Genomic DNA, 144179 nt, shown 5'->3' on the forward strand with positions numbered 1-144179 from the left:
TTACACAGATTAGCAGGTTCTGCCTGCAGTTTTTAGAGTTGGGGAGGCAAGGAAGAGATGCAGTAGTGGGATATTCCAATTCCAGGCTGCACCAGGCTTGTTCTGGCAAACAGAAGAGACTGTGAAGCAAGAGGGAGCCCCTAGCTCCATCTCACACCCAAAGCCTGCCGCTGCTGTCATGGAAGTTTGATATTACTGCAAAAAAGCAGGCAGATAAGCAGGCAAACAGGCATGCAAAGATGGGACCTGCTGTTGACAGTGTAAGGGGGCAGAAAGCAAGGAGTAATTCATCTACACAAGAAAGCTGCAGCATTTAGCACCCAGTCCTTTGTGCATGCACAAAGGTGAAACTGCTTAAGTAAAGAAAATCTGCTCACAGAGATGGAAGAATGCCCACCCCAGAATTTCCTCTGGTTTAATTAAATCAGTTAAAGAAATTAATTTTAGACAGGTGTTACTCTGGCTGCACACACGTGAAACCTCAGTAGTAGCTACAGAAGCAGAGGTGTAAAGTTGGAAGCAGTCTGTGAAGTGTTAGAAAGGAAAGAGCATGAGGAGATAGACATGACGGAAGGTGAAAAACCAACTGCACAGGATGCTGCACAGAACAGCCTTGCCAAGCAAAGGGACTGAGACATAGGCAAGCAGCCTGGCAAACTGACAGGCATAGAAAGAAAAATAGGCAACAAATAAGCCAGTTGTACTTCTCGATCCTCTGAATCAGCCCTACGTAGCCAAGCATCTTCTCACACAGGAGACGCAGTCCTAAAGAAAAGCAAGTATTTCACCTAAACCAGAAAAAAATACAGTATCACCCTCCCATTCCTCTTGAGGCTGTTCTTGCAGCCAGCGTCATAAAACATCTCTCATTATTTGCACAAACATAGAAGAAACAAAATAAAATCCTGAAGGATGAATTCCTTCAGCAGATGCAGAACAGGAGGGCTTGGTACGAAAGCAGGGTGTTGTTCTAGGAGGCTCGATACTCTAAGTTATCCCTGAGCAGTCCTTGCAAAGCATTTGGGGAGATTTTTAGCCTGAAAGACACTTTACAGAAATAAATTGTAATTGAGTTTTAATAATCTTCCCCTTTTCAGAAAGGGCCTGACAGATGCTGCCTAGTGCTCACTTCTGCCCCATTTCAAATATTTTTACCTTATTTGGATGAAATATATTATTTTTCTAAAGAAAGGAGGTTGGTTGTTTTTTTTTTTTCTTTTCCCAAAGAGATGGTTTTGCCTTCGTCCAGCTGGTGCCTTTATTAGGTTAGTGCTTGCTCCCTTTTGGGGATGGGATTGTTTTTTTTTCCTGATCTGGGACAGACCATGCCAGCCCCTCAATCTAAAAGTGTGCAGCTTGTACTGCACAGCAAGTGAAGAAGTCAGGCCCTGATCTCCATCTTCCCTCTTCCCTCTTCCCGCCCCAAAACTCACCCTAAGTACATTTCCACTTTTTTATATTCTTCTTAAGAGTGTCAGTAGTGGTGAGAGCCGCCCTTTCACCAGCATAACACGTGGACACAGCTCCAAAGATGCCTGTCAAGGCTGACTCCTAAGGAAGCAGCATAGTCTGGGGATAAGACAAGAAAAGGGAAAATGAAGAAAGCTGGAAGCTCTCTCCTGTACGCTTAGGTAAATAATTTCCCTTGTTTCACCTTCCAGCACCTCTTTATTTATGTTTCCATCCCTGGAGATCAAGTCTTTCTTTTGCTTTGCACTTGCATAGCACCCAATGGTATGGGAGGGCTGAAAAACTCACAGCTCAAGCTCATCAGTTTTTGGTATGCAGGGTCACCACCACAAACAATTTGTGCTTAACATAAAGCATCACCACACAGTAAGGGCCTTCCAAAGCTTCCTGTGTCAAAGCCCTTAGTAAACACTTAGTTCTCCACAGCCTGCTGCTGGGCATGAAGGGTTTAATCAAGCATGGAGACCTTGATTTTAACAAAACAGGTTTGCAACAAAATGCTGCTCTGGACCTGCTGCCTGAGCCTTTGTTTTCCCCGAGCACAGCACTGCCCCAGCACAGGAAAAGCAAGGAGCCTCTGTTCCTGCAGCAAGTACTGCAAATGCCAGCAATGGAGTATACACCACCTGGGCTTTTTCCACAGTCCAACATACACCACACTTTTTTCCACCAGCACACACCAGGATGGACCTTCTGGCAACCCTTCCTCCCCCTCTACCGAACATAAAATAAGAGAGAACAGTTACAAAAGAGCAGTTACTTGCCAGAAGAACCCAAGTTGCAGCAAGGAAAGGCCAGATCCAAGTGTGTGTCTCAGGGCAGGCTGAGGTGCTGGGCAGCTCCTCACTCACACCTGCACAGCCCAGCCCTCAGGGCCAGTGGCCACAGCTGGGTAGTGGCCAGAACAGGGCTGGCGCTCTTGCTCCAGGGCACAGAGTTCATGGGTTTGGGGGCTGTACAAGCTGCAGGACCTTGAACAACATCTGGTTCCCAAAGGTGGCTTTCTCAGAAACTTGTCTGTGTCACAGCTCTGTATCTATCAGCCAGTATTTTTTACCATCGTCTGAAATCCAAGGCACACTTACAAGTAAAATACTTTGCAAAGTCATCCTCTTCCTTCTGATCCCAAACGCTGTTTGGTTACGCCACCAACACACAAAAGACAATAAAAATAAGATTCTTCCTGCTTTTGACAAAGATGCACATAGGACCAATTTGGCACATCTGAGGGTAAGGAAGGTTGGAGGGAGATGATCAGGAGACATCTCTCTTAACTCTTTCCCCCTTTTGACTAGCCCACACTTCTCTTGCAGCTATTGAAAAGGGAGTTTTTATATTCTCAAATTACTGGGAAGTACCAGTCTGGTATTGTTTCCTCTAGGAGAGGGCACAGGGTCACAGGCATTCACTGAAATGCGTCCAGATGACACCGTCCAGAGGACACTCCCTTCACCTCTTTTTTTTATATATTTTTAAGGACCTATAGAAACCATGTTAGGAACCCACTGAACTCAACTCTCTGGTGGGTTATTCTTCTTCCTGTGTAAAATAGAGTAAAAATAGAGTACACAGTAAAACAGTCCTTAAATAAGCCGGGTGGTGGGGAACTGCTGCTGCTGTCTCATTCTGCAGATAAAAGGTTCTCTACCTGGTCATCTCTCAGTTAACAGGATGCCATTGTCAGTGCCAACAGGCCAGTGAATAAGCATTTCACAGGGCAGCTGAGCTAAGAAGTTTGTTTCTAGCAAAAAAAGAAGAAAAAAAAATTACAGGTTATTAGTCAGGCTACAAGGACCAAAATCCTCTTCCTACAACTGTTGCTATGCTGGAAAGAGAAGGAACATGACACAGAGGAATAGAACTTGTGACTCATAACAATACCTGCTGGTTAGAAGGTCTGGCTTCTTCCAAATTCTTTGCTGGTGGATTGGATCTCTTCAACAAAATACACAAACGCCCCATCAGTGGCCAGAGGCACAGAGTTACATGTTTTGAGCAACAATGGCCTTGATGGAGTTTTCTGGGATTCATCAGGTTGAAGAAAGGAAAATATTTAGAACTGGTATCATATACAGAAAACCTACAGAATTGGTAAAGGTAGTAAGAAAGAAAACTAACAGACAGAAAAGAGCAGTTAAAGAAAACTGCCTTTTGCTCTGCACCAGAAATCCTGAAGTAAATGAATTGAACACTGGCAACATGGAGGAAAAAGGGGGGAAAATGAACCCGCAGGGATGCTTGTACTATAAACCTTGTAAGTCACTCTGCAAGGCACATACCTCAGCAACATATTTTCCACATTTCACCAACTGCTGTTGTCCAGGCACTTTCTATTTTCAAAACCTTCTATGTATATAGAATGTATACAGGCAGGACAATACTTTTTCATCACATCCCTGCGTTGTTGTGTTTTCTTTTCACAAGGATTCCTGACTTGGAGAAATGAAAAGTGTCATCTCTTAAGAAAAGCCTTTGCTTTTAAACACTTTCAAATTTGCCCTGTTTTAGCTAAACGTGACGTTCTCTGTGAACGTTAAACAGTGGAGAGAGAGACTGAGAGGGAGACACACACACACACACACACTCACTCACTCCTGGGGAAGATATTCATCCATTTAAGGCATGAGAAATCATCACATTCAGCAGCAGGTCTAAATACAGTAATATGAAGGTCCCTTTCGCTCCCCCGAGCAGGAAAATGTCACTGTGTACCAGACACCCAAATACTTGGGAATCAAGTAAATCCCTTATTTTTCAGAGGGGAGCCAAATCCTTCTGTTGAACAATGATGGAACTGTAGTAGCTACAGTTTACTTGCTGCACACCATCTCCTTCGATGGTTTCTGGACTGGGATGGCAGGGTTAGACCAGTCATGGGATCCAGCACAGCATTCCCTCCTGGAGATAAGACTGAGGGGCCATGGGATATCTCACATTCTCCCTTCAGCACCTCCTGCTGCTGGTGGAAGGAGCAGGACGCAGCATTATTCCACACCCTGCAGAGCCTCCTGCTGGGAGCAGAGGCACAGAATAACTGCACTGCGCTCACCAGGGGCTACATCCATCACAACCTCTGCACCATCAAAGACAACACAGCATTACCACGCTCCTGGAGCTATTTGTAGTGTACCTTACACTGCACTTACACCACTGCCTCCTGCTGATATCGCCTAGGACTGGAGCAGTCCAAAAACCAACCACAAATGGCCTTTGGAAAACATTTTAAAAGGACCAGGTTTCTGTAACCACCCCTTTCCCCTCCCCTGACCACCCTACATGCATATTTCTCCCCAAAATAAGAGCCACAGTAATCCAGTAATAGCCTGGTGTTAAATAGTGGTAACTCATATTTATTACAATTATATACAATCATATTTTATATTTGAAATCTATACATGATCACACAGATGAGCACACTTGCTTGGTGAGGACAGTGAGACTCAGTTGTTACAAGAATTGCTCTGCTAAGATGCCCTGATGCAGTGAATAGTATCATTGGACACCACCAGCTGCAAACACAATGCTGCAAATGAGAGGGTTCAAAATTCACTGGTTTGTGTATGGCCCCAACGGGGCAAAAAAAAAGGCTGAACTGCACAAGAAGGGCCAGTGGTTAAACCTCAGAGCTGGAGCTGTTGTCTTTGCTAGAAAGACTGCTTTGCTGAAGCAGGTGCCTGTCACTGGAGAGGTACCATTTATGATCATTTTTCTTCTCATTTAGGGAGAAAAAAAGGCTAAAAACCATTGCAAATATTCAGAATTAACCAACTATTCCAGCATCTGATTTCACCCCACTCATTCATTCATTCATTCATTCAGAGCAGCTATAAATAAAATATATGATGTCAAAAACTGATGTGAGCTTCTTGTCTTTGGAGGAGGAAGGGTAATAACGGGGTTGAGTGGAGTCAACTTCTTCTAAAGCCTTTTACTGGGAAGCAGTCATCAACAAAGCCACCTGTTCTCATGGATTTTACTGTGGCCATGACACCTTGGTCCCTACCAACAGGTCACTCTGATGAATGTAAGCATGTGGGGTGGAAATAACATTCTTTGGACCCCACAGAAGTTTAGTGTTTTTACGTGCTAGGTAGTTTCAGGAATTTGAGGCTTGGCATAAGGTTTGGAAGAGCCAAGACTGAGATCTGGTGAGGAATTTGAGGTTAAAATGTTCAGGTTTTGTTTTGTTTTGTTTTGTTTTGCAACAGAGTATCAAGTAGTTTGAGAAATAAAACAGAGGGTTATTTTGGGAAACAGAGAACTGGTTTGGGCCTTACGTGGGATTAAAGGCTCATGAAATCAAGGAGCTCAGTACAGACTGGTTTCTGAAATTGGATAGAAGGGCTCTAGGATGCAGCAAGAGGCTGGCTGCTTCTGTAAGAGGGCGTATTCTGTAGCTGTGGTGCATGGTAAGGCGATCGGTCTGCCAGCCTAGCAGTGACCCCAGCTCACGGGAAGAAGAGCTGGGAGGGGAGAAGAAGCCACTGCAAGACTGAAAAGCCCTGTGGTGAAACAGGGCAATCATGTTGTTCACCGAGCAATCATGACCTTGCTCAAGGTCAATCAAGGGAGAATCACTGGAGGGAATGGTAGCTTTTCTCTCCACAAAATGGGAGAGGCACTGGGGACAGTGCAGCAGGCTGGGGAAGATGTGCAGCAGCAGCAGCAGCAGCAGCAGCAGCAGCCAGGGCGTCTTAGTCAATCTCATTCTCATTGCTGGCCCCCTCAGGTCTTCGTAGCTTTTCCACTTGCTCATTAATCTGACCATCCCCTCCTCTCCGGTCCTCAGTCTGGACACCCAGACATTCCTCCTCATCCACATGGCTAACATCATCATCCTCATCATCCTCTTCCTCCTCATCATTCCTTTTGGTTTCCCTTTTCTCCTCCTCACCCTGCACCTCCATCCGCACTTGGCTCGTGACGTCGATGACGGCCTTGGTGCCCTCCTCCGTGCCGAGCAGGTGGCAGCTGACCTTGGAGCCCTCAGGACTGTGGCTCTCCTTCACTGGGGATGAGGTGGTCGACTCATTGCTGACCGGTGAGATGTCACTGCTGCTGTTGTGGTTGGCAACAACGGGGTTGGAGGGTGAGCTTGGCTTCACTGGGATCTGCCATGATGGGATCTTAGGAGCCGAAGGGGAAGGAGGGAACTGCCTCCTTGGGGAGGAGAAGAGGGGAAGAAAAGGAGAGAAAGGGGCTTTTATTATAAATACTGAGGGGTTATCATTAGAGAGAATGGCATTTGCACTACGGAAGTCATGTAAAGCAAGACTGAAACTCCAAGTCTCATTGTCATAAATGAGCAAAACCAAGGCCACTTCACTTCTCCAGAGAGATTCTCAAAGTGCTTTACAAGCTCCCAGCAATCGAGCCTGTACACAAGGAAAATATCCCAGCTGGGCAGTCTGAAGCACCAAAATGATCTGATTTTGCCAATTTAAGTAAGTAAGCTAGCACTCAGGAATGCTGCCTGTGAAAAGACAAAGGTGTCCCTTTATAAGACAATCACTAATTAATTGGTACAGAAAATTCCCACTGGAGCAAGAAGTCAGACACACCAGGTGCCTGAGCCAAGGAATTTCACCACCTGGCTCTCACCTCAATAGTGATACACCACTTGCATTCTGGCTCATTGCAATCCAGAGCCTTTCTCCCAGTCCCAGCATGCACTTTACATGTTTGGGCCAGGCCTGGCTGCCACAAACTGGTTCAGCTTCTCTGACTTGAATGGAGTCATACCAGCTTGCACCAGCTGAAAAGCTGGCCCCGAGTCCTTTCCAGGTTTTAAGGATATGGCAGTAGCAGGCTAATGCCCAGTACTAATAGGAGATCCCAAGTGCCAAACAGGACAAATATAAATGCAAGGGGAGCACTGGTGCCCTCAGAGAGTCATCCATCATGAAGGGCAAAGAACAAAAGCATGTCTGATGTAGTACTCCCATGCATCCTTGCCTGTGTATGTGAAAAGCGGGAGTACGAAGAGGTGTCAGATCAAAGTCTGAAAAGGCTATGTGCCAGGGGGTCCTCATGCCCCTCAGGGGAGCTGGCAAGTGCCACGAACAAGAGCAAAGCAGAGCAAAGCTGGCTGCTCTCCTGCACCAAGTGCTCACACTCGGCATTGCCTTCTCTTAGACTGAAGTGGGAACAGGAGCAGCTCTCACCTCCCTCCTGCTGCTGCCACCAGCAGCCACCACAGAACTGGGCTGATCTCACCCCATCCCCTGTGAGTGCAGGACGCTGATGTCTGCACTATTCAACGACTATCATAAATGCAACCAACTAGTTCAATCTGGAGACAATCACAGAATATTCTGAATTGGAAGGGACCCCCAAGGACCACTGAGTCCAACTCTTAAGTGAGTGGCCCACACAGAGCTTGAGCCCACAACCTTGGCACTATTAGCACCACGCTCCAAGCAACCAAGCTAATCTCAGTGGTTTTCCTGGCTCCAATGCTGCTGCTGCTTCCTCGCTGCAGAAACATTTGTCTTTTTATTAAAAAACAAGCCCCTAAAAAGTTTTCTTTTTTCCCAAAAAGCATTTTTCCCCCAAAAAGCACTTTTCCCCCAGTTACAGCCTTCCCACTGCTGCAAAGGTGTCATTAAGTAATGCTCTCTCCCCACAGAGAGGCCAGTATGACCCAGCTTAACAGACAGTAACTTAATATGTGTCCTCAATCCTTCAAAGCTTCCTACTGCAACTCCTGGGAGGGGTGGGAGGTGTAGCAAGAATTTAAAAGGATATTGACGACAACACACTTTGCAGACTTCTGAAAAGCCCACTTGCTCAGATCCAGGACACGCCTAGTCCAATCTTAGACTGACCTTTGAAGTCCGTCTCTTAGGAAACATTGAGAAGTCTTAGTTACATGTAGAAGGAGACAAGGGAGCCCTATCCAAATGATGGGATCAATAGCTGAAAGCTAGATAAACTCTTAATTACTTGGGAAAAAAGAATTTTCTCAAGAACTGAGATCTGATCCCTGTTCTTATGACTGTCCCACAGGCTGGGATTTCTTTCACCTCATTTCAGACACCTGCTACAGTATAAGATGTTGATACCTGAGCTGATTAAGAGGAACAAGCTCTGCTGTGGCACAATTCTTTTCATCCTGGTTATGCCCTGACCATGAACAAGGCAGCTGAACTGCATCCAGAAGTGACTTTCTAAAACAGAATACAGGTGCAGATGCAGTCAATTCCTCAAACTAGGTGAGAGGCATCCTGACTGTGGGGGAAGTGCGAACAAAAAGGAAAAATCTTATCAATTCCCTAATGCACTCTGTGATTTAAGGCCAGTTTGAAAACAATTTTGAGACCTGCAAATAGAAAGTGATAGCGGAGTGCAAAATGGTACTATTAAAATAGCAGTAACAGGATATAGAGGTAGTTCCTGTTCGAAATGCCCTTCCTCTCCATGACTGAGGGAATCCCAGAAAGCAGCCCTTTCCCCACAACAGTCTGCTCACATATTGCATCCATACCGGTTCAGGAGAAGTCCTTTTAAAGAGTAGATCTCAGATTTCAATTCATTAATATTCTGCGACTCCAGAATCCAATTGGTGGAAGTTGTGGCCTAGAACATGAAAAACAAGACATAAAGATCAATGTCTGAACTGGAAGATAATTCACCAATGTCACTTTTTCCTATGTTGTTCTGCTCCCATCTGGGAATTTCGAGTCCTGTGGATAACATACATAAGCTCTATCACTTAAAATCTCTCAGACCTGAGCAAAACAACTTCCACAATAAGAAGTACTTGAACAGATCCCCATGATGACCAGAAATAATAATTGTCTCAAGGTGCCAAGACTATTCAATATTTGCTTTGTGTTTGGGAGACTAATTAATCTTGTCTCCAATCTTGCCTCCCATGCACAACCATTGCTACAACATCTCAAGGGGACATTTCTTTTTTCAGGAGGCCAGCACTTGTGAGAATTCAGGCACAGCTGGGCCCACACTGGATGTTTTCCACCAACATATCAGACAGAGAACAATACACAGAGAGATAAACCAAATCACTTGGCACTGACCTAGTGAATGATTTCTAGAGAAGAACTAGAACTAGGATCCGGAAAAGCAGTGGGAGTTGCACTGAATCAGGTCCTTTACTCCATTCTGAGACTGAGCTAAGACAACAGATTCGAATACTATATATTAACAACTACTTTAAAACCATTTTCTCATTTCTCCTAAATCATAAAAGAAAGAATCCATTATCTGCACTCCGTGGTGTTTAGAGGTGGGCTGATAAATACATACTTGAAAGTAGCAAAAATATTCCCTACTTGATCTGAAGAATTAGATCTGTGCTTGAGTTACCAGGTCATATCTCCAGAAGCAGCTGGACTAGGCACTGTCTCTTGGATATTTCAAGGCAATGGATGCAGTTTTGTGGGGAAAGACGGTAAGTAACTCATGGAAGCCTAGTACAGCTGCTGTCAGAATTGCATCAGAATTGCCATGGGATCAGGCAGAAATTAGAGTAAGTAACTGAGAATAACATGCTGCAGACAATACTTTTGGCACTCTTTCTTTTAACCCTTTTGGGAACGTGAGAAATGGGAGTTTTCTAAACACAGATCATGGTCTATGGTTATCCCATCCTTTTCCTCCAGTAATTCCTGTAGCCATGAGACCAAATAATACTCATGCCTGGCACATCCCACAGTAATTTCTGCTAAAAGCCATTAGAAACAAACACATTGGTGAGTATCACTGCAGAGATAGTTCTAATAAATTCCCCACCAAAGGAAGCCAGAACCGGAATAACACAAAACTCCTCCTCAGCAGTTCTCACTAGATGTAGCCAGAACTGCTTGTTCCTACTTACTCTTAAACAGTCTTGAGCTACTGCTGAGTAACCCCACAGCCAGCACTGCTCACAGTGACTTCTGGGCTTCAAACCCAAAGAGCTGGGCGAGGCTCAGGCTGTAGTAGCTGTGTTATACACAGATGTGTTCCCTCAGGATTCACACTCCCAGCCCTCAGACAGCAAGAATCCAGGAGCCACTGTTCTGGCTTTCTAAGACCTTGAAAGCTACAGCAGCACATTAACAAGGGAGTGATTTCCACTCACTGGCCTGCAAAGGACTCAAATTTCCAAAACACATATGGTGCCAGATGCCTAGGATTTAGAAATAAAATCTGACATCTGGGGCTTTTTAGCCAGTCTCTTTAAAAACAGTTGTAGAAAATTCAAGCCTTGAATTTTTATGTACGTTTTTTAATTACTTAAAGTCGCTCTTTTTAATTTTTTACAGCATGCCAGTAGGAGTTTGAAAAGCAGATATAAAAACTTACATTGCAGCTGAGAAAACACAGCTTTTATTCTTTGGTTTGTGGGGTTGCCCAAGTTTTTCTTTGTACACATGAGGTTTAGATATCATAACAATGTGTGCTACCATTTCAGTGCGGGGGGTAGAGAGGGGGGAAGGAAAACTTCTTCAAGACTCTCTAAACCACCAAGACTTATGGCCTTTTTCCTTCTTAAAGCTCAACATGTGTTCTTAATCTTAACACTTAAGACCTGAAAACAGTTTTCCAATTTCCGGACTGGCTCCAGGCCACTGTCAGGCCACAGTTCCCAAGGAAAATTGAAGCAGAGTGTTGTGACCATAAACTGACTTTCATGGTTGCATTTACAGCTGTGCCACTGAGGGATTCCTCCTGTACAGTGTGCACAGCACAGAGTCAGCTGTGGCCCACCAGTTACACACCATCAAAGCATCTGCATGAGATTAAAGTGTGGTAAGGGGAGAAGACAACTGTTCCTGCTGCAGGTAAAGGGCTGTAAGCATTGCCTAAAGGATTTCACAGGAAAATCTCCCTGTACAGAGAATACCACAAGATAACTGTGAACAATCTTGGCCTTGAACAATCCCAAGTCTGCGAGTCAAAGGAAGACTTCATCTCCATGTGACTGCTTCACATTCACCCCACCTCACATGTCAACACTTACTCACTGATAGAATGCTTGGGCCAATTGTTGCAAAGTACTTTGGAGTAAAGCACTAATTCTCATTGACAGAAAGAAAATCAATTTTGGTTAAAAGTGGGTACTTTACACATGTAACAACACAAACTAGTCAGAATTGATGGCTTTATTGCCAAGGTCAAGTCAAGAGTCAAGGGGAATGGGTCACTGTGTGTCATTAACAGGGTTGTAATGGGGCCACCTGTTACACTCAGCTGACCAAAATCGTTGAAACAAGAACCCAAATAGTAAGAATGTTTGGCCATTACCTGGACCTGAACAAGTGACTTACATACAGTCCTTCAAGTATCTGCTTGGCTGAACATGATGTACAGAGTACAGGAGAAATACAAACTGGTAAAATTACATACACAAAAAAAATTCTCTGCACAACTGGTCTTTGCCTCTTTTGGTCAGTGGACTAACTCCACAACAATTTCATCTCAAGTGCAGCGCAGAAGGTATGGAGCTGAGAACAGGTCTGAGGCCTCAGACACATGAGCTTCATCCAAAACTACCCAGTAGAGCCCTCTCCAAAATCAGATGTATTTCAGTGAGTATCCAACTCATATCCAGTGCTCTAACTACACCACCCATGAAGAAGTCAGATGCAGAGAAACTGGTTGGGGATATGGCAGAGCTGATGACTGGGTTGTGAACCCAATAGGTGCTCTCCACATGCCCACAAAAGAAGCCATGCATGTTCCAAAACTGATGATGCTCTAAAGGTGAAGAGTTGGAAGCTGGTACCTTGGAAGCAGCCAGTTCTTGGGTGAGCTCTTGGATTTTCTGTTGCTGCTGGATTAGCAGCTCCTGGACAGCTGCTAAGGTTGTCTGTAACTGAGTCACTGTAAGGGAAAAAGCAGAAGAGTTAAACTGAGATACATCCACACTTACACACTCACACACGCTTTTCCTGCTGTCTAGCTACAAAGATGCCTCTATTCCTACTATATTTAATTTATCTATGCCCGCCTGCTCACTTTAATCCATATGATTTATTTGCACTATGGGTAATCTACCTGCACTGCATCTAACCTCCAGTATTTCTAGTTTATCTTTCCATTGTATAGATGTCTATAGACCACAGTATATCCGTCTAAAACCTCTCCCTTTTAATTATATTGGTTTATGATTTGTACATCTCCCTGAACTTACACAATGTTTGTATCATTTATCTATCTCAGGGCTCTTGCAGGCAAACACTGGGGCTAGCTAGCTCCAGTCTGGGAAGAGGCTGCTCTCAGGGCTGACCTTAGGGTATCATGAGAAATGAGAGATGTTTTTCCTCTCACCCTTCAATGAAAAGTGTAATTAGCATCCTCCCATTCTCAACCTACCAGCTCCTTCAACCCCAGTATCTTTAATAAACTTACTGCTGAAAATCATAATTTTTTTCATCCCAACTGAATATACTTTGTACTTTTCCCCTTTTATTCCAAGAGAGCATCCTGTATTCCCTTCCTACACCCCAGCAAACACAGAAGAACTTCTGCTGGACTCCAGCTGTAGAACTTCTTCTACTTTGGCACTTTATCCAAAGCTTCCAGGCAGTAAACAAGCTGATAAAATAAATAAAATTAAAAACTCTATTGGTGTGACAGGTAACAGCTAATCCAGACCATCATTAGGGCATCGGGTAATGAACAGACACCCTATAGAGTCAATAACAGAGAAGGTGGCTAAGGTCAGGGAGGCACAGTAATTACAGACTCTCCTGACCCTCCCTTGGATTTTCAGATGGAAGGTGGGGAGAAACCACCAAAAAAAAAAGCCCCTGAAAATATCAGAGAAGCAGAAATTAAAAATGAACTTTACAGCCCTCCAAAAGGCTGTCATTTTATTCCCCTTATTAATATTCTGAGGTTGGGAGCCTTTCCGTAAAAACATAATTAATTGAGGCCGTGCCGACAGTAAACAAGCAATTTCAAATTAAACCGAAATGACGGCGGCTTCATTTGCAAATGTGAACAGATTCTCAGAGCAGATAAATGAAGTCACCACATAAAGTGGAGATGGAGGGAAAGAAAAGGGTGGGGGTCTTGGCAGAATGGAGGATAGAGGGAGAAAAGCTTTGAGGGGTGAATTGATGGAGTCATTAATCTTTACCTGTCTGTGTCACACTGCCACTCATCTCAGAAATGTTTGACTCAATCCTCTGAAGTTGTTTCCTGTCTTCTTTGCCTCCCATGATGAGAGGGACCAGGTATTTCTGCATGGAGTACAGAAACTTTTTCAGGAAATAGGGATGTGCAAAGCGCTATTTCTAATCTACCAGAAACATCCTCAAATCCCACCCCTCAAATCTCAGCCTTTATTACAGAGCCAGTGATCATTTATCCACACATCTGGCTGAGAAAAGAAATTCCCTCTACAGTAGGTGTTAAAAGAAGAGGAGTTTTGTGTTTACATTTGTCAGGGTGCTGAAAACCAGTTCCTAAGTCTGGACACAGCCATGAAATCTGCCTCATTCCGCCCTTGCAGAGGGTGGACTGGATATAATAGGTCACAACTCTCCTCTAGCTAGCATGGAACCTTCTGCAGCCTCATCCTAGGAACGGAATATGCTTCAACAAGAGCATACACGATGGAAATTACCTTATTTCCAGTAGTTTGAGATTCACAGCTGAAAACTAGTTTGCTTGCCACTTTTTGACTCTGCATTTTCATGTTAAGTGTCTACATTTATCAAATATACCAATGGCAGTGCCAGTCAGAACAGAGATGCTTCACCAGCTTGGAAGCAACATGATCATTTGGACACAAGCAGCATAACATGTTTCTCTCAGAGTACACAGTGTAGGAGTAGCAAGGGACATATTACCTTGTAGAGCTGGTGGAATCCAAAGGCAATTCCTGCCATTATGATAGCCAAAGCACCATAATCTCGCCATCTGGAGCCAGGGAGACCTAAAGGTCAGAATCAAGAAATAATCATAGTCAGAACTGCAGGTGACAACATTTTTGTACATCCATTTTATCAGAGAAAAGAGCAATGATTAACACACAGTGTGCAGGCCCTTGGCTGAGGACACTTAAACATTTGGCCAGACCTGTGGCATTGACACTGGCCTTGTAGTGTCACAGGGAGAGAAACCAGAGCAGCAATTTAAAAGGGTCCATCAAGCTGTTTTGACCTACTCTTTCCTTGCAGAAGGCACTCTGAACCCAGGCAACTCTGGGGCTGGTACCTACTGTTCTCCACTATCATAATTTCTGTAAATGGGGACAGAGCCAGAGACCCAGACGAGTGCAGGAGAAAGAAAAGAAGGGAGTGTTTTAAGAAAGAACATAAATCTATCAGGGCAATAAATGAGTTTATGAAAACTGTGTCAGCAATTACAGACCACTTCAATGAGGAAGGATCCAGTGTCTTTCAAGCTTAAATTACAAATAGGGACCAAAGCACACATAAAGAGCAGAGAGAAAATATGCAATGAAATATCTACAGAGAGAGGTAAAGAAGTAGATTAAAGCTTGAGATATTCAACATACAATTCTGCACAGAAGCTTAGAGGCTCCACAAAGGAAAGCAAAGATATGGTATGCCCTGCTCCTTTTAGCAGAATCAGAAGATACCTGTAGTTTTCCACCAGCCTTATCCTGTCACCTCCCTCGCAGTTCCCTGAATGAACCTTGTACTGCCCCCGGTTTTCTTTAATAATAAAGAGGATGCACAATGATCTTGCCTAAAGTTCAGTGGCAGGATGTGGGCAGAACTGACGAGATGGGAGACTGGTGTGGTCTCCAAATCTACATGTGACTACATTGTCTCATAAATGCATTATGTTCTCCAAAGTCTCAATTTAGGTATTCAAAAGGAGGCTTAACTGGCTGAAATGGGTGGCCGCTGGTCTCCTCTCTGCTTTGCTCAGCTATTGCCATTTTGCTTGTTGCTGAATTCTTCTACAGGCATTTCATCCCAAGAGTTCCCCTAATTCTAGCCCTTAGGGTCCAGAGTATTTGGGTCTGACTCCCAAATATTGGCACTCAGAGCTTCTTGCTACATTTTAGGACACAGCTCCTGAAATTATCCTCTGGCTAGAAATCTGAACAAATTAAGGCATCTCTGTCAGAACTGGTGAATAGTGTCACCAGGAGTATTTTGGGTTGCTGCAGTTGCAGTTTTGGAGCTTAGGCACATGATCAAATTATCATAACTTTTTAACTTAATGAGTTAACACACGTCAGCTAAGCTGCAGTAACTGGCTGTGTACATGTCAGGATTTAAAATGATCTCTCGCTAATCTTGCTGCAAACCGCAGCCATCTATCCCACTTTCCCCTCTGTGCTGTGCCCCCACTGTCACTTCTGGTATCTGAAGTCTCTTGGTTGTCCAGTCCTCTCCCCTAAACTTCTGACTAAAAATATCCTTCTATGACAATATGATTTGTTCCAGGCTGAGCTGCTGCTGTACAGGGTTAATTGTCTCAGGGGCCTGTGAATCCTGCCCATGCTGTCCTTGATGGGCTGTCCCAAACTCCCTCCCAGCTCCACTGACCTCTGAGCAGGAAGGAGACACACCTGTAGGAATCCATCTGCTTTGCCCTTTCACCTCACTCATCTCTCCCTCCATTCCTGTAATGCTTGAGCTAAGAACATTTTATTGCCCCCTGGTTTTCATTATTAATGAAAAGGGACCAGAATGATCTTTCCTAAAGTTCAGAGAGTCTATAAAGACAAGAAGCTGAAATGCCATTTTACTCATTTTAGAGATGTGTGAAATCTGTCTTGTGACAAAAAAAAAAAAAGTGAGGGGGGTGGAGAGAAGAAGTGAGTGAGTGAGGGATGCAGTAAAGGCTCTGCACTGACCACAGCAACTTCACGATGTTACAAAGAATGTCACAGTCACTGCCTAAAGTACACTCAACCTTTCTTTTTCTCTGCAATTCTCTAATCTAAAGCATGAAGACGTGAAAAGGGGTTTAGGAGTTTTTCTGTTTTAAGCTCCATGCTCACACTGACTGTGCATATTCTCAATTTCTCCACTTGTAAAACAAATAAAGTCCAGATAAAGTGAAAAAGCACTGACAGCCCAGTTACTTTAGGCACTGCAAATGTACCAAACCATTCTACTGAGAGGCCTTCAAAAGTCAAATGAAAGGGACACAGACATTTTCTCCAGGTATATGTCTGTGTTTTCACTAAGTATATTTAATTTCCACAGCAGTCACTGTAAATCACATTTCCAGAGTAAACACCTACTATTTTTAAGATCCCCATTCACCTAAGAATTAACTTTCCTAACAGCGACTAATTAGGCCTTGTGCATCCAACTTAAGGTCAGCTTCACTAGTATGTGTATCCACTTCTAAAACTGTAGAAACTGATGCTGGAAGAGGTGAATTTCCAAAAGAAAACAGTGAATCCATGGAAATATGTTGGGAAAAAAAAAAAAAGTTTGGATTCTAGTTACCCTTTTTAACTGTAAGAGGAAATAGTCTGTATTTTACAGACTTGTGCATAATGAAGACACAGGGATGTGAAAAAAAGATCCAAATGGCAAGAAAAAAGTCACTGGAGCTGATTTTTAAGCAGGTGTAAAATCTGCACAAACCCCCATAAATGGAGCCCATAAATACCATGGGGAACAACACAGACAATACCTGGATGGTAAGCATGCAGCTTTGCACACCTCGCTCAGAAACTCCCCTGAGTTTGCTCGTAATTATATGGGTTAGAAAGGTAAAAAAAAAAAAAAATCAACAAATTAATCATTTAAGTATTTAAAGTCAGATTTTTGTCCTCAGTGCTGAATTAGTGTATTTCATAACACCAATAGCAGACAGCCCTGTTTTTTTACTGGGGGTTCATTTTAGAGCATGTTTAAACTAGTCAGATTGAGTGATGCTTCCAGCAACTAATCGCATGTCAAATAAAAGATATTTTATGTAATAAATTACTGCTACAAGTAATTCAAATGTCATTTATCAGTTTTATTATCAGTCAGGCAAAGTCTTGTTTCTCTATATTAATCAAATTCAAGCTTTCTTTAAGCTTTTTTTTTAAGCAGTTTTGACACCTCTTGGCAAAAGTACAAACTAGAGGGAAGGAATTACTCCTCCAGAACAAGAGGAGAAGTAGTAGAGATGGTATTGACCTAAAATACTAGAAATTTAATTATTGTCTCTTCCCCAAAAAAGTTTTTATACTTTCTCTTCAACCAAACCCAGAAGGGGTTCAGCATACAAGACCTATGCTACTCTAAAGGCTTACAAGTGTGCTTTTTTCTTGTTAACTCTTCAAGAATTAGGAAGTATTTATACAAATTACAGGTACTTCCAATAAAACATTAGAACATTAAGTTCAATTGTACAAAAGGAAGTATTTAAGCGGTATGAATTTAAGAAACAGAACAGACTGGTGGCAACAGCAGGAGATCCCTGTTGCTTGAAAGGAAGCAAATTCAAAAGGGGTACACAGGATTTATTGCTGCAACTCACAGGAGTGGGCATCTTACACTGGCATTACTAGCAAGATCATCAGCTTGGCTGTTTGCTTCATTCCTGCTGAAGAAATGCCTGAGATGGTTCTGAACCATCCTGAACTTCTGTACTTGTAACCCACAGTTTTAATGCAATTTTTAAACATGAAGCGGCAACACCTTGTGGGAAGAGGGTGCAGAGAGAAATTAGATTTTTTAAAATGCAAGCCTCTGCTTTTCAGCACAAAGCCCTCCTCATTTTGTGTTTTGTGTAGAGGTGTCAAAACTGCTCAAAAAAAAAGCTTAAAAAAACCCAAAAATATCAAACACAAAGTGGTTCACAGTCTTCAAGTCCTAAGCTCAAGCAGATCTGATATTGCTTCACAAGAAACTCAATGTCTCCTTCGGAGAAGGCAAATACAGCTTGCAGTCTTTTTCAATATAAGCTCTTCAACATGAGTTGTTCCCATTGACAAATCAGTGTACAGACTGAGCAGCCTCTCTATCTCACTAGCCCTTTAGATATTCTTTCAAACTTCAAATCTTGCAGCATTCCAGCTCAGTGTCATAAACACTCTGTGAGAAGATAAGCATAACAGGTAGACAGAAAAAGTAGTATCTATCTTCCTCTGTACATGACAGCCCCTAACAAAACTGTGAAAGATAAACTGACTTAGTAAATTATCACAGAAAAAACTGTCCTGAAGCAGATTTGGATCAATTCAGAAACACTCATTGCAGGATTAGCATCCAACTGATGAAATAACCTACAGCAAACGACACACCTTGAAAGAGCACTGAGCCACTGCACAGTCTCATCCATCAGGTCTAGAAAAATTCAGATATGGCTTTTGCAGTTCTAATACCATAGAAAGCACTTAATAGGAAGACAACAAAGATGGATCCATCATTAACACCCACCAGTACTACACCAGTCAAGACTAGAATAGGGCACAGATGAGAACTAATCAAAACAAGTATTTTGGTCAAACGAATACCATGTATGTCCAGCTATTTATTCTTTTTATACATTCATTTAGAAGTTAAGAAATAGAACATCTACAACAAACAGCTAGAGTGGGGAGGAACAATACCTAATGAACTCATTGTCACCCCTTTCCTGATTGTGGGGGCTGCTGAAAAGGACTGCCTCACAAGGAAAATCTTTGGGTTCAAATTATTTAAAAAGCACCAACCAGATCACAAAGCTACAGCACCAGTTTACAATTAGAACCCCTGCGAAGGCTTTTATTTGGTAGTATTTTTAGTAACCTTTGATTTCCAAGCATTACAGAATCATACTTTCAAAATTCTCTTTCAAGCTGTTACTGGGAACATTCTGATGTTGAAATTTTAGTGAAGATTCTTACCTAGCAAGAAGAAAGTGGGAGTTGCTGCTTTGAAGAAACCCAAAATAGCAAAAGGAAAACAACCAAAGAGTGATAAAGCTGCCAGGGTTAACAGCGATGACAGTGTTTTCCCAGGCTGAACTGCATGCTGCTTCCCTGCTCTACTCATACTAGTGGAACACTGAAATAAGGGAAGATGAACTCTTCCAGTACTGGGTTGTGGTAAGAATTATTTGAATGAGCAATGGACAGCACCAAGAGGGATCTGGCCCTGCTTCTACAGCAAGACAGCAGATTTTGCTTTCCTGGCATTTTCTGTGGACTACAGCAGACAGGAATTAGCTTAGGAGGCAGAATTCAGCCCTGGAGTTCACCAGCACACACAATACAACAGCCAGAAATATTCCAGTTCTGAGCCCAATACTACCACAAAAGCTTTTCATCTCAAACTGTGCCAAACCAGAGCAGCTAAAAACTCGGAAAGCAAGTCTAGTATTGTCTCCAGCAATAGCAAACCTGTGCCATAAACTAATAAACACAGCTCTAGTGGAGTGTTACATCAGTCAATATCTGCCACAGAGCTGTTTAAGAGCAGCAACAAAATCCTATTCTTCATACTTGGCAGGTAAGTGAAGTGATTTTCAAACTACCAGACACACATGTGAGCTGAACAGCTTCTTTTGATGGATTTTTAATGGTGTGTACTTTGGTTTTTATTGTTTGGAGCTTAGATACTTTTTTGCGAGGTTTGTTTTAAAATGCAAATATATATGTAAATTTTGAGTCTACACAGATTATGTTGGGACTTTAAAATTTCTTTGAGAGCGTATTTTGTACACAAAAATCATACAATCACATCCACATAGTATACACAGAGAGAAAAGTTTTCCAAGTTTTAGAAGGGAAGACTGAGTCCCGTGTTGACAAAGTGCTTTTCTGACGTCCGTACAGTGTGTCAGAATCTAATTTGCATTGACTTTCCACCTTCAGGTCAAGAGGTGTCACTGGCTGGTATGGATGACATTTGTTTGTAGACAGTGATCATTTGTATCTCATTTTCCTTGTGTAACATGATCTTGTCACAGGCATCAACAACCATGAAGTGCATTCAAAGTAACATTTGGTGTCTGATTATGACAAAAAGTATCATCAGTTGAATTGAAATCCAGGATGTGGCACATGAATCTGTGAAATCACTGCAGAAATCACAGCAGAAAGCAATTGGGACCAGATATTTTTCGAAGTGTTACTTACTGTACACCACGGTGTGAGGAGGCTGAGCTGGCACCGGGTGTGTAGAAGGACCTGGGGACTGTGGCTCATCCGTGCTAGTGCCCGACTGCTGGAACGCCAGGTCGATTTCTTCATCTGTCAGGCCTGGGGGAGCAGAGGAAATGAAATCAGTTTAGCACCTTTACCCACTTGATGCACACATAATTAAATTCTCAAGCCAGGCAGAACCCTTTCAAGCTGCAAAGAATTTTGGCACTGACTTGAGCAGTAATGCCTCCCCAATTTTGGATTCACTGGAATGTCTCCCTCTCTCTCTTTCTCTGTTGCAATTTAACCTTAAGCGACAGAATATTAGCCTCAATGCTGCTTCCAAATGTGGCTCATTCAATTTCCTTAATTTATCCTTGAGTTTATTGCTGCTTTTGAAGTAGCTTTCTATTGCAATTCTCCATTCTTCCCCCGAAAAAAAGATACCATCAACTGCAAATGTGGCTCATTTTAATCTGTAATGGTGTAAAAAAAAAAAAGAGGGGAAAAAACTAACAATAATGCATGAAAACAGACAGGGAAACAAAAAACTAATTATTGGGTTAGACGACTAATTAGTCTAGATCGTTTCCGAAGACGGGAATAATTTGCTTTATTTTATGACAAATGCAGAAATAAAAAGAAAAAAAAATCAGGACTGACTGTGATTAGTATGAATGGGACACAGAATGTAAGGAGGAAATAAAACTATAACAAAACAGATCAAAACAAGGCCAAGCCCAAACTTTCAGCTGAGCATTGCCCGGGCCCATTGGTGCATGATTAGATTGCCCCAGGGCAGCCTGGTTTTCGTTTCACACAGAGCTGTAGTAACAGTGCACACATGGTACACGTTGCTGCAGTGACTCCTGCCATCAGGAAACGCCAGGATGACCATCTGTAATTGGCCACAACATATGGAAAGAATTTGGCCAACGAGGGAGAAAAGAAAAGCAGCTAAAGGACTCATGATGACCAGCATCTCTGAAGAAGGAAGCACAGCTGGATTATTTTTTCCAACAGCAGAAAACATTCTCTAAAAATGAATCTAGTACTCAGATGGCAACCATGAAGTGGGAGCTGGACAGCTGTGTATCATTTGTTGTGTTATTCTCCTGCACAGAAGCACATAAAAACCCAGTGTCCCTGCTAGGAGGAACACGTGAAGGGATTTGGGACCTTTCACCATACATAGAGTGCATGCAAAAACATTCAGAAAGGCGGGAAGTGAGAATATGGATTTAAGGAGAGAGATTTAGAAGGTAAGAGGCAGACATGATTCTTGTAGGGACTAAGCACAGTGAGGAAAATGGTATGAACAGGACAGCACTGGGAGAAAAATGGGGGGAATACTTTCTCTCCATCACCCCCATTCGAGATCCATAAAGCATTGTTGGTAGACGAAATTCCTGAACTTAATCCTTTAAAAAACTAAGCTTTTTAACATTACAGAGACATGCAATATAGAAAATGGTCAGGCCACTGGGCATATTAGCTAAGTTTCAATAATTTTTTTCAGGATCTTTAACTCCACTGCATACTGGGGGTCTAGACAGAATAATCTGTAGCACAAACAATATTGCCAGAAATAAATACACAAGTCTGTCTCAGAACTGTTATTTAATATCATAAGCACTAACACAATGCTTGTGGTATTCAGAAGGCTTTATAACTATTAACAGATCTTCTCCCTATTCCTGTGAGCATGTGAGAAACTGAGTTCCTGTGAGACACTGTTCATCTACTCCACAGAGCATTTCAGAGAAGTTCAGTGATATCTCTAACAACAAAATATTGTCAGTGTAAGAAACAGTATCAGAAACCAAAAGTTCCTGATCTTTGGTCCTGCAATCTGACAGAATCACCCTGTCACTTGTATTTGATGCATGGCTCAAATAGTAAGGAACCAAAACCACATGAAACAATATAGAACAAGACCTACAGTGAGTGTAATAAAAGGCAGAAAAACACAACTCAGAGTATTGCTCTACTCACAAAAGCAGTATTTATGGTGTCTAATACATGTTAAAAAGCAAAGTCCAATCAGAAAGAAACTGTTTTAACCCTTAATTCAATGTAGAATCCATAAACAGATACCAACACTGCAGATCACCAGCAACTACTGGATTTCATAAAGATGGAGACAACATTAGTTGCTGGCTGCAAATGTGGCATTTTGTTCTATTTCCATGCAAATCTGATAATATTTAACACTTAGAAACATCAGAAGTAATGGAGGATCTTCATTCTGCAAAAAGGGCAGAAAACAATGTCTGTTGTGTCCTAACCACACCATGTTCTCATCCTGTTTGAGAAAAAAAGCTAAAATCTTTTGCAGATAAAGTGAGCCTTTAGGATTATTCTGATCTTGCCAACTAGGGACAAGTATCACTGTTTCCATTTAAACCCTGCTGTGCTGTGAAGAAAAAGCTGATGTGAATGATACAACAACGGGAAGCCTTTGACATTGCAATTCCTGGTTTGAGTATAGTACAAATTAGAATTTTTACTACTTCCCTGGACTATTCTGCTGCCTTGTGAAGTGGTCTTGGCCATGGTACTAGTGACATTGGACAGAAGAATATCACAACTACATCCCTTCTCAATTATCAGAGGAGAAGACTGGGATTGCCATCACCTTGGAAAACCTCTTCATTCATCTGGACAAGATGCTTTTAAGGCCTTGTCATCTTGGCCTCAAGATCGAGGGAGACCTGGAGCTGATTCCTTAAGCATATATATGGAGTAAGTTTACCTGGTGGACACTGAGTAATGATGAGTCATCTGTGCACTCAGAAATATACCTGTCTTCATGCTGGTCCTTTCTCACACACAGTAACAAAAATGGACAAGATATTCTAAGATATTCTCTCCTCAGGCAATTATAGCCAACTCATCACATTTCCCTTTGGAATTATTTTTTTTCAAATTCACCACCTACACACATGTATGCACACAGTATGAGTTTTCCATGCCCAAATTATTCAACTTTGATATATTCATTACACAGAGAAGTGTGAATTTCTAAACCAGATCTAAGTGTCATCTGTTCCAATATCTCATCTCGCTGTATTTTCTCACAGTCCTATCACTACATGAAAAAGTATCCATGTTCATTCATTGTTCTAACCTAGCAGGAAATTGGCAAGCCAAAAATAATACCACTGCCCTTGGATGCAAAAGCAGTGTCACAAAAACTGAAGCTTTGTGTCTAGTATAACTCTCAAATAGGTATCTCCAGAAAATCACCTCAGTTAACAGTGGAATTGCTCTAAATCCACTTTCCAACACTTTGGAAAACAAACATTTTCGTTGTTCTGCGGCTGAAGCAAGATCAAGTCCATGCAGAATGCAAAAGGTTAAAAGGAACAATAAAGGAAACTGCCAATTGTAAGTGAATTATATTTGGCTTTGAAAGCTGAGCCACGGCTATATTATAAAAGGCATCTCTTTGCGTTGTTTACCATCACCCTGACTAATGCAGACCTTTTTTTTTTGTTTTAAATAATCTCATGCAAATTAGACACACACTTCCTTCCAGTTGATTGCTATCTGCAAGGAATAATCTAACTGCAGAGGGTACTGAGCAAGGACTGAGCTGAGGAGAAGGATGCACGGAAACTGTCTTCAGAGCCCCACAGAATGCAAACCTGTTCCCTTCCCCCAACCATCCATTTCATTCCTCTACAGCACCACAGCCATTGCAAAGAATGTCATAATTTTCACAAAGATTTAAAAACTCCTTTTCAGGCTTAAGGGTGTTGATTTGAATAATCCAGCACTCACAATTGTTTTGCACTCAAAGGCTCTTGCTGACCCTCTTTTTTGATTGTCACTGCTGCCACTCAATTTGCAGGCATCACTCAGCCTCTGTAAATTGTAGTCAAACACAGAAACAGAGCAAGTCAGAGAACAAAATGGGTTGTCACAAGCATCTCTTGGTGCCTGCACCTCGGGTGTTGTATAAAGAGCTCTTTTGTACAAGAACTTTTAAGACTTGACTGTCTGTTTATGTCCTTTTATAATATCTATTACTATTTAAGGACCTCGTGTACATCAAAATACTGTTCCTCTTATGACCACTCTGAAGTAGAGGAGTACTCACAGTACTGTTACCCATATTTCACAGATGAGGAAGAGGACATCTGTGAGAGACATACAGATATGAGAAGTGCTCCAAGGTCAGAACTGAACGGCTGGCAGTCAGAAAATAAAACTCAGGAGATGTGAGTTTTACCTGTTTTCTGTCAAAACACAGCAGCAATAATTGCAATGTAAAACCCTTCCATGAACTTAACTAGACGAGCCACTGGTTTTTCTCCTTCTGATGCAGGCTCTAACATATTAGTGACAACCTTTTTCCCATCCTGTGCACTGAAAATATATTTTTCTTCATTATGTTCCTCCTTACACTGCTCAGTCCAGTAATTCACATAAGATTTTTCACAACCTGAAGCCTACATCAGTTTTGGGAAGACATTTCTGTTTAGGTGAAATTAAGAAATCTGCCATAATAAGGAAAGGTGGTGGAAAAATTCAGTTCCTTTGTGGGTTTCCAAAGCCAGCTTTATTATCGCTCTAAAAGACCACCCTGAAGCAACCCCCCCACCAACCCTTTGGCAGGGACAAAAGGCAGGAGAGGGTATGGGGCAGGGGGTGGCAGCTGTTGTTTTTTCCCCCACACACTTTCTATTAAGGAGAAAACAAAGTAGGACAGGACAACTTGTGACCTATGTGACCCTATGTGACCACCTGAAGTTAGTGCCTGGTACCACATGACTAAAAGGAAGATCTGCTGGTCGGCACGCTGAAATGACATTACACTTCTGTTCCTGGAAGCCACTGAGTCAACTCTGCTCAGAAAGAACATGGCCACATTTTAAAAGAATCATCATAAAATCCTTCTGGGATCTGATCCAGACTAATGATTACACCTGTTCAGTCAGTTACATGCAGTGCTGGTTGACTGTTATCAAATCTGTCTCCTACATCCTACTCTGTGCTTAGCTGAATGTATTTCAAAAAGGTCAAAAAGGCAAAGTCTCCTGATTCATTTTCTTTCACACATGGTCATTCGTGAGGCTGAGCCCAACCCAACATTTGAATAAAACCTAAGGTTTCAGAAACATCACGCTGATTTTTTTCCTTTGATTTACACTAAGACACTGCATTTGAATATAAACATCCTGCTGACTGCACTTCCAGCTCAAACTTTAGTAAAGGAACCCGCACATCAAAGGGACATGGACTGGTCTCAACTGTCAGGCTGAAAAATGCAGAAATAAAAGTAATTTGAAAAGTTGCTGAAAGAGCTTGGAATTCTTACAGCTCTATTCATCTACAAGACTGTTAATTATGCAAGTGCAATCTTTCAGAAACATGATACACTTTAACCCATCAGGGTGACTAAGCAGCAATCGGAACTGATAAGGGTGCTCTAACCTCAGCTGCGCAGCACTAAAATAAGGAAGGAAAATCAGACTAACAGAGCAATGCTAGGAATTACACAGTGAGCCAGCCAGGAATGAAAAGGTTAAAATAAAAAGTATTTTGGCATAACAAGTATAAATAATAAATAAATAAATACAGCAGCAGTTCCTCTTCCTGGCTAAGCTTTTTGGAGTCTATAATAAAATGAAGTGTAATGGAGGAGAGGAGGGCAATGTCAGAGGGTGAGGGTTTGGGAGAGAGGTTGTTAAGTATCTCCCTCTCCTCAGCTGTGTTTACTCCATTTACAGGATCCCGGCTGATTGATAGACAGACAAAAGAAAAGCAAGCAGATAGTAACCCCCCTCTGGGAGCATCAGCAAAGGGGATAACTCCTGACATCATCCAGAGCCCCAAACTCTCCTTAGCCACTTGTAATTAAAAAGACGGAGCAAGATATGCAAACCAGAGAAAAAGTAAAAGAGGATTTTTTTATTATTTATTATTAACATTTTGTTGGAACAGTAGAGTGCAATAAGGACTCTCAGAGCCGTTAAAAGTCGTCGGGTGACCTGCAGACCCCTATTTCCCAGAGCCTTGTATAAAATTGAATTTTTTAAACATAAATTACACGTAATGACGACACTGTAAAAACTAACAGTAATGGAAAGCTGTGCTGTATTTCATTAGCCTGTATTATTCCGTGCCACCTGATCCAGCCGGGCCTTGTTTATGAGTTAGTGTGTTAGCAGATGCCGATGGAAGCATTTGCTTCGACCTTGCTCTTCTCATTGGGGCATGAAATTACGACGGCAGCACCTTGATATTACAGCCATAAATACAGTAAACTGCAAATTTAAGCCAACGGCTCCTATTGTCTCTGAACATAAAGCTGATCGGTATTTATTTAAAAGGAGAACGAAAAAAAATATTATATATCACCTTGTTTATGGGTCCAGTGTCTCCCCTTCCCCTAATCTGCCTTATTCACTTGGTTAAATACTAAACAAACAAACTAAATCCTCTCTATTTTCTACTGTCTAAATATTCTTATGAAATGAGTATTGTCTTCAGAAAACTGGATCAAAGTATTTTCACTCTGAATAAGAAAGGGCAAGTGACTTGCTTAGCATGTCTTGGAATGGAAGAAACAGAACAAGTACTACAACTTTTCTTCTCAGTTTTATATATATGAGAAGTTCAAAATGGAAAACGAAAAGGGTGCTTCTGGTCACTCATTCACATTAGTGTGTAACATGTGTATCCATATGGATAAGAAACATGTTTTCTTCCTGTTTCTATTTAAAAATATCACCCATGTTAATACTATTTCAAAACAAGGAGGAAAAAGAAAAAAAAAATTGCAGTAAGGTTAATGGGAGAGGAAAAAAAGCATGGGATTCCTTCTCTGAGGCAGCAAACAGCAGGGAGAATGCCTCGCTCTCCTATGGGCATTTTGGGTAAATACCCACTAAAATTTATCAGAGGGGAAAAAATCAAACACAAAGGCAAAAGGACATTGTAATATCACAAGGCATACCACAGCATAAATTACAGCATTATAAGTCAGTCCAAAATGCTGGTAGTTTCAAGGCAGGGAAAATACAGTTTCACTTGCAGCAAGAGAGGTCAGGTCTTCCTCTTCTAATGTGCTCCTTGCTTATATGAAGTATGTTATGTCTGTTCCATAACAGAGAGGAAGGCAGGAAGGCAGGAAGGCAGGAAGGCAGGAAGGCAGGAAGGAAGGAAGGAAGGAAGGAAGGAAGGAATACCTTTAGTAAAATCTCCCAATACTAAGCTTTACATTTGAGGGGTCAAGGCACCAAGAGGAGAATTCAAGGAACAACATGCAGGACGAAAATAGGACTCATGCTCGGGATTCTGCAATGCCAAAGTCCCAGTAGATGGAGTGCTATCACAGCCTCAACAGGATTTGGACACCTCTTTTTTGAATTAATCTACAACAAATCTTCAGGCAGCAGACAGCACAATTCAACAGGCATAATTTTTGCTCCACAAATAGTTCAAAACAGAGAAAAAAAAGGAGATAGCAACATGACTCTAAATCAAGCAAGACAGGTCCAAAAGTCCTCACCAACCTGAATTACAGAACCAGAAGTTTTGTTATAAAGCCCATTTACATTCCTACACAACAAGTATATGCAAAACCACAGAATAAATTCAAACTTGGGTACCTTCTTCTGAAGACTTGTCTGACAGAATCATTCTCAGAGCACCATGGTCATCAAAAAAGACAGAAGAAACAAGTCTTTCTGTACCATAAATAAAAATCTCTCCTAAAAATGGAGGGAGATTTTGTTTTATCATCATCTGTGATGATATTTTTATTTTTATGTCTCTTGCCTCCAGCTTTTCCTTTCTATTATGACACGAGCATAAGCACAGTACCTGATGGAAAGCCTCCTTTGAGTGGACACTGGTAGAGTACATCCATTTGTCTACTGCAAGACTAGAAGTGGAGACACAACGTGTGTGACTGACCTGGAAGCCAGTGTTGCCACACAGGAACACAGGACATACATTCAGCCAGTTCATGATGTGAGAACACTACATAAGAACAAAAAACTCTGCATATTTAAAATTATTTCAAAAAAAATTTTCAACCCTACTTGGGGTTTGAAGGCTTTGAAGACTATGACAGGATACCGATTCCAAAGTAGTCTATCAGGAAAAGTACATAACCAGGGCTCTGACATTTGTTTAAAGGAACTCCTTAGAGAGCAAAAAATCCAGCTGATGGAAGAGACACTACTCCAGGAACCACAGTGCTGTCATGACTCGTTACCACAACTGACAACCTCCCTAGAAATAGGACCAGGCATTCTGAGAAAACAAGTATTAGGTACACTAAACTAGTAAGTTTCCAAGCACATCCAACCTGTGACCTGTAAATTCTTGCTGCTATTCCTGCAGAGAGACAAGTCTCACAGTGATGGTTCCCAATCCTCGTTATTTGTATCATAATACTCCTGAGAGATCCCAAAAGGCATTCACTGGGCAGCTATGATGCCAGGTACTCTGCAGACCACAGAAGCCAGTCAGACCCAAAGCATGCAACAGTCTGTGTGAAGGAAAGACAGCCTGCAAAGAAAAATCCTGCACACAGAAATGAAGTAACTTGCCCAGAATACACACCAGACCTATGCAATTTCCTATTAAATCGGGAACTACAACATGAAACATTCTGCAAGGGTGAAAGGATATTAATTTCTTCTACATGTTCATTTCCAAAAGCAGGACAGTTTGGTACACAGCCCTTAAGAAACCCACACACTACCATAGCTTATAAAGCTTACCACAGATTTTAATAGAGCAATGACAGAAAACATTTGTGCTTCAGATCCATTTATTTTGTGTGAACAAAATATATTTTGTTAAGCAGCTTGTTGAGCAATAGTAACAAAATGATTACCCTTTGGCTACTCTTTGATCTGTGATACTATCTTTAGGAGCTTCTAAAGAGAAAGCCAGAGGTAGTCTTAAATTTGAGTAAGGTAAAATGCTGGCAATACAGGAGGTTTGGTTTTGATCTACCTTTGGAGCACCAATTTTAAATTGTATTTCCAACAACTTGAACCAGCATGTCACAAGAATTCCAGTGCTGATTCAGAAGGAGATGGCCGGGGGGATTTGCAGTCAACCAGACATTTGTAACTCCAAGTTCTTTGTTACAGCAGCAAAGAATCCCCAGGCCTTTCCATGGTATGGGGCTGAGGACAGACTGTATTAGACCTGATCTCAAAGCCTGCCCCTTACGTGGAACTCCGGATCAGTCATTGCTGATCTGGGATTACTGGACTGGGCTGGCTTGCAGTTCTAGAACCTGCCACTCTTTCTGCCCAACTCAGCATTCAAAAGAAAGAAAGGAATCCTGTAAAAGAACAATTTCAAGCCATTATAAGAAATTCTTTAACCAGATTTTTCAAAATATCAGAAGGATTACTTAGTTTTATACATAAGAATGGGAAAGTCCTGATGCACCATTTCCATTTCCTTGCATTACTCTAGAATTACTGATTGCCCCAAACACACTAACAAGGGCACCTGGCTATTTTCTACCTTAGACAAAACCAGTCACAGAGTAGCCTCTGCAGACTAAGATGAACTGAAATGTAAAGAGCAACTTGCCTCAATGCTATTTCTTTCCTCTTCTACTTTAAACTTTAGAAAGGAACAAAAAACACCCATTTGTACAGACTTAACAAGGAAAAACCATATAAAGTACATATACTGTCTATATATGAAGTTTGGGCGTTGGAAGAACACACAGCGAAGCACTGAACACACTGTATGACAGGGCATACTGGACACCCCCTCTGTCAGGAAGTTGCTATGGGGAGCACAGAGAACTCGTAGCTAACTACAGCTGCACGTTTTAAGAAAATGTAAAAATGCATGAAAGTATGTATGGAAAAACATATGGAAATGTAAAGAAACCAACACTGGGTGAGGAGCCATGAACCCATGCCTTTTTCTGACAGGTATTCTCTCACAACATTATAGAGCATCTTGGCTCCTCTAAACCAATTTCCATAAAGGGGAATCAGTGTTAGACACCTGGGAGTCAGGGAGTCACCACACTAAGAAGATAAGTTGAATTAAGAAAATTACATCTAAATGCTACATATTTGATTATTATGGTACAAATGTTTCAGGTAAATCTGGTTTGCACTTCCCCCAGAAAGACAGAGATGCTACAACACTATTATAAAAAGACATGTCAGCAAGAATTCATTACAGATTATAAATCACCCTCATTCTTCGTTCTTCTGTTTTTGAGAAATTTTTTACATGCCATTAAAATATTGTTTGCTGAATGCTACTAGAAAGGTAGCCACCTGTAAAATTAAAGGCTGGTGCTGCCAGTAACAGTGTTGGAATACTTTCTGTTTAAAAGACAAGGCTACTTTGTAATTTTTAACACAAGTATATAAATATTTTTCCACCCACCCTACACAATTTTGTTGGTTACATCACATCCATTTAGACAACAACCAACTATGTCATCACACAGGGTGTTAATCTTGGGTGGGGAAGAAAGAAACAATAGCAAAAGAACTTTTAAGAAACCAAGATTAGACATTTAAGCAGGGTCCTTCATGATGAAAGAACAACAAAGACAAAAAACATTAGGGGACAAGTCAACAAAATAGAAGAAGTTTCAAAAGATCATTTTTCATCTTTTGGTTTGTTTATTGCCTTTTTTTCTCCCCTTGTGCCTTCCACAGAGCCTCTTCAGGGCTCTGGAGAAAATTAAAGAGCCTGGATTAAACGCCCAAAGGACAACTAATGCTAACAATACTAAAAATAATGAGGTTAAGTGGTGTAAAAACTATGGTGACCACACACGGAGAACTGGAGTGGTAAGGTAGAAAAGGAGTTTCATCATTGCTCCCTCGGGACATGCACAGAACATACTAACTGCTTCTAGTTCTCTGGGGTTCCGATTACCATGCCAAACACACCTCCAGAGTTCCCTTATTAGTGTAATAAAAAGCCTCTACACATTTGTGTTCTATTCCCAGCCTTGCTATTGACCTTGTGTAGGCCATTTAACCTCCATCTGCCTCAGTTTCTACGTCTGTGAAAGAGAAATAATATTACACAGTATCTTTTCTAAAACATTTCAGACTGGCACAATCCTGTGCAAAGACTGACAGGTTTGAGAATCTATACATGCCTTATATACACTTGAGTTAGGTAAGGCATTTCCAACAAATAATTTATTCAAATAACATATTTATGCCTCTTTTTTTTTTTGTAGATCATCTATGGAAATAGTTTCAGATTTCTAACTCTCATCAAGGACTCAAATTCATGCATTACTTTGATTGGGTGCTAAAATACATGGCATTTCTCCTTTCAGCCAAGTGCTGCCCTCAAAATCCAGTCACTGGGATTGAATATTCAATAAGGAAATACAGAAATATTTGTATTTTTAACATTGTCTTTTGTCTTCTAAAGCCTCACAAAAATTCCAGCCCAGGAGTTAAAATGGGAGTGGCTATACAGAATTTACACAGAAACTGGAGTGAATATTAAAAAACATTTATGGGCATGTTCCTGCAATATAACACAAGTCAGATCAGTAGGGGAGGCAGCTGAAGCAGTTCAAAGTATAACTCTTGGAGCTCCTGGGCTAGGAAATATTCCCTAAACAAAGGAATCACCATACAAATAAAAAGGGAGTGAATAAAAATGGGAAGATACTCCCTTCTGGGCACTACATAAGACTGTGTCTCTCCTCTGGGATGCCAAAAAGTGGATCAACATCACTGTACAGGTCTGCCCAAAGAGCTGTTCAGAGTCAAGGTCAATGATGAAGGGCCAAGGTTGCTCTTTGCAGATCCCTCTCTCTCCACGTGGCTTTGCACCCTACAGTGTCAAAGCACAGGAATCAAACAAGGCACAGGTACAACACTGTTGCAGGGGAAGCAACTGTTTGATGTGCTGTTTAAGGCACAGATCCCTGAGCAGCAGCTTCAACCCCTGTCCCCAGGGATGATGCCACAGCCCCCAGACTCCTGAGTGCCAAGTGCAGGGGCCACATACAACAACTTACCCTTTACAGTCACCACAGGAGATAAAGCTCACCAAACTGACTCTGATTCTTTTCTTTCTCCATTTCCTCCCTGGTTTTCTTTTACTGCTACTGCTGTCTGTCTCAGGTGGCCTGGCATGAAAAAAGCTCTCCTTTTATGATGAAATATGTGGGAGCAGGTGAGGCCCTGACTCTGCAGAGAACCAAACAAATGGGCAAGAGCAGCTTGTGTTCCTCTTGACAGTGCATATGCTGCTAAATACCGTTCTCAGCTATCCCAGCTTTAAGAGACACACACACACACAAGCACTTGCTTTACCCGACACTAAACTCACACCTCACAAACAAATTATTTAACTACTCTATCCCCCAAGGAAGACAGTGATCATTTCAAATGCAGCTCCCTGCTCGTCTCTCACATACACGCAACGGCCTGATAGGTTAAATGCTGCCATTTAATTACAGTAATGGAACCTGCTATTTTTTGGTTCCCTTGAATCATCTCTCACTCTCTTTTTTAAACACATACAGAGTCATCTTTTAAACATGTGTTTTATATCGTGAGTTTAACAGCTGCATTCTCCTGGTTACTTGAAGAGCGGGAGTAATGATACTCTGATATTCTTCCCTGTACCTCTGAGCAACAGTCTTTCAAACACTACATAAAAAACACAGGCTGGGGGATGCTGTAAGAAGGGACACTGCAGAGGCGTATCTGCCCCTTCATTTACTTAGATGGTTTGTGCTGATTTTATTGAATAAAACCAGCTTAACCTCTTCCACCAACCCTCAAAGCAGCTGGGGTCTGGAATGGTGGATAAACATGAAAACGCTTTAAGTAATTTTACTGAAAATTCTATACATCAGTAGATCACACTGACAGTATGGCACAGTATGGTTATAGTTATAGATCTACGGTTGGCAGTCAGAATTATCTCAGCTCTAGCTGTTAATACATCTGCCTCAGTGTCCCCATCTAAAATGGGGATGGTATTTCCTCTGTTTCCCACTAAAATGTGGAGTTTGCAAACTGTTTCGAGAATGTAAAGGTCTAATGAAGAAGAAAAAATGTAATCAGATGTGCCTTAAATTAATCTTATAATCTTGCCATTTCACAAAAAGTGTCACAAGCTTAGTCAGCTAATATTTGTAGAGTACTTTGAAGATGCAAAGTGGCAGAGAAATATGGGATATAGGTGTGTTAAATTCTTGAGCATGCTACAAAGCACCTTTTTCTCAAGTGAATTCAGGAAGGAGGCTGTAGGTGGCCAAAGCCCAGAGAGTTTTATGGTTAGTTTTTATTGAAGGAGGGCACGTAACACAGTACTACAAGTCACACGGTAACTGTTAGTGGATTTTACATTTCATATTGCATAGCAATTAGAAAAAATCCAGAAGCAAAGTGTAGGTACTTCCAAGTCAAAATAAATTCTTACCTATGCTAAGGCCTCAACACTCCTAGAAAAATACCTGTATTAGACCTGTCCTCAGCTTTATTTGTCCTCTAAATGTGAAAAGCTTATTTATTTGTTCCATGGTAGTTGGCTCACAATCAGCCAGCCAGCCATGCAGGGATATTGCCCATCTTCTTCTCTGGTATGGATATCCACTGGTGTCTCTAAAGGATGGAATCTTAAAAGGTGAGGCAAGGCAGAGACAAAGACAAATTTAATTTTATCACCATAAAAAGGGACATTTCCACATGGGCAGCAAGGACATGAATATCATGTGTATGCAGGGGTGGGGGGATTATAAACGCATTTTTGGCGAAATTCAATAAAGCTGATTCCACTGCATAAGGTCAGCAATTTACTTTTAAAAAATGATATGATTGCAACTTTTAATATAACCCATGTATTTGCTGCAAGATGCTCTAGAAGATTGTGTAATGTAACCACCTGACCTCTCTACAGGAGCAGAGATCACCCCATTTACCCTTTATTGTCTTGCTAAAAGCAATGCACATTTGCACGGTATGACAAAGTCAACAGCTTTTACTTCAGAGTGCCTCAGGTTTCACGAGAATGAATTCTCTGCTCTGCTCCTGGGGAAGTGGAGTCACCTGGGCTAGGCTCCAGGAGAAAGAACAGCAAGGAATGAACCAAAAACTAAATTAACCTCTTAGTTAAGCAAAGAGTGATTGCACTCCAGACTAAGAGGGAACAGTGTGCAGCAGAAAAGCAAACTGTAGGATTTCATGTTCACGGGTACCCAAGACATAATTTTAAACAGAACAGAGATGTTGTCTAAGAGATCCTAGAGAATTATCTCATACAAGAACTTATTTTATCTTTCCTAGCAGGAAAGTATCATTAGGTCTGAGATGGATTTCAGCAGAAAAACACCACAGATTATCCTAACTACACTCTTTGTTTTAGCCTCAAGAGGGAAGGCTGTCTCTTTAGACTAAGAATACCAGGTTCATTCTCAGAGCAGGTCAGAAGCTGAATTAGTTTACTTGCTCTGGGAAGACTGTGGGGAAACCCGGGGCTTGATAACCATGAAAAACAAATTCCTTCTGTCACAGAAATATTTTTATACAAACGTACATAGATTTCTTCAACTGTCTCAAGGTGAATCTTTCCTCAAAGGTCAAAGCTGCAGGGCTGGATTAGGATTGCACGCAATCTGCCTGAGCCTTGACATTCTGACATTCTAAAGTTTGTAGCTTTCCCCTCCCATACACAGCTGATGGAAGTAAACTCTCAATCTCTCTGAAAGTGTGGCTTTTACTGCAGTACCTTCAAAAATCACACGCTGCAGATTTCAGAACTCTGAAACAAGCATATCAGAGCAGTTTATGGACATAGCTAACATAAATCTTACTGAGTCAATACAGCAAAAGTGGTAATTAACCCCATTTTACAGATGGGCAAGCTGCAAACAAGAAATTTACCCAAAGCCAAGGAAGCAGTCATGCCTCAGATCTCCCATGCCTACTCTTAGATTGTAACTACAGAAGTTACTTTCACTTGGACTTGGCATTTACTTTCACTCAAAAACATGATAAATAAATCATTAAATTTACAAGTCGGACTTAGGGGCTGGGTCTTTTTTACCTATCACTAAGGCTAACAGTTTCAGGCCTTGGAATACAACTGACTATTTTAGCATTATCTTCTAGGATAGACTTCAATTCACTCCGCAGTAATCATATTGTTTTTTCAGTGATACCAGGAACAGAAACATTACTTTGTCAGTAAACAAGGCAGATATGACTCAAAATACACTCAATGAGCAATAGGAGTTAATTTTGCAAAGCCATTTTTAACGGCTCTTTTACATTACATAGTTACTGTCAGATAGCCAAGTGGAGAGACATCATTAAACCCATGACATTCCAATTATTTGTTAAAATTAAGCTTACAAACAGCATTTTGTAGCATGCACAACTTCCTAAGAATCAAACCGGTCTGCTCCAATTTATCAATAATTTTCAAGCCAAGAAAGAATTGGCTTCCTTTGTACACTGTATCACATGGGTAGTTATGTCTAACCTGATGTCAGGTGGTTTTCTGCCCTCTCATGAATGACTAGTGACTGGGACAAGAGTCAGAGACAAGCAATAAACTGATTTCTCCATGTGTATAGGGACTAAACAGACTAGTTTTTCCAAGCTTCATTTCAAATCTTGAGGAATGACAGTGAAGGGTTTCTTCAACTATATTCTTCCCAAAACCCTTACAACTCCAAAGAAGCACCCACCATATCTGATTCCCAGGATGTCCTAAGGCTGAGCAGCTTATCACATTTTGTTAGCACTACTGTACATTCCTTATCACCAAAGAAGCTGAGAAAATCTGTAAAGCTCATGACAAGTTCAGACATCACAAACAGTGGTAAAATTGATGGGGGAAAAGAGTCAGCATGATGAATAGGCTGGTACTGAACAGCAGGTGACAGATCTGCATACGAAAGAGTGGCAGGACAGGAAGACATCCCCTTCTCAGCAGATGGATAGAGATTCTCAATCATTTTCAGGAAGAAAAAAGAAGGCAACTAACACAAAACACAGAAAGGTGGAACTAACTTCTGGATCACGAGCACATCTATTCTTCTGCATTATGATACTCCAGCAGTGGAAATCTCTGTGTTGAACATTATCAGCCCTGGGCAAACACAGCAGAGTGCCACAAATGGATGTGACTACCACTAACGTTAGTTTAGATAGGAACTGGTGTGAGTTTGTTAGCAATGACAGCTTTCATTCTCTCACTCTTCATTCTTCAGGTCTCTAATAAGCTCTTTGGGAGACAATTACATTTCCCCATTTATGCAGGGTTGTGTAGAGCCAAAGCTTGGATGGGAGGCACCTAAAGAACAAACTGTTTCCCTGACAGGTGTAGGACATACTTTTCTTTAACCTAGCAAAATATTATAAGGCACATTAGCTGTCTTGCACAGTCATAAACAGAGGCCCAACCATCTTTAGTAATTAAATATCCCATAGTGCTTTTCAAGAATCTTAGTAAATATTTTACTCAGTAATTACATTCTCTATCCCTAAAGCTCCCTCTGCAAGATCACTTAAAGTATTCTTCATTTCCTCTCCTAAAAATCACATAGTGATGTTAAACAGCTGCTGTCCTCTACCTCAGAGGTGGATGCTTTTTAGTGGGAAGCACAGTGAGATCTAGATCACAGAATGATTCTGATAATGATAGATAACCCTATAAACCCCAAACATGCTCCATGCAACTAGCTGCAAAGTTTCCACAGTTAATGGGTACAATGTGCTCCAAGATCCTAAAATGAAAATCATCATGAAAATGCAGAATGTGTTGACTTCCATTCAACCTCTACGGTCATTTCTGTAAGTCTACATGAGATGTGAAACTTACTTTATGCTACTTGAACACCTGCTGCAAACTTCTTAAATAATCAGAAAGCACCTCCCTGCTTCTACCTAGGCTAGTGAACTTTCTCTCGCTGTGTGTTAATTTGTACTAGAAGCTTAAAACATTAAGCATATTCTTGCAATAAATTTTTGCTATCAGTATCTGCATTTCAGGTCTTGCTTGTAGCTTTGCAAGTGTAAGTGATGAGGTCTGTGCAGGCATTGGTGTGAGCAGCTAGAGAACAAGTTACCTGAGCTGCAAGTACAAAACAGGACAAGCCTCACTCACACAATCAGTTGTGCAATTGTGCTGGGTCTGGCTGGGACAGAGCACTGTTTTTTATAGTAGCTAGTACAGGGCTATGTTTTGGATTTGTGCTGAAAACAGTGAACAGACTATATGGAGCATCCCCTTAGTCAGCTGCAGTCAGCTGACCCAAGTTCTCGTGCACTTCCAGCCTCCTCAGTGTTGGAGTGAAAAGTGGAAAAGGCCTTGGCTCTATGTGTAAGCACTGCTCAGATATAGCTAAAACACCTCTCTATTACTATCTTCAGCACAAATCCACCACAGCCCACACTAGCCACTGTGGAGAGACCAACACCAGCACAACAGTGAAACAAAGCCTTCATTCCTCTTCTTCACCATCTCTCAAATCCATATCCTGACAGGAAGTTTGAAGAGAGGGACAAGTCACCTGGAATTCCTTGAACAGGCAACACTTACAGTCTAATCCCACATTTGTATATCAAACATGGTACTTTCTAGAAAAGCATAAGGTTTGGAGGGCCAGAGCAGTTTGGCCTAAATAGGTATTCTGACACCATAGGTTACTAACTCTATTTTTCCAGCTGAGTTGGCGCTGGACTCTATTGGCTTGCATTAGATTTTCTTCTCAAGAAAAGCCTTTGCAAAAACTGTTTGAGCTTCACTGAGACATGTTAAAGAATTAATTACAAAGTAAAGCTGAAGAAGAAAATTAATTTTGGAAACACAAGAGGTTACTTTTCTTTTCCTCCCTTTTCTGGAAGTGGGGGAGGAAAGGCAGTTATTTTCATCTTCATGCTGGGGGCAGGAGCTGGGAGCTGTCCAGTCGATAACCTGGCCATCAGAACAAGGTTTGTAATTAAAAGGTCAGTGACCTGGAAAGCTGGGGCCTCACTGTCAGAGCTTCTCAGTAATGACGGCACTATTAAATTAAGACTGTTATGAAATCAATGCTAAAAAAGCTTTCATGGTAACGAGATTCCATTCAAGGACATGCAAACTGCCTCATGAAATGGACTTAAATTATAAAAAAAAGAGGAGTAATAAAAGAGGGTTAAATTGAAATCTGCTGAAGAATTTGCTTTTTTTAAGCCCTCCAGCAGTGGGCTGTGCCCCCTTCCCTCAGGTCCTGAAGGTGATTCACTCGGGTTTCTTTGACAAAGGGGTAAAGGCGGGTTCAACTTTCAAGAACGCAGACTACAGAAAGAGGAAGAAAATTAAGTCTGTTTTCTACTGGAGATTCTGGGGCTGACGACGTTTGTTTCCAGGGGATCAAGTGTCTTTGAGTTCTGACTGGGAAGGGCATGTAGAACTAAACAATTTTTTCATCTCTTCAGAAATCACCATAGGCTGGCATCTTGACACTGGAAAGATTTTCTGGAACACCGATGCACCGCAAAAAACCTTCTGAGTGGACACTTTCCCAACATAACTCAACAATTGTACATTAACTTGCTCTAATGCACCTCTGTTCTTCCATCACTATTATTTCTGAGCTCCTCATATGCTTTCATCAGTTCCCACAATCCCCCTCTGGAAAGGCATTACTGTACTCATTTTACAGATGAAGAGAACAAGCAACTAAGAAAACAGTTCTTCATCCAAGTTGACAGAACAAGTCTGTAACCTAGCAGTTTTCCCCTTCTCTGCTCCAAAAATTCAGCACCCTGAAAACAGAGCTTCCCATGTATAGTGCATTTCCACCACCTTTCTCTGTCTTGCCAGAAGTTAAGAGATTCAGAGTACACAAAATTAATAAGCCACATGAGTTACCGGATGGGTAACTGAGCAGTGCAGGACATCTGAGGCACAACAGTTAAATGACAGACACATTTCCACAAGGGTTTAAGCCCCACATGCTGTCTAATTACTCCCAAGGCGCCGCTGATTCTGTGGCATGTCATCAGCAGAATCAGCGAGTTGGACAAAAAACAAACAGCATCTTTTTTTCCTTTCTTTTCTTTCAGATACTCTGAGGGGAAACAGCTGTTTTTCCCTTCATCTGAAGAAGTTCATGATAAAAAGGAGGAAATGTCATAAATTACACAAAATGCCAGTGTAAGCTTCAAAGAAAATGATAAATGATTCTAATAACTTTATGTTTCTCATTAATGCCTCTGTATATGGGAGTTTAAAAGTGCTTAAGACAACAGAGAAATCTCATCCGACTTTTGAAAGCCCTTTTACAAATCCAGGATACCCTCATTCTCCCAACTGTCATCAACACTATATCACCCCATGCACCAGAGAGAGCAGTTCAGCACCACCTGACCTGCATAGAACCAGGAATGCCTGATTTCAGCCTCTACAATGACTGTTTCACCAAACCCAGTCCAGCTGATGATCCTGCAGAAACTTTCCTTTCTCATCTCACTGAAATGTACTAAACCAAATCCAGCTCCTGTATTAAATATTAAATAATACTAAAAGGAAATAAAATTTGATTGGCCTTTTTTAGGAAGGAGATGCTTATAGAAAAAGAAGAAAATATTGTAATTCTAGGCAGAACCACCTCTGTGAGTCTCAGAAGCGAAATTTCTTAAGCAAAGTCACACTTGCAGGACCTTTTTCAACTGGCAGTGAGGACTCCTCTACCAGACAGCCTCAACTGGGGATAAACATTATCACTGGCATGACAGGGACTGTATATCAGAGAATTGGGGGAACAGCCTACCAAACCCTGTAATCCCTCATTTACTTGAGACTAAACCAGCCATGACATCTACGTTTCAAGAATAATTGCCTCCATCTGCTAGCCCACATAGGTACCACGCCAGCGTCGAACACAGGCTACATTCCATATGGACATATTTCCATTGACTGCTGGGTACAGGCGCTACTGGACCCTGCTCCTTCCTGTCTCCTATGGTTAAGTTTAGAAAAAAAAAAAAAACAATTAGCACAAAGGGAAGGAGGGCTAATTAACATACAGGAACAAACAAACAGTTCTACCAAACCATTTCTGCTCTTTAGTAATTATTAGCCAAGTAATTCATAAGAAGTATTAGTTGGGCCACAGTTTCTCTGTGCCTCCATCTCCCCACCCTTCCTCTTCTCCCAGTCAGGGATTTATTAAAATTAAACAGATTAGATGGAGCTCCTGATACGAAAAACTGTTCAGCGAAGCCTGCGGTGGGGAAGTGCAGAGCAAACATCAGAGACATTTGTCTCTAAATTGCTCTAAATACCTTCTGCAAATGAAATTCTAACCCAGCCATGTTGAGAGAGAAAATGAGGACTAACTGGTCATTGTCAGCACAGAAGAAGATCAGGCAGTTATAATATTGCACGATATACTGGGGGCTAAGGATCTCTCGGCAGCAATAGATTTTGTATCAGGTTACCCCGGGTAATCAGCACAGCTTTTAGGCTCAGCTTTCCCTTGCTTCATTGCTTCGATGATAGAGTTGAAATCCCCAAGCTTTTATGATTAATTACTCCCCGTAGGTCCACATACTTCAAGGAAAAACTCATGGCGCACAGCGACCAACAGGCTCCAAATTTTAATGTCATCCTGATGGCAGGGCAGGGCAAGCAACATACCTACGTGACTGGAATGTCTTCTTAATTGGCACTAGGACAGGCAGTGAGAGGATCACACTCAAAATGATGTGCCCGTGAACTATTTGTCATGACATCATTGCCAAAACACAAGGTGGCCATTCCCTTCTAGGTTCTCTGCTGTTCAAGATGACCAAAGTGGTGCATATACTTGAACTCTCCATCTCATGACTTCAGGTCTCAGGCATCTCAAAGGAACAGTTCATAACTCCAAACAGAAATACACGTATTTCATAGGCTTCCCTACTTTTCAAAGCTCAAGATCTTTAGCTCTAGAATTTTATGTACCTTGAAGTACTTACGACTTCAATGTATATGTGGGTCACTCCCCTCTGAAGTTTGGACTCTGTATTTTCAGTATCAGTTCAACATCTTACAGTGCGTCACAATGCATGTAATTAACTTCAAGTTAAAACTGTTGTTATTTACATCTTGTGGTAAGCAATATGCTCCCAGGACTGTAGCAAAATATGGAGTGAACCTCACCTGGAATGCACTGCAAGTTGTGGAATAAAAACTTAAGAAATAAAAAAACGAACAAAAGATACTTCCATTATGAGTCAGAAAGTAAAATAAATTCTCTGTAGCAATGACCAAAGTATGTTCCACCTAAGACATTAAAGGATTTGTCAGGATCTGTTCTCTCCCTGCTATAGAAAAGGGCTAAACTCAGTCAGTAGTTTACCATTTCAGCCTGAAAGTCAGGTTGACCCCAAGCTTGACCTTAACCTAACCTTGTTTACTTTTACCAAGCTCTTTGCCTCTCTCTGGCTCCCTTTGGAAACATTTGACCTTTTCACCCAGAAATTGGCCATTCTAAAGCCAGTGTCAGTAAGGTTTGAACTGACCAGCTAGTCTACAACTCTGAACTATCCTCATCGCAGAAAAGATCTGATAACAGTTAACCCAAAATTTTCCCATGTGTCTTTTGTATTCTACAATTCCACATCTGGTGCAAATATTGCACTAGTCAATTGGGAAGAAAAGAGACTGATATTTCTTATAAACTTCAGATCTTTTTTTGAGACAGACTAATTGCTTTGTCCGTAACATCTAATATTCTGCAGCAATACATTTTGGCTTTACACTAATTCAAGGTCCCTCATTATCACTGAGATCACAGCCTTAAGAGTTCATACCTTTTTTCTTCAGGAATGCTCTTCTGGTTGCGAGAGGACTTTGGCGGACCCGTGGATTCTGTAAAAATTTCACTGCTGTCACAATCTGAGGAGGGTAGGAGGATTGGAGAAAAAGAAGAGAGAAAAGATCCAAGTTAGATATGGTCAAATCCCTATTTTACATTAGGCATTGTGTACTGCAAAGTAAGGCAACACACCCATCACACGGAGTTGGTGATGGCTCAACAAGTATCAGAGCTTGTGGTTTAACTCTAAACAGACAGCACAATTATGGTGTTTCAACCTAGAAGTTTCTTGAAGCAGCTCTACCCGTACAAAATGCTCCATTAAGATTCTTAGATGGTTCTGTTATTTATATTGTGTTCTTCTTAACTAAGTTGGCTCCCACAGTTAAAGCCAACCTTGAGTCAATGCATGTGATCTGTAACAGTTGGCTTATTGTAAGAATGCTTCCTTTATATCTGACTTAAATCTCCCAGCAGATTCTAAGAGATTAAGGTCTTTTCTGCCATCATTCTAATTTACTGAAAGCAATAAATAAACCTCAGCTTCTCATGATTAGAGAAGAAGCGACTTCACGTATTTTGGATCGTGTAACCAAATATCAGAAAAGTCACTCTGAATGACACAAATGGGTAGGCGAGTAGTTAAATTTGTATTCTGCACCAGCAAAAGCCACAGATTACTTTTGTCTACAGACTGACTTCCACACCCTTCTTTAAGGTGCCAGAGCACCTAGAACAGAGCACTTAGCCAAGCAAAGGGTAAAGCCTGGGATAATACTCAATGGCATCAACAACAACAGCACTCGATTTTTACATTTCCACTGAGTGCCAGTGAAAGGTATTTGATTCTTTTCTTCATATGGTAGTTTCACTTTCCACATACTGCCCTATATTGTTATACATGTTATTACATGTTACTGCACCAGTGATTCGCTCTACTTTTATACAAAGACATCTGTTCCGATTGTGGCATCATGAGGAATAATATGCTAACAGCACATCCCTGTGAACTAGTGGAAGAGATTACTTCCCTTCTCTCGAGCTAAAATTAACCATCCTAATATGCTAGACCCATGATACACAGGTCTTTAAGAGTTTATCTTAAAATACAGTTTCTGGAATTCAGTTCCAAAAACGTTTCCAAAACTTTGACAGCAGAAAAAGAAGGGAAAATACAGCATCACTCCTGAAATCACTAAGTTTCACTTCGTGTTTGAATCAAATGCTTCAAATATGCATTTCTGGTCAGAGAGCAAAGTTCTGATGGGTTTAATGGCACTTTCAATGTACTCCTCAGTGCATTCCATCAATGTTTTTTTTCTTTTAAATTGCATCTCTTATTTCTTTAAATACATTAATCAGGCTAGTGTAGGCAAAACGGATCCATTGGACAATGCAATAAACATGAATTATCATCTATCCAACATGCATAATGGCTTAAAAATACATAATAGCAGGTGTAGTTTAAATGATTAGTTATTACACCTGTGGTGGGTCTGATTCAATTGGGGAAAATCATCTTTAATAGGTTAAAAGGTTTAGATCACCAGGCTTCCCTTAAAGTGGCTGTAGAGAGGGTATGATGGAGTACGCTGTCATTACTAATTCATTTAAGAAAAACATGGGGGATACAGCAAAGAACAGCATAAACGAGCGAATCCAATTTAAACATCAGGTAAAGCAGAAAACACCTTTTAAAAAAGCATGATAAATGAATTTGGAAGAGAGACAAAATTGACATATTTATTTTAACGGGAATTTGACAAAGTCCCAGCACACTTCAAAGTTGGGAGGATAAAATGAATGGGTTATTTTTAATTCCTTTCATTTTCTTGTTTTCCTCCATTTTTTCCTTAAGTTTACATTCAGTAATTTTGAACCACAAAACAGTAGAGCAAAACACCCCACATAAAGTACACTTTGGCTTCATTTATGTGCACTTGATCTGTCTCCAGCTGAAATGCAGGTGACAGGCAAATCGCAGATTTAAACTGTGCTGATATTGCTGTGCCAGATGCAGAAATATAAAGCGCCCAAACTAATAACCTTAAGATAATATGCTGAATAAGAAGGATGCCCAAATGAGCAGACCGACACACACGTGAACATATCAAAGCCACTCTCCTTCTAACAATAATTACTTGTTTGTGTCTTCAGATACTCCTTAACACTCCCTCCCACATTTAGTGAGATACACGAACAGCCTGCAGACTTGCAGTTCTGCAAGCTCTTATATTTAATTATCAATTTTTAAGTATTACAAAACCTGTAAGAAATAAGCAGTATTTTTCATTGTGCTATTTCAATCACAACCATGTGAACATTTCATCGATTCTAACCCTTTATTAAAGCTCATTTTTGCCTTATAAAAACGTAAACATTGCAGTAGTAAATTTCACTCCAAAATAAACTTCTATTTTACCTCTCCCCTGCCTTACTTCTTCCATTATTTGCAGTCTTTTTAATCTTAAAACAAAATAAAATTACAAGCAACAACAAACTCCATAAAAAGAATCCGGGGCATGTATTCCTCCCTCTGGTAATCCCACGTTTCTGATATTGTGTTTGCATTCACCTATGAACATTTGTCCTATAGGCTGAGCTGAAATGTCTTCATTTTTATAATTCATCTTGTATACACGAGCAACTTCTGAAGCAATTTTGGCCATGTCAAAATGCCAATATTTTCAACAAACATACACAAGAATTTCCCTACCTTCTATGGATCATTTTCTTTGCACAAACAAGAGCAACTGCACTCCATAATTTAAACAACAGAAAAAGGAGGAGGAAGATGAGAAGACTCGCAGTCCTGTGTATAGCCAAAAAAATCATGTGGCAAATAGCACTCTGACTCAGCTGCTAACATTGTTCCATACTATTTCTGTAGCATTTGTAACACTTCTCCAAATTTTTATGGTATTAGAACACTGCCAAATAATGAGCATTGTATCACTGCTTTGATTCTTAGATTGCCAGCATGCACTGTCGAGCACACTGGCTTTATCTAATGGATCACGTACATATTTGTATTAAAGGAAGATAGTGAATTTGGCTTTTAAAAGCCAGTCAGTTCCATGAACTTGCTTTCCCACCACCACCCCTCTTGCAGTGACAGGATCCACAAAGACATCTTTCTGACTGGGTGGAGATGGGTGGAATCCTGCAGCAGGTCTTGTCCTATGGTTTGATTTTCCAATTAAAAGATCAATGTCACTATTCATAGATTATATTTGCAACTGGACAAATGACATAAATTCAGGCCAAATATTCTGCTTCAATGTCAAAGATATAAAATAAAGACAGGAACTTTATTGCAGATGCTACGGGAGAGCAGCAGGCTGGCAAAATTCTGGGCCAAAGCACAGCACCTGGATTTTACAGCCAAGGTCCCTCATTCCTAATCTCCCTTCCTTTTGCGTTAATGGGGAAGATAAAGACAGCCTTATTTCTTATTGTGCTCAAAGCTGCAGGGTTTCCAATAGAGCAATCTAAGCTACTTCATCAGTTGCCTGCATTAAAAAAATAAACCATGGAATTTAAAATACTGTGGCAAATGCCTATTTTCTACCAACTCAAAAAAAAAAAAAAATTCACAGAAATGTAAAATATCTTCATCAATAAAAGTTCCACAGGATTTGGCAAGAGAGTTCCACATGGAAAACAGACTCAAAAGACACTGGGAGCACAGCTTGTAAGAGCTCTAATAGATTTCCTAATACTGGGAACCCTCTGTAGGTTATTACTAAACAGCATTTGTTGATAGACTGAGACTTTGAGATGACCTGTGATGTAAAGGTTGGGTCTGAATTATACGTTGCAAGGGATGGTATTTTGTCTTTCTGAGTGGATCTGTATCTGTTTAAAAGCAACACTTCTTTTCATTAAGCAGAGGCGGCCCAGGCCATGAACTATGCACAGACAGTTTACATTACATGTGCGGAAGCAATCAACACTGGCAATATACATGACGTATGTAAAAGAAGTTGGAATTAATTTTTTTCCAGTGTATTAAAAAATAATAATATGGCAGTATCAACAAACACTCAACCTATTTCAGCCGGAGCAGAAGGCCACAGCTATAGGGCAAATGGAACTGATCAATATATTAGCCTACAGCAACACCCCCTCAGTGTACGGCTGTATGTTTGCAAGGCTCGGAAGATTAAATTGTCTGTGAAAGGTTTCTGCACTCCTACTCTAAAGGAGATACCCAGAATCCTGTTAACAAGCATCAGGCTAAAGCCAACTTACGTTTTAACAAGGGCTGACTTAAAAGCCTGGCACAACACTGAACAAGAAAACCCCTTGCAACAGAAATGCTGTGTTTTAGTAAGAAATCAGTGCCCTGACAGGACTAACTTGACAAATATGGTTATCGGTGGCACACGGAAATAGTTGCAAAGCAGCTGTTAATCAGGGAAACACATCATAGAACGCTGATGCCAGCACTCGGAAAAAATGCAAGGGGCTAATTATGAAGCCATATATCTCACTAAGGAGGCACTGCTCCCGCATCCCATCAGCGCTCCCGCCCAGCTGGGCCTGGGACATCGCTCCAGCCCTGCTCCTCCTCCGGGACAAGCCTTGTCCCAGTTCAGTGATCTGCACCCCAGGATTCATGTGAAATTCATGTTTCACAGAAAACACTTGTCATCTGTAAAGGAATGAACTGCAGGTCAGTCAAGGGAGGGGAAACACTTTAAAGCTCCTGTGATTTCATTGAGATTTATATGAAAACATACAGAACCCCGGGAATTATTTTGGTTGAGAGATAACCTAGAAACCTACAAAGTTTGGCAGATCTCAAAGTTGGATGGAGAAAAGTTTAAAAATGTTATACCACCAATGACAAAGCCCTCATGTAAAACAGCAAGGGGGAAAAAAAATACAGTTTAAAGAAAGATTCATGGGAGGCAGAAAAGCAAGATTCATGGGAACAAAGGCAGGAAAGAAACACATTTTGAGCCATATCCGAGATGAAGAACCTGTAACTAAGAGAATACAGAATAGCAGCCAAATAAACCAAGCCAAACAAAAAAACCCAACCAACCAACCACAAAAAAAAAAAAAACCAAAAAAAGAAAAACTCACCAAAAAAACCCAAACAAACAAAAACAAAACAAAAAAAACCCAACAAAACAAAACAAAAAAACCAACCAAAAATGGTAATACACGACCAAAAAGGGAAAATCCTAGGTACTGGGAACTCGGACTATGAATGACACCTAACTCGAAGGCACCCACACGAAGGGTGAGGAAACTGGTCCCGGCCGTGTCCCTGTCATAGGTCCCACTCAGCCTGGAGAAAAGGATGTTCAGGGGGACCTTTTTGCTCTCTACAACTCCCAGCCAGGAGGTCGTAGCCAGGTGGGATCTGGGCTCTTCCCTCAGAAAACAAGCGACAGGACAAGAGGACATAGTCTTAAACTGCACCTGGGGATGTTCAGGTTGGACACCCGGAAGAATTTCTTCACAGGGTGATTAGACTTTGGAAGGGGCTGCCCAGGGAGGTGGTAGAGTCACCGTGTTTGAAGGCGTTCAGGGAAAAGACCGGCCGTGGCACTCCGAGCTGCGGGCTAGTTGCAAGGCAGTGCTGGGTCAGAGGCTGGACTCGATGCTCCCGGAGGTCTTTTCCACCCCGGCCCTGCGAGGGCGAGGCCCCGCGGCCCCGGCGCTCCCTCAGCGGCTCCCCCGGCCGGGCCCCGCGCGGACCCCGCGCGCCCCCTGGCGGCGCAGCCGCCGCCCCCCTCCCGCCGTCAGAGCCCCAAATTAAGTGTTTTCACTCAGTGGAAATGAAATGTTTTGCAAGATGAAACAGAAAGAAAATTGAGGTTTTAGGTAATTACTAGTTGGCATTTACATATCACAGGCTGGTTCAACACCTATTCATTTTCCTCTTTTATTTTCAATTTTTTAAAATTGCTCATTAAAACGAACACATGACAGGGACGGGGGGAAAAATTGTTCTTCCTCTTTTTCCTGAGGACTACAAAATCCAGATCTACTTTAAATACATTTATCTATAATTATCACATACAAAAAAGCCCTACTTAATTTACATGAATAGGGTGACCAAAATTTTTTTTTTTTTGAATTTATAAAAGCCAGAAAAAACCCCATGTGAGCTGTCAGTGTGTTGTGCCTGCGGAGTGCCGGGGCCAGGCTGGAGCGAGCAGCGATGGAGCAGCTGAGATCCCCGGTGTTCTGCCACCCTGTTCCCATCCATCCCACCCTGCAGCTCAGCTGGCACACCACGCTCTCGGCTGCCTTCCTCCTCTTCAACATACTTTCCCCTCATTTCTTCTGCTATTCCCACTACAAAGAAGTGACTCCACACAGTCCCTGCTTTCAACTTCTTTGTTCCAGGAGCTACTCCACACTTCCTCCAGCTGCTCCTGAAGGCGTGACCTTTCCACCTCCTTCATTCACACAGAATAAGCCTTTCCTCACATAACCTCACCATTTCCAGGGATCCTGCTCTGCAGCTCCAATCACACTTGCAAGCTCTCAGCTCAGTGTATTCTCCACTCAGATTCCCTCTGTTCAATTAAATACTACTATCCCATGCAAAGCCCTTAATTTTCCTGCACCCTTCAGCTTTTTTTTAATTTTTACCTTGTGAAAGTCTCATTTAACCCCACAGCACATTTTAGGATACAATTTGTATGAAAAATGCTATCTAAAATAAAGTTTTATTGTATCATATGTTAAGGACATAAAACATCCCAGATAGAAGTGTACAGGAGCTGACATGATAGACTAATATATTTTAAGGTCTATTGTGTAAATATGTATTTAGGGAATTCTAAAGCATGGTATTATTGACCCAAGCCTCTCTTAAAACACATTGATATATGGAGTAAAAACCCTTATGAAAAGTAGCAACTTTGTCGGTGTAGTAGTCACCTTTCAAAGTGAAGTATCTGTCATCTTCAGTTTTTTATAATTCTACTGAGGACACAGTGGACAACTTGACAAAATTCCTGTCTTTTTAAGAGGAATAATATTAAAGCATATACCTAAAAAGAACCAGAAACTTTTACACGTACATTAAAAGAAATGTACAGTAACTATTTTTATTTGCAGAGAAAATGTGCTAGCTATGTATTTTTTTATTTCAGAAATACACCTCCAAATGAGGCTTCATAACATCAGGCTTAACACAATAAAAACTGTTACAGGGAAGTGATAAATGCTGGAAAAACATCTTATAAGAAATATGAGCAGAAGAGCAAACTAAATGTATTAAACTGATAATGCAGCCATAATAAATTTAACCAGTAAGCAGCATGAACCTTTTTTCTAGAGTTCAAACATTTTAACTTTTTATTGAAGAGAAATCATCTCACTTTCGGAGGGAAAATAAACTTTAAAAATCCCCTTTTTGTAGTTCTGCTTAAACTGAAGCTGCAAGCTCCCTGTAATCCCCAGTACCACCAAAGAAGGAATTGCAGCGAGACGAGCACGGTGGGGGTGCGGGGGGATATCGCCTGCAATCCAACTGGCAGCAAGTTATTTGAAGTTCTGTTTACATGAAAATGGCAATAACCCCAGCACTGAACGCCCGGGAGCCCCGAGGATAAGACATGGACTAGAGAGCTCGTGTCCCACGCCATAGGTGAGGCAGCTGGCTCCCCAGGCGGGAGCAGGCGTGACAAGGTCACTGAACTAAGAAAGATGCCAGACAGAAGGGCAAGACTTAGGAAAGAGAATCTGCTTTTTATGACTTTCCATGACAGTACCCAATTTCCACAACTTGCTTCTCCCTTCTTACAGGAGGGAGCTTAGGGATCACTGGGGCTATGCTGTAAAACTAATGCAAGTGCCAAGCTGTTTGAGCTCAATCACTCCAAAGGAATGTAATGACCTAGCATTCAAGATGCTCACTACAGCAGAACTAGGATCAGTCCCTGGCTCCACAACTGAAAAAAAATGCATGATCCAGGTTCCAGGGGAGCAGATGACAGCACCTCCAACTCACCTTCCTCACTCCTCTCTCTATCCATGTGGCCATTACTGAAGAGCTCAAATACAGCAGCTTTTGAAAGAAATCCCTTTTACCCCGTTCCCTTCACATGTGTAGAGTGTAAAAACCAATGAAGCTGTAATTTATTACATTTTCATTCTTTTAGCTGCAGGGCAGACAAGGACTACAGGATGTTCATTGACATGTTAGGGAGCTGGAGAATGATGTGAGAATAGAAGTCTGTGTCACACCCAACAATTGTGCCCGACTACTTAAAATCACTATTGAATGAGAAGCTCCAAAAGGCTGAATCAATCAGAGATACACCAGAACAGGATCACTGTTCACACTTACTTAGATCCATCTAATTCCAGAGTCAAGGGACTGGACAAAACCAGTAATACAATGGTTTAGATTTAGTCCCAGAGGATCAAAAGTAGAACCCATCTGCAGAAGAAGCTATAAAGATGTTTTAGACTGAAAAGACTCAAGTGACAAGAAAAAACAGCAAGCTACTATTCCCCAAACCTCCTATTTCAAGAGCCCCATTTCACAGAATTTTTAAATCATAGGAAATGTAGATTAGAGAATGAATGTTTTATCAATAAAGCCCCAAACAATTAGGGCTGAAGTCAGAGGGCTGTGATGACATTAGGACGAGGAAGATCTGAATGATGGAATAAATATAGGAGATACTGGAGGAAACTATCTGGATCACCAGAATCTAACAAACAAAAGGTTTCATGCTGAAAACATTAAAGAAACTGGAAATTGTGACAGGTGCACAATAAATCATGCAAACCACAGCAGTTGGGAAGAAACAGCAAAAGGAGAAGGACTTAAAACACTGGAAGACCTTTCTGCAGTTTTGGTTGTTTTTTTCTTTTTACTTAGAGCTCTTTGGGACAAGAATGGTCCTTTTCCTCTGTATTTGCACTGTGCCTGGTGCTGGTCTGCAACTGGCCTCCTCGATATTTATTACAACACAAATAATAAGATTGAGCAGACCATGCACTTTGTTCCTGCTGTTAATTGCCCCATTAAGGGAAAAACAAAGTAAGGGGCAAGAAGCCTGATTGGCCAGAGCTGCCCTGTCTGTGGGGATTGCAAGTGGAATAATTTTATAGATTCAAAAGCAGCTGCGTCCCTTGTCTTTGTCCAGTTCTGAGCAGAACGAAGCTCACATCACACAATTCCTCCTTCAACTCTAGCAACTTGCATGATGAGCCTCAAAAGCAACTGAGTTTCCTTGTCGACTCTTAGGTTGCTTCTTCTGTAACGGGTGAAACACAGTAAAATGGCAAACATGAGGAACATTTCCACAGTAGCTGTCCAGACCATAAATGTTCTGCAAACAATGGGCCCACTTCATTTTCCCCTGGGGTCAATCTAGCATTTTTCATGGATGTTACATTCACTGCTTAAAGAAACAAAGCATATAAGTGTCAAGACAAATCCAGGATGCTGCTCAACCTATACAGCACTGTACATACCAAAAAATTTCATGTACCAAAAAATCCAGCATACTGATCACCTACTCTTTTTTCTCAAAACACCTGAGTAAGATCCCACTGTCCTAAACTGAGTTAAAACATCCAAGAGAAGTCGTTCTACAGAGAATTAAACTGACGCCTGTGTGCTTGTCCCAAATTCCTACATAGAAATTTGGGTCCTAAGCAGGAAGGCCTGAAAAATCAGAGATGGTTCAAAACAGCACTTCCACTGGGTTTTATTTTTCTTAAACCTTGGCACAGCCAGCACATGTCAGGGACTATTATAATTATGCTCTTTATGTGCTGAAAAATTAATAAACAATTACTCACTTCAGGAAAAAAAAAGAAAGCAGCCATTTCCTTGACAAATGCTGCATAAAGCATCAACAATCTCTCTGAAATCTGGGTCCACAGCAGGGAATTAACACCAAGGGAAGAACGGCCACTGCTGCTACAGACTGGAATGACTGGAAACCCGAGGCTGTAATGTAGTTTTCTCAGGAGTCTGCACCTGATCCAAAGGCGCTACAAAGCATTTTTATATCTCTGTTACAGAAAAAAAGTACATTCAGTCTTTAATGCTGCTTTGGCTCAAGTACAGGCTGGTCAATCGATTTCTATCAAGCCACAAAGTCCAAAATTTGGTGTTTGAAATGCACACGTTTCAATCCCCCTAGGGCCAAAGAGGGCTTCTACACTGCCTTTGTGGCTGGAAAACCTCTGCTGTGGTAGGAAGTCAAGCTCACCTTCCCAGGAAACCATGAGAAAGATAAAAAATACACACTTTCCTGAACAAATGAATGAGACAGCAAACATCTGGGACCTTAACAAATTCTCATAGAAATTTATTTACAGCCTAAATTTTGACTAAAATCTGCCATCGAGTAAGTTCTTCCCTAAAATACTGGCAAGTACTATATTAACTTCCTTGAGAATCCACAGGGAACTCTGGCGCACTTGCACTGAAAGGCTTCTAATATTCTTTAAAAAATTAAATAAGCTAAATAAATCCCGCATATCCCTTTTTAAGCAGACCCACACTACACAGTCTTCTCCCCACCCTAAATCAATGGTAACCCAATTCCAATGCCTTACAGCTCTGCCTGAGAACTAGTGGAGAGATCAACGCTTTTTATCTTAAGGATTATGGATCACTCCCTGGGTGACTAACGTACCCAGCAGCCCATTAGAACCACCACAAAGGGCAGCTGCTCCTCCTCCCACCCCTGACTTGAGAAAGCAGCATATAAAACTTCACCCCTTCACATTGCAGTTCTTCGCCTGCCTGCCTTGTTTCATACTCTAAACACACCAAGATTTATTAACCTTTACAGTAAAAACAAATAAAATGATGATGAAGTAAAAACACAGTGATGTAAGGGCTGCAGCTAGCACCGTTTATCTGTGGAAATCCAATTAGTGCTCAAGTGGCAGAGATACCTGGAAAAGTGCTCACAATCAAATCAAAAAAAGACACAAAAACATTAACCTGATGGCTAAAAACTCCACATTTAAACATTTAAAGTAATAAGGGTGCTTTTATTGAGTATTTTCTATATTTCATTAGGTCCCAAATTGACAAGGAACCCCAGAGATGCATTTCCTGGGCTTTTGGATCCTTAGACCAAATGCTTGACTTTGTTGTTGGTGTTGTAAAACACAAAATGAAAGAGTGTTTCTTGCTAGAATAGCAAACTTCTTTCTGCAGTAGAAACTACAGCAACAACTGCACATGCAGGAAATGCTGGAAAGCCTATGAAGACATTCTTTGATCTGAGACATTCATTCTGTACTCACCACGATGTGAGCAGAAACATTGTTTGAATTATTTCTGCACGTAAAGTATCTGGATTTACCTCTACAATTGTGCTTTACCAGAAACTCTTTTCTCAAAGCCATCGCCTGTGTCCCTGGGCTGGGAAAGGGACCACATTGACAGGATGGTTGCTGGATAGACAAGTACCCACTGCACACCTTGATGGGCTCAGAAAAGGAGATGGGAACTGAATAAATAGATTAGTCAAGCCCCCAGCAGCAGGGCCCCCAGATTAGGTCTGATTACAAGACTTACACAAAAAGCACACAGCACAACGTCCCTGCTGTGTCCTCTGAATGTTGTGACTCTGCTGCTTTCTGCCAGCATTAAATTCACTTAAATTTATTAAAAGAGGAATCAGGAGAGAGTCACTGTCAATGAACAAAAGAGCAAACTTCTGAGTAACAAGCTCTCCAAAAGCACAGAACAGGAGACAATCATACTTCACGATATTGGGAACATCTAATAGAACCTTCCCCACAGGTTTGCTTATGGCAGAACATTGCACTTGCCCCCAGAACCCCTTCCTGTGCAATGCTCTCAGGCTGTAGAGAGGAGTTGAATATACACACCCAGAACAGACGGCATTAAATACAAAATAAAATACACGTAAATTCCATTCCAAGGTGAATTAACTGAGTTAAAAGAAACAAACTTCCTTGAATTATACAGAAAAATAGGTTTTATTTTGTATTTTTCCATCTATTTTTAAAAGTCCAAAGTCTTTATCACCTTTGCAGGGATATTTCACGATAGATCACTGTCAGGATTTTTACTTAATGCTAATCCTTAACTTTCTTTCTTTGTAATATGAATCCACTGCTCAGAAGTAAATTTAAGACTCAAGAATATCATATGAACAACTTGGGCTGTACTGGGTACCAGAAAAATAGTTATTTCCTGACTTTACTGTTTCACTGGGCTGCCACTCCAGTTCAGATGCTCTGAACAGACTGGCCAGATTCGTGGTATTCCCCTTCTGCAGAGAATATTCATGAATTAGCTTTCACATGCCACAGAGCGCAACTTGTCTTTAGGGAGAAATTTCTACATCTCTTTTACTTTTGTGCTTGGTACGTAGCAAATTACAAAGAGGGATACGATACCCAGAATTCGAACGCTGAAATATAAAATGTTTAACATAAAAAATTAAGGAAAAAAATGCTACATCAAACAGATCCAACACAGCAACATTTAGATTCCCCTCCTCTCCATCCCCTGTAACCAAAAGGGATGAGAACGGGGTAAAAATCAGCGGTGAGAGACCTCCTGCTCTTGTCTGGAGTATAAAGAGACCTGGTTTATTATTCTGCATTTGCATGTGGCAGCAAATGTGTAAATGTTTTAATAATACAAAAATCCCAATAGAGTGGAGGAGGATATGAAAGAAAGAAATACAAGGACATTTACTTTCTTGAGAGTGAGACAGAAAGGAAAAGAGAGAAGGAAGATGACATGATAAGGGACAAAGCAAGCTTTTCTGGGTTGTATCTGGAAAAAGCTAAAAGAGAAATCATTAGGAAGCCCACAGTACATCTACAGTGATACAGTGCGGATCAATTCATTTAACACTGCCCTGTACATTTACAGAAAAGTACTTTTGATATAATAAAGGCTCATAAACACACAGAAATTGGGTTAGACCTGTTTCAAATTCCTGCCAAACAATGGTTCAGAAAAATGAAGCTCTATTTTAATTAGCTCGACTCAAGAGTGATTTGATAACAGCAGATGCTGTCTGGATGCTTTCAGCTTGATGGGCTCCACATACATGAACTTAAGAGTGGCTTTGATACAATTAGGTATCTCTCTCTCCTTTAACATGTGTTAAGCTGAACCAGTGGCTTGTGTCTATTTAACATCTTGAACTAGAGGGATATTGACACTCCTCGTCAATCTTCTCCAAAAGAGAGGAGCCAAAGTGAAGAGAAGCAGCTTATTTGGGGCTTCCCCACAGTTCCAACAACTTGAGGACAAAGAGGAACAGGCACCAGCTCACTGCTTGCAATGTAATATTAAGATCTTAACATTAGGTCTGTTTGTACCACAAGCCACATTTCCTGGCACGTCATGGTTACAGGCTTGGTTAGTCCCAGTCAGAAAAACTGCCCTGTCAATTGCTGCTTCAACTCATGCCATTTTCTGTAAAAACAAGAGGGATTCAGTAACAATTCCATACAGCCCTTTCAGTCCTATATTCGCAGAAGATACTCCATAGACACACTGTACCATTAGAGCAGCTTCCATTCAGTCATGGTACCACTCTCCCACCTACCGTCCACCTCTTCCTTTTAGAGACAGCTTCTATTCCTGGAAATATTTGTGCACTGACATCCTAGAGGCCCCTTTACCTTTCTGAAGGGATGTACATACCCCACCCTGCAGCCAGAAAGCATAGGCATTTGCTAAAGGACACATGCAACATAGGAGCTGCTTTAATGCATCAGGGACAAGGCTAATAGGAGGTCTTGATTTGTTAATTATCTGTCAGTTTGTCACAGCTGGGCTGCAAGGAGTGGGTGAGGGGGAATCTTTCTGCTTGGTTCTTTCTCTAAATGCTGAATTAGGCTGTCAAAACCTTCATCCCACCACAAGACGCTGTGAAAAGAAGAGCCAGACTATCCTTTTCTTCCTCCTTTTCGCAGCAGGATATGCTGCTTCAGATGTCCTATCCTCCCACCAAGACTGCAGAAATGTATACTGCATATAGAAAATGACCTTCACACCATCACACCATGCCCCGTTTAGTCAAGGGACATTAGCAGACCTGAGCAGGATAAATCAGAGAGGAAATCCCAGTGCCAGGGGAGCACACAGGAGGCATTTATTTCGTAAGGCGCTCTAAAATTGCTACCTGCTTGAATCAGCAATTTCCAAGCAGGGTTTTGGAAGGCAGAAGGCCTGGCCCCTGTGAGAGCAGACAGATAGATATACATGGAGTTACAGAGATAAAAAGGTGGAGTAGTGTCAAGATTCCCTTTCTTCTTACATCTCTGCCCCATGTAATCCTCTAAGTAGGGGGAAAAGTTCAGGCTGTGAAATGGGATCATGTATGGAATACCCCCATGGAGACGAAGCTAGAATAGCAGAAAGCAGGCTGTGATACAGCAGTAGAATTTACCATAAATGCTTATACCTCCTAAATCCAGCTAAACATGGCTGTTAAGCCATGAGAGCCCAGGGAGATCCCCACCCACTCCTCTGCTTTCCCTGCAGGCCACGTCCAGAGCATCCCATCATTCGAGTCCTTTCCTCAGCAGGATTATGAAAAATCCCCTGCAGGAGCTTCCCACATCCAACAGACACACCCCTTCCTACCACCAGCGACGCTGCGCCCTTTCAGGTGTGGGAGGCTTGAGGTTTATTCCCTGAACACAGGGGCACTGCCTGCTCAAGGTGGGAAAACAGAGGGCAGTCAGTTCTGACTTTGTACAGGTGATCAGAGCTATAAACTCACCAGAACTGGGCAAAATGACCATGAGCCTTCCTCTGGCCATTTCAACAGTTAAAAAAAGGTGTCTTAAGTTAATATTTGTATATTTTACACTTAGGACAGCCAAGGAACACATACATATGGTCAGCACGCAAGTCAAATTCTCAGAGCGGTTTTCTTCTGTGTACCATCTTCTCCTATAGCTGGAAAAACAGGTGCTTTTCATCTTTTGATCTAAAATCCTTAGAACTAACATTTCATTTTCTAGTGTGATCCACCCATCACTATACAGCGCACCAGGTGAAAGGACAGAAGATCGACAGTTTCCTTGATTGATTATTTAGTCCTGAGCACTAAAACTAATGATACATTTTGCACAGACAGCCCTACCTTCCCCAGATGGGGTCTACTGAGAAATCCACTGGGGAAAAAATAACTGCCTCTGTTTCATCAGGTGAAGTTAATAGATCCATTTCGGGCATTTCGGGATTTGCAGAAATTAACCCCAGGAAATAAAAATTGCTAAAGCACTGCTTCTCAAAATTTATGCAAGCTTGACTCCCTTTTTCACTCATTTATTGTGGTGGCTCATCCCACATTCCTCAGCTGAGATGGCATCAAGTTTATTCAGGAAAAAAAGAATTACTGAAGTAAATGCTACCTCTTCAAACTCGGAGGAACAGAGCTCCAAATAGCAATTACAAGTAGAACGCTGTTTACTGGTGAGTGACTTTTTGACTCCCTTTGAAGCCTTTGCATCCCTTTGGAGTTCTAACCTAAGTTTGAGAAATTCTGCTTTAAGGAACCTAACTATAAAGAGACATAGCACTGGTGATGACAAAGCATTGCTCCCCACCCTACACCTACATAAGAGTTCAGGAACAATTTCCCAGCAGGTCCTGGTGGCATCAGCCCCTCTGCCCCACAGTGATACAGGCTCCTGGGTGTTGGGATGATGCTGGAGATAACAACCTAGCAGCATTGATAATAGAACCAATGCAGCAGTCAGCATTAATTATCCCAAACTACCATGGGGCAAGGCCTGTGTCTCTCAAAACATCTGTCTCTCAATCTTCTGGTCTTTAATAAAATCACCCTCCCAGCCATAGGGTGTAACTAGAATTGTACATACACATGTGCATGCAAAAACATAAATGCATAACGAGAGATTCAAGTCCTCATTAAAAAATGGAATAAATAAGAATTCACCAAGGAATTCTGCCAGAGTCTGATTTCCAGATCTGGTTTTGCTGCATTCTTGCCCACAGCCTGCAGAGCTCTGGGTGCCTCCCTATCCCTCTCCAGCTGCACCATCCTCTTCAAATTCAGACTTCTTGCACCTATAATTACTAGGTGCTCTGTGCCAGGCTCCTTTAATTAACCAACCCAACTCTTCTCCCTTTGGGATCAGACTAAGCTCTTTTTTATTAGATCCATCATTAGCTCCATCAGTATCTAGGCCTAAGCACGATACCTTATACCACTTCACGAGTGGGGCTGTAGGGTGCAAATGACCTCCAAAGCACCTGCCTGCAGGAGAGGCAAGAAAAACAAGGCTATAAACCCAGGAAAAGTGGCATGAGGGGTGGATACAACACCTTTCAAATTTAAGTACATCATCAAAAATTACATAGCTCAAAATCCTCACGAAAATGCATTGTGTGAGGGGACCTCGGTGTTCCTGTTAGGTGCTTCTGCAGTGCTGAAGGTGGTTCAAAGAGCAGAGGAGCAAGAACAGATTAAATCCCCTTATTTGTCATTACACTGGAGCCAACCTTGTGATTTTCAGGCTTCAAGAAAGAGGCAAGCATTCCTGGAGAGCACTACTTCCCCACGCCTCACTCTCTCCAGCTGACAGTCTTACCAACTTTCATTCTCTGAAGCTGTTTCACCTAATTTCTAGACACACTGCAGTCCACACAGAAAAAAAAATGTCAAAATGCACCCCGGTCTTTTGTGGACCCTGAGATGTCCTGCACGGAAGTGTTCATGCATGTGGTAGAGAGAGAACAGGAGGTGGAAGGCAGGAGAGCTGGTAATGCCCTGGGATTTCTTGGGACAGGTGGTCACTGTAGCTGTGCAGCCCGACTTCCCCAGAGAGTTTTCTCAAGGAGAAGCCAGCCATCGATCTCGGGACACACAACTTCCAGGACCGTTCCTTATCTCAGAGCAGCTTCTGCCACGAATTCCTGAATGCGCTTTAATGTTTAAATTATTAAATGCATTAATGTATTTACATTATTCAAGTCGTATGTGCATTTTTCTAAGATAATTTATGTATAAGAGCTTGAATGTCCATGACTGTTAATGTCTACAACCCTTCCTGTTCATTATTGATTCTGGAAGGAAAAAAAAAAAGGCAGTGTTTTAATGCCTTATTTTTAATGTATTAAGAGTCTGAATAAGTGCATTCTCTTTTTTCTTTTGTAATTTCATAATTTAAGTAGTGCATTTATTAAACTGACACAGTATGAATTGTGGTGAAGTCTGGCACAGGTCCATGCTGCCAACGCAGCCCAACCGACCATCACGCTGCTCTGCAAATCAAGCACAAGCTCAGCTCCTCTTACTCCAGCTTCTACTCCCTACCTGAAATCAGAAGGGACACAGACTATAAAGTCTTTTTAAAACACGTTTTCTTTGCTATTTACATGGCTTTTCTCCGTCATCTCCATTTTAAGTTGGTGAATTTTTTTATGCTATTGATGAACTGTTTGAATGCAAACCTGACTTTTCAATGAGTTTTGACACACATACTACAGCTTAAAAATGTCTTCAGTACCTTTTAATCCCTGTAGTTCCCAAGCTCTTAAGAAATCTAAACTGAATATAATTCTGCTGTTTCTACACCACAGTTGTCACATCATAAATCCAAAAAGGTTAATGTTCACAGGCAAATTACATGCAGAAATCAGGTCATCTCCACTGCTGAACCACAGTCACTTCCAGAGCAGAATGCAAAGCTATTCAGCAGTAGCTGCCCATCCTGTGTGGCACTTTGGGACACGAATGCTATAACAGGCAACAGAAACTGCAAAGAAAAAAGTCAGCTAACACACAACAGAGCTACCTCCACTCACTCCACCCACACTTAAATGGTGTGTATGGACATGCACTTTATATATAAATTATGTGTAAATGCCTTGGATGTTTATAGCCAAAAATACTACCTCCAAAGTCCAGATTTTACTGCCACACAAATCCACTGCCAACTGAGCCTACACAGAGCAACAGTGACACCCGATGGCTTTCAGCTTAACCTTGGGACACAATTCCCTGGGAGGAGAATCCAAGGGTTCCATTCCCTCCTTCGATGTGGTGGCCCCAACTCCAATCACCTATCAGAGCAACTCATCAAGGAGCTGAGCTGCAGAGAGATAAAACTTGCTGTACGTAGGCACTGTATGTAATTAAGAGTGTGCATAAGTTTCACAGTACATTCTGCATAATTACAGCCTTGCCTGGCACCGCTGCCAGTGCGAGCATGAACACACACGCACACACATAATGTATGCACAATATTGTGCATATGGACTTGGGAAAAGACAGGGAACAGTGAAAGTTGCTGGCTGTTGTTTTAAGAGCTGACTCTGCCATTTCTAAGGTTAAGTTTGTGTTTTTTTGCTACTCATTACCATTCTTTAACTGTTACAATTTATATCAGCATATAATGTTAAATAATTACAGGGAGCGGAGCTCACTCTAGCGAGGATATAAATGCGCTGTGGGATTCTACAGATTTAAACAAATAACACTCACAGCAGGGGGTGAGCAGATGAATTAGCATTAATATCCTGCCTGGGAGATCCCAGTGCAGTGTTATGGCTTAAATACAGATCTTTTCTGTAACAGTCAATATGACAGCTACTACCAATACAGCCCAGCACATCCACCAGTCAATATACAGCTGCAGTTGAAAGAACGCCCTCGTAATAATCCATACAGCAGCCAGTTAAAATAAATAACTTCCCTTTAACAGTCTATATCACAGCCAACTGCATTAAAACCTTCCCTTTTAAGGTCTATACAATAGTCAGCTAAATGGAAAAACTGGCATCCTTCTTGGCAGCATCAGAGGGAAGTCAGGCACCGAATGGGTGAGAGACTGAACTCACGTCTCGTCTCTTGGGGACGAGGGGCGTCCCTCCACATCATGGTGGGGAATCCTGATCTGCTGCTATGACAGCTTGCAGTTGAGAGGACAATTTAAGCCTCCAAAGCCACCACTTCACTATCTTTCACAAGCAAGTACATTTACTTTAAAACAATCAAGACCAAAACCTATTTCTTTCCTGACAGGAATAAGTAATCAGACCACAGCTGGCCAGCAGTAGCCAGCATACAGATACATATTTCCTCAGAGTAAAGGCAATGTGCTTTTTCTAGCACTTTCACCACTAGAGAGATGTCCCATCTCAGCCTAAAAGCAGAAGGCAAACTTGAACTCTCTGTTTTAAATCAGTAGCTGCTTTTTCACTCTCTAACAAGAAGCAACAGGCTGAGGTAGGCTGGGAGTCCGTCTCCCTTGGACTAGAGCACAGCCCTTCATTGTGCAACAGCAATTGCAACAGACCATAATATAAATCATGACAGACATGGTTACAAAGCACCCAAATCTGAGAACTGAACTGGAGGAAAACCCATGGCCATGACAAATTCTGTCACAAGGCCACTTTTACACTTAGGGTCAAATCCTGTTCTCACACAGATTTTATCCTGGTACCCCTCTGCTGGGAGGAAGTGGCTGTAAATTCACACTTCAAATTAACTGACCTGCAAAACAAACCTGTAGAACTTCAACAAATTACAACAATACTTCTTGAGGCAAATTAAGAAGTAAAACACACAAAAAAAGTCATAAAGCACTTAATACTGAGCTTAGAGTTTACAAACTGCTGTACAAGCAGTAATAAATCTCTAGAAAATTAAATGTGTAGCTATTTTCATATTTTCCATACTGCTACAAGATTTTACCAATGGAGAAATTTGCCACTAAAATACTACATTTGCTACCTTCCTTTAAATGAAAGGAGATAGATGACAATTTTTTTAGAAATAGAAGTGGTAAAGCAGGAATGGCATTTATTTTTTAAAACTCCACAAATACAAAACATCTGACTGCTTCCTTTTTAAGAAACCTGTCCCTTTGGGTATATATTAAAAAACATAAACATAAACCAGGGGCCTACAATCCCACCAGATGTTTGGCACCTGGAGCCTTTTCAAGTAATTCATTAACAAAGTAAATTTTTTTTCAGGTAACAGGAAAAAAATTTGTCTAAAATCTTTCACTTTTTCAATGCTGTAATTTTATTCTACTTCAGATTTGAAGGGACAACTGCAGCGACAAACTCATTCCAGCTTCTAGTCTCCCAAATTAAAAATAAATACACACCACCCCTACTCCAGAAGTCATGGTTTGAAGCTTTGACCATATTTTGCAAAATGACAGTTATTAAAAACAACAAACATGCATCACTGTGAGTCATCTGGTTTGCAACTTCTGAGTCAAAAGGGGCTGATTCCACACAAACTGAAACCTGGCTCTCTGAGGACTCGCATGTTTAATGATTTGTATCTCTGCACCACAGCTTCAGAACAGGATGTGGAAGAAAAGAATGAAAAGGAGGGAGAAAGGCGAGGGGAGGGGAAGAGAAAAAACACTTTTTACTGGTCCCAGTGTCATTGCAAATAAAGACCATGTCAAGATTTAAACCATAATAATGGAAAGGCTATAAGGTCCCTGCTATAATGTTTCCTCTGATATTCCCTTTCATAAATGTTCTCTTTATGCTGCATGCTTGGCAATAATACATGTAACGTTTGTGAAGCAGCCCCACTGGGGAAGCTGCAGCATATGAAGCCTCACAGAACACATACAGAAGCCAGGCAGCTCATTTACCAGTTCCCCAACTTTCCTTAGCTCACCCATCATCTTCAGGAGAATGCAACAAACCTGAGGAGACAAGTCATCTAAAGCAACCTCCAAATAAGTTTAGCTGGAAACACATCTGTGTGTGCCAATTCATGGACATGCAACTACCTCCTCCTCCAATGCAACACCTTTCCAGGTTCCCAGCTCCTGCAAGTACAAGCAAGAACCCCGAACTCATTCACAGCCATGCCAGCGGGACCAGTGGCACTCCGAGCTTCCTCTTGGCACAGAGAGTGAAGGACCCACTCCCTTCAGGGAGCTCCACTCTGCCTGCCCAGAAGGAATGGCCTTCAGCAGCCTGAGGCACCTGCATGCCTGGCAGGGGAAGTCTGGACAACAGCACCACCTCCATAAGAATTTAGACTGGAATCCCTTGGGGCATCAGCACTGAATTTCCCAAGGGACCTGATCCCACTACTTTGAAGCCTACTTGGCAGCTGACCATTAGTCTGGAAACGAAGTCCATCTTTATGGAATTGTGGCAACTGGAGTTGAGAAAGGGGTTTTCAAAAATCCAGTGTTGAGGGGTCGGGGGGCAGCCTCATCTCAGTCTTGTCTGTAATTCTCAATCACTGCACAGAAAGTATTTATATCCTGTTGGCAGCATGTGCAACCAATACGACTCCCTGTGTCAGAGCTGTCAATTATGGGCTTGACTTACGAGGAAAGATTAAATGAGCTAAATATGTAGAGCTTGGCTAAGAGACCAGGATGGGGGTGGGGGGAAGGAGAAATTATGTGATAACTGTCTGCAAACATCTGAAGGGTGCAGATGCTTAAGGAGGAAAGGAATCACTCAGGATGGCACACAAAACAAACAGGAGAAGCAAGCTGGACGACACAGGAAATTCTCACTGTATAGCTGGGAATCTCCATTCCAGCAAGATGTCCTCTACTGTTCAACTGTATCCCAAGGAATACCATCATTCAGGCCATTCAGATGCCTGACAAAACACCAGAACATTGACAGCAGAGGAAAATTCTGCTCTGACCAGAAGATTAAACAGATAATGTAAAGAAGCAGCACATACTGTGAGTGCCCTCTCTTGCTTCTCTACAGCTGTAAAATCACTTCACTAGAAAGCCATGCATATTTTCTTTGTTATTTTTCCAGAATGACACTTTTCAAAGTAGCAGTGGTGTGCTAGGGGGTCACAGCTGGGAAGAGGACACAGTTTGTACAATGTAACAAAGAGAGGAGCTATGTAAATGTGCATAAAAAACAAAAACAAATAAACCCCCCCAAAAATTATTAGGCTGTTTGGAATGATTTGCAATGTAAGTGACATATGGAGAAATACAAGAAATATGAAAAGCAGTGAAAATTCCTTCTCAAGTAAGTTGGTCAGGGACTCCAAATCCAAGATTCATACCAACTCTTAACTTCCTAGTTTGGCAAATCTTGGTTCTGGTGCTGGCATCAGAAGAATCTGAAGAATGTATTCCTGTGTATCAAGGTTAGAGAACGTTCTTTCAGGTTCTTGAATATTCTGCCTTTTGTGCCCCTGCTACCTCACTTTTAATGTGATGAACATATCTGAGGCACAACAAAGATGCCACAGACATTGCAAATGTTTTCTAATGGCATGATCTCCCAGGTAAAAGTAGGAAAGGAAGGCCAAGAAGGAAGGAGGAAGGCAAGAAATGAGGGAAGTTATCCCACGCAGGCAGCTATAATTTTATATGGATCACAGGCTGTCACTAGATTCCTTTTGATTGCAGTAACAATGACACAGGCAGTGCCTGGGCAAAAGGAGTCCAACTCTCCAGTGGTGTTAGAGGCAGGAGAGGAATTAACAATCTCTAGCAACATTGTTCAGAGTAGGAATTTAATACTGCAGAGTCAAGAGGCACTCCAAGGAACAAGTTCCAGCATAAAGTTATTTCAAGAAGCTAAAAAGGCAAGCAGGCAGTCTGGTGAAGTTCTTCAGCTGGTCCCTCCTCTCCCAAAGCAGAGAGAACTGTGGGCAATTGCTGCCCTCTACAAGCTGCTCTGCACATAGCAAAGCTTCCACATGCAGAGCAGGAATGCTGCCTTTACCCCACCTTGATCCATAACCATTACCAGCGCAGGTACCTCTGCTGTGCCCCCATTCCAGCAGCCGTGGTGCACACAGCAAAGTGCTCCCAATCCTCCTGCCAGCTGAGCAAAGCAGGACATGAGCTGTAAAATACTGTTTGTAGGTGTAGCACCTTCAAACCCCGCAAACAGCACAAGAACATAAAAAATTTGGATCTTTCAAGAGGAAAATACCAGGTATTAAGTATTTCATAACTGTGTGCCAGTGTGTTTTTCCAGTGTCTCGAAGCACTGTAACTTCCATTTTACTTTCAGTGAGAGATCTGGGATCTCTGGAAGTCAAATCATAACTAACATTATAGAAGACTCTAACCTAATTCCCTGTACTTTAACTTCCTGGTGTGTTTCTAAAGAACAACTTAGAGTATTACAACTATTTTAAGACCATTTTTAAAGTCTTCTGACCAGTGGTGTTGGTTTGTCTGAAAAGCAAGCAGGAATTGCTTTCAGAGCTCTCTCCTGCACAAGTGCACAAAAAAGATTGTAAACTACTAACTCATGCCCCTGTCAGTGACAGAGAAAGACTGTCCCTGTCCTGGCTGTGCTGCCTCATCCACCACTCTGAAGTGCCATTTAACTTGTCAGCTCTTGGGGACAGCCAGAGCCACCAGTACATTTTGTACAGGCTGACTGGGTCTTAAACCTGCTTTGGCCTGTGACTACTGCAAGTTTCTAGCTCTCATATATTAATATATAATGCTATAATACAAGTTACATCCCAAACTATTACAGTCTACCCTCTTTTAAAATTGAGATTTAAAGGAATTCCAAACTTTTCCACTGACCTCAAATGGACAGTTTAACCTGGTATGGCAGTGTTTCTTTAACTATGCTCAGTAAGTCAATTTGCATCTGTGTGCTTGGCACACATTAATATATTTGTCTAAATCAACAGAGTAAAAGGAATCGACAGATTAAGCGAGTGCACTTTGCATGCACGACAAAAGAAGTCAATGAACACCCAGAAGAAAGAGAGAAAAACAGGCAAAACCCAATAATCATGAACTTATCAGAAGGTCAAACACAAGAGAGCTCTGCTTAGTAAATCACAGAGCTCTCTTTGCAGCAAACCAAAGGACATTGTGTGTGGCAGTCACACACCTCTGGCTCCTTGTTCATGGCCCAATAAACCCAAAATCTGCACAGCAATTGCCCTCCACAGCCTGATGGAATTACTGGCCAGCACTGGGATGTCACAGCAGCACGTTCAGGTCCTCCCCAAACCAACTGCAGCATCATCATACACAAGGATCCTGCCCGGGCAGGAGGGAGGTCGTGGAGCTGAGGTCTCTCTCCCTCTCCTGCTGACAGTGGTAAATTACCCTGACTAATGTTTCCCTGGGGGCTGTAAGTTAGTTGCCTACTGACTCTGGCTGTCTGGAAATCCCCTCTGGATAGATTTACTTTTAGAGAATCATTCAGCGTATGCCACCACCAGGAACAAACCCATTGTGGCAGATGGAAAATTTGTACAGTAAACAGGCATAAATCTTGTCTCAAACAATAAAGGATGGGAAAATGGAAGGTAGAAGTGTGATGGGGAGTGTCCCTCCAGCATACTCCAGTCCCTTATATCATTTCTGGGGAAAAAAGTTCTTATTAAAAAAACCAACCAAACAAAAAAAAAAAAAAAAACCACCAACCAAACAAAAACCACCATAATTTTCTACAACTCTAGACTAAGACCTTTGAAATGTAAAAGAAAGGATGAGGATATTACAAGATATCCCTTGCTAAACAATGTGTTCCAGAAAAACAAAGTGTGAGTTTTTCAGTGAAAATACCATTCTTGAATTAATTTCAAACAGCGATTTCAGGCAAAGAAGAACTTAAAAAAATTCTCATGTACCTCATTTTCTGTAGGGTTTGACAGGGCAGAAAGAGCATCTATCTACTCCTTCATAAGAAGGGGGACATGGATTCTCAATTTCAATTTGCCCAGTGGTTTGTTTATAAAAAAGTAGACTCTGAGTACTCATAACTAACATGAACCCCAACAAGCTCTCTCAAATCTTGTGACAGACAAAATCTGTAGCCTCTCCTCATTCCCACTCATGGTTTTGTTCAAAGACATGGTTTTGTTGTAAAGACAACAGTATTTGTTAGGATCAGTCTCCATCGACTTCTAATTACACCAGTTAGAGCTAAAAGTAAAATCTCAATTGCAAAGCTCCTTTCTCAAAAACCTAAAAGAAATTTTCTGTACTTGCACGCTACTTGAGAGGAAGCTTAACAGAACAGATAAGGTGTAAAATGAGACAACAAAACACAAAGGATTTAATAATTCTACTGTCTGTCACTCACTGCCGTGTACTCTGTGATGTTTGCACAAAAAGGGAAGTTAAAAGTGTTCTGGGCATTACCCTGACCCTTAAATATTTGAAAATCAATTTAACAAAGGGTGGGGAAAAGCCACAAGGGCTCCAGCACATTCCAACAAACTCTACACTAATTGCTATAGAGGCAGCAGTAATTCTTGTTAACTTGTACCTTTCAACAGCCTGTAAAAAAAGGAATAAAATGTCCATATTTCAGTGTTAACTGCTCCTATCTGCAGCAAGAAACAGAAAGAAACAGAACATGCCAAAAATAAAAGAAGAAAAATTAAATAATCTGCAAAGGAATCCTGATCCAGGGATTTTGTAATTTAGTGAGCAACCAACAGAGTGTTTTACATTTACAACCAGTACTTTCATATTTACAATGAGTACTTCTTCCAGATACCTAGCACCAGCTAGGGAATGAGTATGTTTTGTGACAGAAAAAAAAACGCAAACAAACAAGCAACATGTCAAAAGGCCTCACTGACAACTCTCCTTCCTTAGGCTCTCCCTACAGCCTGGGTTTCTGTCGGAGGCTCTTACAGGCACAACCTTCAGAGCTGTAATTCAGGCTGCAGCAGATTGGGCAGAAAGCAAAGGCCAACAGCAAAAATATGCAAGCTTTTGAAAACACCCCAAAAGCAGCACAGGATGGTTAAAAAGCTACAAGACTCTGCTAGCGAGAAACAGAACAAGCTAAACAGATGATTTAAATACATTCTGGAGAGATATTAGACCAAGAAAACACAGATTCCTGAAGTAAAGGGGATTTTCCAAAGGTTTAGCCTCACTGAAAGAGTTTGTCCTATGTAGTTACACCCTTTGCACAAACCAGGACTTTGCTTTGAGTGGCTGCAAAAAGACAAACCTATTCCAATTCCACAAGTGTTCAGGGGCTTATCAGAGGTGGCTGCTCCAAGCAGCAGGGGATGCAGCAGTGTTCACTGATAAGCCAGACTCAAGGAGAAGCTGATCCTGCGCTGACGATGACAAACGTGGCTGTAAACAGCAGCAGAGCGAGATGCTGACACTCTGTGAACACAAGGTTACACTTCCCACTATGGAGCTACACGGCAAATTTTAATGGGCCAAGACCGACAGCCAGGGAAATGAGTGTCCTGCTCTGCTGCAGGAATTACAGCTGTCCCCAGCCCCCTCCCACTCACTGCCACTGTCACTGCTCTAACACACTGACCTCCTATTAGGGAGTATTTTTCAGCTGGGACAGTTTATTGTAAGGACACTGGACAACTCAAGGGATTAATGGCATGGACGTGGAGTCCGTTATCTCCAGTTTGGTGGCTCAAAACATCAAAAGTGGGTGGGAGAAAGAGTAGTTCGGATTGTAACATGAGTTTGTAGGGCTGCATTCTGAAGGCTTCAGTAAGGCCATAAACCTTTGCAAGGTATCCTGGAAGACCCAAATGCAGGACACAGTATGACGTGTCAGACTGGGTCTGCTACAGGATCTTGCAGGATGCTGAAGTCCTTGTGCAAACAACTGGAATCCTGGCTTCTCCTGGATTCCTGCTGAAAGCAGCAGGCTGTAGGCAGGGTACAGGGTAGGCAGAAGACAGTGCCCCTGTGCCCAGGGCAAGGTGCTGTACTTAGCACCTAGAAGGATAGTATCCATTAGAATCACAAATCCAATACAAAACCAGCCTGAGTCTGTAACAACTTCTGCTGATACAATGGAAGGTGTTTTAACTCTACTGCTTTCCCATTCTTGTGTGCTGGTATGTTCCAAACAGGTCTGTCCTGTGAAGCACCGAGTCCTTCCACTCGCCAATACAGTCAAAAAGGGTGAGGGGGTGCAGAGCAGAATTTGGTCATGAGACTTTCCTCCCTCCTCTGGACTCTTCAACTGCTTACCACCAAATGTGAAGTCCAGGATGATACCCTGGAGCACACAGCTCCCCCACAGAGCCATGTGTTGGATTCGTGCCACAGTTCGCTCTGGTGTTTCCGTAAACACTTTTATGACACGGCACCATGTGCCTACGAGTCTGGTTTATGGGCCAGGATCTCCTGCATGTGTGGAAGGCAGCGTGCACGATCCTGGCCACAGGGAAGCCACAGCAGGATGGTGGAAGTCAGGTCATCTGGCTCACAGACCTGAACTGCTCATTTAATAAGGCGTCTACAGAGGAGCAGATGGAAGCAATAATGACTCCTAAACAAATGTGACAAAGACTGTAAGAGTTTATTATTTTAAAAAAGTTAATGAAAAAATAAGAAGGAAACCTCCACCTTTCAGAGGACTCTAATTAGCTCACATGGTAGACTCACCATCGTGAGAGTAAAGTTTATGTTGGAGTTCTTTAAGTGTATAAATAATTTTATGTAGTAAAAATATCCACCCAAACAGAAACATACACAACTGCTATGTGCTTTCTCTGAGCAATTCTGCAGTCACATATACAGTAAGAAATTAATTATATCTAAGGTAATGTTAGAATCTGCCTTGAGAAAGAACATGCTGTTGCCCAGCACAGGCTCTGATGATCTGCCTGCCCTAACCTCCCGAAGGGAGAGACAACCAACCCCTCCAAAAACAAACCACCAAATCCACCACAAAGCACATGGTGACGATAACAATTTCAGGTAATCTCATGTACAGATATCCATGCAATTAAGGGATGGCACAGCGGTACTAGAGACTGACACTGCAACAGACTTCACAAACAGCCCTTTCATGAGATGCATTTTACTGACTTTTCTCAGTTCACAGTCTTTACTCACATCTCTCTCTTATAAAAATCATCTCCTGGGCTCTCTAGGTCAGAGTTACTTGATAAAAGTACTTTGAATTGGCCAGTGCCACAAGTACTTGAGTCTTCTCCCTGCAAACAGCTTGTACTCACTATGATCAACAAATGAAAACTGCAGAAGAAACTCAGAGATTTATATATTTAGGATGAAAACATTGGCTAAGAATTTTGTCAAGGTTTTGGCTGACTTATAGATGGCTGAAGAGGAAGGAAGGAAAAAAAAAAAAACCCCAAGGTTGTAAAAAACCATATACTGCAGCTCCAGGAGTAGTGGCTCATTTCCCATTCTGCATCACCATAAAAGAGCAAACAAAACAGGGTTCTCTTAGTTATCCTCATACACAAAAAATCCCAGGGCCCTTTCCAAAACACTTCTAGAGTAAAAACACTGGATTACACACACTGCCAGCTGACAAACATTTCTAAGCTCACTCTGAGTGCCTCTGAATATAAAGACAGCTTGAATGAGGTCTCTGAGCAGCAGAGGGGTTTTTATAATCTACGAATCTGCTGCACAGGGCTTTCTTCAGACCCTTTCCTAAAGAGGCTCTGAACAAGAGCACACGCTCAGGACAGGCAGTGGCCCAGGCCACCCATGTCTAACCCCAGGCTCACAGGAGGTTGTGGCTACAGATCAGAATTCAGAGATGTGAACAGCATGGCAACCTGCAGCAGTTTACACCTTTTCCACAAAGCACCAGCTCCTCAAAAAGGCTAAACAAAGGCTGAAAAATGATGTGGCAAAGAGAACAACTCGTGTTATCAACAAGAAATTCAATGCTGCTTCTTGAGGAACTTACCAGCGGCTCCCGAGATGCGGCGTTCTCAGTTGCAGGGCAGGAGCCAGCCTGTGAAGCAGAAAAAGAGTGAGGTCACATTGCCACCCGATGGACACCCCTAGAAACACTTATCCGGAAGGCTCCTGTGAGCAGGATTTAGGCACATTTGTCTGTGCTATCAGCAGCAGTTCTGTGGAGGACTGAAGACAAAAAGGTCAGAACCACAGAAAAAAAGTATTAATTCCCCATTTAAAACAAGGGAATTAACAGAATCTGCAGAACTGATTTTAGGGAGTCAGCAGTGAGAGCCAGCAAGAATCCTGTGAGATGGCACAAGAGTAGTGGCCACCCTAACACAAATTTTGAAATACTTCTCCCATTTCCATGATCCAATAACGCACCCTTTGTTTTCTGAACCATTCTTCTACAGATTTCAAAACAACCATGATTTTACCTAAACCTCACAAACTCTCAGCAGTACCAGGACCATTCTTGTTTCCCACACATAATTAAGAGGTGAAGTTTTAGGGCAGATGCTGAACACTTCACCTTGCACACTAGGAATGAGTGGTGAACAGGAGGAAGAAGAAACTGTTTGACTGAAGTGGGACAGTCAGCCAAAGATTAGACTAGACTTCAAAATTCCAGAGCTCCCACTCTCCAGGCTCACCTGCAATTTTGCTCATACTCACTCACTGCTCAAGAACAGACCCAACATTTCCCCACAGTCCCTCACATTACAGAATTATTCTCTGTGCTTTTCCTCGCTGCCCAAGAAAGCAGTTTGATCTCCATGTAACTAGAACGGACCACCTCTCCCCCTAGGTAGAGATGCCTATCTTGGTCAACAATTTTCTTTCAAACAGGGTCCACCTGATGTTAATATGGTCTAAACCACACTGTTTTCACCTGAGGTGTTTTATTGTAGGAGAGGTAACACAAACTGGTGACCTCATTGGTGAAAAAATGCCGTTTCACTAGGAATGAAGACAAGTTTTGAGGATCATTTAGTGTAAAGGGGCCTCATTCACTGAGTACAGGGAAAAATACAACTGTTCAGTGATAGCACCAAGGTTCTTAAGTGACCTTTTGTCCTACAATTCTATTCCTCATTTTTATGCAATATACCTCACCTTCAAAGTATCTCAAGATTTATTTTTCCCATTTGCAAAATACACAAAACCAGTATCGATAAAATAAGTATTTACCACAAGAGGGTGCCAGAAACTCAAATATACTGCAACTCATCTGCTTCCAGACAAGGATCATCACCAGGGCCCAGCCAGACCTCACAGGTGGGCAGGGATTCTCCGGGATCACTTGCCATAGCCTCTGTGTGGGAGGAAGGAAGGAAGGAAGGGCCCACCACTGAATTCATATCGTTAGGAAATTCCCAGAGCATTCTAAGTACTAGAGCTCCTATGTTCTGCCCTAAAGAGCTGCACTGGTATTTATGGACGGTCACTCCACACAATATTTGGCCAACCTGGGAAACTGCTCCAAGAAGAATTTGAAATGAAGCTTGGGTTACAGTGAGAAAACATGTCATAATTATATTGACAGGAAGAGTCTTGATCCTGAAGACAAATGCTCACCAATTCTGCCATGTGCTCGTAGCCCTGATGGCACCTAAATGATGAGTTGGTTCATTTATGTACTTTGAGTACATTGTCCAAAGCTGCCACCATTTTAAATGAGATCTGTAGTTCCCTTCCAGACAGATTTCCAACTACAAGGCAAAGGAACTAGTCTTGTAAGGCAGGGGACTGTCACCCTCTGGGACATGTCTGTGTTTAATGAAAATTACGACCATCACCATCCAGAGACCATTCACCTTCAACATGAAATCCATCCTTTAAGGCACAGAATACAGAGGCTTATCAGCCAAGAGCTACAGGCAAGTGGGGAGGAAAATTTACCAATATATTGACTAACAATGCAACTAGGGAATTAAGTCTCTGGAGCAACAAATCAGGCATCTTTCAACATCTCAGAAATTTGCTTTAATTACTTGCAAAGAAAACACACAGCTAGATGGTAGATTCAACAATACTACTGCCAATTAAGGTCAAAGAATTTCCATTTTTCTCACACTACTGGGATTTATGGTGAACTGGAACTCCAGAGGACTGGTTTACTGCCAGGCTCCACCAAGAAGAGTCACCAAACATACTGCCAAAGTACTTAGCATTAAAGAAACACTGATAGACAAGACAAATCTGAAACTGGTTATTCTGTTCAGAAGCTACACCATCACCTTGCCCTTCTCTTTCTTTTACTATAAAAAAAACAGTAACAGAGAGACAGGGTCTTTTCTCTTGCTTATTTTTAGTAAAGACATTGCTAAAGGCCCAAGGAACATGATTTCTAAACAAAACAAAGTATTTTAAAATCTCTGGTAGAAATATTTATTGCCTTTAGAACATAATTCTATCTACATAAACAATTTCATTTGAGCTGCAATACTCCCCTCTCCCCACACTGCTTGAGGCAATATATTAATTCATGAGAATGAGAAAATTAAACTAAGAAAAACAGATAATAAGCCACAAGACATCTGACACTCCCTTTTCAGCATCTAAATTAACTTGATTTGTACTAGAAAACATGATGGGGCCCAAACATAAACATGTTAAGCGAGGCAGTGCCACTACTCACAGCCTCATCTTGAAAGCTTGGCAATAAATAAACAAACATCAACAATGGCAGAAAGCAAATATTTTATTAAATTCTCTAAACATTTAGAGTGCAATGGGGTCAACTTTCTACAAGCATTGATATTAGTGTCAAAACTGCAACAGTTGTGTAAGAGGAGCGGTGTTTACATTCTGTGAGACTTGTAAAGGTATTTTCATTGGTTTGTTTAATTCCAAAACTGTCCCCTTGAAAAGTCACCCACTGTACTGTATATCCTTCAATCACATCCCCTTTTCCCAGGCAATGCCCAAAGGGGTGCAAAAGTAACTCGTTCTTGCCTGAGGATCCAGCATTGCTACGTGCAGTGGGACAGAATCTGATTCTTCATCTTTACCTTTAAAACCCAGAGGCTTCTCTGGCTACATTTACGAGGCCTGTTAGAAAGCAAGACTTTTCCATTTCCAAACACCGAACCTTATTTTGAGGTAAAGCAACACTAAATAAATGGGGGAAGGGGGTGGGGAACCTGAATGTTTCTTAGGCAACCACATCTGCCAATTAACCAGATTTCTTTCTCAGAAACTGCCAACCCAGTAGACTGCCCAGGTGCCTTATGGATCAGTCACAGATGGTTTCAGGTTTCCTCATTCTGGAAGCATTCACTTGAAGTGTGAGGGATGGACTGTAACGCCTGCACCTCAGACTGGGGCTGACGAAAACACCTGGGTGATGCAAAGCCACCCTGCCTCCTGTGAGTTTGGTAACTCAGCCTTTCACAACCCAGATCTGTGCTGGTTAGCCAAGAGTACCGATTTTATGTAATTTATTTCCATTTCAGTTTAGTTCAATAGCCTTCCCTACATTCTCAGCCTCCTCAGTCCAAAATAAAGGGATCAACAGAGAGGCTCATGGTGATTTAGCCAAATCTGGACAGATTTCAGTGATTGCACACAACAATGTGTCGGTGGCAGACTGCTCTGTTTTCTTCTCTTCTGGCTCACACAGCCAGATCTTTCCCCTCCTGCTGCTGCAGTGGGACCCTGAGAGCACTGAAAGGACTTTACCAAATTCCATTGGCACCACACACTCAGGAACCTGCCTGGGATAGTGGTGAGATAAGAGAGCTCCAGGAGGTCACTGAATTTGAGGTGGGTTGAGCTTGCAGTGGAATACAAGTGACTCTAGAATATGAACAGGACAGTGTGAGTGAGAGGAAACCTACACTCTGTTACACCTACATCACACCTACACTACAGAATCATAGAATCCACGTTGGACGAGGCCCTCAAGAAAATAAAGAGTATGTACCATATACAACTAGATCACGCTTCTTTTTTTTCCTCTGACTGTCCCATTCATTTCACGTCCCAGTTTAAAAATATCTTAAGCTTTTAGTGTTTTCTCAGCACTCAAACCAGTGAACTTATATTTATCTTCTGCTCTCCCCGTTCACCTTTGCCCTTTTATGTTTTTGGCTCAAGGATCTCCCTCCGTCCCTCGCAGTTGCAAGGCAGAGACAATATTTTTGCCTAACTAGTCATAGAATCACAGAACATTCAGAGTTGGAAGGAACCCACAAGGATCATCGAGTCCAACTCCTACCCTGCGCAGGGCTCCACCGAGTTTTATAACCCAGCTGCACATTGTCTCCTTTCTCTCTGGCCGTGTTTGTATTTATCCTTCTCCTATTCAAGTGCTTGATGAGTTTCATACACAAACCCTCAATGCCAACACGCCTGTGCCCTGGGCCCGGCCTGCACACCCTTCAGCCAGCCCCGCACAGCCCCTGCTCGCACAGGGCACGGAGCCCAGGTGCAGCACCGACCCCGCGGTGCACAGGGGGTGGGTGCCGGAGCCCCCCGGGCCCCCCGGCCCGGCCCGGCCCGGCCCCGGCCCGGCCCCCCTCACCTGCCCCGGCTGCTCCGCTCCCTCCGCGGCCGCCATCTTCCCAGGCGCGCCTAATCCATCCCCGACAGCCCGATGGAACGCCGCCGCTCCGCGCCGGAGGCGCAGCGAGTCGAACGCCGGCGCAGCGATGAGTCCCGCGGGGGAGCCACTGGTGCCGTGAGTGCTCGGCCTCAGCCGGGCCGGGACGCTCGGGCCGCGGCCGCTTCCCGCGGCAGCAGCGCCTTCCCCGCCTGGAAAAGCCTTTTGGGGCATTGCCGAGCGCCAGATGATGGCGGCGCGGCTGAAGCGTTGCGTGGTGCGGCGGCGCGACGGGCCGGAGCAGCACGGCGTGGCCGCGTCCTGCCTGCGGGAGCTGCGCGACAAAGGTGAGCGGCGGCCCCGCTCTGAGCCCGGCCTGAGCCCCGCTCTGAGCCCGGCCTGAGCCCCGCTCTGAGCCCCGCTCTGAGCCCGGCCTGAGCCCCGCTCTGAGCCCGGCCTGAGCCCGGCCTGAGCCCCGCTGTGGGTCCCGGCCTGAGCCCCGCTGTGGGTCCCGGCCTGAGCCCCGCTGTGGGTCCCGGCCTGAGCCCCGCTCTGAGCCCGGCCTGAGCCCCGCTGTGGGTCCCGGCCTGAGCCCCGCTGTGGGTCCCGGCCTGAGCCCCGCTGTGGGTCCCGGCCTGAGCCCCGCTCTGAGCCCGGCCTGAGCCCCGCTCTGAGCCCGGCCTGAGCCCCGCTGTGGGTCCCGGCCTGAGCCCCGCTGTGGGTCCCGGCCTGAGCCCCGCTCTGAGCCCGGCCTGAGCCCCGCTGTGGGTCCCGGCCTGAGCCCCGCTGTGGGTCCCGGCCTGAGCCCCGCTCTGAGCCCGGCCTGAGCCCCGCTCTGAGCCCCGCTCTGAGCCCGGCCTGAGCCCCGCTCTGAGCCCGGCCTGAGCCCCGCTGTGGGTCCCGGCCTGAGCCCCGCTCTGAGCCCGGCCTGAGCCCCGCTCTGAGCCCGGCCTGAGCCCCGCTCTGAGCCCGGCCTGAGCCCGGCCTGAGCCCCGCTGTGGGTCCCGGCCTGAGCCCCGCTCTGAGCCCCGCTCTGAGCCCCGCTCTGAGCCCGGCCTGAGCCCCGCTCTGAGCCCCGCTCGGAGCCCGGCCTGAGCCCCGCTCGGAGCCCGGCCTGAGCGCCGGCGTGCCCGCTCGCGGCTGGTGGCAGGCGGCGGGGCTGCGCCGGGGCAGCGGAGCACACAACGGGAGAGCGGGACTCCGGTGCCGCTTTCTGATAGGGGAATCGAAGGGAGGTGGAAATAAGCATCGGGAACTGCTTTCACTGCTGTGCGCCCTCTCCGATGCTTGCGCCAAGGTTTGCACGGAGAAACAGCTGATCTCTTCTGCCCTGCCTGCAGTGAGAGGACCAGAGGAAACGGCCTTAAGATGAGACAGGGGAGATTCAGATTAGGTATTAGAAAAAATTGGAATAGGTTGCCTGGAGAGGTGATGGGAGTCACTGTCCTTGGAGGTGTCTAAGAGGCATCTGGATCTGGTGCTGGGTGATGTGGTTTAGGGGTTACGGTGACAGTGCTGGGTTGATAGTTGGATTGGATGATCTTAACGGTCTCCTCCAACCTTGATGATTCTAATTTTAATTTCTGGAGGGGAAACCTGTGTGCATGTGCTAAAAAAGAGCTAACGTGCAGCACTGTGAGGAGACAGGTCCTGGTCTCCAGCCTCAGTCACTGAGAGTTGCCTATCCTTTGTGCTGCGGGTAATAAAAGGGCAGTGCTATGTCACTTTTATTGTATAATTAAGTATTTTTTCTGTTCTGCAGCTTGTGGTGTTCTGGCTATTGACAAGGCCCGGGAACCCATCACCTTGGTACTGGCAGAAGATGGGACCATTGTGGACGATGAAGATTACTTCTTGTGTTTGCCATCTAACACCAAGTTTGTGGCACTGGCCAAGGATGAGAAATGGTCCAGCAAAATCTTAGGTATGCTGTGAGTGAGGAAGCATGCAAGGGGAGGTGTGTTCGGAATACACCTAGTGACATTAGGCAGTCTCAGGTGACCAGGAATGACCCATGAAACTGGTGACTCTTGTGTCAGACAGTGGAACATCCTGGCTCTCGGAGTCTGTAGATGAAGTGGACAGTGCTGTGGAGAAGTGGAAGCAACTGGCCAGGCAGCTGAAGGATGACCTGTCCAATATCATCCTGATGTCTGAAGAAGACCTCCAGGTACAGTGGGGAAACCCCCAATCCCAGTCCTTGCATCTGCCCATCATCTGTTTATCTCAGTAGAGAACAGAATCAATAAACAAGAGCTCAGGCTTAATTCAGTTGCTGCTTTTGGTGCCAGAGTCAAATTTCTCCTTGAAGGGAAACATTCGAGTGTCTGAGGATGCTCTTAATCCCTGACTATCCCTCACAGTGTGTTGTTCCACTTCTGGCAGTGGGAGGGCCAAAACTCAAGATTTGGCCAAATGGCAACCAAGGTTGGCTCATTCCTTAAAACCAGACACCTGTGTAACTTGTCCAGAGGGGAGGCTGGGCAGCAGCCAGGTCTATCTGCTCCAGAGGGGTTTGAGGAACTGCTGTCACTTTCCAGAGCTGATTGACTCAACACCTTGTCTGTGGTGAGGCATGGCAATAACTGCCCCTTCTTGTCCTCCCCAACATGCAGCTTCCCAGGTGCCAGGCCACTGCCTTTCCTTTGAATATTCCCTTGCACTGTGAAGAAGTAGTACTTTGTCATTAGTTTTCAAGATTTCCATTAAAATTGCACATGATTCCACACCTTCTTGGATGCCTTTTGGCTTTTAGTAAAAAATGCTGCCTGGTGGAGTGCCACTACAGCCTCTCAGAACTTGGCTGACTTGCTATGACAAGAAACCTTGTGGAACGTGCTTGGTGTCGGGAGGGTGTGTACATTCTGTTTGTACTGCAGTAAGTGCCACGAAATGAGTTACTCAGGAGCACTCTCAATGTTTGAAGGTGCTTATTGATGTGCCACGCTCAGACCTGGCAGAAGAACTTACCCAAAGTGAAACCAAAATCCAAGTGCTGCAGGACACCCTGCAGCAGGTGCTGGACAGACGAGAAGAAGAGCGTCAGTCAAGGCAGCTCCTGGAACTCTACTTAGAGGCCTTGAAAACTGAAGACAGTATCTTAAGCAAAGTTGCAGGTAGGGAGCATTGGGATGCTAGAGAAGGGGGTTTTCAACTCCTAGTTGAGTGGAGTAAATAAGGCAGAGTGAGTAATTTGGTCAGCTGCTGTTAAATGTTAAGTTGATGCAAGAGCAGGTGTAGTGTGTATAGTGTAAGAATTATCTGACCAGAGAGCCCTCTCACTGCTGTGTCATATTTGTCACAAAGCCTGGAAGCAGAATACTGGGAGAAAAGCTTAGATCCCGTAGTCCTCCTTAATATTACGGATTTCTTAAGTTCCAGGATGCACCTAGATTAGATGTATATGTTACTAATCTCACAACCATCAAAGCAGTCCAGGCCACTTTTCCTGTCCTGTGTTTTTGTCAGGGGCTGTACTGATTCTGCTCCCTTTCAGAACCTGAGGCTGCACCAAGGAAGGAGATGGATGTGGTTGACATAGGTACCAGCAGCACAGATACTTCAGCCACAACAGCACTCAGCAACCAGGTCCTTGCTGCTCTGAGAGAGAAACCTGCTCCAGAGCTCTGCTTGGACAGTCAGGATCTAGAGGTAGGTGAGAATGACACAACAGTATTCTGGCAAATCTCTCCCTCCGAAAGAGAGGCTATAGGGGAAGCTGTCCTTGCTTCTGGGGGCTCTGATGTCAGTAGATCTGTCTCAAAGTGTCTCAAATTTAATTAATTTCTCTTCCTCAGTAACACTACCCCTGGCTTGGAGCTCCTCTGTAGCAGCCAGCTGACACTGTTCCACATACTCTGCTCTGTCCTCTGAAAAGCCACAAAATAATTTTGGTTTTGGTCTCTGACAAATCATAGCTGTCCTACCAGCAAGGTTCTTTGGGGTTTTTTGCATGCTTATGCATCTAGCTATGTTTCTTTTATACATCCCAAATCAAAATAAAAAACTCCTTATTTTGGAAAAAACTGTAAATATAGGTTGGAAAGTCTAGCTAAATTGTAACCAATTAGGAAGGTGTTCTTTCAAGCCGTGAACTTGCTACTCTTGCTTTTCCCTGCTGTAGAAAATAAGTAACTGCTTTCTCTTCCTTTGAACATCTGGACAGAGCTTCAAGCACTGAGTCTTGGCAAATTATTGGAAATCCACTAGCCCACGGGATAGGTGATGAAAGCTGGGAACATCTCCAGTTCCGAAGTGCCAATACTAAACTTTGGTGCCTCGTTCCTGCTGTTGCTAATGGGAGCAGAGGCTTAGCGGCCAGGAGTCAGTAAAGACTGTTAACAATCTGTCTTGCTGCAGCTGGTGTTGAAGGAAGACACAGCAGCCCTGGCCTCGGCTCTGGGATGGGACAAGCAGAAAGCTGGAGCTCTGCAGGAAGCCTGTGATCAGGAGCTCTCCAGGCGCCTTAAACAAGTGCAGACTCTGCATTCCCTACGGAGCACGTCGAAGGGCAAGAAAACGCTTCCCTGGGGGGACTGGCCCAGTTCAAAACGCAAAAAATAAGACTGCATTGCTGTTTGCAATTTAGTTTTTGCTTTTGCATTAGAATCAATACAAGCAAAGACACATCCTGGGAACCATAGTTTGCTGGTCATACTGTGGTCTGGCTATAGAACAACTAAAATCTGGACATTGTCCTGAGGCTTAAACTCCTCTGGTGATTTGAATTGTGTAAGCAAAGGGATTTTGAGTTTTTGCAGAATACTAGAACAATGGTATTTGCTAAGCACAGCATGTAAGTGTTTCAATACCTGGTTGATAGCCAGAAGCTTCCATCTGGTAATGGTGGATACAGCTCCTGAAGCCCCAGGCAGTTTGGTTACTTTGTTCTCCCAGCGTTTCGGTATAGAAAGGATGGAGGATGTCTGGCAGACGCTTTGAGGCACAGTTAGTGATCAGGGCAGAGGGGTTAGCCAGCTGCTGCCTGGCTTTAAGCTCCAGCCTGGGATCTAGGAACTTGAATTCTCACACTGATTTAATCAGTTAAAGTAAATTCAAAGTCCTTCAATTTCAGTGTTCTTTCTGTAAGGAACTCCTGCCTCTTGGATGCTTTGTAAGATAAGAACTATCATGTAAAACACAGCAAAGGTGGAAATAATTGCTTTGTAAGGCTGTGCGACAGAAGACTTGCATTGGCCTGCTGTGTTATTCTCCTAATCATTAGTGTAGAATCATGATGCTTTTGTATTAACTGGCTTATTTTTAAATTTGTTAAAGTGTTTTTTTTCTAATATTAATAAAACCTTTTTATCTTACTGTTGGACTTGTTTTGATATTTCCACCAACTGCTGTAATTAAAGAATGGGCTGATAAATACTGTATTACCTTAAGGAAAAAGGAAGAAGAAATTGAACAAGAAATACTGTCTTTAACTTATCCAAAGTGTTTAGGCAACACGTGTGTTCCTCACGGTGACTGCAGCCAAACTCTCACCTGGCACAATGTGCTCTTCTTGTGTGAGAACAGATGTAGATGGAAAATATCTGACAAGTGAGATGAGACTTCTGATGAATTTTTAGTAGGTACAGGTGTATTTTGTAGTAGCATGCTAAATCCTCTGATTTAACACAGCCTCAAAGGGCCCAGGGTAAGTATTCCTACAGCAGGCATTTGGGTGAACCTGTTGCATGCAACATTCCAGCTTAAGGACGGCACAGAGTCAGACAGACAGTGCAACTAATAAATATTCTAAACAGCTTAGTAGTGACTTTAAGCCGGTAAACAAAACTACTCACGGTAACTTCAGGTGAAGCTACCCAGATGGGAAGTAACTGGACTTAGGGGAGAAGCTTGCAGGCAAGTTTTTGTCAGTCTGTTTTGCTTCTTACCATATATACCTTTGGATTGTAACATTGTGGGCCATGGCAGGTAAAAATGTTTCCTGGCGTATTAAATAGCTACTTATTACAAGCTTTTTATGTTCCAGTCTTTCTGCAAGAGCATGGATGGCTGTGCTACCCCTAGAAACCTGCTTCCTTTGAATGTAATTATTTTCATTCTTTGTACAATTCATTTGCACTGGGTAAGGCTCTGCCAGCCCAGCAGAGGGCAGTGGGGATCCCTGTCTGCCGCTGCTCCGAAGCCACAGTGCGACCCTAAAATGGGAATTACTGACAGTGGCGACTGTACCCCAACAGTGTCACAGGGGCAAAACGGCACAAAACATGTTTAATTGTCAAGACAACGAGCGAGAGATATGGTTTACTGAAAACAAAATATTCAAAATGTCTGAGCAAAAGTATCAAAACTGGAAGCAAGGAAAAAGTCAGTAACCAGAGAAATAAAGTACCAGAATGGAGGGCATTGCACATACTGAGTTATGGTTCACTGAGAATGGTCTGTTCCAAACTCTTTATTTAAAGGATTTTAATTTTAATGACAGATACCTTTTGTGAGCAATTAAGGCATTTTGGCTGTAAGCTTACTGAATTCTGACAGACTTTTCATTTTTGGAACAATAAAAATCCAATCACATTCACCTAAAAACCTAAAGATTCATTATTGGAGCTAACCTGCAAGATGAATAGGCTAATTCTGGTTTTTCTAGGATAGTAAGAGAAAATGACCTAAAACATTACTTGAAAGATAAATCATGCCATGCTGGAATCTTCATTTTCAGTCACAGCTGCTTCTTGTTCCCCAGGAGTTCTCCCTCCCTTAGCTGCACTGGACTTCTTTTTCTTCTTCTCCTTCTGCTCCATGTTACTTGATGCAAGCTCTTCACTCTTCTGAGTGATATATTTTAGCTGGGAACAATAAGCTAATCAGTCCTCTACTGAGGAACTTCATTCATTCATAAAACATTAAAAAGAAATACTGAAGAGAAATTGACATGGCAAGTTCTTATTAGAAGAAACATGACAGACTCCAAAAAACATTTACTTTGCCTTCTCAGGCAAGTTCATGCTGGGTATTTCAAAGCATATACAGAAGGAAAAAATCTCCTTACATAAAAGTAAAATTAGTATTGGAAGCATTTTTCATGGATCCACATACAGGAATGTCGTAACAGATTAGTGAGTTGAATCCACTGAACATCATATATATCAGCACAAGAGAGAATACAGTGATTCTATGATCCCTGTATTAATGTTGGGAGACTCAGCACCTCAAGGTAGACTCAAGCTATTCTTGACCTTAGGCTACAACAAAGGAACACAACATCAGGAAAGAGCAAAGTGATTCACGATGCTGTGTCTGTTTATTACACTTTTGTACTGGGAACTTCAGCAGCCCTGGTGCAACGAGAGCACTGCTGCTTGAACTGCAACCAGATCTGTGTTATACCTCACCACAGCGACGCAGAGTGGCATGAAGCAAAATAAGATGAAAACTTTAAAATCACTGGATTGTGCCTATCTACCTCAGGAAGATGGTGAAATGGCTTATGCAACAGTTGCTTCACCATCTATAACTTTCATTCAAATGCTTTTAGGAATTAACTGGTTTAAAAATGTGGCGAGACAGAAAATACAGTGCATCTCACCAGAGAATTGCTTCTTCTAGCCAAAAGCTTCACATCTTCTGTGTTGACTGTGGTTCGTTTTGCATGCCTGCATAAAAATCAAAAAACACCCCTTAACATTTCTGCCAACACTGACCATAACAGGCCATAGAGCATCTCGTTCAGAGACTGAATTCACTGGCTAAAGAGACTTAATAGGGACCCAGCAAACCACACCTGCCCGTCTTTTCTACCTATACACAAAAAACTGTTTTAACAAGTTTGTATGTGTATTTCAAAATCTCCACACTTCTGTGTTAAAATTTAGCAAGCAGAACTTCAAGCCCCACTGTTCTGTTCACTCTTGTCCGCAGGTGTTAGGTTTTAGCTACTTAAAACACTCCCTTACAACCCCTTGAAGCAACCAGGCAGGTTGGTAAACACTTGTCAGCCCCAAACCATCCAGTACCACTGTGTATCAATGCATTTGACAATTGTATACAATTGTTAACCTAAACAATCATTTGTAATACAAATGAACTTCTAAGACCAGGAAGTACCTACAAGGAATTTCTATTTCATAACTTCACAGCCACTATTTAAGCAGCCAAACCAAGCCCTTTAAAGCTTGAATTACAAGATGTGTTCTAAAGATTGTCTAGGAGCCAACACAAAAAAAAAAGGAAAGCCTTTGTAATAATTAGTGCCTACCTTGCAAACATTTCCAGGTCTTTTGCAAAGATTTCTAGAGAAAACACAAAGATGTCATATATTTTAAAATACTAACTCTGAGTGGGAAGAGATACACAACACACAAGTTATCAAGGCAGTTACGAGAAGTGACCATAGCTGGTTATTAGGCACCACTCGTACACAAGCAGGTAGCCACACAATATTCCCTCATACATCTAAATGCTTTTTTCAGGTCTGAAAAGTCGAACCAGTACTTCTTGTACTTAAAAAAATACATAATGCAAGAGAATTCCGCGGTGACACCTAGTTCGATGCTATTATTTTTGAAGGCCTGTGTCTCCAGCAATGGCTCCCGAACAGACATGAAACGCTGCGGTAACCCAGGTAGCACAAGGCAACTCCAGGTAACCCAGGCAGCACCAGGTAACGCAGCTGTACCGCACTGCCGGAAGGTGATCTCAGCGATGGCCGCTATGCTCTGTTTGCTGAACTGCACGTCCTTGTCCTCCTCCACCTCCTGGCACAGGCACCCGACCGTGTAGTGAACCGCCGCCTTCAGCCTCTGCAGGGACCAAAGCACGGGCAGGCAGTGACACACCGGCCCTGCCCCAAACCACCAAAGCCGACGACGGCCGCTCACGGCCTCCGACCCCCGTGTGCCGCCCGGTACCTGTGTGAGCAGCTGCTGCTCCTCGCCGCCGAGCGCCGCCCCCGCCGCCATCGCGGCCCTCACGATTTCCCGCCCTTCGCGCTTCCCGCGCCGCCGCCATGTCGGGCCCCGCCCCGGGGCCGCTGTGAGGGGAGCCGCAGCCGCAGCGCGATGCGGCACCGCTGTTACCGCAGCAGTCCTTGATTTCACAGAACTCCCAAATCTTACTGCGTAATCTGCGGAAAAGGTACCTTACATTGTACGTTATATTTTACCTTATACAGATATTAAACTAGTGACTAAGTAGCTGCCTTAGTAGAAACATATACGGCCAAAATTAATATAAAAATCAGTGCGCACAGCACAAAATTTAACAGTCTGAGGAAAAAAAAAAAAAGGTTCAGACGCCGAAGTGAATTTTCAGAAGTCCTGAAGATGACTGACAGTAGCATTGCAGGGAGAGGATATAAAATAGAGCCAACTTTGCATGCTGCTGTGGGTATTTTTAATTGCCCCATGGGAAGCAGAGGCAAAGAATCAGGGAGATTTGGGCGAGGGAAGTGCAAGCACACAGCAATGCAAAGTGTTTATGCCAGGGCTTAAAACTGCGAACAACGGTTGGAGGGAGAATGGTGACAGGAATATCAGTTTTGTTTCTCCATGACCCATCCCATCCTTCCACCAAAAGCACACAGAGCTTGGTGTGAAGACTGAGCAGCTGAATGCCCAGGAATTAAATCTGTAAGAGACAAGCTGCTGCCTGTTAGGAATAAACCATGGCAATGAAAGAAAGGCCTTTATCTGCCTGGAACCTTGAGTGGAGTTACTGTGCTGTCTGCCCCTCTCTCAGCAATTCCTGAACTGCAGTCATCTCTGTCTTGATCCCTGTGACTTTATGCACCACAATACAATAAACATACCATGACTGTAAATTCTATTAAATACTGCACAAAAACATCTTACCTAGTTTTGGCTAGCAGCAGTGGAAAGAAAACACCTCAACGGATTCATAACTAAATTTATTTAGTTTTCTTATATGATACATATAGAGAGGTATACATACATGTGTGAAATATACCCACAAGTTATTGCAAAAGAGTCCAAACACAAGGTCTAGCAGAGTACAGTAAAAAGTGATATTCTAGAAGAAATATCTGAGATCTACAGTATTTTGGCTCCAAGTGGAAGGATTTCCATTAGACATTGTAAGCAGAAGAGGACACGTTTCCTCCATGGCCTGTCCAGTTGGTATGGATAAATACCCCTGGCTTTGATAATAATTCATATGTATGTGCACCAAAGTAATCACGCTGAGCCTAGAATGAGAACACACAGACAAACCAGAAACACAAATGTCAGTATCATATGAGTACTAGAAGTTGCACCTACTGTTACCTAACAAGGAATAGTAGAAATAAGATTTTACTCCAATATTATAACACTCAAAATTATTTTCTCATTATTAGCAAAACCACTGCAATGAAAAATTTATTAATATCTAGTAATTAAATTACGAGTTCTGCATAAACACAAGTATATGATTTCTGCTTGGTAGTAATCTAAAAAGCAAGCACTTCCATGCATCCAAAGATACTTCTCTATAAAGCATTTGGATTCAAAGATATTGTTACCCTTGGTTCACAGATGGAATACAAACACACACTGGGCACTGCCATACCAGCATCTCTGGTGTTCTTTATCCAGCTATCCCTCAGTGTTTTATTGACATGAATTTCAGGTACAACAGAAATATATTAGGCAATCTATACTGTGGGTGATCAGGACATACTGCCATTGAGGCCCTTAAAGCAGTATTTAAATAACAGCATGATGAGATTTCTGTACCTACCTGAATCAGGTTAGCTGGCAGCATCTCATGCCTGTATCCATCATAAAAAGAAAGTGCTGTAGTGAAGCAGGGCATAGGGATTCCAGTCTGCACTCCAGTACAGATCACACGGCGCCAGGACTCCTGGGAGAGAGGAAAAGAGGGGGGAAAAAGGCAACTACTCAGTGCTTGCTCATAGGTATGTGCAGGCATGTGAAGTACTCCAGTACAACTGTGTGTGCTATTTCATGTTCAACGAAATCTAATAACCAAGTCTGAGCAAATACAGCAGCGGATTCCTGATTTTACATAAACAAGATTGATCTAAAATAATGGCAAGTAAGACAGAGTTAACAACAGGATGAGAACAGTTGAGACATGCAGTCAAACCACAGCCTCAAGCAAGGATGGTGTTCCTTCACATAAACATGGTCAGAGCATCTCAAAAGCATAAACTCAGCGGGGAACGGGGAATGTTCTGAGCAAACACTGAGGCAATTCCAGGACCTCTCACCAAGCACAGAACAAAGCTCGTCCAAGGGAGTGAGAGGGCAGCACTGCTATTTCAGATAGATGTGGATAATCCTCAGTTCAACTGTTCATCTGATCTAGTAATTTGCATGAAATATTCAGATCCAGTTACAAGAACTAATAATGATGAGACTTCTTTTTTGGCCAGATAATGTGGTTTTAATTCTGCCTGTCAGCTCCATCCAAATCAGGACACTGTTTACACAGACACAGGCCTAGAGAATGGGCGGGTCTGGAACACTGTTGTTCTGGGGCTACTGCAAACAATGGTACTGGAACAGAGCTTTATAGCCTGCTCAGCTGAAATCCAGCTGTACAGTAGGCACAAGACACAGGGCAGTGATGAGAATGTTCACACAGGCCAGGCCTTTTTTCCTCATATTATGGTCCTTCTGAATTGCTGATTTCTGCCTAAGGCTCTTCTGTAACAGTAAAATGGGAACCTTCAGTTTCCAGTGATAGCTTGGTCAGTATCAAAGAGAAGAACCATGACAGTCCTGGCTGTAAATTATTGTTTTTATGCTCTCCTTTCCTTGGAACTTACCTGACAGTTTTCTACAGCTCTCTTAAAGAAATCATCCAACAGCAAATTCTGGAGCTCAGGGTTTCGATCAAAAGCATCTTTGATTTTTCCCAGGAACACACTAGGCAAAAGCAAACCAAGAACAAATGTCACAGCTTCCAACAAAGGCCCAGAATTCAAAACTTACAGTGCCAAAACCTGACTCAGCCAGACTCAGATTCCAAACATTACAAAGACCAAAGAAAATCTGGAGCAGTTAAGCCACCAGAATAGTGGGTTCATCTAGTCACCTTTAGTGTTGTCTACAGCCTCTCAGAATCTTACCAGCAGAGTAGCTCCATGGATTTTCCAAGGAAATCTCTGGGCTTGTCAGCCAAGCACCTCATAAACTAAACTGCCCCCTCTTCTCCCCTCAGCAGCCAAGCTACCTCCTCATCTCAATTACCTTCTGATGATGCAGCCCCCTCTCCACATCAGTGCAATACCACCGTAGTTCAGTGTCCAGCCAAATTCTTTGGCTGCTTGTCTCAGCAGCATGAAGCCTTGAGCATATGAGATAATCTTGGAAGCATACAGGGCCTAAAAAAAAAAAAACCAAAATCAAGAAGTCTCACAAAGATACTCACAAAGTTGAACAACAAACTTCATGGTCTACATGCTCTGTTCAGCCCACATCTCAGCAGGGATGAGTACAGTAGCAACATTCCAGTTATTTGAAAACCAAAATATCCTTTCTCATTAGAAAGTTTGGTTTCAACAGAGAGAGATCAAGAGATCAATACCCAGGCAAAGGCAAGAGTATTGAGGGGTAGACAAGCTCCTGTACATGAATTATGATCTCTGTACCCCATGTAGTTGTCTCTGCCCACTGTGGCTTAAAGTTGAATTCCTTCTGGATTATTCTTTGGTTAGGAATGGGTCACATTATGCTTTGTGGACATCACGAGACAATGCACAGCGCTGAAAGCAGGAACCAGTTCTCATGAAACATAAACACAAGAGCTCCTCCCCAGGGTTCACAGGATCCCAAACCTGCCCTGACCCAGCACAAGGACTCACCTTGCGGATATCCTCCAGGAAGGCCTTCTTGTTCCCACTGAATGGAGTCATTTTGGGCCCATCCAGCAGCTTACTGGCCTGCACTCTCTCATCCTTGAGGGAAGACAGGCACCGTGCAAACACAGCTTCCCCTTTGGGTGTGGCAGGAAAGAGGAGATCATTAGGAAGCTGGGCATCACTGTTCATGTCTGAGATACTCAAGCACCACAGAGTGTCACTGAATGATGAGCCGTGTACACAAATGAAATAACAGGTGCAGAAATTAATTATTCCAACAGCATTCCTGAGGGACAACACTGCCACTCAGTACAACCGTTGTGTAAGTATTGACTGATACAGCTTTTAAATGATAAAGAAAAAAGCCACAAGTGATCCACATGAAAATTTATCCTCAGGAACATTTACCAGCACACAGTTTTGCAAATTTATTTTTAAATCTTTTCCTATCTATCAGAGACAGACAGTGTTGCACTGCAATCTAGGGAACAGCAAGGCTGAAGACTTCACCAAGTATTGTATCATGCTTTGAAGGTAAAAAGCTGTTGCTTAAATGCCCTCACATTAACTGGATGTGCTTTGAAATACACACGTGCAAAATAAGGGCAATTAAAATCAAGAATAAATCAGCAGGTTAACTTATAAGATGAAATAAGATTCACAAATCTGGTAGGCCCCTAGCAGTAGTATTCAGAAGTCCATAAAGTTTTTCAACATCACTAAGCAGGTTACTAAATATCATCTGTCAGACTGGCTCAGTGAGTTCCTAATCATGCTGGTTTAAACTGTACTTATTTGCAATTGAAGACAGTATTGTAAAATGAGGGAGAAAAAAAGTTTCCTTTTCAGGGTCTGATAGAAAGAAAACAAGCAAATCTTCATGCAGTCATTTTGTTCCACCCTTTAAGTGAGTTGTGATATACCAAAAAAAAAAAAAAAATCAACCCCACCACACCCCAAAATCAAATCAACAATAAAAAAAAAAGAGTGAGTAATGTTTTCACAAGACTCTGGATCCTCCCTACAGCAGGAGGACATATCACACCTAAATCAGAACAGGCTAACTTCCATTTCTGCGAAAACTTCCCTCTACAGTGGGGAGGAGCAGCGTAGTAGGAAAATCAGGAAAAAGCAGGAGTAACATGACTCTGCTCTTTCAAGCAGAAGTTTGCAAGTCATGCTTATGCAGTAAAACCACACACAGCAACTGCCCTGAGAATGGCCACATTTGCACAAGGACTATGGCCCACACTTCCCCGTCAGCTCAGCATTACCTAACAATGCTCCCTGCCACTGCAGAGTACTAATCGGGGAGTGTCTCCTCCACCCTTGATCTTTGTGAGAACCCCAAGCAGGAGAATATTAGCAGTACAAGCAAGAAACACTGTTTCAAGCCTAGAACTGAAAGACTACAGCTGCGGTAGAACATTAAAACCATTTAGAGAACTTGTTTTGCTGTTGGAATGCATCCATGTTTCTTTGACAGCTACACCGTAGTTACTTTCTTTTAGCTACTGAATATAATTTTTCTTATCTTCAGGACTTGAACAGACAATGCAAAGGAAAAAGAGGTAGAGAATGCATGGAAATGAAAGCAGATCTGAGAGTAAAGAACCTGTTGACTCATCTAATTTACTCAACAGGAAGCCCACTCTGGACCTGTGGTATTAGGGCACTCTAAATGTGTTGCAGATGTGTTACAGCTCCTCTGCATTACAGCACTCTGAGCACAGCATTTAATGTTCCCCTGTCACTGAGTCCTCAGTGCAGACACACCACGGACATGGGTGTGACAACAGGACTGCCAGCATTTAAGGAACAAGGTAAAAACAAGCCCAGCAAAAAAACCCAGGAACAGCTGTCAGGGCAGAAAGGCTGGAACAGCTACACCTACGAGAGCCTCTTCCGCAAGCCAAGCCCTGCTGTGGGCTCACTTCTGTCTATTCCCATGCTCCTTCCTGTGATGTGGTACATGGAGGAAAGAACGATCAAAGAACCAGTTACCTATGAGTGTGACCGGGACTCCGTATTCCAGGGCAGAAATGGCTGTCCACTTCCCTGTGCCTTTTTGTCCTGCACTGTCCCTGATCTTTGGGAGGAGGTATTTGCCATCGCTGTCTTTGAATTTGAGAATATTGGCTGTGATTTCAATCAGGAAAGAGTCCAACTCTGTCTTATTCCACTCCTGAAATACCTGAAAAAGGAGAAAAAGTATATACATATACATACACACCCCAATTTGCTATGTCTCTATGATATCTTTTAATTGATTAATGTATATATTGTGCCTCCTTGATTATAATTCTCAGTGTTTCACTAGCTCTTTTCAGGTAAGGTAATTCACATCTTTGCACATGAAGGTGCTTCCTGGGGAGAAATCAACTGTAGCATGGGAAGAGTTTTAGACAACTTCTATAAGCATTCAGCTGTATGTGCTCACTGCTCCTACCTCATGTGAAGCTCAGGACTGTTGTGCCCTGCCCTCACAGGAGGCATGTCAGAAAAACACACTTCAGGTATATGCAGCAGCTTTACCCAAGCCCAGCACCTCACCAGTAGCAGACAGACACCATGGCACGAAGAAAGGAAAGACATTAAAAACTGCAAATCACCTTTGCCATCTCATCATGCTCCATGCCCACCACATCTTTCATCAGGTGATAGGCCTCACAGATCAGCTGCATGTCTCCATACTCAATCCCATTGTGTACCATCTTCACAAAATGTCCAGCTCCTTCCTCTCCCACCTGTCAGGAAACATCCAAAAATCCCATCAGCAACAGCATCATCAACACTTCCAGTGTTTAATACCTGCCCGTGGTTTCCTTCTGCCTAAAGGAGGGAATCAAAGACAGTGCTAACTGAAAACAGTGGGTCACGGGCCCATTTAGCTCCCCCAGCACATGACCCAGCCACAAAACTTTGTCTTTCCATTGCATGGTGTGAGTTATCAGAGATGATAGATTGTAAATGAACACAGTCAGAAAATCAACCACTGATGGTGCTGTGTTTATTATGGACAAACATCCATGAGCTCCAGCAACGAAACTGCCTAAGCATGGCTCTAACCCCAAACTACCTAGGCAGGGATCTAACCCCAAGTTAGGGTCAGTATCAAATGACTATTTACCCAGTCACAACAGGGTTCCCCAGATCCCACTTTAGCAGCAATGCTCTGAAATATGGTCTTGATGTGGGGCCTGTGAGGAGAAAGAATACACCTTAGCAGACAGGCAGGGGATACAAACACCACGAGAAAATAAATAAAATCTATTGGTATGATGCCTCCTTCTGTAGCCTGCCAAAAGGCAGCCTGCGGTGAGGGCTGCTGGCAGGTTGATAACCCACCCACACAGCAATGTCAATTAAATATGTTTTGCCCAACTAGACACTGTTTGCAAGACATTGGGACAATCAAGTCATGCATCCAACACTGTATGGACAAGTGTAATGCACTTAAAGGAGCCCAAATATCCTCTCCATTTGAACACAGAAGCTGTCCTTACTTAGCTGTTCAAGGCAAAAGATGATCGGGCAGCAACTTATTGTTGTTGATGGCTTTTTACCATCAAATTTGAACAGGCTGATACAGGTTATGAAACACTAATGCAAATGGACAGGGACTCAGGAGATACTAAAGCTCAGGTAAAGCCTGGGCACACCCTTTCTTTCCACATTTACACAGAAAATGGGCAACCAGGGATAAAGTCTAATATGAGCACCGATGTGCAGTCCTTTACTGAGACACGAGTACAAAACAGCACAGCAGCATGCAGAAACTTGCAAATAAATTGATGTACTACTATTGTAGTACAAACATATACTGAAGCTCCTGTTATAATGTGTCACTACAGGGCCATTTGCTGCTGCCTGATTCATGGTTAGCAGCTTCCCAAGTGTGTATGACCTCAAAAAAAAAAAAAAGTACTTGTTTAAAATTTAAGCAAAATTCCTTTCTCCCCAGGCACACATTTTCCCTTCAGATGTCTGTAGGTCCTACTTTTGCCTGTGGATTCCTGGAAGAAAAGCCTGCCTTACATGAAGGCTCAGCACTTCCCCATGATCCCCAGCCAGGTTGAGAAATCTGGAGCCTTGAGGAAGTGAGATGGCAACATATCTTGTTCTCTCCACACCCACACCCTCCTCTGTCCCTCCCTCGGCTCACAATTTGAATTGTTGCAAACTATTCTGAACAGGAAAATATAGTAGCTTGTGCTTACCAGGCTTCCTTGGCTCCTCCTGGCATGAGTGAAGGTCCGTATCTGGCACCCTCCTCTCCACCACTAACACCACTTCCCACAAATAAGATGCCCTTTGCCTGTAGATCCTTACAACGCCTCTGGAACAAAGAGCAGAGCAGCACTATTTAACTTCGATTGATGCCAGAGCCTTATAGAAAAGGCTAGCAATTCAGACTTAAAATTAGGTTTTCAATTCTGCTTTTGACATGCTAGAAGCCAGCCTCAGAGAAAGCTTGTACATGCACCAAAGTGAGCATTAGGAAACTTCCTGTTGCTTTGACATGGACACTTGCAAAAGCGACATGGTGAGAAAACAAGTCTTTATAAGCACCAGATAGAAATGAGCAGCACTGGGGCCAGAAAAGGCTTGGAATTAAGTGTCAGGTGACACATGCTCTGTGTAAAGATGTGGGGGAGGCAGATTAGGCCCAAGGTGGAGCTGCTGAGTTCATTGCAGAGTGAAGGTGCAAGCACAGAAAACTCTAAGGGCAAATAATTGCCTCTGAGTGGGAGAGAGGCACAGGCCAAGATCCCTAAGGTCAGCTGCAAGCTCCCCAAGGACTGACCCTCACTGAGTTTTTCATTCTGGCATGGTCAATTCACTTATCCAAGATCAGGATGTCGAAGCAGAAAGACAAATGCGAGCACCTCTTCTAAGATTTAGAAGTACCAATCTGAATGCAGTATTTTCATGTGAGCATCCCACATAAGCTAATGTAGCTTCTGTAGCTTCTACAGTTACAGCCTGTTCACAAGCAGATAATTACTCTGCTGCTTCCATTACCCAAACAGCAGTTCTGTCTTACTGGACTGTCCTGTGATCACGAAGGGTTAAGAAATAACAGCAAATCTATAAATATCCTTAGACTTATCAATCTCCCTGAAACCACCCTAAGATTGTAAAAGCAAATTTTCTAAAGGCCTTCACTCTTTCAAACATGTCCAAAAAATATTCTCTGATTATTTGGGCAACTTCTATAAAACATTCTTACAGGGCAATCCTTAATTGCTTTTTAATAGGCAGCATGATCTAATTTTGCAGAAATAATTCAGTTTGGCTTTTCCTGAGCACAGGGGTGATGGCATCTTATTGACTGACTATGCTGATGATCAGAAGTGGAAGAGACGTGTGTAATTTATTTATTCACTTTAGGTAGGAAACAGGCTTACCGTGGTATCTCTATACTCAGAATTCCCACCGTCAATTATGATGTCTCCAGTCTCCAACAATGGCACCTGTCAAAAATAAATCAGCATTTCACTTTTCTCCATACATTCAAAACCTCACTAATGATGAATAATTGAGAACTTTGGAGGAGAGGAAACTCCTCCAATAGACAGCAAGTCACAGGTAGAACGAATGTCTGCCTCACCAATTTATTGATGAAGTCATCCACTGCACTTCCAGCCTTCACCAGCAAGATAATGCGACGGGGCTTCTTCAGCTTGGAGACCATCTCCTCCAGGCTGTGAGCACCGATCACTTTGGTTCCCTTGGCCTCATTAGCCAGGAAATCATCCACTTTGGAAACCGTCCTGTTAAAAGCACAAACCTGGGAGAGCAAGAAAACATGTTAATAAAAGCTGCCAATGGAACAGTTACTTTAGCTCAGACTACAAATTATACAAGCAAGCTTCAACATCCTGTGCTCTCCCCCTTCCACCTTTGTGACAGGCACAGGGCAGGGATGAACCTGAGCATGTCTTTGCAAGTGCCTTGAGAACATGTGGTTAATGGCGAGGCCAAGGCAAACTTCAGGGAAAAGTCATTCATAATTAACGTATCAGGTGCCAGCTGAGTACAGGCATGCACCGCTGTTCTCTGGAATCAGGACAAAGGCCAGCACAAGGTATAACTAAAAGAAGGAAATAACACCTATTAGATCATCACAAGAGCAGGGGGAAAGCACCCACAAAATGCTCAGCTCCAATCCCAAGTGCTACTGAGTCAGCCTTCCTAAACAGTATTTTTCCTCACTTACCACGAAGCCATGGTCATTCATGTTCAAAATCAGGTTCTGACCCATCACGGCCAGTCCAATCAAAGCAATGTCAGCTCTGGAATGTGAAAGAACAAAAATTCCAGGTAAGTCACTAGCAGTGATCCAGCAGTAGCATCCTTACCTCTCACAAACTGTTCTGACCATGCCAGCTGCCAGGGCAACCCATCCCTTCCTAACAAACATGGAGTTTTCAGTTAATTCTGTCAGCTATTACTGCAACAGATCATAGACTCATGGAATATCCCAAGCTGGAAAGGACCCACACGATCATCCAGTCCAACCCCTGGCTCTGCACAGACCCCCCCTGCCCAATAATCCCACCCTGGGCATCCCTGGCAGCGCTGTCCAAACGCTCCTCGAGCTCTGGCAGCCTCGGGGCCAGGACCATTCCCTGGGGAGCCTGGGCAGTGCCCAGCACCTTCTGGGGGAAGAACCTTTCCCTGAGATCCAACCTAAACCTCCCCTGATACAGCTCCGGCCTGGGTCCTGTCCGTGGTCACACAGAGCAGAGATCAGAGCTGCCCCTCGGGACAAAGGTGCAGATCCTCGTGTCTCCCAGAGTGCAGAACACACACAATATGTCTGGAGTCACCATGATTCCTTCCCAACCACCAAGGAACAGCTGGATGAGTAGGAAAAGCAATCCAAAACATTGCACTACAGGCAGGGAGTGAAGTGAGTTGCTCCAATATGCCACTGATGGGTCCAGTTCTATCACAGCTCCATACTGAACAGACGCTGCGCTAGAACATCGTGTCTGAATGTTATACCATGTTTTGCTTCCGCAATGCCAAATGACTTGGGGTGGGCACAGAAAACAAGGCAAACGGAGCATCCTTACTGGAGGCCGATGCAGCTCACAAGGAGCGCACGTAGGGGAACCAACCTCCTCTGACCCTCGGTTCACAACAACTTTCCTGCTTCACGGCCACGACTCCAGCACCAACTGATCCCGGATCCTGCCACAGCCGCCCCATTCCTCTCCCTCCGGACCCACCGGCGAGCGGGGCCCACGGCAGCACCGTTCCCCCGGGCCCGAGGCTGTGCGGAGTCACAGGGCAGAGCCCCCGCAGCAAACAGCGCATCAGGGCCTGCCAGCGCCGCGAGCCGGCCGCGGCTCTGCCCCACGCCAGGGCCCCGCTCCTGCCCCTGCCCCGCTCCTGCCCCTGCTCCTGCCCCGCTCCTGCCCCTGCCCCGCTCCTGCCCCTGCCCCGCTCCGGCCCCGCTCCTGTCCCTGTCCCTGCCCCGCTCCCGCCCCGCTCCAGCCCCTGTCCCTGTCCCTGCCCCGCTCCCGCCCCGCTCTCACTCGGCCATGGCGGCGGCGCGCGGCTCCCGGGGCTCTCCGGGCTCGGCCCGCGGCGCGCGCCGCTTCCCCCATCAGCCACGGGGGGCGGGGCGGGGCCGAGCGCGCCCATTGGCTCTTCCGGGGAGCCCCGCCCCCCGCCCATGGCCCGATGGCCCGAGGCCACGCCCTCTTAAAGGGGCAGTGGCGCGGTGGGGCCCGGGCTCCGCCCTGTCCGGGCCCGGGCTCCGCGCTGTCCGGGCCGGGGCTCCGCGCTGTCCCCGCCGGGGCTCCGCGCTGTCCGGGCCGGGGCTCCGCGCTGTCCCCGCCGGGGCTCCGCGCTGTCCGGGCCGGGGCTCCGCGCTGTCCCCGCCGGGGCTCCGCGCTGTCCCCGCCGGGGCTCCGCGCTGTCCGGGCCGGGGCTCCGCGCTGTCCGGGCCGGGCTCCGCGCTGTCCGGGCCGGGCTCCGCGCTGTCCCCGCCGGGGCTCCGCGCTGTCCGGGCCGGGGCTCCGCGCTGTCCGGGCCGGGCTCCGCGCTGTCCGGGCCGGGCTCCGCGCTGTCCCCGCCGGGGCTCCGCGCTGTCCGGGCCGGGGCTCCGCGCTGTCCGGGCCGGGGCTCCGCGCTGTCCGGGCCGGGCTCCGCGCTGTCCCCGCCGGGGCTCCGCGCTGTCCCCGCCGGGCGCTGACGCCCCGCCCGCCCGCGGAGGAGCCGCGCAGCTGCCCCGTGCCGGCGGCTGTGCCTCTGTTCCCAGCGATGCGCACCCCTGGGACCGCTGGGAACTGCGCAGTTTGTCTTTTCTCTCTAATTATTATTAATTGGCTCTCGATTCTGCCGCTGAACATCGTCCCAGGCGGCAGTCAGCTCCTCAGGCATCACCGCTACCCGTTTGTCTTTGCGTGCCCTCACTTCAGCCAAAACTTGAGAAACCTGCCCCTCCGTGAGCAGTGGGGTGACAGTAATTTCAGGACCTTTGCTCCACGACAGCCGATGTATGGTCAACACACATCTACCTCTTGAGACCGTAGTTTCTATTAAATTCTATATAAATTATTTTCTAAACAAGATCACCGGCTGCTATCTGTCCCATCAAGTTTTTGGTTCAGCTTAATTTTGGGCACTAAGCATGAATGAATCAGAAAGCAGTGAAACAGAGCAGCTTCCATGAGGTATTATTAACCTGTCAGAAGAGCCACCAGAGAAAGTTCACAGGTTACTCAAGTGCATAATCGGAAAAAACCACGGCATCAGCCCCAGCAGCAAAGACAACAGCTTTTCAGATAAACAACTGAGGAGGCCAGCAGCCTGATAAAGGTATTGTGTCACCATGCAGCTCGTTTAAAGTTCCAAGAGGTTTTTGACCCGTTTTGGTGGGACTTAAATGCTTTGGGAATGCCCTGTCCGTGGCTTTTAAAAGCTACAGAGAACTTTGCACCTTCAGACCAAGACAGGAATGATTCACAGGGGTCCCCTGACAACATCTTTGTTCCCAGAGTTCCAACTTTGCTGTTGTGTTTTGATGGTTTGATTTCACCCATTTCCTCTCATCTCCAACTGTCACCCCCAAATAAGCGAGTTCAGTATTGGCAGCACTGTGACAAGCCTAATTTATTTTTCAAGCAAAATAATCATTTGAAAGCATCCAAAAAAGATTTAGAAATGCTGCATAGCATACCAGAGGGGAAAGGATGAGGGAGGATAAGCAGGGCCTCCCTTCCCCTTCTTTCTCAAGAAAGTCGAGATAAATTTGTTTTCATGAAAGCATCGGCTTGTTCAGGACAGGTTTTAAAAACAAGTAATCGACATAAGACACAAGTAATTAAATCATAATGAAAGGAGCACACATTCTATCTGCTAATGCACTGGTTGTACCTTTATTGTTTCACCTCGTTCACTAACAATTCAGTGGTGCAAGGTTACCATACACAGTTAGATATCTGCATTGCACACCTAAGGCTATACAGCAAATGGATCAGAATTAGTACAAATACATGAACTATATTTACATTTTGTATACTCAAGCTCCAAATATCAGATATATTTACAAAATAAAATAAGAAAATGAAAACCTGAAATTAATGTACAGTGTTGCTGATACACTCCTTCGCTGGGATGAAATCAGTTTGCAAAGAGATTTGTTCAAGAAGGCCACTTATACAGCATATACCTTGTATACCTTGTGTACAGAGAGATTAACAGGGACATGGGGACCGCAATTCCAAGGGATTTGTTTCAGTGAACACCATGTCTAATGTCCAAATTCGGGAGCCATAACCAACTGCACATGAAGTATGAACAAGCAGAGTGGAAAATTAAGACCTGATCCTGGGAAGTGCTGATCATTCAAGACTGCCTCTGCTTCCAGTCCCTGGTTTCCAGGCAAGCAAGAGGTAATTCAGCACTGCTCAGGGGCAGCCCATTCACTTGGCAACATTAAGAATTGAAGACTTAGGAGCTCCACACCAGTTTTCTGAATACACAGCTGATCCCAGCAACTTAAATCCTGTTCCCAATAACATTGGACACAACCATCTGGTTAGTGTTGGACTAGTTTTGATTTCAAATACACAGAACACATAAATGGCCTTCTGAACAAAAAAGTCAGTCCTGTTCTTGAAGAGCTGATGTTTTTAAACAAGGAAGCACGAAGTTAAATACATCCTGCTACAGACACTACAGCCAGACCACAGACTGGGGTTAGTAACTACAACGGAGAGATGCAACGCACACGTCAGACCCATCTGTAGGGACATTCAGCAAACCCTTCCCGAGCAGCAGCAGGATCCTTCCTCCTCCCAGCAGCAGGTCAACAGCTGCATCTTCAGCAAAAACACCCACCACAGCACAAACTAGCACGAACTCAGGTGTGTAGGAGTACCAGGCAGATGCATGTGCACAGGCAGTTATTAAGTCGGCTGCTTAGTACCAGTGGGTGTTAGACCGAAGCTAATCCTCTTTCTTATCTAATGTGCAATTAATTACAGATGTATAAATATACATTACATAAAATTAAATCCCTGTAAATTAGGTAACAAGCAGCAAAAAGTAAAGTCTTTACTTTGAAATACCTTGCTAATCAGTAATAAGGACTATTAGACATTGACCAAAAAAACCTTTTCTCGGCAGTCTAGAAATCATACTCTCTGGAAATAGTACTCCCTTCTCTTCTGTATTCCCAGAATACAGGAATCTTCTTTAAAAAGGTACTTAAAGTGCATTTCTAAAATACAGTGTAGGAGGTTTAGCTTAATTTTAAAATACCCAGGAAGATCCAACATGATTTTCAATGGACAAAAAGGATCGTTTTCTCCTTCCTTTTGGCAAGGAACATAAAAGCCCAACTACAGCACAGTTTGACACTTGTTCTCCCCAAGGAATGCCCACCAAGCTCCCTCCTAGTGTGTGTCCTCACGGGCTGGCAGGCCCACAGCAAAATGCCTCGTCTCCAGAGGCTGAGTCCCAAGAGCTGTCTGACTCTGGGACTCCACACACACACAGCAGGTAACCAAGAGTGGGCTTTGGAGTGTCAGGAGAAGGCAACTTAATATATTTTTCCTTCCTCATTCTGTTTCCAAAAAGAAAATTCTAACATGTTGGGCTAAGTTTTGAAGTTAATGGAAATTCACTTTTTCTGTTTAAAGAAAACTTGGATTGGTTTCAGTCCAGTTTTAAGTAGGGAAATCCAAATGTCTCAAAGCAGCATTCAGTAATTGCAGAAAAACTTTGTCTGCCTTTATGTCAGACCTGAAAACAGTAATGCCCATTTGAACTCTACACAACAAGGACCTAGTTTGTCACAGATTATGCAGCTTTAAGAGATGCTGATGCTTAAAAGCAGAGTTTTGGTCTTCTGATGCTCTGTTATCCACTCAGACCTCAAGTCACCAGAAGCTGCTTGGAGTTTTTAGAAAGAAGAGTAACATTTGTGCAACACAACTGTAACACTTCAAGCTCTGTACAAAGTAAGCATCTGTCTCTTCCTGCTTTTAAAGGAAGATCCCTTAATCATGATTCTGTGCAATGCCTATATCCACTTGGTTCATCCTCTGGCTTATCCATAGCAAAGACTTAGAAAACTAGTTTTCTTCTAGTTAAAAAAAAGAAACAGATAAAAGTTAAAATGCTCTCAGTGTGTCACAACCTACCACCACCTCAATCACTCTGCCTCCTCAAACAGGTTCCACTGTCATTATAAACAGTGGTGATGGCAGCAATAACTTAATGCTTAGAATTAACCTAATTCTTGAGATCAGCTTAGCTGCAGTGTGAGGAGCCCTCCTGCAGGACAAGCAGTTTTATCCACACACTGGAAGTGCTTTATCATCATTGCATAACAAAGGAATATCATCACTGTATTAAGAGTCACACACAGTTAAACAAGACAAAAACAGAAGGAAAAAAAAAAAAACCAAAAAACCCACATCCCTATCATGTTCCCGGGTTCCCAGGATGCTCCCTCACTCTGGCTTCCAGTTCTGAAATAAATCTGAGGACCAGAGAGACAGCATGAGCATATGATTTAGCTTGAGAACTCCCTTGAGATATGTAAAGATATGTCCTAGCAAGTGTCAGACTCCATCTCCCTGCTCCTTTGCCTTCCATGCTGTTAGGAGGTCTCATTATGCACTGCACTTTGATGAAAACCCCATGAAGCAAAAATCTCTCTCAACAGATTCCAGTCCCACGTACACTTGGCCACAGAACTGCCAGGGCATGGCATGACCAGCTGATGCGTGACCTGAATCCAAATGACCTTCCTGAGCTGTGCCTAATGTGCCTACTGCAAGAGTGGAGCAAACCCTTTTACCTCTCCCTTGAGAGGCTGGACCGTGCAGATGAAATCCCTTTCCATTCCCCAGCATCACAGGCAGCCCTATCAGTGCCCAAGGTACAGCAAGAAAGGTTAACACAGCGGGAACACAGTAAAGGACACACACACATCCCCAACCTCCCTGAACACCTGACTGAGGGAGAGGAGTTCACTGCCCCAAAAGGAAATTCATTCTGCTTTTCGTTCTTGGGGCAAGCTTTGGCCACAAGGAGAACTTACACTTGTAGGTCAAGAACTGACACCACCCAGCTGACATTCCACTGACCAGGACCAGAATCCACTTGCTCTCTTCCCCAGGAAGGATTAACTCTGAATACGGTGGGGTTTAGCTGATGAAAATTGTAGCAGGGGTATTAGGAGACACTCAGCAGTTACTTCAAAAGGAATTGAAAGCGTCCTGCAGCTCCCTGGAGAACACTGCAAGTGCTGGGTCTAGGAAGTGTTCCATAGACCTTGGATGCTCCCATGGGCAGGTGGGGTGACATGGGAGCATTACAGGTAAGGGATGCACAAAAAGGCCCTTCAGAACGATGCCACAGAGCTACCAGACTGACACAGCCATGGGAGCCCCAAGCCTCTTCCCAGAGAGGTGAGAACTGTTCCTGCAGAACTTGGAAGTCAGGACTAAAAGCAGAAAGAGGAGATCTGCCCTCCATGGTGATCCAGGGACCAACTGCACTTTCATTTCCATTTAACACTCTCCATCTGTCAAATGCAAGGCTTGAGCATCTGAAATTTTGGGGATTTTATCTAATATTTCAGTCTGTGGTCTATTTCCCCTCATATCAGCACAGTCTGCTCAGCTCAGTTCACAGGCTGAGGAGCGAGTGTTGATGGAAGCTTCTGGGAAAGAGTGAAAGCCAAGCACTATTCACCTGCAACCTCCCACAGCAAGAGTTTAAAGGCAGATTGTTCTAGCCAGCCACTCCTGGTTTGTTCCCTATCTTTTTCCAACTCATGCCTTTGCCTGCTGGACCCTGGAAACTCAGAAACTTGTACAAAGTCCAAAATCCAGTCTGCCCAGATAGATTTGTCCAATATCAGCTTTCAACAGAGTTCAACTTAGAGGCTGGATCCAGAAAGCCTGAGGAGCTATTGCAGTTCCTGGCTGGGTAGTGTCTCCATTAAAGAATTTATCTTTCCCTGGCATTGGAACTTTGCCCTGAGGGAACCAATGGCTACTGCCAAGTCACAAATTGAATGAAAACCCTGTAGCAGTCTAGACAGACAACGGACAGTGGGACAGACACCAAAAGGTCAGCTGAAATGGGAAAACAATTGTTACAAGAAAAAAAAAATTTTTTTTTCTTTTTAGAGTCGTGCATAATCACTCAATTTTTTTGATTTTTTTTTTCTTTCTCTTTTTGTTTGGCCACATGCTACTAGTACAATTCTGGTACAGGTGAAAAGAAACAAGGTAGGGTTAGAATACCTAGAAAATGTGCTGAAGGAGTGGGGAAGGTAGGGGATGTTAAAGCCACAGGATTACATACAAGAGAAACCGTCAAGAATCACAAAGAGAAAATGAGAGGTAACACTATCCATCGGGAGGTGAGGGGGGAGAACAGATGAGAACATTACATGGACTCAGTACTTCATCTGGCCCGTGCGTCTTCGAGCCAGTTTTGACCTGTACAAAAAAAAAAGAGAAAAGTAGTTGGTGAATTCTGAAAGTTTATTTTTCCTCCCTCCCTGCAATTTGTCCACTTTTTTTTTTTTTTTTTAAATCCTTTGGTACAGTTCTAGTTTACTCCATATGTTAAGAAAGTAAAACGTATGCAGGGGCTGTCTGCGATAATGGAAAGGCTGCCAGAGAAGTTATAAAAAAGGGAATGTAATTTCTGCTTTAGCTCATAATCAAGAACCTAAAAAGAGAGTCCAGCACAGAGGAAGTAAGAAACTTTATAAATTTGTAAAATGGAAATACAAGGAAAGCATCTTGTGGCCTCCAAATGTAGCATCCCACACATGTTCAAACTGAAAATGGCTGTTCAGAACATCTCAAGCCAGAACAACAGCCCCTGCAGCTCCTGAAATACAGGGCTGGTTTGTTTTCTGATTGTTTGAGGGGTTTTTTTGCCTACCCTACTCCCTCCTCCAGTTTCCACATCTTGTCAAATTCCTCAGAACAAGATTAAAATCTGTAACCAACCATCTGCCTCCGGGTTTGACCATGTCCCTTCACAGCCCTGGCTGTGCAGGAGCTGCCTCTTACCGAATTGTGCCAGCAAGGAGAGGATTGAAGGCATATAACCAGTCATTCATGTCCTTGTCATTGATGGCCTGGAGCAGGACTCCACGGTGCTTTGTGCACACACCAAATGTGTTGGGCGTCTGGAACACAAAGGACAATTTAAAATACAAAGTCTACAGGCACAGAAGCTGATGCACATTTCCCCTCTGCTCCATCACATCCCTAAAACCCACAAGACCTAAGGTCTTTCTTTTATGTTTCACTGGTGATTTCCAGGATATTATTAGTCATTATCTTCTACAAAATATAGTTTTAACTCCTGAGTGTTGCTTTAAGAGCTGCTGAGATGGACCAGTAAAGTTCATTTGATTCCTTGCAGGATGTTTGTGTGTGTGGTTTTGTGGGGTCCTGTTTTTAAACAAACAAAACACACAAACCCAAAAAAATACACAAAGCAAGCTGCAAAAACCCAACACGCAGGGTGATGGTACCAACAAATGCTCCTAAAAGCCAATCTGATGTGGGATAGTAGTCAGGGTCACTCTCTGGTACAACTGTGTCCAAAACCATAAGAAACTCTGAAGAAACTGGGAACTTTGTGGGCAGGATCCTCAATGCTTCCAAGAATCAGATCCATTTTCCTCGGACCAGAGATGACACACCTGAGGGTATGGATGCACTGCTACTTGGAATGTTCTTGCTTTATGGATAAATAAACAACAGCTCTCAGACTGACCTTTACCATTGCCTGTTGATCCTCACTGTATTCCACCTGAGCTGTGGATAAGTTTATGACTCCTCTTTCTACAGGATCTTTGTCACTGTTGTAAATAAAAACATAGGGACGGCGAACCACCACAAAGTGCTTGGCCCAGGAGCTGGAGAGTGGCTCCTTGAAGTGGAGGTATCCTTTCTTTGACACCACAGAGCTGGAAAAAACAAACACACATTAAAACAGAAATCGATTTTCCCCTGAGTATCCCAACTAACTGCAAAACACTGTGTAAGACACTTGGTCTTTAATATGTTTTGTCTGCAACAGTATTCTGAAAAAGTTCTTCTAAAACAAGCTGAATTGTGTTTTCAACAACTATGCAGAAGTCTGACAGAAAGAAGGTCCCCAGAAATCTCTTTCAGTGAACTTCAGCCACGGTTTGATGATAACAAACATCATATTTGAGTTACTGGAAATCCTGTTCATTAAGTAGATGCAGGGAACGAATGCTGCAAAGATCAAATACCAACAAAACCTTCCCTAGTCCATCATAGAGGACTCTGCAGCTCTGCTATCCCCCTGTTAATTTTCCCTCCTCATGGGAATGAGGACACAGAACCTACAAATCTCAGAAAGCCCTTGGGATGGTTCTCGGGAAGCCACGATCACACAACAATAAAAAACTTACCCTGGTCTGATTTCCTCAATATCAGGAACGAGGTTTAGGAACTCGTTCTTCCCAGCTCTGGCAAGATAGGAAGTTTCTATTGCAGGAATTATCTGGAACTGTTCCACATCATGACAGGGACTGGAGGCACGGGAATTTGCTTCTGGTGTCCTTTAAAAAAAGTAGATAAAAAAAGTAAATTGCAGCAAAGCAAGTGAAGGTGACAATGGAATTTAAACTGCATCTAAAGGCCAGCTTGAAGTTCTGTTCTCCAGCCCAGATTTATTTTAAGACACTGGGATCCTTTTGTACAATATTAAATAGCATTTTCCCTTGATATCTGTGGAAGAAAACTTGTAATAACTGCTAGTAAGTTGTTTCCCTGCTACTTGTACCTCGTTTCTCCCACTAAACATAATCAGAAGACAGACATACTTCCTACTACTGTTTGATGTAAAATGTACTACTTTCTCAGCACTCCTCCCCTCAGGGATGTTCAACTGAGAAGGTACAAATTATGCCTTTCACTACATAGGAATTCCCAATTTAATCAAAAATATCTTGTATAGATACAGCTGAGAAAGATATACAAAGATTAATGGCCAAACTGGTTTATTCTGGGTCGTTATTAGTAGACCTTTTCAACAGACCTCTGAAAAAACTTGTGGACTCTGCACAGAGTAGATGCACTGGTCACTGGAACGACAAGCATCTGACTGTTCCCCCAACACAAAGGGAAAAAAAACCACTTCAAAAGAACAAAATGGGGAGAAAGAATTGTGCAGAGTGACTGGAGAAGTAAGGCAAGGGGGCTGTACAGAGAAGTATCTGAAAGTAAGGAAAGGAAGAAAAGAGGAAAGAGGAAAAAAAACCCAGAAAACAGCAAAGAGATCTGTGAAGCACTGAAAAGTGATGTTTTCCTTTTAGTAAGTTACACTTACTTCTGATCAACTGAATTGCACCTGGAATCCACCAGAGAAGGGCAGGTAGATGAAGGGGTGAGGGTTGCACTGCTGAAACTGGACACGGACGGGTCCCGCCCAATTGGAGAAATATCCGAGAGCTGCAAGCACAAACACAGGGAAAGCATTACAGGGGCTGGTTTGTAGCTGATGCTCACTCCTGGCTGAACATGGCTTTCAGCAGGGAAGGCTCAGATAACAGAAAGGCATTTCCATCAGCCATTCCCCTGCTCAGTAGGCAAATTTTAGCACAAACCACCACAAACCCATCTGGGGGTAGAAATACAGCACCACTTATGCAGACACAGCTTGTTATTATCAATGTCCTACACTTCTGATTATTCACACTCTGACTTCCTCAATGGATACAATATCATCCAGTTAGAAACTGGGTATTCCCTTTGCCTACAGGCAGAATTTTTAGGAGTCGATTTACCCTTTTACATAGGGAAAGTGTATGTAGGGAAAGACAGTAAGAGCCTGCTAATGAACTGGGAACTGTACTATCATTTCCAATTCCTGCTGTAGCCTAAGGAACCTGATGCTGAATAGCCAAATGCTTCCAATGGACTGAAAATAAAAAATAATAAAATTAATATAAAGTGGTTTATCTTTTCATAGTATCAGCAGTTTCCACGACTACAAAAATACTGCTATTGTACTACAAATGGAGTGTATCATATCACATGAAATATTTACCTTACAATCGCTGATGCTGTTGTACACCTGGTTGAATTCCCGATTGAAGGTATGAGTAAGGAGCTGCAGACACTAAAGGGGCGGGTGAGGGGAAACAAATGAGACACAGAGGAGAATTTTATATTTAGATTTTCATAGAAATTTGAACAGAAGAAGTAATTTTCCAAGACACACTTGGCAGCTCATGAAAGAAAAAACAAATTCTAAACTGCTGTGAAAAATCACAGAAGAGGGGAATAATTGCTTCACTTGACAAAATTAGAAAGTTTTTATTGAGCCACTAACACAGGGGAATGAGATACAGCCACAGCCCAAACCTACCCAGCAGCACTGGCTGGTGAGAGTGGCTTATCTCACTAACCAAGATGTTAAAATGAAACTCTCACAATACTGGATATTCACCAAGCTATCTGAGAAGCTCATCATAGAGGATTATTGACCTGTAATCCCCTCTCTGGCACCCCAGCTGTGAGCAGGATGGTTGCCCCATGCCATACCTTGGTGGCCAGCTCCTTCTCCCGATCCACCAGGCTCTCGATGTCCGCGGAGTCGTAGCCGCTGCTCTCGCTGGGCGTCACCGCGCTCTCGAAGGTCGTGGTGGAAATCTGAGAGGAAATGCTGGTGGAGGTGCTGAGGGTTCCACTGCTCAGACTGGGAGACAACGAGTCACTCAGGGACTTGGGGATGCTGTCACCAAGCTTCTCACGAAGCAGAAGGAAATGTCGGGTTTTTTCCACCTAGTAAAAAAAGGAATCAGTATCATCTGCTCCAGGAAGGTGCCTATTTTACAGACACTGAATTCTTAGGAACCCTTTACTATTCATACCAGTAATTTTCCCCAGGGAAGGGAGTTTACAGTGGCACTGGAAATTGAATTTGCCTTTGTTGAGTACACTGAGATTCTGAGCTGAAGTCTCTACTCAGCAGCCAGACACACACTTTGTATCTTCTCTCTGGGAGAATTTATTTAAACCTTGACTTTGATCTCTTTACTCACCTCATGCAGCAGCTCCAGTTTCTCCAGTTCCCACTGATGCTCTAGAATGAGGCTGTCACCCCTGGGCCTCCAACCTGCCAGGTTCTCTTCTCCCCTCACATATGCTACAGAAGTATCCAGGACTTTCCTCCTCCTCCTCTGCATTCCTGAGCAGTAAAAAACAACATGAGATGTGTTAAAACCATAACCAGAGGGGTGTCACCAAGAAACAATCAGCAATTTGCAAAGAACCAGCACTTCTGCTGTTTGGCTGGAAATACACAACACAAGGATTTCATTAACTGCAAATACACAACCAAAGATACTTGATTTAGTCCAGATTTCTTACTTCATTCAGATATTTTCTATTGAGCAAGAGATAATCCAACCCCTGTTCAGTCTAATTCAACACAAGAACTTCAGTTTTTACATCTTAGAAGAAAAATACACAGATACACCATGAACTACATTCTTTCCAAGTGGTGAAGCTTGCATCAGAAATCAGCAACATCTTCAAAAGACAAGAAAAAGCTCTACTGCTGCAAAACCCAGTCTCAAGTGTTAGTTATAAGCCACAGATTATGCCCCTAAGTCTAAGACTCAGGTACATGTGCTCGGTGTCCTGAGTTACCCATGTCAGAAAACGCTGAGTTTCCCATGAATTCTTGTTCACCAATGGTAAACACAGACCCGAGTCTAAAGTAAAAGCCTGAGTAAGTGTTTTATGGAATAGCAACATTCCATTGTTCCTATGAAACACAGGAACTGCTTCTGATCAGGACAGAGATGTTTACTCCATTCTGCCTGAGAAATTTTCTGCAGTATTTCATATTTATCAGTGGAACACCCAGTCACTGCTTACCTGGACTTCCTGTGTCTGCCATTTTGCACAAACTCAGTTCATAGATCCCAGTTACTCGATTGCTGTTCACAGGAAAGCAGAAGAAACAAAAACACACTATTTATTATCTTCAGAAATAAAGTGCTTCAGCTTTAGCTCAGTGCTTCCCAAAGTAGAATTTTAAGTATAGTTTTTAGTTAAAACTAGACCTCAATTCTACTCTTGCACAGAACAGCCAGGACAGACTGCAAGATCCCCAAAAATGGCATTTCCCCATGTTCCCCCCCACCCTGCCCTGGACTTGGAGAGCAGGTGCTGCAGTAAATTCCAGCTCAGGATCAAGGGCATCTATGTGCAAGCTTGAAAAAAGGATCCCTCTTCCCAACTGTCAGTCTGGAAAAGAAGTCAGTAAAGAGAGAAACCATCGGAGTTTCACTGAAATAAATCAAGAAAGAACATTCAAAACCAGACTGAGTAGGTAGAGTTTCAAGGAAAAAATAAAGAAAACTAAACCACATCCTCGTAGAGAAAACACAAATACTGACCAAAAACATCAACACCAAAATTCTAACTGAACTTACGAGTCTGGAGATTTGGAGTAGCCGCTGCCGAAGAGGTTGCGCAGGGACCGCGGTGGGGAGATCTTGGCATCTCGGGAGTAAAACACCATGCAAACATCCTTTGTGATAACAGCAGGCTGGATGCAGTGGTCGAGCTAAGAGGAACAGCAGCAATGAATGAATGAACGGCTGCAGCCAACTGTGCCAAGTTACACTCCTGCCCTTAGTGGGACAGCTTTTGAAATTTGTTCTTGTTTGGTTCGTTGGTGAAGGGTTTTCATATGTGCATCTGTGAAAGAGAGCTGTCAAATTTCTTGATGCATCTGATGAGTGAAATAATTTTACTACACAAAACAACAGTGTCTTGCACACAAAGCCAAGAGCTAAGCCACTGTTTGTAACACCAGTACTTACACAGCAATGTTCACTGATTTCAGTGGATTTTCAGATACAAAGATAGATAAAGCAAGGCTCAGAAAGATAAGATCACCAGTTTCTCTTGTGCTGCAAGGCAGTAATACCTTGACATCAAGAGGTTAAGTGTGAGTACATTTTTTCCACCCTGTTCTCAGAAAATGAATAAATACTTTTACTGGCTTCAGGATTCAAATAATTTTGAATCTATTTCTCTTGGGTACACTCTGTCCTGCCTCCAATAATTTAGAGCCAGAAGGAAAGCACTGGTGTCTCACCTCCAGGTAAGCAGAAAGGGTCATGTAGATCTTCTCTCCATACGGTGTCACTCGATTGAGGAGGAGGGAGTTGTGCAAGGAACTATCCCAAACTGCCTCAAACCGGTAGAAAGTTCTGGAAAAAAGTACAGTAAAAGCTCAATAGTAAGAGTTCCTCTGCAGCCTTCTCATCACTCAGTGTTTAAAGCATCTCTTCCCTGACATCATCCTCCAGTGACGTGGATAACAAATACTTGAAGCAAAAACCTTCTCTTTATTTCCAAGATCACTTACTTCTACCTCAAACAGTGTGGCATAAGAGACCATTGCCTGTTATGAAAAAGACTCATCTAAAAGAGAAAAGAGGGAATGCAGAAAACAAAAGCTGTCATTAGCACTACAGGGAAGTCAGCACTAAACAACTGTTTCTAAACAGAGAAAATTAATTTCTATCGCTTCAGGTGCAGTTCAGCCCAGCTAGACCTTAAAAGTACACGGGAAGATTCTTTTTTATAAGCAACACTCATTCTACACTGTATTTTAGGACTAACATATTGTAACAGAAGAGATCCCTCTAAGCACTAGTCCTACAAAACCAGCAGCTTCTGGCAGCTAATCAGAACGATTCTTAGGTAGGGTTAAGTCCTATATTCAAGTATAAACATTTCTTTCTCTGTCCTATTTGCTTCAAGTGAAAACTTGGAGATCTAACAGAAACTTCTGTAAGACATTTCTTCAGTCTGGTACAAGGAAAGAGAGGAGCTAAAAGCTTCCACAGGTCTACCCCAGCAATCCAGAAGGTTCAACCAGAAAGTGAGAGACAGCATCACACACAGCACAGCTAAATCACCACATCTAAAGGCATCATTACACTCTCCCCTCTCTAGCAGGGGCTTGGGGAAACGAGCTTTCTCCTTTCTCACAGGCAACGACTGATTGCAGGAAGGTCCCTTTGGAAAGAAGACCTGTGCCCCTATTCAGGAACTCAGCACACCTTTCCACACTGGTAACAGAAACAGAAGGTATTAATTCTTCATCACCTCTATATAATTTCCCTCCCAAATCCCCTTGCTACTTTTTATCCCATTTTGAGTCCAAATGATGTGGTACTAAAAGCAAGAAAGTGCTTCATGTATATTATTTTTCTAAAATAAGTTACATCTCTGAAGAATTTCTGTACTAATTCCCAACTCGGAAAAATAGAAGATGAAACTAAAGACAAAGGATAAACGGCAGGGTGGGGGTAGAAGAAATAACAAAATACAAAGCAAAGCAAAAAGAAACATGAAACAGCCTAAGAGCAGACATGTCAGAAACAAAGAGTTCAATCTCAAATAGAGCTCCCAAGAATCCCCTTTTTCTGATATCAATTACACAATTCCAAGCTAATACATAAAGGCACCATGACCAGCAGTCAAGTGAGAACACTGCTAGATACTGTTTGCATCTGAAGAACCATATTTAGGAAACTACTTCTAAATAAGTTGTTTCAATCAAAAATACAGAGAAACATAATCTAAAGGCCAAGTAATTGGTAGCTTTAAAAACACTGTGAAGCTCTGTAAAGTACTAATCCTCCCTTGAGCTAGATTAGGCAAAGAGCACAGTTGTCCTCTACGCCTTTACACATCTGCATTGAGTCCTTACGTTTTAAACTTTCATCATGATTTAGTTACAGCAGCAAGCAATTTTTTGCTTGCAAAACTTCTAGCAAATTCCAGATCTACTCTCAGGGTGGAAGAGAAAGTAAAACCTGTCTGTTCACAGAAGAGAAAACCACTGTATGTAGCCTCAGCATCAGCTCTGAACCATTTGCCAAACAAGATTTCTCCTCATGGAGAGAGAACACAAGTGTAAATGTTCCTCAGTGCAGAAATACTACCACCCTCTTCAGTAAAATCATGTTTGGACAAACACCAAGATGAAATCAAGCACAGCTTTGAGGCAGTTATTTTAGTGGATCTTTTCTAGCCAGGAAGGTAAATATACACAGCTTTGCCTGTCCAAACCAGAACTTGCTACAGTAGTTAATAGAGGGAGACAAAAACCAGAAGTGTGTGAACTCCTTTCAGCACAGCCAACAGCACATGGAGGAAAAGGGAGCTTGGAACACACAAAGCATGGAACACAGGAGAGACAGGTTAAATGTGTAGTTAAAACTGATTCTTAAGTGGATCTTAGCATTAGTGAAAGGTGGTGAACTGGGAGCACTGAAGACTCTGTCTTCTCTTTTCCAGAGGCAGAGCACAGAAAACAGAGTGCAAAGTGCCCCAGACTGTGCAGCCAATGTGCCTGGCTGTGATCCCACTGGGAAGGTGAAACAGGAATCCAGCCTGAGCAGCTACTGCACATCTGGCTCCTCTGCCAGCTGGTAAACCAAGGAGTGCAACCATATGGTTAAATTTCAGATGCAAATCCAGCCCCAGAACAGTGGCTGAATAGCAGTCACATGGCAGCCACTGCTATTTGATCAGTGCAATTCAAGTAACCTCATCATTCAGACCCTTGGCTTGGGACTTCAAACAAGCAGCATTACAGAGTCAGAGACAGTGAGAAATTCCAAATTTAGTTCTTTGATACAGAACAAGGGAAGAAAATAGCAAGGACTATAAAAAGGGTCTATATTTGATGGCACATTAAGAGAATCAGAAAGACTGCACAAAGGAAATTCTCCTACTCTCACATGTGAAGGAAAGTTCACCTTCACAAGTCCCCCACTGAACTGTACCTGAATAACCCTCTGACACAAAGGAAGAGGAGGACTACTTCTGGAAGAGCTAAGAGGTGTGCTAACAGAATTCAGTAAAAGCTAAGAGGGAAGTGGCAGCAATACAAATGGGACATAAAGCATTCTATTTTCAAGAATCTTTATGTACAAAGGAAGCAAACAAAAAATACCTAGGCATATCCTTATCAAGAAAGAGCCTGTAAAAACATAGAAAGAGCTTCAGTTAGTGCAGCCAAAAGCAGAACAGAAAAGCAACAGCTGAGAGGAACAGAACAAGTGGACTTAAAAAACAAAACAAAGTGAAAAACCCCACAGGAAGCAGCAAACAAGTCTGCAGACAACAAGCAAACATAAGACATATCCTTTACCAGGGCCTCAATCCCATTCCACCCTGCACTCATCCCACAACTTAAACCTTGGCATCCTGGGATGAGATGGCCAACAGCTTCATCACACTCATCCTTCACCCAAGCTGCCCACCTTATAGGAAACTACAGAGATATAGAGGAATTTATTGGAACAGAACAGAAAGCACAGAGCTTTCCAACTGCAAATCCAGTAGTATCAGACAGGAAACCAGCAACAGTCTCCCTATTTTCCAGTTGTATTTATCCATAAATTCAAACACACTAAAATACACACTTCTCAGCTGAAGATAATAACTGCCAATCCCTCTGTCCCTGCCTGCCTTTACAGACACCAGGTGGCAGAGAGGCATCCCATAGGCAGGAGCAGCACCTCAAATCTACCTTTAATGCCACAGGTGTTTCAAAGTCCAGGCCTCTAACAGAGAAGGAAGAATTCCAGTGCTTGGAAGGATCCCACCTCCAGCATTCAGCACGTGCAGCAGAGATGGACTCAAACCTTCCTCCCCTCTGGAAACAGCTGTTCAGAGCCCCATTCCAGGGATACTCCGGCTTTGCACCAGCTGAACAGAGCCAGAGAGCAGGTAAGTGACTGCTGTCAGAGCAGGGAGAGGCTGTGCCCAGTGCCCTCCTCTGCCTCTGCCTCGTTGCACTTGGTTGCAGACACTGAAGCAGAACCATGTGGAGTCTGAGCTTTACAGCAATGAGGGACATACAGAGCCACAGTCCCCTCAGCCAGGGGCCCTGCTCCTGCCAGACTGCAGGGACATGGAGCTGGACTCAACCTGTCATACATCTGCATAAATCCACAAATTATGAAGTTGAATTTAAAAAGTGTGGCTCCAGCTTAAATTGTCACATGCTCGCTTCAGGAATAATATGCACACATCTATAAATATATCTCCCAAAACTGTCCTTGTACTTCACTGCTGCATTCTAGCACCAAACCTTGATGTCAGTTTAAAAGTGTGGTCAAACAAAATTTCAGATTCCTGCTGGAGTGCTCACTTCCTTCACTTACCTGTTGGAGCTGTGAGAGGACTTCAGGTATTTTGCAGAGATAATATTCAAAGACAGAATGGCATCCACAGCAGCTTCATCTACCTCTGCTTTATTTCTTATACGCCCTGAAAAGGGGAGGAGGAATCAATTAAAATTCAAACTGCAACACAAAAGGAATTTGTTTTCCCAAATATCATTTCAGACAACGTGATTAACAAGCAGCTCTAAGCGGAAGTTGCAAAACTTAAGTTTTTCCTCTGGATCTTTTTCAAAATCCTCCCCTCACAGGCAATGCTCATAAAAATGACAGAATCTGATACAAAGAGAAATTACCAGCAATAGTTTTTCTTCCTTACAGAGCAAGATGCAAAACCATTTACTCACCAACCACCAGCTCTCGCACATCTTTCCAGTGCAGCTCACTGCCCTTCTCATGGATAATGGTGACTGTGATTCTCCGCTGGATTCCCTGGTGGAGTTCAGAAACAAAACACTGGTGAAGTATTCACACATGGTCTATTTTGCACTTATACCACAAAAGTGAAGTAAATAATACCATTTTAACAAGCCTGTAACTGAACAAGCACCTCTTTGTTTCAGGGCCCTAACATTCACTTCCAAGGGACGTTATATTCTCATATGCAAAAGAAATGAAATGCTTTCCCCTCCTCACTCCACAAAGGCAGAGTAGGAAAACTATAACTTTAAACCTACATACCATATTTAACTAGGATCATCTGTATAATCTAGCTAAAGACAAATTATTATTAAAGACTATAAGAGGCATTTAAGATGCACTGAGATATGGCCACTTCATAGATTATGTGTCATAACCACAAGCAGTGAGAGAGAGCAAATGGAAGTTGAGTCTATACAATCTTTCTGTATCCTTAGAGATGCTGGAGAACACTGAAGGCACAAATTCCTGCTTTTTAAAAGGCTTTCATCTTTTGTGAGTGGGATGCCCACTGATAAGCAACAGGAACAGCAATATCCTGGCAGCCAAGCAATCTCCTCGTACCCAAAGCTAACAGACAAAGCACAGACTGAGAGATTCTGACCCTAGCGCTGTCACTGCACAGCTGTGTGGGAAAGGAGATGCAAACCCCAGTCAGCAGCATCCCCTCCCTCCCTGCAGAGATAACACTTGCTGTTCCACAGCTTTCATCAGTACCTGGTGAAGCAGAAAGGTCCCCTGGCAGGGCAGGCCCCCGGTGTGATCCACAATAGCAGGGATGTACCTGTGTGAGACAGTGAATCAACAGGCAGGAAAGATGTGCCAGCACAGCAGCTTCTGCTGCCAGCAGGTTCCTCTCCTTGTAGCAGCTGAAGACATAAGAGTGTGTCCTTCTACCTACTCTCCCAACAGGCTCCTTCTGGCACTACAGGATCAGCGAAACATGGAAGTATCATACACTGTACTTGCAGTACTAATGGAAAACTCTGTGGAACTCACTTCTCAATATAACCCCTAAAAACCTGTCAGGGGGAAACCTTCTTTGTAGCAGAGATGAACACAAACCAGGGTCTGCTATGTGACTTCTGGAGCATAAAGTCTCCAGTGTCCCAAAGAATCCAAACTCATGGCCTACACAAGGGAAGTTTTCCCGGTGCCTGCTCAGCCTCTGTGCCTGGAATTTCACAGTGGAAAGACCCCTCCAAGTGTGAAAGAATGCCATTCATCACTTTGGTCCTTTCCAATGGGGACAACTATTGCCAGCAGATTTGACACCCCATCGCTACAAACCAGCCAGCCCCCACACATGACAACTGCTAAACACCAACCTGGTCTGAACAGAACACAGGGAAAAAAACCCCAAAAATCTCATAAACCGCTGTTCTTGAAACACATATTAATACAGGACTTACTCTCCTGTTGGCTCCAGTTCACTGATCTCAAACCACACAAGGAGGTCGTATTTGCTCACACTGTGGCCCAAACTGGGCTTGCTCACAGTATTCAGCTTTGTAGCTGGCACTTAAAGAAAGAAAAAAAAGAAAGAAGAAGAAAAGAGTGGTTTACAAAGACTGAACAAGTAAAGCTTACTCAGGGCTCACAGGAACATGCCATTTCAGAGATCCTACATATTCTATGTATGTAGGCAGACCACAACTTTTACCATGAAAATGATGTTGCTTACAGCAATCATTATTTCTGTAAGAGTTGTTTTTTAAATCTAGGTTACTAGAATTAAAAAAAAAAAAATTGAAAGTTAAATAATGAAACAAAAGTGCATCCAAAGAGTCTGGAAAAATACACAGTCCCTCTAGATCCACAGAGAAGAAGTTTCCTCAAATGTGCATCAGTTGCTTTATGGCTTAACAGTTTGTGATTTAGAATTGCTGAGGTCTGTTCATCTGCAGCATTACTCACCCATAAAGTACATTTCACCTTCCCCACAGAAGAGGAAAAGAACTAAAAACTTCGGTCTTCACTTCTTCATTTACAAACTGCCAGACTCCTGCACCACTTGGTTAAGATACTGTGTATTTAAAAAGGCAGAGCAAGACTTATTCCAGAGCCTTAATCCTGCCAAAGTATGTTTCTGGGCTCCTTATCTCTTGGTATTAGTGATTATTACCAGCCAGATCCTCTCTGATTCCTTTCACACAAATGTAGGGATAAACTATGTTAAGAAAAAAAAAGAGACTGCTTAAATTCCAGAAATAACCTGATACTCCCTCACACATCATTCATTTTCGTTATCATTACATGCCTTCTCTCATCTGTTCACTCATTACATTTTTGTAAATGGGAACATTTTAAAAGCTTAGTTCTGTATACTCTGACTGGGACTTTTGTAACTCTGCAACTGATTTTCCATTTTTTTTCTCCTTCTACATACTAACCCCACTGCTTTTATTAAGCCAAATAATTATTCCCCCTTCCACCTCTCAAGCCCCAATCTTCCTTGCTCTGGTAGGTGTTCTTTAGGTTCTCCCACCTTCACACCTCTGTGTATCCTTCAGCTTCCACCATGACTTAATTTCCCATGCACTGGAAGGACATAACAGCCCCCAGTTAAAGCAGGTCCTTACAAGTGTGCCTAAATGTTCTCTTTTGAGATCTGTTTCTTTTCTAGGTAAAAGAGCAGCTGCCTCAGAGTGACAGACTTTACAGCAATCAGTTATTCACAGCACAGCTCCATCCTGTGAGGTAGCAAGCTTGAGGCTTTACCTTCCCATACGTTACTCAGGGTAGTAACTCTCTTACCCCCAGTCACCTCATGCAGTTGCACATGAACTCACTACAGCCAGAGGAACATCAAACACACAAGTAACTCAAGTTTACTGCTAAGCAGAGAGACTCAAAAGCACCAGAAGAGAAAAACAACAGAAAGACACATTTAGCTAAACATGAAAGTTTGGTTCTAGACGTTCTCACAGACTTGCTCTGGTACAATTAATAACAAGCATGACTTTTTTTTTTGAGTTAAATAAAACAGAATACAAATGGGAGTGAGGAATAGCACTGTTAGTGGCAGAAAAGGAAGATGAGTGAAAAGGAAACCTGTATAGAACACAGCAGAATGTTTCCTCTATACCTGCCTGTGTTTTCATATGCATTTCTCATCCCAGTATCCCAAAACTACGCAGAACACAGAAAAAATCAGAGGTCCTGGAAGTTTCAGGGAACAGATGCAGTGACACACAAAAACCTCTGACTCCCAGCACACTGGAATCTACAGACTGTCTCTGTGGTTCTCTCTAAAAGAGCCCTAAATTTAAGCACAGCATCATCCTTCCATGACCACAAGCATGGCAGCTTCTACTCCTATGAATACTACATGATGAAGGAAAAAGGAATTTTGAAGCACATTTTGGAACTACTTCTACATCTATCACAGACCAGGTGTGGCTACTAACCATCTCTTTTAGGAGCCCTCTCACTCTGACAACTGGGAACAGGCAGAAAGAGAAAAGGTGGCAGCTGGTCAGCTCCATCCTGGAAAGCAGCCACAGCAGAGGAGGCAAGCACGTTGGCATGCTCGGAGAGCGTGTTCAGCACATGCACGTTTACATAGCCAGACATAAGGTACCTAATCAACTCAATCTTCCTTTCATGGTCTGCAGGGGGAATGGAACACACACAAAAAAAGGATGGTAGAAACATGCAGGTGAGATGGAGAAGATGGAGGAAATTAAAGGTGAAATGGAAAAAAAAAATCACAAAAGAGTTCAGCATGCATTATTCCAATTAAGCAAAGAAAACCAAGGATCATTGCAACAAGACTAACTCACTAAAAGAGAATGTGAGAGAGCAAAAAGATAAAGCAATTAATGAATAAGCAAATTTCCAGTCAAGTGCTCAGTAAGGACAGGAAGAGCCATAGCCAGATCTCATGGAGTATGGTCAACACCTCAGGAATGGCATTCTACCCTCTAATGAACCAAGCAGCACTTCCTGCAGAGGAGGTTGAGAAGAAATAAAAATAAAGCACATAAAGAGGGCAGAGAGCCAGCAAAGACAGATTCAGTGCCCCTTGTACCACTCACTCCATTTACATTTCTTGGTGTCCTGGATACCTCAGGAATATGCTACAACCTCCATTTTTAGTAGCAGACCTGTGATGTACAGAGTTAGAGAGCTGTTCTCACCTGGCTTTGACAGTGGCATAGGGGGAGGAAAGAATCTTCGAGAAGGCTGCGGAGGGCTACAGAGAAATGAAGAGTTATCAATACAGAGGCAGTTAAACATAAGAAATATACACAAGTGCACACATGTGCACCTTTGTATGCACACCTATTTTTGTCTCTAAAAGTATCTTCACAATTCTATGAAGACAGGTAAATATCACCTGTCAGGAAAACAAGGGGGCTCAGCACACTTCTCGGACTAACCTACGCTCTTTTGCTATTCTAACTTAACCAATCCTAGGAGCACTGTTGAGGTTTTCCCAGAGCTCACAGATCACTGCTGGAGTTTCCAGTATTCCCAGTGCAGTGCTCCAATCACCAAGGTGTTTGCAGGGTGGACTGGCAGAACAGCCTCCCATGTTTGAGACAGCAGAACAATTCCATCAGTCACTACCCTGGGTAAACACGCCTCAGCCAGCACTTTTACCTCCATCAGGAATTCTGCTTGTGAGGGTGTGGTGTACAAGTTCAGGAGTACAAAAAACTGCATAACCTGAGCATGATCCCCAAGTGCCTTTATGCCAGGCTAGTGACCAATACCTGTTGAGATCCTGTCCTTGCAGGTGGAGAGGATGCTGCTGATAATGTCCAAAGACTTCAAAGACAATAGGCTTTGTTTTGATGTACTCCACAAATGATTCTGTCACTTCCACAGCAATCTATTTCAAAAGTGAGGAAAGAAAATGAGACATTCAAAAAAGGAAATCTCTTTTAGGAGTCTGTATTTTTCATATCACTTAGTCACAATAAAAGCAACTGCATTCCCTTTTGGTTTAGGCATTAGTTCTACTCTCTGATAAAAGAGAAAATTAAAGCCTCAGTATCAGGCATTTCAAGTAGAAGAGGAGGCTGCATGTAACCAAAGGATTACACAGTTCATAAAAATAGATATATCCAGTTCATCTGAGATCATGAGCACCACTATTCACACATATATTTTATTTCCTGAATTCTAGACTGTTTTCATTGAACATCCTGGAAAGGAAACACAGAAGTCAATGGCAGGAAGTAGAGGTGAAAGAGTTAAATTTGCCGCAAAGAATCATTCTGTGTTTTGCTTTGTGGTGGGGATTACATCGTTCACCTGATCACTCCTGTTACTGTCTATTCTTAAGAATTCCCCTGGCCTTGAAGGACACACACAACTCCCAGTGCTGATACAGGCAGTTACTGCTCATGGAAAGCTTTACTTACATTCTGAACATGGTAAAACCCAAGGGGAGTCCCTCGGCCATTGTTTTTGAGAGGTTCTGTTGAGAAAGCTTCATCATGTCGATGTAAAAAGCTTAAAAAAAAAAATAGAAATCAGCCACCACAGGATGGTTTAATGAAGACTGCTGTGCTCTGAATCCAACCCTCAAAAGAAATCCTAAAGCCCTAAAAGAAGTGTATTCTGCTGGAACTTTAGAAGCAGTTGAGTGACATCCTAAAGCCAGGAATACCACAGTCTTGTGGGACCATAATTCCTGTACTTGTTTTATGTCTTTATTATTCCTTTTTATTCTCTTCCTTAAGAACCCAAGCCTAAGACCACCTTCACTTGAGAAGTACTGATTTCCTCAAGGGTCATGCAGCTTTCATTCTAACAGGCATATGTACAATCTAGTATTGAATTTTTCACATTTAAAGCTTAAAACCTTAAGATATCTATAAACTAGTAACTTATGAGTCCACTTTGATTCCTAATTCCTTTCTGCAAAACTTTGTTCCTTAACACCTGCTTAAGGGAAAGTGCGGACCAGAAACTCCAGTAAGTGATAAGGTGTTTTTCTCTGCTGTACAACACCTCCACCCATTCAAAAAGTTCTCAGAGTTCCACTGCCCACTATTCTTTGCTCTTTCTATCAAACCATTAATTACCTAATGCAAGTAAAAACAAATTCTTACTTGAACTGGCAGAAAATATCTGCATATTCGGGCAGAATGCCACTGGCCTGGAGCACTGTCACCCGAAAGGTAAACACACTGCCCAGCTTCAGGTGATCACCAATTTCCTCAGTGAATCCTTCCATAGTCATCTTTCCATCCAAAGTGGCTGACTTCAAGTCTTAGAGAGAAAAAATACATCCCACATGAAATCATTTTTTCCTCCTCTCTTTTAAAATATTTCTTCAGGAAACAGTTTAGTCCCATCACACATTTTTTTTCCCTTTTAAACCCAAAAGATCCAAATACCTGGAAACAGTTTTTCAGCACAGTTCTTCAAATGATTAAGTCCAGGATCTCTCATATCCAACCCATTGCTAACACCTCTCCCCTAACTATCACATTCTTGAAGGACACTCAGAACTCCTTTCTATAACTGACTGAAAGTGTCCCAAATTTCCCAGAAGTTCTCCAAAACTACCACATATTTCTTGCTTACCCAGCTCATTCATTCTGTTGATCTCCTCTGGAGGAGTGGTAACCTCTGAATTCTGTCCTTGGCCTTCCACAATTCTTAATTCCTCCAGTGACAGTCCAGACCGAGTCATCGCAACTGAAGAAAAATCACTCTGAAAAATTAAATGAAGTGGCTTGTAACAGACTCCTGCACTTTCTGGGTTTGCCATCCCCTTCTTTCCCTACAACACGTGTTCTTTATGTAGAAGCACAAGCTGCTACACTCAAAGATACCTAACTCAATTTTAGGAATTCTTACCTTATCAAAATACTCATTGTCAAATGAAATTTTAGCTGTTCCAGACTGTCGAATACCAGATCCATAATCTGGGGCTTCTTCATCAGCTAAAAAAAAACAGGGAAAAAAGAAGAGAGACAAATAAATGATGGGGAGGAGAAGGGAGGCCCCGCAGAGTTATCCAAATGGAAATTTTCATGATAATGGAAACCAAAATGGAAAGCAGAAGAGTCATCCAGTTACAAGTTGGAGTAAGTGCTGGAAAAGATCATGTCAGAAACCTATCCATCAGGAACTCAAGTGGGGGAAAAGAAGTCAAGCTGTAAAGTTTCATTCTAAATATACTTAACTGTAGAGAATTTTGAATGCAAACCAACTTTAGGACTAATTTTCATTATTTATTTACTTCTGATGATTATACCGAGGTAAACTAACATCTAAAATTCTGTAGCCATGAACTCAGCAGTACCACTAACAAAGCTCCACCAGGACATGCTGGAAGTCTGAAAGGTGGATCTGTCCATACAATCTACTCATTTCACCTCCTCCTCTTCACAGAGAGCAACAACAACAGGGCCTGGTTAAATGCCAGGGTTTTTTTCACAGTAAGTGCATGCTCACAGGAGAAATCCCAAGATTCAGAATGTGCTCCAAAGCTTTGCTTAGGGATCAAATAATGCCATGGCCCTTTTTCAAGAGATGTCCCCCGTTCAATTTCTATTAGCCATGGTGTATTCTGTTCATTTGGATGGATAAAAAAAGTATTTATTTGGAAATATTCAGTCAGTGCTAAGGAGACCAAACCAAACTAGACTTTTGTAAACATTAAACCAGATTTTAATTCACTTGCTTTAATGCCTGCCAGAGTGAGTCTTACACATCTTCAGAGTCTGAGTTTCATTATATGTTCCCATGGAGAGTGAAGCTTCCAGGGTTACCCTACCTAAACAAGCAAGAACTGCTGGCAGCTGGCCACTGCTGGAAAGTGCAAATTATGGGAAGGATCTGTGCTCCCAACCAGCATGGATAAGGCATGGCACTACCAACAGCCCACCTCACACTGAGCAAGTCTAAAACATCAGTGACTGAGCAGTGAACTGCAGCTAACTCTGGCACACACACAATGGCAGTTCAGCACTGGATGAGGCCATTACCACCCCATATATCTACTCTTCTGAAAAGAATTCCTGGTGATTAAACACTGTGTTAAAGCAGCTTCTAAGTCTCCACATTTTTAGTGAGGCAATAAAGGGGGAAACTGCTGCTGATTTCTGTTTACACCATGCTGAAAACCATCAGTGCAGGAACTTCTTCACATGCTCTTGCCAGACCACTGAGGAGCACATTTCTAAGCATTATATAAAGGGATAGTTTGAGCACAGCTAAAACTTGCTACATTTAACTTTGATGCAGGTCACCACAATTATCAAACCATGTACTCTTCTCCATTATTTATACTGGGTGCCAGAAAGAAAAAGCTTTGCTTTAGTTCTAGTTCTCAGACTTACTGACAGTAGTTAAAACTGCCACTGTCCTAAAAAGCAGTGTTGCATTAGTTGTCAGGTACAAACTTCAGTGGTCAACATCATCATAATTTTAAAATCTTTTGATCAGTAGCATTATTTCAAGATTTATTCATGCTCGGCCCATATGGTGAAATAATGAATGACATCATTTCAATAGCAACAGAGAGCAAGTGTTCTTTGCAACATGAAAGTTATTCAGGTTTGAGTATCAGGAGAATGGCTTGATTGGTAAGCCTGGTTTTTGAAGGTGCAGAAGTCTCTCACCTGCTATGGCCTGCACAGCCACGCGCAGGAAGCCCCGCACCTCTCCCTTCTCGCTGACAACAGCCACCCTGTGGATCAAGGGCACTGGGTACAGCAGGTTGCTCAGGTACACGAATGCTCTGGTGACAGGGAGGAGAGAAACACAGCCAGCATTAGGAATCGTGTGCCAAACCCAGCTGCGGTGTCTGCTCGGCTCCTGGGACAGTCAGATCTCAGACACTCCATCTCTTAGACCTGCAAGAGGTCCTGGATCCATCCTGCCCACACAGGGCTCTGGGCAAGCCAAGTGCAGCCACCAAATGCTCTCAGTCAGAGCTCACTGGGACCCAGGGCTTACACGAATGAGTCACAGACACAGGAAGGACACCGTTTAAGAGGATGGCTGTATGGAAGGTAACTGGAGATGCACTACAGTTGTGAATGGAGCTGTTAGCAAGCTGGTAGAATCTATTAGGGAACTACTGATTATAAACAATGAGGTAGTTGGAAGGGATAAATTAAAAAGGAATTGAGCTACTGTGCTCACACAGCCTCAAATTTTTACTGACCATATAAAACCACTCTTAAAAACAGATTGACTGAATGTTTTCTCTCTTCTATATTCCTTTGATAACACTGTGTGCAGAATAATCAAGAAGCCCACAATAAACCATAAGTCATCACTTAGGTTTCTTGGAAGATTCACTGAATATACAGATAGTGGAAGACTGACAGTCTCCACAGGTAAATCTCTTTAGGAGCATTTTATTTATTTCTTCGAAAAACCAAAACAAATAAGACATGACATCACTACTCTAGAGCAACCACTTAGAAATTACAGTTTACAAAGGAAAAGCAGCATTTAGGCCCCGCACGGGATGATCCTGCCACACACTAACTTTTAAAGTTATATACAAGCAGGGTCTGTTTTGGAGCAGCAAGGTAACCAATTTAATTGTATAGATTTTAATTAAAAGTCAGAGTAAAGTTATTAAGTTATTTTATGTTTCTGCAATGAATTGCAGTAGTTTTTAAAGCATCACACTTCAGTGGAATTAGCTTGAGCAAAACTTTAAATGTTGAAAAGCTCAAGAAGTCAGCTAAAGAACAGCTCTCAGCAAGGGGAAAATATGGAAGGTTTTATTTATTGAGTGAGCTGTTTCAGAAGAGTACTGAGATGCACAGAACTTTAACCAATAGTTTTACCAGTCATTAACTTTAAAGTTTCTAATGATTTAATTTTAATAAATTTATGCACATTAAATTATACTAAACAATAGTAATTTGTTTAACTAATTTCCTCCTTACAGTTCTTTTTATTAGTCTTTAGTACTATGTACAATTAATTCCTGTAATTTATCACTGTTATTATTTAACATTCCTAGGGCAAGTCCTGCATGACAAAAGGGAAGTGTTGCTCCTTGGGTTCACATGCCCATTCCAAGGATGAATGAATTCTTTTGAAATGACAAGGAAGTCAAACATGTGTCAGTCATGAACCAAAGACACAAAAATAATGCTAGTAAAATAAAAGTGGTGACACAATGCAATGGAGAAGAGGATGATTAATATGGCTATAAAAAAGGAAAACAAAAAAATAAAGAAAACCATACAACAACAACAAAAAAACCAACTGCAACATAACACTTCACTAAGATTAGGATTTAATTCCTTTTCAGTCTGCTTCAAAGTGAGGTAAGCACTGATAAAGCAGGGGAAGGGAGAAGAGACTAAATTTAAAGTAACAAAATTAGAAGTTTAATTTTATATTTTCCCTCTAACATTTTCATTTTTGGCTTTGAAGTTTCAGGTGATGCTCATCTGAGAAAACAGCATGCAACCATACCAGAAAACAGTCCCTGAAACTGGAATTGTTCACTTGGACTGGATCAGGGATGGAGTTTGGGAAGGTACGTGGTTCTGTGCTCAGCACAGAAAACACACCCAGTTTGAAAAGCTCATTTCAAGCCAGGGAGAACGGACATTTCCCAACAGAACAGCAGGCAAAGAGCCTTGCTTTGATGTGCACGGTAGGAGTCTCACTAACTGACAGGCATTGCAGAAGCCTTCCCCCTTCAAAGCCAAACTAATGGAGAGTGAAAGCATCACCTGCATGAAAAATAAAAATACATGTTTATCTGCAAGACAAGAGTTCTGAAGCTGCTGCTCAACATGTGACAGCCAAAGCATCCAGCTGGATTAACCACTACCACTACTACCATCCCAAGGAAAAAAATGTGTTTCTCTTCTTCCTTAATTTGCTTCCATCCAGTCACCTTCTTCACCAGAATCATTTTAACTTAGAGAAAGCAAAGCACATAATGCAAAAAGTTTTGAGCTTCCTGCTTGCTGATGAAAATGCCGCAACTTCTGTAGAGTGGAGGGCAACCGCACATGTGCTGCACCAAAACAGAGCTGGGTTATGCAGCAACACTGCTGCCAGTGCCATTCCATCTGCTTCATCGTGAGACAGTGCCAAGTTAGGAGAGGATGAAATCTTAAGGTTATCCTCCTCCTCTTCCCACATCCGTGAGGACTCCCACTCCCCAAACAGCCCCTAAGTGTCCCCCTGCACTTAGTCCAGCAGACTGAAAGAGGGGAGCTGGATTAGCAGAAAGATTGGTGAGGTAAAATGGCATACTCACAACAAAACTAGAAATTAAATTTAACAAACACAATTTTTTAAAAAACTAAAACAAAACCAACAGAACTCAGAATGATGGCAGATATTTTTAAAGTAAACACATTAGGATTTAAATAAAATAGCCCATAGTCCTCTCCCACCTCCCTTAAAAACAAAGCAAATGCTTGATATGTCACACCATTAAAGAGAATCAGCCTTAAAGAAACCCAGCATGCCAGAAGAGATGGCTAAAGGGACCAGCTCTTTTTTCTTTTCTTTAAGAGTTACAAATAAAAGACAGTCATAGCACAGAGAGAGAAAAGAAAATAACTGTGATGGCCAGGGAGTTGGATAACTACATGATCCATTTCTCCTCCTCCTCTCCTTCATGACCTGCACTTGTAATTGCTGACAACCCCCCCAAAAATACTAAAAATTGTTTTATTTGTCCTTCACATTCTATAGCACATTAACCAGCACACAGTTGGAAGTGATAAGGAATTTTGGTTTTGTTATAAATTGAAAGCTACCTTGTGCTCAAGACAATATCTATGTAGATGGACATACCCCTGGTTCTTGTAATTCACTGTTCAAAAGCAGAATTCTCACACTGGAAGACATAGAGGACTCAAAATAGTTCTTACTCAGTGGTGCTGGACATTCTAACAGCTTCTGCTGACAGAATGGGCACAACAGAAGAACAGGAATAGAAACAATAGAAACAAACAACTGAGAAAAAGTCACTCAGCTCTCTAGCCTCTTAATAGGAACTAAGTTTCATTCCTCAACAGTCACAGCTCTGTACAGGCAGCTCACACCATTCAGGCCAGTGCCCAAAGTGCTGCAGCTTCACATGTCCATTCACAGAGACAGAGCTCAGAATTCTCCACAAAACAAGGAATGGGAAGCAAGCTGTGTGACTGCCAGGAAGCACAAGTGTTTTCATTACACACTGTATCTGCTCAGCTTGTGCTGTGCTTCCTGAGGCGTTTGTGAGTGAGGATGAATAGCTCAGCTCTTTCCCAAGCTCAGGGGGAACGGCGCTCCAGGGGCCCCAGCTGCGGCTGCCAGCGCCGGCACACGGAGCAGCCCTGCGCTCCAAGGAGCTGACAGCCAGCCCAAAGCAGCACAGATGGCTTTCCCAAACTGCCTCCCCACCCGAATCAGATAATCAGATTTGGTAAAACATGTTATCAGGCACTGCACATAAGGGCACAAATTCAGAGGTCGCAGAGGACCAATGCAATTTCTTGCAGCTTTAGTAACTTTTTATCAAAAACTGGATCAAGGAAGTTCCAAGTTTCACTACAGACAAAGCCTGAGGTTAGACAAACACACTACACTGAACTCAAGGCTTGAAAAAAACGGCAAACTCAATCCCTCCTTTTCATAAATAATGCAAACAAGTGTCCTGCATTTGATGAAACTGCATAAAGATCCCACCATCCTGACCATGAAGTCTTTCCTGCTTACACTCACAGAGAAGGATACAGCCAAGCTCTGGTCCCTTTTCCTTTGTTCCTCCCTTCTGCTGGCCACAGAGCCTTTTTTTTGTACCATGGCTGTGGCAAGCACCTCCCAGCCTTAACGAGGACGTTGGCTTACAGGGTAAGCAAGGAAGCACAAAAGCATATCTGGGGGAGTGGGAAGCAGCAGAGAGAGGAGCCAAGCCACTAAATAAAAATGGTTTTGTTTCTTGTAATGAGAAACATGTTTTAGCAAGACTATTAATGAAGAAACAGTGCAAAGAACTACATTTCTTTAATGTAACTTGCTGTCCTTAAGGGTCTACACCACAGACTAAGGTTTGATAATGCCCTAATGCTTTCTATTCTGGAAAACTCAATAATACTCTAAAATACATCAAGCAAACTTGTTTCAGAAATTCAAGCACAGTGCCTAGAGAAAGTGCTGACAAACATAGCCAGGGAATTTCACAGTTGATGACCTTTCACTGTGTAATGCTGGCTACAGAGAGTCAAGCATAATCTGAGAAGCCAAATCACCTCAGAGATTACTCTTTTCCTCATCCGGAAGGAACCATTCTTCTTTCTCCTCATGCCATCTTTTCATATGCAGAAGATGTTAAATTTTCAAAAAAAAAAGATCTCTGGGTTTGGACTGAAGGTCTTTCCACCATAGTCAGATTCTCTTCCACGGAAGAAAACGACACACTACAATTCTATCTTAGTGACCCTGCAACGGCTAAATAGGGAATTCTATAAATAATGTTTAAATACTGTACACAAACCCCCATTCATTCCAAGTTGTGACAGTTATCTAAAGATAGATTTACTCACACTGTCACATCTAAGGGTTATTTTCTCAATTATTACTTAGGTCTTCATGGCCCCAGACACAGGAATTTAAAACAATGTTGAACTACACTCATTCTCTGGCAATGCCAATTTATGGACACGGATATTTTGGCTAGACTGACCATCTGTGTAGCACGAGGCAAAGCCATTGCAGTCTGCAGCAAGAGCTGGTCCCTTTTGGCCATTCTCAGAGTAACCTCACCAACCTTCCCACTAAAATGAACCAAGGGGATCGGTCGTAAAACGGGTCGCGCCCATCATTGAAGAGGTCAGATCCCTCCTCAGTTCCAACGTCGGAGCCAGTGTCATCCACAAAGGCCTCATCATCAAAGTCCTCCATCTCATCCTGCTGCTCATCAGCCAGTTCAGTGATGTCGGAGTCGGCCGTGGAGAAAGTGGGGGAGGGCGTGCGATCGGCCAGGCGCTCGTTCACGCAGCCATGGAATATGGGGGAGCTGCACATCAGTGAACGGACACCGATTAACAGGGTCAGCGCACACACGAACCTTCATTTAACACTTCTTTGTTGCCATCAGCACAGAGACCACCTGAACAACGAGCAAAGGCTTCAAACCACCTGGACTGCAATGAAATGTGAGGGAAGGGATTGCCAACAAAGTCAGGGGAAAGTGTGTCCTTGAACGGAGCAGGAACGAAATGAAAGAGGAATAGAAACATGGCTGAGCATAAGGATCTTGAGAGCACATCCATTTAACAGAGCTACAGTTCTTATTTCCAACACAGCAGTTCTGCAAATAAAAATATTGTAAAGGTGTGGCTGACAGCAGGAAATATTAAAGAATCCCATCAGACACTTCCCTAGGATATGACCAAACTATTTGAACCACACATATGAGAGACTCTGGACCACTTTTCCAGTGTTCTTTATATTCTCACAGCTCTGCTCCAGTGACTTTAGATAGAACTTAGCTGGTTCTATTATTTTAAAATAAATTTATAACTCACTAAAGGTTCACTCAAAGCAGATTCTACTAGTTGACACCTGAGCTGGTAATATTCTAAAGAGCATTTTCTACTCTTAACTGTATTTAAAATCCCTGAAAGACAAAACACAGCTGACACGGAGGCAACATGGTTTATTCAACCATTCCACGTTCAGCCAGAGCTGCAAATGAAGCAGCAGGGAGGTGCTGTCCCGTACCTTCCCACGAGCTTGAACCAGTGGAAGCGGTCGTAGAAGGGGTCACTGCCTGTCATGGTGCTCTCGGGCTCCTCCTGGGTGCTGGAGGCCACTTCCCCAGCCCGGTCGTACATCTCACGCATCAGCTCCAGCCTCTGCCTGCACAGGAGAAAGCAGCAGTAACAATCTTAAGAGAGAGTGAATAAAAACGGCAGAACACAAAGTGATGCGTTCACCTCCCTGGCTTCACCTGGACCAAATTACACCCAAGAACAGAGGAGGCTGTACCCTAAATTTGGCGCTTCACTAATTCCCCAAAATGTTAGAGATTCTGGGAAAAACTTGGTTGGCTAAGCCCTCTGAGCACAAGGCAAGGTCACTGCAGAAGCTTACATAAATCTTAGATTTCAATTCAGCTTCTAAATATTCTTCTTTCACATCTAATTCTGGCAGATTTTTTGCTTCTTTTTTTACATCAGATCATGCTGCTGAGTAATTTCAGCAGTTCTTTGCTCCACTCCAGAGATGTTGGCATTTTGATTCAAAAGTAAACCGATTCCATTACAAACTTTAATTATTCATTTATTTTATTGAAGAAAACAAGTGTTTCACACTGTGAGATCCTTTGTCTGGAAGCTATTAGTAGGAAAAAAGTCCTTCTGTCAGTATTACAAAATGGGGAAAAGAAATGTCATTTACATGTGATGAAAGTAATTCAGATTGCAATCAGAACTTGAGAGAATTTCTGTAGCTTCCATAGAAATAGAATCTCCTTTATTTAAGCTTTTTATTATAAATTATGTCCTATACTGCCAGGTTATATAAAGCAAGTGGCAAGGAAATTATTACAGTGAAAGGACTGAAAAAAGCAGTAATGCAGAGAGATGAGCTATGATGAGTCTTACTAGATTCAAAAGATATAGTCTAACCTTGAATTACAAAAATTAAATGTGAAGGTGAGATGAGAACCTGGAGAAAAGTGCACTCGTTCAAAGAATCTGGAAAGCTGGTATTTAGAACACCCCACACTGTCTAGAAAGTTTGGGAGGACACAGAGAAAAAACAAACACAGATAAGGAACAGCAAGGGAGGAAATTTTTCAGTAAAGTTCCTTGGACACAGGGAATTTTATTCTCTAATACTGTTTACATACTTGAGTTTTTCTAAGGACCAGTAATGTGTTGCTCCGTTCTTCAGATCCTGCACTTCCACAGCCACCACTGTGCGGGGGAAAGGCCGGCAGTCCCGGCTCTTCTCCGGCTCCGCGGGCAAAAGCTCCGGAGGCAGTGGGGAGTACAGGGTGTCCGTGAGCAGGACAAACTGGAACTGCACCTGCATGGAAAACAGACATTACTTTGGTCCTGAGAAGCCAGATGTTGGCATGGGATGTTCACTCAGACAGAAGTCCGAATCAAAGACCCACAATCTTCTGAATCCTTTTACAGCCCAAATTAATAAGCAAGAGACATTCAACTTTAAAGACTAAAGTAACTGAGAGCATTTGCAGCAGGATTATACAATCAAAACTGATGGGTCAGAAAACTCAAAAGCAGCTCTGCATGTCCCTACCTTTTTCTTTAACTCTACACTGATTGCATTGGCTTCTTTCAGACATACTGCATTTCCCCAGAGCTGGTCCCTCAGTGAAGTGAACTGGTGGAATTTCCACTTCCTGAAAGCCCACTGGGCGAGTTCGTATTCATGGCGTGTCCAGGGCACTGGGAAGAGCAAAGAAACAGAGAAATAAAGCAATGTGGCTTCTTCTCAAAACCATCACATGCAGTATCCAATATTCGTGCTGACTGTGCCATCAAGTTCTCAACATATTTTCTGGAAGAACAGAAAACAAAATCCTACACTTACATTATTTGCTGTCAAAAAACTGGACTCAAACTTCCTCAACATTAGCAGTGGAGATTAATGATCATGTAAAGGAGATTTGGAATAGAGGAAACAAATTCTTTTCTACTCCTATTATTTTCAGTTATTTGGCAACTATTAAAGCCAAATGCTGAAAGAGTGGAATGAGAGCAAGTAGAATGGGAATAATAAATTATCCACTGTCCAGAAATGGAGTTACACAGACATGTCACAGCACTCTAAGAATTCCTATCAAGGAGGAAAGAGAAACTTCAAAATCAAAACAAGGGAACAAAGGCAACAGTGTTATTTTAAGACATCTGAGCTCTGTTAGTGCCAGGAAGAGAGAGATTCCTTCAAATTCAAGGCCACCAAATTAAAGCTTGGGATAAAACTAATCTAGTTTGTGCATCAGTTGTATTTGGAGACATAGATCTACTGTTCATGTGGAATGTATTCTGTAAATGGGTATTTGAAATCTCAATGCTCAGAGGATTACAGATCAAGAACTTACAGTGTTTTGCAGCTTTCCAAAGCGAGTTTTCTATCTATTACAAGGGATGGTACAGCAGCTGTTCTTTAGGCTTGGCTATATCGAAAATGCTTTTAGCTTCAAACTCACCTTCTTCTTCCTCCTCCTCCTCCTCTGTTGTTTCAGCTGCCAAGGACCGTGTCTCTACCTGCTTCTGGAGGGCCTGTAGTTTACTCTCATAGTCCTGTGGGGAGAGAGGAGACACTGTGTAGGAGGACAGACAGGAGCCAGGAGGAAGCTGAGAGAGACCAACAGCTCAGATGGAGTGACAGACACAGATCAAATCCACACAGACACTTCCAGGAGTGCTCACAGGTCACTCACACACCAACATCTGCTTTAGTGCAATCTCCCCTTGAAAACAGAAGACAGAGGCCAATACAATTGAGACAGAAGAGGTGGTTTCCAAAATCACCAGATTTACATGCTCACAGTGTCTTGAAGAGGGAAAGGTTTAGGATGTTCTTTTGGTGGGGTTTTTGCTAAAGACAGGAAGAAGGGGATTTTATTTGGAAGCTGCTTGCTGCTTTCAGAGAGGTAGGAAAGAGGCAGAAATAGAGAAAAATGCAAAAATAATTTTGAAATGGGAGGATTATTCACCTTCATTTTCTCAAACACAAGGATTAACAGCACCACTGAATTGCCCTTTTATACAAAAAAAAAAAATTCATTTCAGATATTAGTGGGGGGAAGCACTTTGTTTTCAATTAGATTTTCCCCTTGGCATGTAAGTACCACTCTCTCACACGTGTATTTAATACATCAGGAGATAAAATACCACCACTGCCCTGGCAGAGAAGTCTGTGCAGTGGCTTCCCCATGAGGAACACTTCAGCAATAGCTTCTGGTAGAAGAGCATTTTGTTCCTGTTCAGCCTTATCATGCCTTGAAATAAATGCTACTAAAACCTAATGAGCCTTTTATTATTTGCTGGTAAAACAGATACAAATGAGAACAGACTCTGTGACAGTGTTCTTGGTCTGAAAGCCTATCCCACTAGTGTATTTTATTTTTTTTAAGATAAACCTTTGGCATATATTATACAAATTAAACTGGTTTCTCAAGATTTTTATATAAGAGTTAGAACAATTCACTAAGAGTGTTGCTGAGCTCTTAAGGAGAATTCTTGAAGCCTCTCATCTTGTATTCCAACCTTCTCTCTTCCACAGTTCCAAATCCTCCAAACTCCAATGCCCAGTTTGCAACAATACATTCTTAAGTCCAAGAGCTACAGGATAAAAGCTTCACATTTTCCTCCTATCCCACTCAAGCATCCCACCTAAAGAGCTGCATCACTTGGTTTTGTACCCTTAACCACAATGTGATCGTGTCAAATTTAAATCGGCTTCGGTCAGAAAGGCTTTAGACTCTATTCGGAAAGGAGATACAGCTCCAGAACACTCCTTTAGGCTCAGAAGTAATATTTTTCTGAAAGTAGCATTAACAAACAGTAGCTGTGTCCTTAGAAAGCGCAGGATTTTCAACACCATGAATTCAAAGCAAACTGAACTCCAAGACAAGTGGCCTTCCCATGATGGCTGCATTTTAATTTTCCAATTTCCTCTTGAATATTTTATTTGGCTAAAATGCTCCTTCTTCATTTGTTTCTGCTCCATTCACCGTAAGTTGGCTACTTACTTAACACAGCAAGTAACCTCAGCCCAGCAGCATAAGAACAGCAAACAAAACAAATATGTATCCTTTCTTTTGATATTCATTCTGAAATTCTTAAAGCGTCAACAAAATTCTATTCTAGACTTCGTGAGAAGTCTCAGACTTATCCACCCTTCTGAAACGCCCAGCATACTCCTGAAATTTTTTTAACATAAAGGCACTTTCTCTGATTTTTTCCCCCCATTCCATGCAGATAGTGCTACTACACTCGAAACCAAGATAAAACTGGTCAGATGCAAAGTGACACGAATAAGCTTCTCTCACTTGCAAGGAAAGGCAAAATAATTTCTTTGCCTGTAGTCTGAAGTCAATAATGTCATTTCGAGCAGCCAGATCGTAGAAACGGAAAGCTCTTAGAGTAGTGTTTTAATAGAATCTTTTCAGATTCTTTTGCAGAAACTGAAAAGCTACAGAGGGAAGGGCCAAAAATCAGGAGCATTCCACTGCAAAAATTCAACATGAAAAAAACAGGCGCATTAAATTAAATTCACAAAGACCTGCTTCTTGTCTTCCCTATTTTCAGACTTGTGAGCCAAGTATCTTCTGTACATTTAAATACTGAGACACATAAATGCTTAACATAAGCAGACACTGTTTATTAACTCCACACCAACAAATATTATTTTAAAAACAAACTAAAATAATTGAAGCTTGCTTTCCCATAACGAAAAAAATAGCTACTATTTCCCTAAGCAGGACTAAGGTTGTCTCTTGGCACTCGGTACTGGGTAGTAATTGGCACTGAGCAAGAGCTGAGGCTGAATTTTGGGTGGCTTCACCCAGAAGCTGCACTGACTGCAAGGGGTTGGTTTGCTCTACGGAGAGACTGCTCAGCTGTCCAGGCCGGCTTTTCCAGGTCTGACTGGTGAGGGCACACACAGAACTGCTCGTACCAATTAAAGGTGCCTCTACTGCTAGAAAAGGTAAAAACTGGACCTAGAAGCTGCCCCGGGGTCCCTGCCCGGATGTTGTTGTACAGCTTCAGGATGGTTGGTTTCACAAGCTCCATCAATGTGGAAGAAGGGAATGCAAAGTTTATTTTGCCCAGGGGCGTGGAAATATCTAAAGCCACAACAACCACAGATTTGGAGGGGTTGGGGGGGCAGTTGGGGGGTAGGCAAGGAAGGAAAAGACCCCAATCAACCAACAAACCTACACTCCTACACACTCAGACTAGACAAAGCTTTTAAGACCAGACTGGACCAGTTAAAGCAGAACACTGCACCACAACAACTGAGACGTGATGTCTGCCAAGGTACTGCTGTGTGTGACTCTCTCCTGTATTTGAGGTGCACAGAAAAGTCCATTTCTTTTGCCTTCAATGAGCAAATAAATGGAGAACAGCCACCTCTGTGTTTTCTTCCAGAATTTCGATAAACAGCACACAAGATGGTACAATGGGACAGCACTGAAGAGGGAAATGGCTTATAGCTCCTTGTGCCATAAAAAGCTCTTGTTTTCTTTTATATTGAATTTAAATAAGCTGTCTGAGAGTAGACACAAATCTGCTTTGCTGCTTTCCACATAACAGCAGAAACACCAGGGTGGATAAACTTACAATAATCAGATTGAGGAACAATTAAAAAAACCTTTTTAACTCTGCTGGAACAATCCCAACCCCAAAATAAATAAAAGCAGGACAAGCCTGCAGTCAAGTTTCATTTCCATTTCACTGAGACAAGTCTGACACTTACAAGAGTATTTCATAGTTTATTGAAAGAGCACTTGTTACAATACAAACCAGTTCTGCTTTTCACAAGGCAGAGACTTGCTCTTAAGACAATCCAAAACAATAGACAGATCTGAAAATCCCATTTAATTCAAAGGCAGCTCACTGCTTTCTTTACAGTACAAACCGTTACACAGCATAGATTTCTCATGTGGCAGCTCCTGAAGAGATTCAATGGGAAGTATCCAAGAAAAATTTCAACATATAAAAAACAAATTTCAACATATAAAGGACACAGTGAGGGAGATACTGAAACTATGCTGAATGTACTGATAAAAATAGCATCCTCTAATTTGACAGAACCCTAAATTCAGATTACTTGAGGAAGGATGCTGGAGTCAATCTGAGTGAGGATCATTAGTGATGTGCATTTGACCCCATCCCCCAAAACCAGCGTCCCAGTGAGTCCTACAGGACCTTTGAGAAGCCATCATGAAGGCACAGGTGGATCCAAGCCAGCTGTCAAAGCACAGCACAGCAGCACTTGGCAAAGGCAACTGAACTTAGTAAAAGAGCACTTCCACCACGGATGCCACATTTCCATTAACCTGAAAGCCTTTTCACACAGACATCTATGGAAGCAGCTGTCTCACTGTTCATTAACTCCATTAAGAGAGGATTTGGAGAGTTGTGTGTACTTCTGAATAGTGCAAGGAAATCCACAGTTCTCACACTGCTTCCCTTATCAGATGAAGCACTGCACTGCAATTATTATCAAATTCTTAAATATCCTCCTAAAAATCAGGAAAAAAGCTGCTTCCTTGAAGCAGACTGGACTCCATTCTGACACTGACTGTCCTTTTCCTGTTCTGTCAAATCATTCAGGAGAACAGGCAGGGTTGTTCTTCTAGTGCTGTACTAAAACTGGGGTAAGACAGACTGATGGCAACCTATTGCTCACCAGCACCACCCAGGCATTTAGAGAGTTCTCAGAGTTTTAAGCTGACGGAATTTGCACAAACGTTTTAGTGTTTATCATTAAGATATCAAGTAGCAGGAGTTTTAGTCTCATGTCAGTACACATAGTTCCACAGACCTCAGAATTACTCCATGCTCAATCACGTGGTGATTTCATACAGGCAGCCACAACCCTCCAAAACACAGGACACGAGATGGAATTACTTCAGTCTTCTCCCACGACCTATCCCATGCAGACTAACCCTGTTTGGCTCACGTATTCCTATGGAATTGAGAGGGTTTTCCCAAGCACGCATTTTTAACAGAGTCCAAGCCTTTTTGAGGATATATAAGAACTCATTATGCTTGACATGCACAAAACAGAAGTGCAATGCACCACTGAAACAGGATTCTAAAATAAAGATAACAGCAAAACATTACTTGCAGCCCAAAATTTTGCAATTCAGACTCAAGCTCGAAGAAAGTGTTGCTCATCTACAAGCCTCCTCCTCTTTAAGAATCAAGACATTTTTGGAAATGATACTTTATTTCCTTTGTTCAAGTAGGCCACAGCATAAGACAAATGCAAGTTACAAAGCCAGAACTGGACACAAAATTAAACGTGCCATAAAGTAAAACTCCCAAGTAATCAGACCAGTTTGTTCTTTTAGGAGCTGGAGGACTGACTTTGTGTCTCCTACAGCAGAGGCCACTATCCCATCAGTGATACATGAGACGACAATTAAGAGCTGACACTTGATTAATTGATATGTAAATGGTGCGTGTGTTGCAACAGCACCTACAACATGCCCAGCAGAGGCAGGGGAAAAGTAGGATAGGACAGAAAAAAGATATGGAAAATAAGCTTAAGGTACTTGCCACTCACTTACAGCTATGCTGAGCCACACACAAGTAACAATTACCAGTAGGGCTTATATTTTATAAAAAAATAAGCAACCTCAAGTAAATTCAGGATACTTGTGCAAAACAGCACAAATACACTGCAAAGTGCACCTACCTTACCAAATGTGGTACAGTGGCCAATTTTGTTTTTAAAATTTTATTCAAGTTAAATTTAAAAGCAAAATAAGTCCTCAAATATTTCTATTGGCTTGCAGTTAAGGTCACAGATTTTTCAAAAGTAAGAGCAACTTTGTCTTGCACTTTTGGAAACTCAGAAAAAACGCCCTGTATCTTTAAGATTGGGACTCTCCAACTGAGACAACACCCCAAAGCCTATTCCTTAATCACTAGTTTTTCAGTAATTTGCTTGAAACAATCAGAAGCAGGAATTGCAAGCCTTTGTGTTACAGCAAATCGCCTGCAAGTACAAACCCCTTGAGAGCAAAACAGATATGAAAGATTTTAACTTGCATTTTGAGTGTGAGAAGAAGGAAAATGAATCTTATTTTCTCCTCAAGGGAACCTTCTCCTTTATTAAACGAGTCTTGAATTCAAGTTTAATCCAAGACCAGAGGCACTAACATGAGGTATCACATTAAGATGAAACAGTTCAATTCTCCCATCTCACAGGAGAATTCAGCCAATACAAAGTAGTGATTTATAAATCTTCCTAAGAATAACTATTTCAAGAACATCTCCCAGACTCATGCCCGAGAAAGATGAAAACATAAAATAAAAGAATTAGCTTTTTGAGTGCACCAGAGTGTTGAAAAATCCTAGTTCCTTTCCACAATCTCAGTATAATAATTAAAAACTATTATATTTAGAGATACAATGGGAATTAGAAAAAGCTTATTTCCAAAGAATTGCTTCAGCATTATATATATATTCTGACATAAAATTCCATTCAGGCTGGTTTAACTGTCACAGCAATTTCATACCAATAATTATGAACTTAAGCAGAAGAAGAGACATCTACTCAGGGAGTGTGACCCAATAGCTCTTCTTAATTTCTTTATAAAAAAGCGACACATACCTTGTCAGCCGACAACTTTTGGTTTATAGATTATTATTATTATTGCTATTAAAAATTGAGTTAAGAGTGGAAAACATTGTTCTGAAGAACCAGATCCATTTAAAAACAGATGGTCAGTTTCCTTATTGCTAAGAAAAAGGTCACAAGAAACATTCAATGCTAGAAACTAAATTCCTCTTTTGATTGTCTACATAAAACACAGGAGGAAGGTAGCACTTGGTAAGTTCCAGACAATATTTTCAGCATTAGAAAAATACTTCAAGACACACACACACACACACAAAAAAACTTGGTAAATGAGCTAGTGGGAAGTTCTCCCCTCCACCTCCCTCCCTCCAAGTCTTCTAGTCTATGAAAAAAAGTTCTTACAATTTTTCAGAATATTCTTCCAAGGGATGCTGTTAAAACTGCAAGGAAAGTCACATGCAAAGTGCCCGGGCCGCAGGGCCGGTACCTGGTGTTTGTGTGTCGGGCCTCCAAAGCAAACCCGAGCCCCAGGCGAGGCCAATCCTGGCTGCTCCTGAGCCACCAGCCAGGACTGCCCCCGTGCCCTCCTCGCCCAGCCTGCCCTGGGCACTGCTCATACTGTGGTTTCTCTGCCCGCTTTGAGGTTGGGAGCTGAGAACTGGCGCCTCATGCGCGGGGGCGTCACAAACTGGTTGTGGTGGTTGGGCCGGTCCGTCAGTTTTGGGGGGGTGCCCTCGGCGCTGCCGCGGCCGTAGGGCTGCCGGTGCTGGTGGATGTGGCGCTTCTGCTGGAAGCTCTGCAGCTCCGGGTTCTGCTGCGCGCCCGCCGAGTGCAGCGACTCCGACGAGCCCGACGCCTGGCGCCGCAGGCTTTTCTGGGAGCCGCTATTGAGGGAATTGCTCCTCCAGCGCAGCTGGGGCGCCGGCTGCTGCTGGCTGCTGGGCTGCGGCGGCGTGCCCAGCTGCTGCCTGTTAATTTGGATATTATCTTGACTCCTCTGCGGGCCATAAAGATTCCATAGCTGCTGCGCATCCTTAGAAGCAGCTTTGCTTTCTTTCTCTTTGCCTTCATCTTTGTTCTTATCATCTTCTTTCGGAATTCTAACCTCAATAACTTCATCCTCGGTGATAATGATATGGGTGCCTGGACTCCACGAGTTCCTGTGTTTGGGATTGCTTTTGAAAGGAAACCGGGGTTTGCGATTTTCAGGTGGAATAAACCGGTGAGGCATATTCTGTCGACGAAGCTGTTTTGCTATTTCCTGCTGCTGCAGATTTTTAAATCGAATCTGTTCTTGCCTCATCCAACGTAAACGCCCACGTCTGAAAGCTGGATCACCTGCCATTAACTGAGACACACGCTCCTCCTTAGCAAGATCATCATTCTCGCTTCTCTTTGCCTCATCTGTGGGCTTCTTATCCACATCCACTGCACTGGCAGAGTTTGGAGACTTAGCATTAGCTACAGTTGACTGAGCTTTGTCTGGAGACCCTATCAGGGGTAAAACCTTCTCCATTTTTAGCATTTTATTTCTGAGAACTTTGATCTCTTCATCCTTCATGTTGTTCTGCTTCTTCACTTCTTGCAAAATATCTTCCAATTTGTCTATATGCACCTTTAGGTCATCCACATCAGTTATTCCTTTACCATTGGCCATTACATCTTCAATCTTTTCATCTCCAACTCCTACTGTATCCCAGACATCACGAGCGACAGCTCGCCATGATTCGCGCTCGTTTGGGTCTTTTTTCCCATACATGGCACAAAGCTCTTTCATTTTAACAATGGCCAGAGCCTCAATCTCCTGCCTACTGTGCCTGAAGTCATTGAGTGCTACCTCATAGCATATCTCCTTCACAGCCTGAATCTTTAGGTCTGAGATGGTGACCCATTTGGAGTCTTTGCTAAGGCGTCGGCGTTGGGGTATCTGGTACATTTTAATAGGTTCTCGTTTCTTCCCACTGCTGGGGAGGCCACACTTTTTTACAATGGTTTGGAGCTTGCTGGGGGGCAGCTTCTCTCTCAGGGAAGTGATCAGTCTCCAACTCTCCTCACACGATCTCTTGTCCGAATCATCCCCACTATCAGAGTCTGCATCCTTTGGAAAAACAAAAATCAAGAAGTGGCCCCAAAATAACCAAAATTAAAATTGTAAGAAAATGGAAAAGCTAAACAAGAAGTAGCAGGCAAAGAAAACTAAATCAAAAATCAAAATAGAACAAGTGATAAGGAAGTCCCTGAAGACTGAGTGTTAGGGCATTAAAATGTATCTTCAAGAGTCATGGACTGTCAAAATTGGAGCTCTTCACTAAATAAAGATTAACATTATATTTAAAAGTCTTGTCATCTCAAAATAGCTGATAATCTAAACTCTTCCCTCCCAAACCCTTCCAAAATCTTTAAAAAGAGCAACTAAAACCAAGCTCCTGATTTTAAATCTTAAAACCAAGTGTAAACTGCACTTCACACATGCTACAAAGACATGCAAATCCCCGCCACACACATTTGCCTTGGTGACTGCTGTTGCTTCTTTCAGCAAATCCTCCCCAGGAAGGTGAGCACAACAGCCATCATAGAAGATGTCATGAGCAGCCAGAGTAAGTCGGGTTAACACTGGTTAGTAACGTTGCACGTGGTTGCAGGGATGCTCAAGTTTAGAATCCACTTCACTACAATAGCAGCCAGAGAAGTGTTAGACGATAAGAAAAAATGAAACAGAAGCAGCCGAAAGGTTCAATGTTAAAAGGACTGTAAGTGCCACTATGACAGATGAAGACAGTGGTTCATACTCCAAGACTTGCTACAAGCTAAAAGGATATCCAGAATCAGAGTTTCAGAGGTGGGTTGTGGTTTGTTTGGTTGGTTTTTTTTCCATTTGGCACCTTGTTGCTTAGTTTAAAGAAAAAAACCCCATTAGCAGTCTTGTCTGTCCGAAGAATGAGTTTCAGCAGAATGCAGAGTAATGACTTTCTGGTTTTAATTGTTTTAATACGAATTCTCTATTTGATATCCTTGATTTGTCTTCTTCTCAAACCCTAGAGCCTGGAGCTTCCACACACTTGCTAAGCATTATGCGTTTTGCTTCTTCATTACAAGTTTTCCACCTTTTGCTAAATGATTTTTAATGAGCAGTGCTTCAGATTTCCATATGCTAGGAATGTCTGTTCAGATAAACTGCCACCACAAGTTAAGGATATCCATCATTGCTTACTGCAACCACGAATTAAAATCAGACCACTTTTCTTTAAAGGATTATTAAGACATCTCTTTAACAAGCAAAAAGTCCTATGTATTAATGTGATCCAAACATCTGCAACACAACTGTCAGTGTCTAATGCACCTCTAACTAACACCCCTGTTTTTCACATGGAGATTTATAATACATGAGAAACCAGGAACAGTAACAGCCACTTACTCTAAAACCAAAGGAAACCCAGGTCATTGAGTCAGCACCAAAGGTTCCTAGAGTTTAGACTTCGGGTAGATGACCACGAAGAATGGGGAATACAACATAATTTGGGGGGCAGTTATGAAAGGGGGTAAAGGAAACACTGTTCTGCCCTACGGTCAAGATTCACATTATATGAGCTTCTTGTGACTTAATGTAGTTTTAAGAATAGTATTAGAAAATCACCTTCTAGTATAGGTCAAAATATAAGAAAAACACTGGTTTAGAAACAGAATATAAAGTCTTTGTGAGTTTACAGCTGACAAAATTTATGGCCTAAGGAAGCAGCAACTACCAAACTGCAGGTTGCAGTGGAAACCAAGGGCTCCCTGGAGGAAGCCCCTGTGCAGTCGGGCCACTCAGGGATACGACCAGGAAGGCAGAACATGAACTACTCCAACATTAAGTCACAAGTTCCACAGGACTCTGACAGTTACAAAACTACCACAGAACTACTTATGGGTAAAGCATGTCTTGGTATCAAAAGCTGATGAAGAGACACTGAGTCACTGCCCTGTGTGCACTCAGAGGTTACCCAGACCAATTAGTACAGCTATACACCCACATTCCAATATCAACTGGTCACTGCAGAGGCATTATGACCAAGAAAGCCAGGAAGGCCATTTTATCCCTATGAAACACATTTTCACATTCAATTTGTAAAATGGAGAACAACTACTTCTATTCCCTAGTAATACTAGCAAGGCAAAGATATTTTAGTTGGTAATTTTGGGGGACAAAAGCTATTGTTTATTTTTTTGTACAACACATCTAACAAATAAACACCCAAATTGGTTGGAATCTCAGCATAAAACCAAAACAATCTGGTGAACAGGATTAGCTAGCTTCTTGTATTTGAGATTATACTCCAGTTTAGACCAAGAAGAATAGTTATATCTCAGTATCAGTCTTACACAGCACTAAGTTAGAGAACCTGACATTGCAGCTGGATATGGCAGCAATGTAAATACTTTTAAGGTACACAAGCTGAAATGCACTCCCAGCTTTCCCACTCGTTATTCAACCATGGCTGTATGGATGCACTAATCCTGTCCATTCCAGGCTCTGCATACAGCAACGCAGAAATCATGAGCTGTGTCAACAAGTTTTGCTGTCACCTGAAATACTCTTACTGAGCACTGTGGTAAGCAGGATACTGCTCACTGACCAAGGATCTCATTTGTTACAACTAGGAAAGGTATCCTTCAGGAATTGCTGAGGCATGTAGGGTAGTATTGCACCTTTGTCCACTAACTGAAACCAGCAAGAACAAAACAAACTTGAAGAAACCAGCATCTTTATTACTATATTAACCAATCCACTCTCTGAAGAATTTTCCCTTAATCTGAAGTATTTGGGGAAACAAATTCCCTTCACAACACTTTTTAAATGCAGCCTTATTGGAAGCAGCTTCCCAGACAGCCAATCTCACATCTTTAATTCATACAATAGCTTAGCTTGTGCCTGTCAGCTAAAATTTAAGAGAGGGAATTCCATTACTTGCATCTCATTTGACACATTGCCAAAAGTTACTCAATACTCAAACTATTTTTATTTTCACATTTTTACTGTACTACTTTTTCGCTACCCAAATTTTAACTATAAAATTCCAGAAATGGAACATTACATCAGTCACACTTAGACATTTTTTCTGAACTAAGGGTTGCCTTGGTCAAAGTCTGCAGCCACTCCTCTCCATCCAAGCAATTAGCCCCTTGTGATGAATTAATTAGAGATGCAGAAATCTCTAAGTGTGTAATAGAAATTTTAAAAAACCAAAAATTATGTAGCTTCTTCCAATGGAAGCCACAGTACTTTGCTCCATTCTGGCTTGGGGAGAAGGGCAAGAGCTTTACAGTTCAAAGCCCAGCATGCATTTAACCCACAGTTTTCAGTGGTCTCCATCTCATACTACAAACATGAATCATGAGTTTGAAATTTTTATCAGAATTCTGGCACAACTACATTTGTGTTCTGGCTAAAGACAACCAGCTAAAGCACAATCAGGAGACTCAGGTTTCTTAAGGAAATCTAGATTTCATTCCTGGGTTTGGCCTTGTTTTTCAAGTTCACAGGGTGCTTGAAGACTGCATCCACTTCTGTTTGTAATGCACTTCAGAGATATTTGTTGTGAGAAGACTGAAGTCTTCCTATATCAGACTTAATTTATCAGACTTCCTATTTGAGAAATATGTGGAGTGGTGGAATTCCCAGTGCTCTGAATAAGTTAACACACTGCTCCCTACTCAGAACCCCACCATTGGCTTCTGTACCACTAAGACCCTCACAAGGAACTCCATGCAGGGGAGGGAGAAGGGTTAAAACATGCACAATGCAGCAACATTTTCAGACATCATTCAAAAAATAAACCTAGTGTATATCAATGTTCTAGGAATCTCTTTGGCAGCATGAAATTAGTACGTTCTGGTGATCCAAGACAAAAATAAAGGCAAACATCCCAAGGAGTAGCTGTTTAGGCTATTGAAAAGGAACTTCAAAAAACACAGAGCACAAAAATGCCCTTCTTTCAGGTTAACTTGCAAGAAATCTGATCTATCCCAACAAGAATTGATTAAAGCCTCTTCACTGTCAATCACAATCTCTGAATTAACCTGAAGGAGCTCACTCACACTGCTAATAATTCACTGTAGACACAAAGAATTTGAAAGCAAAGGGAGAACTGCATTGTGCAGACAACCCAAGCAGGTTTCCTAAACTTTCAGACAAGCAAGGACAGGAATTACTGTTTGCCAGAGGTATAGCTAATCAGAAGCAAGGACACATACCAGTCTTTGCTGCTCCAACAAGAGATCAGCTTCCTCCTTCTCTTTCTTATACAAAATCTCCATTTCTTGCAATCTGAAGATGAACAGAAGAACAGAAGTAGTCAGAGGTCATTAGTCTCATGTTGGTGTTAACTCTACATGCACAGTCCCCTGAACTACAGTTACAAAAGTCATTGCCCTTAAAAGGAGCTCTTCTCTGTTTATTCATGTCCCTGCAAGCTGCATTTCAGCCCTTACCAAAAGGTCTGCAGCGTTAGTGGCAGGTGCTTACCTGTGATCTGTAAAGGAGTTGGAGCACTGAAACACTACAGTAAAATAAGGAGGAAGTTTTCTGAACTTCCACAAGGGGGTAGCGGAGATGCTGGGTGGCAGAACCCAGTAAACTACTGCTGACTCTTCCTTGTTTCAGGTAGAAATTTTCAATTATTTTATTACCTTTTCTCCATCTCCTGTTTCATGTCAATGCCCTGCTTCTCCAGAAGCTCCCTCTGAGCAAATGTCCAGTCAACTGGCTCTGAGGGAGTCTCAGCTGATGGTGTTTTCTCTCTTTCTGCTCGTGCTTGCTCTGGGTGGTTGAATCTGAAGACATGATTTTTACCCATGATGATACGATTTCCTAGAAATAGGAACAGAAGTTTAACTCTTTCAGGCAAGGATTCCAAACCACTGATAAACATTATTATTTGTCCCATTTATCCTGTAGGTGACAGCATAAGAAAAGATTGCCCTATAAGGATTTCTGTGCACATTCAAGGGAAGTTGGTGACAAGAAATGAGAGTGACTCTGTTGTACAGAACAGTCACAGTACTTTTAGAGGACATCATCACCCTCAGGTGTCCAATGTAATATCCCAGCAGAATTTATAAAAAATTAAAGGAAAAACCTGACAGAGGAACCAACAGCTGCAGTAAATCAAACACACCACTACCTCCCATTCCCTTCCTCCACTGACCCAGCCAAAACAGAGGCAAAACCCACTTCAGCACTTCAGCAGAATTTTCAGCTTAGAAAAGCCTGACTTCAAACACTGGAACACATGGTGCTTACTCTTCTTTAAAATGTGGTTTAAATCTATTGATTCTATTTTATCCCACTATTCAGTGGGATCTAGGGAAGAATTTTACAACTTCTTTTACACTAATGTCAAAAGAGCTAAAAAAAAAAAAAACGAATACTGTTAAGTCTTCTGGCTAAATCCTAGAGTTATCAAATGTCCACAAAGCCTGAGACATGTGTGTGTCAGAAGAGAGTGAAATGCCTCTGCTCTTCCAGAGAAT

General features: G+C 42.7%; 5 protein-coding genes across 10 annotated transcripts in view; 1 reads left to right on the plus strand and 4 right to left on the minus strand.

The window, feature by feature from the left end:
- Window positions 1-4792: 4792 nt before the first annotated feature.
- On the minus strand, window positions 4793-75477 carry PEX14 (peroxisomal biogenesis factor 14). The gene is made up of 9 exons (XM_082295673.1): window positions 75424-75477; window positions 70900-70947; window positions 42277-42361; window positions 20480-20602; window positions 14277-14362; window positions 13562-13664; window positions 12203-12300; window positions 8957-9048; window positions 4793-6630 (listed from the first exon to the last, which is right to left on the minus strand). Exons 1-9 carry the CDS (start codon window positions 75457-75459, stop codon window positions 6165-6167), a joined length of 1137 nt encoding a protein of 378 aa, XP_082151799.1. The 5' UTR covers window positions 75460-75477; the 3' UTR covers window positions 4793-6164.
- Window positions 75478-75557: 80 nt separating this feature from the next.
- On the plus strand, window positions 75558-80756 carry DFFA (DNA fragmentation factor subunit alpha). 2 transcript variants are annotated; one of them, XM_082295614.1, is made up of 6 exons: window positions 75558-75788; window positions 77204-77365; window positions 77481-77611; window positions 78368-78557; window positions 78938-79092; window positions 79801-80756. In XM_082295614.1, the coding sequence occupies exons 1-6, from the start codon at window positions 75689-75691 to the stop codon at window positions 80002-80004; spliced, it is 942 nt and encodes a 313-aa protein (XP_082151740.1). In that variant the 5' UTR covers window positions 75558-75688; the 3' UTR covers window positions 80005-80756. The 2 variants fall into 2 exon arrangements, with proteins under 2 accessions (XP_082151740.1, XP_082151741.1); XM_082295615.1 differs by lacking the exon at window positions 79801-80756 and adding an exon at window positions 79607-79755.
- Window positions 80757-82091: 1335 nt separating this feature from the next.
- Window positions 82092-84359, minus strand: CENPS (centromere protein S; the record flags this gene model as incomplete). The annotated part of the gene is made up of 5 exons (XM_082295571.1): window positions 82092-82247; window positions 82988-83054; window positions 83657-83690; window positions 84077-84200; window positions 84309-84359. The coding sequence occupies 5 exons, from the start codon at window positions 84357-84359 to the stop codon at window positions 82092-82094; spliced, it is 432 nt and encodes a 143-aa protein (XP_082151697.1).
- A 932-nt stretch (window positions 84360-85291) lies between these two features.
- Window positions 85292-95839, minus strand: PGD (phosphogluconate dehydrogenase). The gene is made up of 13 exons (XM_082295914.1): window positions 95776-95839; window positions 94449-94524; window positions 93840-94019; window positions 93637-93702; window positions 92446-92564; window positions 91356-91425; window positions 90838-90972; window positions 90230-90419; window positions 88229-88359; window positions 87615-87748; window positions 87191-87290; window positions 86137-86259; window positions 85292-85603 (listed from the first exon to the last, which is right to left on the minus strand). The coding sequence occupies exons 1-13, from the start codon at window positions 95781-95783 to the stop codon at window positions 85484-85486; spliced, it is 1452 nt and encodes a 483-aa protein (XP_082152040.1). The 5' UTR covers window positions 95784-95839; the 3' UTR covers window positions 85292-85483.
- A 1493-nt stretch (window positions 95840-97332) lies between these two features.
- Window positions 97333-144179, minus strand: part of KIF1B (kinesin family member 1B) — an 82669-nt gene continuing 35822 nt past the window's right edge. For 3 of the 5 annotated variants that reach the window (XM_082295835.1, XM_082295834.1, XM_082295833.1), the window contains 29 exons: window positions 143337-143517; window positions 142902-142974; window positions 130552-130645; window positions 129639-129787; window positions 129223-129401; window positions 128091-128228; window positions 127135-127383; window positions 122009-122127; window positions 120240-120325; window positions 119964-120093; window positions 119486-119645; window positions 118793-118883; window positions 118139-118257; window positions 117560-117615; window positions 114830-114938; window positions 114135-114201; window positions 113345-113429; window positions 112980-113085; window positions 108887-109001; window positions 108216-108349; window positions 107656-107717; window positions 106815-106960; window positions 106315-106554; window positions 105818-105889; window positions 105098-105219; window positions 104178-104327; window positions 103511-103703; window positions 102796-102914; window positions 97333-102210 (listed from right to left, as the gene is read on the minus strand). In XM_082295835.1, coding sequence (XP_082151961.1) covers window positions 102168-102210; window positions 102796-102914; window positions 103511-103703; window positions 104178-104327; window positions 105098-105219; window positions 105818-105889; window positions 106315-106554; window positions 106815-106960; window positions 107656-107717; window positions 108216-108349; window positions 108887-109001; window positions 112980-113085; window positions 113345-113429; window positions 114135-114201; window positions 114830-114938; window positions 117560-117615; window positions 118139-118257; window positions 118793-118883; window positions 119486-119645; window positions 119964-120093; window positions 120240-120325; window positions 122009-122127; window positions 127135-127383; window positions 128091-128228; window positions 129223-129401; window positions 129639-129787; window positions 130552-130645; window positions 142902-142974; window positions 143337-143517 — 3587 coding nt within the window. In that variant the 3' untranslated portion in view covers window positions 97333-102167. Of the gene's footprint in view, window positions 102211-102795; window positions 102915-103510; window positions 103704-104177; window positions 104328-105097; window positions 105220-105817; window positions 105890-106314; window positions 106555-106814; window positions 106961-107655; window positions 107718-108215; window positions 108350-108886; window positions 109002-112979; window positions 113086-113344; window positions 113430-114134; window positions 114202-114829; window positions 114939-117559; window positions 117616-118138; window positions 118258-118792; window positions 118884-119485; window positions 119646-119963; window positions 120094-120239; window positions 120326-122008; window positions 122128-127134; window positions 127384-128090; window positions 128229-129222; window positions 129402-129638; window positions 129788-130551; window positions 130646-133830; window positions 138766-142901; window positions 142975-143336; window positions 143518-144179 lie in introns of those variants that run through there. The other 2 variants (XM_082295836.1, XM_082295837.1) reach the window with 2 other exon arrangements.

This window comes from Coloeus monedula (assembly GCF_965178545.1).
Source record: "Coloeus monedula genome assembly, chromosome: 22".
In the NCBI taxonomy this organism is placed as follows: Eukaryota; Metazoa; Chordata; class Aves; order Passeriformes; family Corvidae; genus Coloeus; species Coloeus monedula.

What these genes read in the sequence shown, in the direction of transcription:
- PEX14 (XM_082295673.1), bottom strand. Translation starts at nt 75,459, where the DNA reads ATGGCGGCCGCGGAGGGAGCGGAGCAGCCGGGGCAG. An exon ending in TCCTCACACCGTGGTGTACA is followed by an intron (nt 14,363 to 20,479) that starts GTAAGTAACACT and finishes TCTGACCTTTAG; the next exon opens with GTCTCCCTGGCTCCAGATGG. An exon ending in AAAGGACTTCTCCTGAACCG is followed by an intron (nt 6,631 to 8,956) that starts GTATGGATGCAA and finishes CTCCTCCCCAAG; the next exon opens with GAGGCAGTTCCCTCCTTCCC.
- DFFA (XM_082295614.1), top strand. Translation starts at nt 75,689, where the DNA reads ATGATGGCGGCGCGGCTGAAGCGTTGCGTGGTGCGGCGGCGCGACGGG. An exon ending in ATGGTCCAGCAAAATCTTAG is followed by an intron (nt 77,366 to 77,480) that starts GTATGCTGTGAG and finishes CTCTTGTGTCAG; the next exon opens with ACAGTGGAACATCCTGGCTC. An exon ending in TGTCTGAAGAAGACCTCCAG is followed by an intron (nt 77,612 to 78,367) that starts GTACAGTGGGGA and finishes CAATGTTTGAAG; the next exon opens with GTGCTTATTGATGTGCCACG.
- PGD (XM_082295914.1), bottom strand. An exon ending in AGTCCCGGTCACACTCATAG is followed by an intron (nt 88,360 to 90,229) that starts GTAACTGGTTCT and finishes CCACACCCAAAG; the next exon opens with GGGAAGCTGTGTTTGCACGG. An exon ending in TGCCAGCTAACCTGATTCAG is followed by an intron (nt 85,604 to 86,136) that starts GTAGGTACAGAA and finishes TTCTCATTCTAG; the next exon opens with GCTCAGCGTGATTACTTTGG.